The following is a 131,356-nucleotide window of genomic DNA, read 5'->3' as shown; positions in this document are numbered from 1 at the left end:
ATTTGATTGTACAGAAACTGCAGTTCAGTGATTGGTGACTTGAAAAAGACGGAAAAGGCAAGTTTAAGAAAGAGTCTACACTCTACAACCACAAGTCGTGACTCTTTTTACTATATATCGTCCACTGCATACTTCGTAATTGAAATCTAGCCTATTATTTGTCAAAGAAAACCTTCATCATAGTGTTGGAACAAGTCACATGTCATCACTAAATTAATGGAGATATGTTTGCAGTTTTCATATCATATTTATTGAAAATTTCAGATGTTAAGTTGTCAGAGGCTGTAGCAAACTTTGGATATCTTCCCCCTAGTGTTGTAATGTTAAGTGATACAGTTAATCAGAGGGGTTTTGTTGTGGAGTATGGGGTTCATGATGACCTATTTTATACTACCTGTCGTTCCAACACCTAAAGGCTAATTTGGCTTTATCAACTGGGTTGATAATGTAAACTGGCCACCGTAAAGAGATTCAGAAGCTGACGTTTCGAGTGTTAGCCCTTAATCGGAGCCAATCGGATTCGCTCCGACGAACGGCTAACGCTCGAAACGTCAGCTTTCGAATCTCTTTACGGTGGCCAATTTACATTATCAACCCAGTTGATAAAACCAATTCTTGTTATACTCTCCACCGACGCAGCACCACAGTTTCTTTAGAAACTTACCACCTAAAGGCTAGCCTTGGCTTTGAACAACTTCATTTCAGTAATCTTATTTGAAATTGTACGTATAACTTGGATGCCCTTTTTGTTTAAACTTGTAATGATAGCCCTTACTCTCTGGAACTATATACGTAATGATATATTAATGATTAAAACAAGTTGTTGCTGTGTAGCACTTTGAATTATTCAAAGTGCTTTTCTACCAAATTATGGCGGACCCAAGCGATAAGCTTCATGAACTGCTGCTGCCACTTAACAAGTCCACTTACTGCACACGAAGCCGGGGATACTTCAAACTACCGATTTGTAGGACTTATAGGTTTAGAAACACTTCTATCATGAAGCATAGTTTTAATTATAAATAGTTCGATATCTTATTATATTGTATTATAATATTGTATGATATCATTATTGTATTAAATTTTTAGGTTTTGTCTTTTATATTTGTAAGTTTAACGACTAGTTAAGTATGTCACAATTTAGCCGCTTCGGGGGCTGCAATGATTTACTTAATAAAGCTATCTATCTATCTATCTATTAATTGAATTGCTTTCGTTTTAGTTGACAACAATTGCTTAATGGTATTTCTAGACATGTTTCGGGAAAAACCCCTTCTCTTCAGTCGCAAATAAACCATTTATCGCAAATGAAGCATTTAACGCTTCATGTGCGACTGATGAAGGGGTTTTCCCAAAACGTCTCTAAAAATTACCATCAAGTACTACAGGTATTAAGGCATAAGAGAAAAGTGTTTGTATTATTTCCTTCTCAGGAAATTGCAGCCAACTGGGACAGGAACACAGTAGTGCTACACTTCTTTTCTCCTGTCCTTTTAGCGCAATGTGTACGCTTTTTACCACAAAGCTGGGAGAATGCAATTTGCATGAGAATAGAACTGTATGGTTGTTCTATGGGTAAGAACTGGTCTCATACTTCCTAAACTGCCATTTGATTAAGAGTAAGAGATGTCTATTCTTGGTAGAGGAGCAAAATCCGATAAGGTTACAGACAAGCCATGTTGAAGTGCATGGCTTGGTGAGACCAATACCTGATTCGTCGCCAGTGCATTAAATGTGCAAGATAAGATAACTGAGAACAACAGTTTTAACATGGAAGGATTTTTTTCAACTTTAGATCAATTTCCTTGTGCAGAGGGTGGTGGCTGTAGCCCTCAGGCTGTGTGCATGGCTCTTGACAAGGAGAACGAAGTTTGTGTATGCATTGAGGGATATCATGGAAATGGCAAACTTTGCAAAGGTAAAGAAATTATTTTAACAGATTAGTGTTTTCAGAACAAGTTCGTGCGAGCATTGGCGAGTAAAACGATACTAGTTGCTATACTTGCATGCTATCTGAATGCTAGATGCTTCAAATGGTTACAGTAGTAAATGGTAAGGTGTACAAGGGGGATGTAATATATCAAACACGAAAGACCGTGTTTGATCGCATTTCCAAACACCGAGAAGAGAGTTGAAAATAAGACGCATAGTGGAGTATTTTTTACGAAATTCGAGGTGTTTGGAAATGTGGTCAAACACTGTCTTGAGGGTTTGACATATCTTCTCAACCAAAACTTAAACCGACGAGAAAACGGGGAAATAAAATCGTAAAAATCTATATGTTCATTAAGATCAGATATCCAAACGCTGTCACGGTCATGATTTCCTTTAGTTAACTTGATGAATTATTAATGAGTTCGAGAAAGTTAATATTTTCTCTGGACACCACACCTTAGTGCATTTAGGATCCCACGAAGATGGAGTACATTTGCAAAATTATTACTGACAATATAACACGTGATGATACAACTTCATCTAACTTAAAACAAACCTATTAAATTCAAACGAATTCTAACGTTATCACATATTTTGTTTGTAACGGTGCTATTTTCTTGTTTAAGTACATGTTATTTGAGCAAACTTTTTTGAGAAGTGCACAATCTTGATCAGGTACTTAGAAGGTAAAGCTTGTACCAAAGGTTGCACTGTGCTTTTTGTCTGGTTTATGGCAGAGTTTTATGTTCACCCTCCTTTTTACAGATTTAGATGAATGTGCAAGTGACAGTGCAAGTCCTTGTCCGGAACACACAGACTGTGTCAACACTGAAGGTTCATTCACATGCAACTGTCGTCCTGGATTTACAAAACAGCATTCTACGTGTGAAGGTAGATACCTGATTAATGAATACAATAATTAATTAGCAAAGAATTTGTTAAACCCTTAGGACATCTTGATCGACTATACTGGCAAGAGGATTGATGTATGAAAAATAAGGACTGACCCATTATGGCAGAAGTTTTGCAAAATGTTGAAAATGTCTACTTTGTCATACAGCTGTCCTTTGGCCCGTTCTATTAAACAATTAGATTATGAGCTCGAGATTTCTATCGCGTGATAGTTGACGAGTACACAACCCGAATCAACTATCACGTATAGAAATCAAGAGCGAATACTCTAATTGCTTTAGTGTAAATCAACTAGTCATTCAAATCTCTATCTAAATCCTCTTCACAGACACTTCGAAAACGGAAAGAAGCGGCCCCCAGTTTGTCAACTACCGCTCAATTCTACGCCACTCACTATCTACAACAGAATAGATAGTGAGTAGCTTAGCCAATCAGAATGGCATTCGTGATAGTACGCTTAGTAGATTTATACTAAACAGGTTTATACTTAATAGTTCCTCGTCAACCTTACTGAGTCAGACCACCATGTTTGTTAATATAGCTAATCAACATGTATGACAAATTTACTGTTAAGAAATTTTGAAAGTTGTCATGTCGAGCATTTGGCCTAGTTTTCGATCAATCCAAAGAGGTACTACATTTAGGTGTTTGCTAGTATGTAGCTCGACAATTTATTTAATTACGCTATGTTAAAAGTGAGGAAACAGACTTGAAGACACTTGTCTTCATCCCCAATGCAATGTTTGAGATTTCAGTGAAGAAATGCTTTAAGAGGCGTTACTCGCAAAACTTTATATCCACAAGTTCCTGGAAGAATGTGACAGGAAACTGTTCAAGAAAATTAGTAGCGATAGTTCTTACCTGCTGTACTCTATTTTGCTCCAAATCAAAGCGTCCTCCATGTGATGAAGATGTAGTACTAGTCAGTTACCCAAGATAAATGCTGAACGTTTTAAAAGAAGTTTTTAATAGGCTTAGTTTTAAATACAGTTTAGCAATATGAGAAATTCTTACTGTAAACGCCTTATTATTTAATCCTTTAAAAATTTATGCAACGTTTGATATGTATTGTATCGAATGAATAGACATTATTATTATTGTTGTTATTGTTATTGTCATTGTTATTGTTATTATTATTATTATTATTATTATTATTATTATTATTATTATTATTATTATTATTATAAGTCCTTAAAGTCTTGCCGCTTTTAACTTATGGTGCCGAGTTCAATCTGTGAGCCTAGGGCAGTCATAAGTCTGCTGGATTACTTGATGGATAGAGTCCTCCTAAGTATGTGAGCAGTTCCAACGAGGACGGTCTTCTGTAGCTCTGTTATTCTAATATTGCCTGGGATCTTGCCGATGTAGTTTTCTGTTCCCTTCTTGACAAGCCCTTCTTGTCCCTTCTTGGGACAGTTGTTGTTTTCATTCCCACGTTTTCTCAATTTCAATCTCAAGATCTTTGTACTTTGTGAGTTTTTCCATTCTTTTCAAGGAGGTGTTTCTTTCTGTGAGGATGGACATATCGATAAGCAGACAGGTTCTCTCCTTGTCTTTCACCACCATGCCTGTTCTGTTTGCTTTTATCTCTTTGTCGGTTTATTGGCGTGTCCCAAAGTATAGTCGCTGTTTGGTTTTCTGTCACAGTAGCTGGTTCATGGTCGTAGTGTTTATCTTGCACTTTGATGTTATAGTGTTTGCTATTATTATTATTATTATTATTATTATTATTATTATTATTATTATTATTATTAAATATAGCGCAAACGTACCTGAAAGCAGGCAAATCATTCTGCCAGGAGTTTGAGGTTTTTCAGGTTTTAAATTGTTTTTACATATTGTATAAATTACATTATTGCTATTTAGGATAAAAAACGGACTTAGAGGTGGTTGGGCTAGAAATGTATCTTTCAGATAGTTCAATTAGTTACTTCTGTCTTCTGTAGTTTCAAATGGTTTTCTAGTCATTGCAGTTTTGCTATTTCTTGTCCATTCTTTTCTTTCCACATAAGAAAATGATAAGTTTTCTTCCTCTCCCTTCTCTCTCTTAAACTGTTTTAAGACGGAATCCACCAGAAGTTTTAGTAACAAGTGAGCAAAAACTTTGTATCAAGTTTATTTACATCATATTGCAAACTTCTGTGTAACTGTTTAAATATCTTTAAAAAATCATTTCTAGCAGCACCGAACATCAAAAACAAATGTTGCACTTCGTATGAAACACTTGAAAGTACTGGTGAAATGAAACTGTTGATGAAATATTACCTATGTTTGCACAATTTCTGTGAACTTTGAAATTTATTTTCTCTCCTTCCCGTGGAAAATTGTTTTCGGTGTTGTTTCAGGCAACTATTTATATCTTTAGCTTTAAAAAGATGTAAAAAGGACTGTGAAATACTCAAAATTATTCTGGTATAATTTTTTAATTGTCCACTAAAAACTGAAATTGCTCGATTTTCTATCTGATTTCGTCCTAATGCGACACTGTATTTTTCTTTTTCAGACGTGAATGAGTGTAAAGATGATATTTGCCCGTCACACATGAAGTGTATCAACACGTTTGGCTCTTACACCTGTGATTGTACCAGTGGAAAAGTATATAATGCTGCAGATAAAACGTGCATCGGTAACTGAAATGCATCTAGAAGAGTCACCTTTACTTGTTATATAGTATATAAAATGGGAGCCCTTTATAGACATCATTAATTAACCATTAGATTACTAGCTACAGAGTTATATGATGTGATAGCTGATTAGGCCGAAGGCCGATCAACTTTCGCCTCACAAAAATCGGGAGCGAATAATCTTTTTGTTTTTGTAGAATTCTAACTAAATTTCTTTCAAATTAGCGATTGTTTGAACAGTTCATTACAAAATTTTGAGGTTTTAAAGACGCATCACAGTCAATTTTCTTTCTTTTGTGTCCCTGGAAATTGAATTATGTTTTAATATTTCTGCATGTTCCTCGGAACAGCGGAGGAACAAGAAAACATTGTCATTATGTTGACAACCTCCAGCCACTGCGCTCTAATTGCTTAGCCAATCAGATTGCAGCATTTACATTAGTATACTAGTAGAATTCTTCCAATTAACAATTATTTCACGAGATGGTAGATAGCCAACGAAGCACGTAGCACCGAGTTGGCTATAATCATCTCATATCCAACAAGTGTGAGTGGAATAATTGGTTTATTAAAAACGCCTCCAAAATAAAGAAAACTAAACTAAACTAAAAATATAAACATCTCAAAAATTACGCCTTATAACACTTGCAGAGCTTGGTGTAACGGCTCATATACAGTCGAACCTCGATTATCCGGAGTTCTTGATTATCCGTACTTTTTCTCTAGTCCCAATTTTGTCATGAATATTTATTAGTCATGATCAAGATGCGTAGCAATATTCTTTTTAGAACTATAGCATTGAAAAGTGCAGTCAAAAGCGAGTTTGTTTTGCTTTTAAAGAGCAAAAGCAGCGCTCGCACGCGTCGCAACTAATGAGCAACACTCGAATGAGTTCTGATTGGCTCAGAGTTGAGTGGTTCAAGATATGCAGTAGACCATATTGTTTTCCAAATGATTTGTAAAAGTGTTGCTTCACGATTAAATGTTGCTATTTAAACAGTTTTGTTCTTCATTAATATTCATATTTTTGATTATCCAGACCCTCGATTATGCGGACTATTTCGTCTAGTCCCAACGAGTCCGGATAATCAAGATTCGACTGTGTCATGTTGGCTAAGCCAGTGAAAGCTTTTGAATTGCATGCATTACCCAGTGATCCAGTTTGTAATAATGTGTGATATGCGATGAACATATGCTTTCTAGACATGAAAACGTAATGTATGGCTGTGATAATGTCCTAAAATGCCCAACATTTGGCAGTTATTCAAATGGTGGATAACGGTTAAATGTCTGTCTGATGGACGAGTGCTAGGCAACTAGCTTTGCAGCAAGCCTGTTCATTACATTCGTCTTTTTGTTGTTTTTGTAGATGTTGATGAGTGTAGTGTGGGCGCATTCACCTGCCACCCTCTTGCTAGTTGCGTTAACACCTTTGGTTCATATTACTGTGCATGTCCTGCAGGATACACAGGTCGCGGTAAAACAGTTTGTGCTGGTATGTAAAAATGCTGCAGTGAATAGTGTTTACCTTTTAGTAGTATAACCTTGGAATATCAGGGCTGTGCTCTGGAAGTGCCCGGGTACCACAAACAGCTAACTTCTACCTTTGGGCGACTTGATAAACTTCTTTTTTTCACATAAGCTTTAGTGCTAGGAACCCAGGATTTCATGGCTAGAAGCCTTTGGATTCCTCCTAATTTATCTTAGATGGCAGCCTTGAATATGCACTGCAAAAGCAAAGGAAATCTCAGTTTACTTTCACGCAGTTCCTGATATACAACTAAGCCTCTTACTTGAAATGATTTGGCATAAATGTGTTACAAAAAACTTTGATGAATCATGCTTTTAGGGATAGATGTTACGCATTTGAAACTTTATGTTACTATGAAACTTGAATTGTATCGTTAAGGTGGCTGAACGTAGTTTCTGACACCTGTGTTTCGTTCACCTTTTTCTCTAAGACCCTTGATCCTTTGGTCACCAAAAATGGCAGCAGGCAAGTTGATACTTAAGCCGACGTATGTGTCGTTATCATGACAACATGAATAAATATAAACAGGCCTTTAAAATCGGTTTTGTTTATTTGCAGAAAATCTAGTCATTAGATTTTCTTTATAATTTGCATGCAACAAGCTTGTAATGATACTCACAAGTTAACACTATTTTGATAATAATTTTACAGGCCGACCAGCACCGTTGACAAGGTTCTTCATGATTGGCCAAACGAAACAATGAGTATACAACACAAATAATGCCCCTAGCCGTAAAAACAAAAGAGTTGCAGATTAGCAAGAACGAATCAAAATAGAAGTTTTAAAGGGGTGCAGGTCTACCCAATGTAACAGACAGAACTTTAGTTATCCCTTGCGGAAGGTTCACTGGAACATCTAGAATTTCCTTTGTTAAAGGTCAATTTTTTTCAATACTCCAGATATTTATTTCCTAAAGTAATTTCGTGCCAAATTTCGCGAAATTCTAATGAGTGGTTCTCGAGAAATAGGCGTATTTCCGACAAAGCTATTCCGCATTCAATCGCAATGTTTTTGACCTACTACGCATGCGCTGCATTTAACTGGGTTCTTTCGGTAACGAAGGAAAGGTTAAGAGTGGGCGATTTGCATGATGGCGTCATTTGACTACAACTACCAGAATCCTTCACTTTTTCTGTTTCTTGTGCTAATTAGGGCAATTGTTATTTAAACCTCACTGGGAATTCAAAATTTAAATAGTAAAGAAAAAACGAAAGGAATTTTGGTAGTTGTAGTCAAATGACGGCAACGTGCAAATCTGCTATTGCTGGGTTTTTTCGCATCGTTACCTTTTCTAACATACCTTTGTAATAAAAGACTAAAACCATCTATACACTACATTCAATTACGAAGAAAAATAGTACAGATAGTGCAGGCATTAAGCAAATAAAATGATCGCTGTATCGACGGCATGTTTGTTTTTTGCAATCCTTTAGCGCGCGCTGAATCGCATTAGCAAGAAACTGTGTTCAGCCACCTTAAAATATGTTGCAAAGTAAATGACAAAACAGTTTTTAGATAGCTTGCGAGCTCGCTCACGTTGGAGCAGAAGTGCGCGTGGCGTGGTCGCAAGCGCAAAATCGAGCGGCGAAGCCATAAGACGAGACTTTCTTGGCGCCTCTTCACCAGGCTCCTTCCCACCGGATCGCTTTGCTCTTCACCGCTCGCGCGCGTGACTCAAAGGTGAGCCTGCTCGCAGGCTAGGTTTTAGAAGACACTGCAGTTTGTTGCAAATGGTACATTTCAGGAAAACATTAGGATCTGTGTCAGTATATTGGTAACAAGTACCTTAAGTTATAAGTGTTTCGTAATTCTGGTAACCAGTTAAGAATTCTTTTTGAGTACAAACCTTATTTTTCTGCCACTAGCAACATGAGTTAAAACAAATCAAGTAATTTGTTCTTATGAACGTTAGTGACGTTCATAAGTACAAATTACTTCTTTTCCCTCTAAATCGCGTTGAAATTAGGAACTGAACTCGGCCCTCGGGACAGCGTAAACTTCAGATGTTGCAAACCCTCCTCTGTATATACAGGCTTGAAAACAATGTTGTTCTTGTTACATTTTAATTTTCAACAATGGTTTGCTTTTTTCAGATGTAGATGAGTGTCGCCAAACACCTGATCCTTGTGATCATAATTCTATATGTCATAACACTAAAGGAGGTTATCGATGTTCTTGCAAGACTGGTTACATTAGGGAGGCTAACAAGTGTGTTGGTGAGAAACTTCTCCACTTTATTAGTCAGGAAAAAGGAGGACCTTTTTTGCCATGAAATCCTCTCTCCTAGAGTAAAATTTAGTTGTCTTGTAACAAGGTCAATATCATATTATCTTCCCCGAAAAGAGGTCCGTATAACGTTATTATGTCGTAAAACAAAACCCTATTGTTGTCGTGCCCACAGACAACGACCCAGACAGATTGTAGAGTCCTTGAGGACGGCGCCAACTTTTGTTAGTGCACACTCGTTCTGTGCATCACTCAAGATATGGTTTAACCGCCACGCGTACGCTAGGGTTGGCGCTTGCGCATTGACCATGGATAGTATCCATGCAAGTACACGAGTAAAATGAAAGCAAAATTTTCCTACTGTGACCAAATCAAGATTAATGAACGTGTACTAAAACCAGGCTTACCACAATAGCAGCGTATCGCTTACCATAACTGTTAACGGTTTCCAGCTGAATTACTACCTGTTATCTGTTGAAAATTGTACTAAAATCCAACTCTAAACATGTACCTGCAGATGGCGTAGTGCTCGCATAAAACAAGTGCGAGAAAGACAAATGTTCCTCTTACTGGCGTAGTGACGGAAAAATGTAACGGGCACTGTAAAAGATGCATAACTTAAACCGCATGGTTACTCCTAAATTTTGTGTTGTGAAATGAAAGTGCTAAGCCTATTCAACACGTGATTAGTTTCTGGTTGTGACGAAAAGCTATTTCGATTGTATTTTAGCTGAACCACAGGAAGGCTGTCAGAGACGCTAAAAGTGTTGTTTTTATGTTACTATTTACCATGTAGTTTTAAGATCTTCATAAATGTGTTTGCTTTTCTGTATGTAAAGGCTTGAATAGTAAAGAGACTGGATTGGAAACTAGCTCTCGTCACCGGTTCCAACACAGTGGAAATTCGTGACGTCACTGTCGCAAGCTAAATTTTATTTTTGCAGAACTTTGTTTAATACACTACACAGTAAGTGACCAAACCAGGACCAAACTATGGATATTGAAAATTTATTTGAAGAGTGGGATGAAGATGATTTAGCAGAACTTTTAGAAGACAACGAGAGGGCGGTGAACACGGTAGAGGCAGAAGACAGTGAAGACGAAGATGAAAGCGAGAGCGAAGATGATGGAAGTACGTTTAAATGCAGCAAGTGTAAAAAGCGGTATCATCTTAAAGCGTGGTTGCAAAAACACGAAACCTTATGCAGTGGCAAGGCACCTACCAGAAAATGCAAAGCCAAATTGTCTGAACACCAGAAGAAAACCAGAAAAGTGCTTTCTTCCCTCGGTTTTGATGATTTCTATACATCTGAATGCGTGCCGAGTGTAATAACATTTCTCAACAAGATATCTGCGACAAGCAGTGAAACGACCAAAATACGAGGGTCCAGGTTCGCACAAGCACAACAACAAGCTGACAAAGTTAAAACAGAATTGGAGAAAGGAGACGAGAACCTCATGTCATTTTTTCGCTACGTTGGTGTGACCATTTGGACGATAGTCTTCGCTCAGGATGATCTTGTTAGCTCGTCACGCAAACAACAATATATTGCTCAACATCTAAATGAATTTCGACAAGCGCAAGAACTGACATTTAAGTGGTCTGAACTGTGCTGTGTTGCATGCCTAAATTCTTTTGATTGTCTTTTGCTACAGCTGATGATAAGTGAGATATTTGGGAACATCTCTTCTTTTCGACATAAATCTGTAGTCCACGCGATGAAGATTAGAGAAGAATATGACGGAGAGACTTCAAGCAAACCATTTCTTACTCCGCTTCAGAAGGACATAGTAGCCTACATTTCTGGGTATGTCTGCAGGAAAACGAGAGATCGTCTCCAGCAGTATAGCAGTGAAATGTTCTCGAGAATAGTGACCGCATTAAATCAGAAGTTACCAAGCGTTAAAACACAAGCACCTGCAATGTCGTACCCCAACTTAATGACACTGTCTTTAACCAGAGGCGGCCTAACCCAAGTGGATCACGCAACGTCTAATTTCTTTTGTCGTCTCGAAGTTTCAGTTCGTCCTTTTTTAAACTTATCAAGTTTTCGTTGCAGCACCCGACAGTCAGACAGTAACCTTCTCGACCAATTAATAAACAATTCTTCTTTACAATTCTTCTTCTTCCATCGGAAGACAGCAATTTACTTTTAAAACTCTTCGTAAACCTGTACTTTCGGGTGAGGAAGTGGTCTTACCTAAAAAGCTACAAGGAGGAAAGAAAATTGAAGTAAGAAAATGCAGTTCGGCGCAAAGTTCTGCTGAATTACACGGAAAGGACAGTATCAGAAAAGCTCTGATGTCCTCCAGCGCCATTAACGATAAATAATCGATAATTCTCTCATGCAAAAAATTCAGCTACAAGGTACCAGTTTTTAATTTAATGTTTCACTAGAAAGAAATCTGTCACAGCTAAAAAACAACTTCAGTCTAATGAACAGAGATCATAGGGAACACAAGCGAAAAGTTTGCGGACCCCCGAGGAAACAACATCACAGAGCTGAGCCAGGCAGTTGTAATTTTTTTGTACAAATTTACATTTTTCCTATGGATTTAATCAATGCAAAGACAGTTTCTATCACTTCCTCGTTTGTCGAAAGCAAGGTGCAATTTTGTATAAAGTTGTTATTTGTGGTGTTGCATTTTACAGTTAGAATGCACTTGGGAATGCAAAAAAACAATAATACCAGCACAACTGTTGCTTCTTATATTTCCTGAAGAAATACTTGCATCCCATGCACTTAAGGCAAAAAAATTTAAGATTTGATTCCAGTTTTTTGTTGTCTAATTCTCCATTGATACATTTTTATAATTATCAAACACCATATGTTGCTTTCTTTGAATGTTTTAAAAATTCATAAAAAGGAAGATACCAGAGTGTCCAGTTTATCCTGGTGTCTGTTTTAAGCAAGCTCTTAGAAAACACACAGGGACACATTTGTATAATTATCAAACATCATATGTTGGTTTCTTTGAATGTTTTCAAAATTTCATAAAAAGGAAGATACCAGAGTGTCCAGCTTATCTGCTGGGGTGTCTGTTTTAAGAAAGCTCTTAGAAAACACACAGGAACACCTGATTTTTAGATACAAAGACATATGCATTAACTTAAGAAAAAACTCGTCCCATAAAATAGTTTTAAATGTACTGACCAAACACCCAAACAAGTAGAGAAAACAAGGTTTCCATCAAGACACATTTTATTGAATACCCTTGGCTCAAGTTACACTAGATACTAGCAGTTACATGTAGTTACCAATAAAGTGTATCACCACTATTGTACCTATGGTATACAGCAATGAAAGAGTGACAATACCTAAGTGATCAATAGATATCAGTTAATGATTATGATCATTCAAATTGTTTCATACTGGTCATCAGCACAAATAATATGAAGGCCCTGAAATATGTTGCGTACTTACTGAAACCTATTGAAAACAAGTGTGCCACAAAATCAAAAGTAGCATCACAAGACAAACTCAGAGAAAGGCACAACCTGCAGGTCACGTTTCGAGGGATTCTGCAGAGCCAAGATGCATACATTATTATACCTATAAGACTCACCACTATTTTCTTCGTTTTGGCAATGGCAAATCTACATCAAGATCTTCCAAGGCACATCCACTACGCTTAATGCGCCGTACAGTCTTAATTGCGTCTGACTGACTGAAAACAGAACTACAATAGCTGTGAATAAATTCTTTGCAGATGAATGCTCCATAAGCTCCTCTCTTTTTTCTAAGTTTACCAAAAATTTTTTTCTAGTACGTCTTGATTGAACTTTGTGGCCACAACAAGATTGACCTCTGGAATATCAAGAAAAAACTTGACAACTTCCACAAAAGATTTGATACAAATTTGCAAGCCTTCCCAGGTTTGATCACTAATAAAATACTGCTTACGTTCTGCTAATGGGACATCTTCCTGTCCCATGGCCCAGTCTTTCCAGTCCTGAAAATACTTCACAAAATCATTTTCCAACCAATGCAGCCTCCCATCTAATTGGCTGCGGTACACACTCTTAAATTCAAACCGCGTGTTGATTCTGTCAGCGTTCAAGCAATCGAAAAAGTCATTCATATGCTTCACAAATTTAACTGTCTCCTCTGTACCTGGTTTACCTTGTTCTGTGATGGCATGTGCAACTCTATTGCTGAACACTTGTGCACCTAAGTATACTCTCATCCTTGAGTAGGGATTAAGGAAAATGTGGTCAGCAGTCAGTTTGTGCAGTAACCTCAAACCGGACTCATTGGATGAATTGACGTCGTTTTCAAATGCATCAATCAGCTGCAGCCATGTAACCCACATGCCGTTGTTTCTCAGTTTTTTGGTCTTGTTTCTCCAAAAGCTATTTTGCCAGTTATTTCTAGTTGTTTTTAAAAGATGAACTGGATCACAAATAAAATATAAAGGTCGCTTTTTAAATGCATAATGATTGTTTGTTTTGTAAACTATTGTACCTTTTGGTGCACCAGGTGGACAATGGTACTTATAGAAAAGTCGATGGGGGGAAGCACCATCACATGTACTGGTCAGTACTTTGAAGTCTCGTTGCTCCAATTCGTCAACGCATTTCCAAAACAAATTGAACAGAGCATATGCTTTAATTGTTGTAGTAGGGAAAAAAGCTACTGGCATTTTCCAGTCTGAAAATAGACTTACAGCCATAAAAACAAACATGTGCGTGGCTTCATCTGGAGTAGTAGGGGAATGTTGTTTTGCAGACAAGCATTGCTCCAAATCATCCATGCTATTCTGGACAGACCCTAAATCAACAAAACCAATTAATTTTCCAGAATCATCAAACACAAGGTCTTTTCTCAGGGAAACCTCATCATGAATGATCCCCACCCATACATCATAATCTTTAGGGTTAGACCTATTGAAAAAATCTTTCTTCACCAAATCTAAAAACCCTGAATCAAACCCCGAGTCCACCTTAAAGCAATTACTATAGTCCCTTAGAGTTCTTTTGTCAGGGAGAAGTAAAACCCCACTGTCCTTAAGGAACTGATAAGCTTTTGGAGATGACGAATAAAGCTGAAAGCACCATCTGATTATGAGTGGGTGCCATCTTCTGGATCTGTTATCTGTGCATGACAAAGCTTTCTGCTGTTGTTGAATAAAGAGAGACTTGACGTTCTCTGGTTCCTCATGATGACACTTTTCCACCTTCTTGAAGAGTTCTTCCACAACTTTATTGTCTTCTTTGCATAACACGATCAAATCCTACAAAGTGTCAAAAACAATATCACTCTTTGAAACAATATAATTTTGCCAGGTTTGTTCACGGTTAAGGTACAAAAGTTACAGAACATCCATGCAACCTGTATGGGTTACTAGCCCACCCCCAGTACATTATCATATCCAGCAAAACTTACACACACCTCCCACAAATCCCTTAGATATCTAGTTCAACTTAACAATTTTGAATTTACATTAATTTAGATTTCCACATAGATTTGTACTCGACTATGCTTTTAAATTTGGGGATATAAAAATACGCAAAATATCTATAGGTTGGAGAGTGAAGTAAATGGTAGGCTGCCATAACACTTGACTTTGTACATCTGCTATGCAGCTAAAACATATAACAATTTCCTTTTTCAATAATGAATAGATTTAACAATCGAATGTGGTTCAGCATGGTCTGTACTCTTATTGATAACGACACTCATCATCACAGTGGTCAAAATGTTGTGGACTCATGAGGCACAGCTGAGTGAGTCAACAACAAATTTTGACCACTGTGATGACGTGAATCATTGTCAATAAGAGTACAGACCACGCTAAACCACATTTTAATTTGCTTTTAACACAATATCAACACCAAAGAAAATGTTCTTTTCAGAGCACAAACAGAGCAAGGCATTGTGTGACACATTGAGGCAAGCAGCATTGTCTTGACTGTTATCGACAATGGCAAATTAGCCAATCAGATTGCGAGATTAGTAGCAATTGTGCTTAAAAATACATTTTGACATTTAACTAATATTTGCTACTCACGATTTTGTTCACCCCTGTAACTTATTTCTAATTTCTAATTATTGTTGAAGTTTGTACACACTCTATTTTATCATTTTATGCATCAGAATTAATCACAGTGCTTTGGCAATCCTGACGAATGGACACAGACAACAACTAAATATGCATCATTCTAAGCTTTACTTACGTACATTGTTAAATTTTTCTTGTAATAAATGGATTTTTCTCGCTGAAATCTTCCTTCCAAGTGAGCAATTCTTAATTCTCTTTTCCTTTTCCTTTTCATTTAACCTGCTCCAAGCACAATGACTGTTACTACTTGTTTTTTCAGTCGCAATTTCTGGCAAGGCCTCTCTAGATTTCTGGTTGGAGAGCATTGTTAACAAAGTTTTTCTATAAACTTTACAGGGCTCACATGCAATGCCAGAATGCCACAAACCTCTGCAGTCAACTGGTCTGATTGTGTCGTTGGAGAGGTTTGCCTTCGTCTTGCCATGACGGTCTTTGAACATACCATTTCTCCCACCAGAATGTGCAAGCTCTTTGAATTTTTGATCATCGATTCCTGGACAAATAGAACTCCTATCAACAAAATCAAGTAGATGAAGGAAACTTCCATATTAGTCAACTCCTCTGGTACGTTTTCCACAAACTCTGTGACATTCCTGTTTGATGTTAAGATCTTCCAAGTGAAATCAATGTTAACTATGATGGTCTTTTCTGGAACATTGTTGACTCTGTTAAAGGCGCATAACATTAGGAAAAGTTCTGAGTGCTTGATTAAATTCCAGCTGTTTTTGAGGACATTATTTTCTGACAAAACGGAGAACAATTTAGTGTAGTGGTAAAGGGAAGACTGGTGTAAAACAGCAGGAGGAAGGTTACGAAGTTGAAACTGGTATTCAAAGGGTAGGCATGACGGTACAACTGGTGAGCTTTGGGTTCGACTGTTGGCAGTGGGTTGAGTGTTAATGTACTTCCAATGAGTGTACTTTCTTCTTCTTCCAATTCTCCCCATTTCAGCTAAAAATGTAAATAGTGTACAATTTTATAAACTTTTATAAACACAGACAAGACTATCAAGCTAATCCTAGACTTAAGGATCTGTAACAAGAGTGACATAAAATAAAAAGAAAACAAAGGAGTGCATACATTGGAGCCAAGGAAAATAATAGCAGCAAAGCAAAAAATTTGCACTAAGATTTTGGACATTTATTTTTGAACATGTATTTTACTGCAAATGCTACTGTTTGCATTGTTTTCTTGTTGTATTCTTCAATTATTTTCTAAAGCTGGTTTTTAATAACTTTTTAATTATAGTCTCCCTAATTTATTACTCTGTATTAGATTTAAGTCAAACGATACTTGATTAACTAGTTTTTATTACTGTTAAGGACAACTATTTTTTCTGATCACTACTATAATTATGCTAAAGAAAAGCTTCACAGGTTCTTTGGAAGTAAACCCTTATCGAGTGCAACCTTCTCCAACGTAATGTTACACGCACCATGCACGCAAGTGACTTGCTTGTCACTCTTAACCTCGCCATTTTCAATCGAAATTTACGGTTGTAAATTATCTTCTTACACTATTGTAACTATGCCTAAGCCACAATTTCATCTTTATACAATCATTCTATCGTAGATTTGTACAGAAATAACCAAGGACCTTTTCAATATACGAGTCCCAAAACAGTCGTCTAACATAGGGAGTATGGCTCTCGTGAGCTCATTTTTTGGGAGTAGATTTTCCCAGAAACAACTAAAAATAACACCAATGAGCAGTAACAAATGCTTACCTTGAAAGTTCAACTGTGGCTTTGCAGGGTCGTCATCGCCGTGAAACAGCAAACAAAGAGAAAAAATATACGTCAAAACTTAACTAACACTAACACCGAAGGAAAAAAAATAAAATAAAGGACAACAAACCCTGTATTTTGGCTGGCTTGCGCCACATATTCGCCATCTTTTCGTCACAAATTTTCACTATGATGGGAACATCAGACGCCATCTTGAAGCACGAAACAACCAATCGGCGATGAGAAATCTACCCACGTGATGTACGTTTCCAATCCAGTCTTCTGCTATCCATGGTAAAGGCGAATTCTAAGGAAATCTGTGAAGAAATATCCTTTCCTGCTTGTTTTTCAAAAAAATGTTGACGTCTGCTTTTTTGTTGAGATTCAAGGCTAATAGGGCATTTTCGAGTTGTCTTTTGCCTCCGTAACAAAAGGAGTCTGCGAAACCACTCATATGGAAATGTGTTCTCCCCCCGCAGGTTCATTTTCATGTGAATCAAACTTATTTTCATATGAAAGGTTTTGCACGAAGGCTCGTTTTGAAACAGATTCACCAGTTAACTCAGAAATCACCTATCATCTCGGGAAAATGCGTTGCTACCCCCAATTTTTTGTGTGAGATACAACACTATTGTCATCGGCTCGTGTCCATTAATACAAATGAGTTGCAAAGATTGCATTGCATTCTGGATCTACGTATTCTACACATGTACCCTTTGGGTATCTATTTTTCTTTGTGGATTCCAATAGCCCTGTAAAGATCTACTTTTTTCGCATGGTCCTAATCTGGCTCAAAAACCTTTGTATTTAGGAGGCAGCGTCCTTAAACAAGGTCCCTAAACGAGGTCCGTTTCATATTTTCATGACTTGGAACAATTTCCTTATCATGTTATTGTGCCCTGAATGAAAGTCCCTATCATGCTCTCATGACTAAAACAAGATGCCTATTGTCATCATTCCCCTAAATATGTCTCTAGTAAAGTTAACACACCACAAAATAAGACCTATGGTGTTCTTTTTTACCCATCCATGTTCCTGAGGAAGTCATAGTTGTTCACCTGGGTCTGTGGGATACGAAATGTCCTACTTAAGAGAGTGCTTTTGTCATTTTTCAGACTATGATGAGTGCAGCAATAAAGAGTATGAGTGTCAAAGGCATACTACCTGTCTGAATACAGATGGCTCCTACAAGTGCCAGTGTACACTGGGTTTCTTTCACAGTGGACCATATTGTATTGGTAAGGGCCAGTGCCAGCGTAGTTAATAGAGGGGACTGGTTATGAAGCCCAACAAACATCAAAGGAGCAAACAAAGATGCCAAGAGTTTAGTTGGAAGGTCCACGACCGTGCACAATCTTTTGTTTTGCGCTCATACACTATGCATGAATTACGTAAACAACAGGTTTCTTTTGGTTAGTTCCTCAGAAGGGAGTAAACAACTGTTGTGTTCACGGTCACGACCAAGAAAGAGAACAAAAACATACAACAAAGAACTTTGTCGGGTTTCATAACCATTCTCCTCTATTAACTAAGGTGCCATTGTAAACTGGGTTTCTTTCACAGTGGACGATATTGTCTTGGTGAGGGCCAGTGCCAGTGTAAACTGGGTCTCTTTCACGGTGGACCATATTGTATTGGTAAGGGCCAGTGCCAGTATAAAGTGGATTTCTTTCGCAGTGGACCTTTTTCTATATCGCTAAGGGTTGTTACTGAATATTCCAACACCTTTACCTTTAAAGCTTTAAGCCATTGCACCTGTGAGCCATGGAAGCAAAGCATTTTCCACTAGACTTGTAAGTTTGAAGATATCACAAGGGAGCACTGAAATGCGTACAGTACTTATTTCACAATTCTGGGCAAAAACAAAAGCACTACGTGGAAATATAATTGCCTTCCACGGTGGTCTTTAGAGACAATAAAATGCTAATCAACAGGAACTTCTAAACAATGTCTCAAAATAACTGATATAGTACAGGTACATAATGGCACTGAGTGAGTGGGCTGTTTTTCAGTTGCATAACCTACTGGGAGCATGCAATGACCATAAGCTAATGAAAAAAATGGTAACGAGTATTCAAAAACGAAAGATGAACTCAATGTTAAGAATGATAATCTTAAGTTTTGTAAACATAGTTTTTCAGGCTCACTCCTAATCCGTTGGTCTTCGTTGGAATGTGCTCTTGAGATAAAACAGAAAATTACTTACGTAAATCTTTTCTGTACCTTCGCATCGGATGTAAAAGTTTAACTTGCTGGATGCTGGAACCACACACGTGGCTTCGGAAATTGAATTAATATATAGATTTAGCCAAGGCTAAAAGCGGAACTCCTGGGCCGGGTTGTTTAAAGCCCGATTAAGCTAACCCAGGATAAGTAAGAATTTTGATTTGAGTTTAGTAACTTTACGGTGAGGTTTTTTGTTTATGTTGTTTGGCCTTCTGGTTTGTCCTTCTGGTTTGTCCTCAAAATAACAAGCAGTGCAAAACATTTGTATACAAGAAAAAATTATACTTTGGTTAACTTTTATAATCCTGGGTTAGCGTTAACTGGCTTGCAAACAACTTGGCCCTGTTTACAACAAGTTAACATGACATGAGCCTGCGATCCAATCGAACACCTACACTTGGTCAGGCGTCAACTTTAAAACAACAGGTGATGTCGATGAGCTCTAAACTTGATCCCGCGATATGGTCACGTGATACTGGTCAGCGGATACCTTGTTTTGGCAGGTGTCAATTGATCATAACATGGATGTCCAATATCAAAGAAGGACGCTATAAATCAAGGGTGCATGTCTCTGTCAACCTATTATCTGGAGTATGGCCGCCATCTTGCGCGACTCCGTCGCCGCCGTCGTCGTCGTTGTGCGTACGCGCCCACGAGCAATACCGCTAGCCATGATAACCATGAGAAAATCAATGCATGGGTTTCCTTTTCTTTCCTATTCGGGTATGGGGCTCCGTTTGGCGGCCTTTGGGACCACCGGAGCTCCGCTAAAACCCATGGGAGCTAACTTGGCCATCTCGTTTTCCAGTTTCAGTGATGTATTATATTTTGTTTCTTGTCACCAGATTTGAACGAGTGTCTGGGTAAACAACACAATTGTGACGTCAATGCATGGTGTATAAACACCGCTGGCTTGTATAGGTGTTTCTGTAAAAAGGGGTATCGTGGAGACGGCATCAAGTGTGTGAAACAAGGTAAACACCATGTGTGGTGCTACAATAAGGATAGTTCTAAGAATTTTCACAGTCAGTTACATTTGAAAATTTGCTGAAAATTCCACAAACCTTTACTCAGGCCGATTGCAATATAACTGAAAGAATTTTAAAGTTTCACGAGTAGTGTAAATCCTTAATTTCTAGAGTTTTCGTTTGTTATATGACTGAGAAAATTACTAACGCGCGCGTATTAATCTGCACTGAGATTAATGGTTGATTTGCCTGCTCTCAGTCAATCACAATGAAACAATTGTCTCCTTTATATAATAAATAGTACAATATTGGTATATACAATTGAACTGAATGATCAATTAGTAACTTTCATTCAGTGTCCCTCTAGGTACCTTTATGGTATGATTTATAGATCCTAGTCGTTTTGGGCTGATTCATTGCTACACGACTCACGTTCTAACTCGCCTCGCAACTGTCAAGTGTTGCTACCGAGAGCATTCCCGGAATTGACATCTTACGGTAGTCTTGTTTTCAATCTGTAGCCTAATGAAGATGACTATAAGAATAGTAATTTTGAACACAACACTGTGATGATATTACTTCACTTGGCCAGAGCAAGAATATGGGAACTAGGTAAACAAAAAATACCTTGGGAAACTGATTATATGAATGCAGGAAATAGCCCCTTTTGGTACGGTGGATGTCTGGTACAAAACGCTATCACTCACTCAGTCACGGGAAAGACAGGACAAGAATGGCTAATAACAGCAATAACAAGAAAAACGGAGCGAGTAATGCGATAAAACGCTTCTAAGATTCTGTACGTGCCCCCCCCCCCCTCCATTTTCCCCTTTAGCTTATTCTGCACTCTTTTTCCCCCAAGATTACGTGACGAGTCAAAAACGTATGTGTGTCCGTCCGTAAGGATGTAACTGAATATCTTCAAACGTCACGCCATTCATAACAACAAACGTATTCCAGTAACTTGTCACGCACACGTAAAGGGCTTGGTAATCGTAGCTTGCACCTGTTACGTGAGCGAGCCGAACAGTATATCAAAACTTGTATTGAAGAGACTCGTATAACTTAATTAACCTACCAACTGTACTTCACTGTTCTTTTCACAGAAACGCCTTACTGTGAGGCAGAAGATGAAAACTGTGAAAGGTAGATACAGGCTACATAGCAAATACAGAAAGTGCTAACAAGCAATTATTTGTAGCAAGCGTGGCTGAAAAGGAAGAGAATCCGGCGCTATGCAGCTGCAAGGTCCCCCAACGAAAACTTTGACTCGTACAGACACGCAGGAGAAAAATCTATCTCCATATACACGACAAAAAACGAGAGACAAGAGATCATTAATAATCAAACAAACATTTTATCGGCACTTTAATGTCGTTGACAAACGCCCAGAGCAGTTGCCGTCCTGAAAGTATCAGGGAGCTTAAGCAATGACGACGGTGACACCAAGGACAACGGCTGGAAAAAAGTAAATTTAAATTTTACCTTTTAAATTCGCAATTTACTAGAACTGTTCAGAACGCCGAGTGGTCTAAATTCCTACTTAAAGTAAAGATGATATGCCAGCGATTAATTCCAGAAGAATATACGAAAAATTACCCGTCGTGGCTCACGTTCTTCGAAATACCCAGAACTTGGTCATTTCACGTTGCTGTTTTGCAGAGGACGGCAGAGAAATGTACAAAGATATATAACGCACGTGCGCAGCCATTGTTCTGCTCGATAAAGCTTTGTTTGGTGAAGTTCTCGTTGCCGTCGTGGTTTGCTTAAGCTCCCTTGTAACGTAATTTATCAGTGGTGTGATACGTTTTGTGTAACATAGCATGGCAGGAACATTATGTGGCAAAGCACTTTTAACAAAGCTGTAGTCGTGTTTCTGCCTTTAATGGAACTTCACTTAAACTTCACCTTTTGGTTATGTTGTCATAAGATAAAAGAAAGAACTCGAAAAATGTCGCGTTCTTACGTGATGTACTTGTTTCTAGACTGTTTTGAAACCTTCAGTGGTGCCTGCCTTGAGAGAGTTTGTCCTTGATGGTTCTTAAATGTCAATAGTTATCCTTCGTTGTCCGTATTGTCCTTAACTCTCTTTAGCTGATCTTACCCTTTCTTAGTTTACCTTCAATGCTTTGTGTCCTTAGTTTTTTTCCGGTCAGTTGTCCTAGCGAAATGTGATGTTTGAATAGGCCATATTCGTATTCTCGGTATTGGACTGGAACTAGCTTGCAATGGAGGCTTAAGAGAAGGAATATCATTAAAAATAGCTAAGATTTCATTTGCGTTGGACATCAGCCTCAGTTCCAAGCTAGTTCCAGTCTTATACCGAGAAAACGAATATGACCTGAGAGCACTAACTGCAGAACTTTGAGACTACTTGGAACCAGTAAGAAACGCTGGGTTTAACACAGGACCACATGGTTCAACGCAGATGCGGGAAATTCGTTTTCCCAACAGTTTATCGATGACGGGGTTCCGAAAAGTCGCGACAATTGCAACAGAATTGTTCGAGGGGCGCTTTCCGTTTTGAAAACGCTTTCCGTTTCGAAAAATTACATGAAAAAAAAAAGACCTAAGAAGGTATCTCGTTTTCCCGGATGGAACGTTCCATATGTTTTTTTACTGTATATTGTTGTTTTTTGTTCTGCAATATGCGACTTTTTTCACTATCGTCAAAAAAAATGCGAAACCTGTTTGTTATGTTTGTAACCGCTGTTTGTTTCTCTTTCTCCTGAAATTGAAATGGCCGAAAAACAAGAATTTTTATGGTGTTAATTACTAAGCACAGAAATTTGTTCAGGAATTTGCCAAGTATTTTTGACAAGTAGGGAATTTATGAGTCTTTTTAGAGCTTACCAAGACGAAAAATACCTCCCGTGCTCCTGTAATAGTTGTAGAGTTTATGTCCTTGGGCATAAATATGTTCTGGGCCCTTCTCAGAGCTCATTTTAATCTTCGCCTAGCGGCTTGGGCTAAACTGAGTCTGAGTCGGGCCCGAAACATATTTATGCGCGCGAACATAAACTCTATTGTTATACCTCCCAACTCAAATACGTTTTCCGATTGGAGGAGAACGTGTCACGTGTCGTGGGTCAAAACTCACTAGCTCCATAGGGCGAACAAAACTCACCAACTTCCTAGGGAAACAACAACTTGAATTTTCGACTCGCCCGTGATCAGGTCGTGCTCCTTGAAGCTGCGGCAAATTTGTGAGCCAGCCGGCGTCAAGCAAACGATTTCCTCGCAGTTTTTTTTTCTCTGTTTTTGAGTTGGGAGGATGGAACGTTGGACTTCAACATTGAGGGTCTCGGGGATACAAAACTCCCTGTTTCCCACGGGACTAGTCATTAAGTGCGTATTGTTTTATTTTTGTGACGTCACAAATTATCACCAGTCTGCGCAACCTCGTTCCCAGGGTCTCTCTTCTCTGCCTCTCTTGGTCGTTGGAAGAGACACCCTGGTTGCGGCTGGTCACGTGACAACCTGTGACACAAACACTACCACCGGGGTAGAGTCAACGAATAATTTTTGACGATCTCAACTGAAGCGAAAGAAAGGTTATCGCTAACCACACACTTACGGGCAAATACACCTTTGAAATTCTCCAGCTCTATTGTAAGTTTCACACAGGTCAGACGAAATATATTTATATATATCCGGCATTGAAGTATCACCCTGATTTCAATTCCAGTCGGTCGATTTAAGTAAAACTGTTAGCTGTTTCATGTTGCCTGAATTAACCTCACGGCATATTGTTCGCTAAATAAAACATTGTTTTATTTACCACGTTGCAAAATGTAATTGTTGACTATGAACCGTGTTTCAACATCTGTCTAAATATAAACTTACATAAACCTTTTGCAGATGAAATATAAGTGCGTGCTTATGTCAGCAAAACTGAATCATTTTGCACTGCTGTAAATCAAATGCAATGCGTAGGGCAGGTAGTTTTTGTAGGTTGCAGGTTGAAAAATCGACTTTTAATTCCGAGTGAGTCTACTTAGCACTCCGGTTAGCCTAGATTACCTTAGTTTGCTTGCGGTATAGTAAGCCTTTATACCGTTTATACTGGGGTCTATTCGACTTCAGCTCAAATAAACAAGCCCTTTCAACCTGCAACCTGCATTCTGCAAAATAGGGTAACCCAAAAACACTGCCCCTCGGTCCGCGGACCCCCACTACGGACAGGGTCCGCGGACTACCCTAATGGACCGGCCCACGGACTACCCCTATGGACGCCCTCTATGGACTACCCCCAAAACAGAATAAGGTTATGGGTTGTCTAACAGATTACTCGTGTCGGTGAAATTTCGAGTGTTGCGGGGTGCAAATGTAACAGACTTCGGGTTTTTAAAACCCGAAAATAATGTTTAAATTAGCTGTTTTCGGCCTAAGGAGATGTCGATGGCGAAAAGAAGGAAAGTTGTTACCTTCATTCGTGGCTCAATCTGGCTACGAAATATGTGTAAATCCACTTTCCCTTTCGGAATATATCGCCTTCAAGGCATGGTAAGCAAGTTGTAAGTAAGTCTGGCACGAGTTCATGAACCCACGAGAGAATGAGCTGAACCATAGTTAGTAACTATGGCTGAACAAAATGGCGGAGGGGAAGGAGCACAAATTTCGAGGCTTCCCGGTCTTTCATATATAGCCACAGTAAAGGAAATGGCAATGTACAATGATAAAACTTGCGTCCGAGCCTGAACCGAAGTCTGTTTCATTTGCGCAACGTAACGTTGAAAAGCTTGCCTTCAGGTATAGTCTAATAGACAACCCGAAAGTGAAATCTATATTTAATATTATTTGTATTCAATTTTGGGGGTGGTCCGTAGAAGGCGTCCGTAGGGTAGTCCGTAGCCCCGGTCCGTAATGGGGGTCCGCGGACCGAGGACCAGTGTTTTCGGGTTATCCTGCGAAATATACCTGCGGCAATCCGTAAGTCAGAATACTTATATGGTCGTCCATTTGTTTCAATATTTGCTAAATCTAATTTGCTGTCGCTAAACTTAATTCGCTGTCGCTAAGTTTCAATTCGCTGTCGCTAAATTCCATTTGCTGCCGCTAAAAATTAATTTGCATTCGCTAAATTTCATTCGCTGTCGCTAAACTTAATTCGCATTCGCTAAATTTCATTCGCTGTCGCTAAACTCAATTCGCTGTCGCTAAACTTAATTCGCTGTCGCTAAACTTCTCTCGCTATCGCTAAATGTTATTCGCTGTCGCTTAAGTTAACTCGCATTCGTTAAATTGCATTCGCTCTCGCTAAAATCTAATTGTTATTAGAAACTGATTGGTATTCGCTAAATTTCATTCGCGGTTGCTAAAAACTAATTCACATTCGCTAAATGTTATTCGCGGTCGCTAAAGTTAATTCGTATTCGCTAAATTTCATTCGCTGTCGCTAAAACTTATTGAGATTTATGCGCTAGATAGACCCCGATAGAAAAGTTGTCCTTTTCCCAGGCTAGCGGGTTTAATACCAATCGCCAAAGATGGCGGCCCGCCGGTTAATAGCTTAACTTTTACTTTTGTTTCTGTGCGTATACAAAGCGTAGCAGTTCCTCCAGGCTTTAATGACTTTCTTGAGTCAATTGAAGAATTACTGAGTGACACTGAACGTTTGATGAACAGTAACAATCCCACCGTTGTAGACAACATAGTTGGCAGATTGCAATGTGCTGTCGATACTACTTATCAGCTTCTTCTACGAGTGGACGATAATGCAGCCACAAGGGATCTGTCAACGCTTTACCAGGAATTACTTGCTATTTTGGAGAGATGGGAAAACCGAGGAAGGTACATGAGTCACTGCTGTGCAGTTGCGCCTATGAAAAACTGTAGGGGGTCCTCTTCGGGCATGAATTTGGCACAGGTAGGAAGACCTCGAATAGATGTGAGTGGTGAACAGACGGAATGCCTCAGGGGCCTTGGATTCACTTGGGCTATTATTGCAGTTATGCTTAGTCTCTCAAGAACATCACTTTGGCGTAAATGTCGCGAGCTTGGTATTTGCGATCGACAATACACTGATATCAATGACTCTGATTTAGACGAGGTCATGCGTGATTTGGTAACATCCTATCCAAACTCTGGCCGTACCATACTTCGAGGGCACCGAAGGAGACTAGGCATACATGTTCAACGTGAAAGGGCCCGCTTGTCAATGATTCGTGTTGACCTTGTAAATGTCTGCATGAGAAGAATGAGGGTAATCCGCCGTCGCACTTACAGTGTTTCAGGTCTAAACGCCCTTTGGCATATTGATGGCCATTATAGCTGAATCCGATGGAGGATTGTGATACACGGGGCTATCGATGGTTACTCCAGACTTATAACATATATGCATTGCTCTGCTAACAATCGAGCAAGTACCGTTTTTGCACTGTTCCTGTCAGCGACAGCTCGCTACGGCATCCCATCGCGCGTAAGGTCAGACAGAGGAAGCGAAAACGTGGACGTTGCGAGATATATGATAGAAGTGTGCGGGCTCGACCGAGGCAGTCATATTGCCGGTCTTAGTGTTCATAACCAACGAATAGAAAGACTATGGCGAGAAGTAGTTGTTCATGTTTTACAACTCTACTATATTCTATTTTCTTGAAGATAACTTTGAGCTCGACTGTTTGTCTGATGCAGATTTGTTTGCAGTGCACTATGTTTTTGTACCAATCATCAACAGGGCTGTAGCTGCATTTGTTGAAGCTTACAATCGCCATGATCTCCGCGCCGAACACAGGTGGACACCTTTAATGATATGGACCAATGGCATCATTTCCTCGTCACATGCAAGGGACACCGCCGTACAAGATTTTGTCAATGGTAATATAGACTCGTTTGGAGAAGATCCAGAGAGGCCCGAATCTAATGAATTCGATCAGGGTGACATACAAATTCCGATCACAGAGGTATATCTCAGTGAGGAAGGCCTTCAACAGTTACATCTGGAGGACCCTCTTCAGTCGAGTCCCAACTATGGAATTTATGTATATCTTCGAGTGCGTGATCTAATTAGAAGGCTTGCAACTCGTGATAGTTAGGCTACCATATATCGTGCCTGTAGTATATAAACTTGCTGTTAGGGCAAACTTGCTGCCGGCTGTTGTAAGGTATTATCCGGGGTCTTCAATTGTTATTACGAATCGAAGGGGCTAGCTTTTGATATTTTTGGCCAGTTCTTTCATCACTGAAGTTTAACTGTAAATTGACCTCATTAGCAATGCTGGTATTTGGTGAAAGAATACCCTCGCTTTCACAACTGAAGAAACCTGGAATGGACCGTTGATGCTAAAAATTAACAAAAAATGTAGACAGGGAAGCTTCTTAATGCCTTCTCTATTGTGTTGAATTTCATTCCTTTGTTCAATTGCATTTGTGTAACAGACACTTGTAGTCACACGTACAATACGAGTAGTCCCAAGCAGTGGAGTGGGAAGCGCACCCGCACGCGTGATCGAGAAACACACTTTTTGTTGCCGCCGTGACACGCCTCCTCGAGGTGATATCAACGTTCGCGCGTGGTTTCCCTTCGCAACTATCCTTAAATGAGGGACTGCTCGTAGTCTAAGTCGCGCGAGAACCTCTTAGAGAAAGTCAAAAATAGTTATGGTATTAACCATCCGACCAATGGGTTTGCACTTTAAATGACTTTTCTTTACCACATTTCGCATGAGAAGAGTGAATGACAGCGTGGAAACATTCGTTTGATCGCAGGTTACTATAGTGCTGACTTTTATGGATGTGTACTCCCCATTGTTTTAACCTTATTAACGCGAATAAGGTTTTAGCGAAAGCAAATGAAATTTAGCAAATTAATTTCTAGCGAAAGCGATATTTTTGTAGCGAATGCGAGTTATTAAACGTAAGCGACAGCGAATAAAATTTAGCGAGCGCGAATTAAGTTAAGCGACAGCGAATGAAATTTAGCGAATGCGAATTGAGTTTAGCGACAGGGAATAAAATTTAGCGACAGCGAATGAAATTTGGCGAATGCAATTTTTAGCGGCAGCAAATGGAATTTAGCGACAGCGAATTGAAGTTCAGCGACAGCGAATCAGATTTAGCGAATATTGAAACAAATGGACGACCATTTTAGCCTGTGTCACAACAGGCTACAGAATACTCGGCTAATCGGCCGTGTGACATAAATACTTTTTAACAATCAAAATTCCTGTACCGCAGAAAGAAGAAAATAAATTACCTCCGAGTTCAAAGATTCAAGAGACTCCACTGGTTTCACCTCGATTCGGTACGTTACATTTTACATGTGCTAAACGTCAAAAAGTTTGTGCTCCATTCTACTGCCGAATTTCTTTGTGAATGAAAGTCCTCTATATTTTGAAGACGGCAGAAATAGTGTAGCATTCTTCATCGGCAAAATTCGACTTCGAACCCCGATAGAGCGCGTGTAGTTTTTAGCGATTGAAACCCACAAAGTTTGTCACAGCTACAAAAAAAACACTCTGTCACCCCTCCCGCCCAACAGATTTTTTTACCGCCCAGCTCTGGGTGGTCACGTGACTAGTCGCAACCAAGAGAGCCTGGGAACGAGGTTGCAAGTGGCAATCGTAGTGATTTTCTATCATGATTATCCATGGTGAATACATGAAGTATTCTTTATTTTTCGCTACTGTTTGTCACTGACGTTTTAATATGGCGAGCCCTGAATATCGAAGAAGAAATCGTTCGAGGTCTCCTCATCAAGAGAAGGGAAATCGTGACGATCGACGTAAGGAAAGGCATCGCGAAAGCAGAGACCAGCACAGCGGGTGAGTCACAACCTTTCTGGCTTAAACTTGTCTAAAGTCGTTGATGTAACCAGAACTGCATGATCTTAACTCAGGCCCAGTTCAGACGTCGTGCTTTTGCCGTGCCGAACTAAATTCAGGATTTAAGTTCGACAAACGCATGGCAGAAGCACGGCGTCTGAATCAAACTTTTGCATTAAGTTCGGCAAGCAATTAAGTTCGACAAGCTCTGCCGTGCTACACGACTCTGGCACGGCAGTGATTCAGACGTCGTGCTTTTGCCACACTTTTGGCGAGATTGCGTTCCCACGGGAGTTAGGAGGAGAATTGCTACGAGGCATCAGTAAATGCTGAATTTGGTTCGACTCTGGCACGACGTCTGAATCAGAGTTGTTTCTTTGCCGTGCTACAGTCGAACCAAATTGCAATTAAGTACGGCACGGCAGAAGCACGACGTCTGAACTGGGCCTAAGTTATGTTGGTGCTGGACATTTTTCACCACGGTAATTACTGCAGTTTTCTTTTCACGAATTACAATAGAACCTCCTATAAACGATCACCAAAAGATGTGTTACATCCAGGTTGGAGGAGAGACAACCAACACTGTGGAGTTTTAGATGATAGCATCTTTAAGTACTGTGCAGAAATACACTCTGCTAAAATTAATGGCGTTAACTGGTCCAGTTTAATTGATCGAGATGAATTCCAGTGTTCAAACCATTTTTGTTATATTAAAAACACGCCATTTGCAAATCATTCAGTTTGATGATAGGTAGCAAAGATATTTAAACAAACTAACTGACTTAACTAGTTCAAATCCAAGAACATATCAGCTTATGTGTTTTAATGCTCCACGTAGTTGACGAGTCTCTTGGAGAACACATCTTGTACTTAACGAATCTACCACACTCTACACTCACACTCGTATAGACAGCAAAAATGACGTCAAAAGGTGTTCAAGGTCTTTTAACAATTGATTCATCATCATGTTAAAGCATGCATTATCAAGTTTTATTATATGGCTTTGGCTTGTGGCTGAAATAACGCGTGTTCTGATCGGCTAAGAGCGAGATCTGAGCGGTCATTATGCAGCCGTAATGCCCACGGCCGATTACGGATTATGCAAATTAGGAAGAGCCTGGCTCTGAAAATTCAAGCACATTGAAAGGATGAATGCCAATTAAAAACAGCAAGAGAAAGTAAATTTAATTCCAAGTAGCTAAAAGTTTAGAGATTTTTCCCTAATAAAATTTATATAGAAGTCGTTTTTGACTTACCAGCCGGTAACCTTGGCGGGCACAAGCCGTGAAAAACAATCAAAGTTTTCTGAGTCTTAAGTAAGCAGATCTGTCATGCATCATGAGCAAAACACCACAAAGAAACTTATAAGTTATCATCTTAGTCACAACAATTACAGAATTATTGAACTCCGTCACAGTTCTCATCAAATAGATTCCCTCGCTTTAACACAAGCAAGTGTAAATCAGCTTCCAGGATCATCAGATGTAAACAATAGGGCGGTTTCTATCGGCAGCAGTGCCTCTGATAATTACAGGAAGGTTTAGACGTTCACAAGGCTTGAAAAGTTCATCCATAAATCCCCGAATGAAGAGGGCGAAGATATGTTGTAGAAAGCGAATGCGAAGATCGAGTTATTCTGAGCAGTGCATTCTGAAGCATTAGTATTTTCTTTCACTGAAAGACTGTTGGTTTGGACTATTTGAAGCACTTTCTGTCTTTTCTATATGCATTGAAGTTTCGCCACGAAAATCGGAAAAACTCTCCCATCAAGTTGTGGCACCACGATACTAAAATACTTTTTTGAAGCTGTGACGATCATTTTTCCTGTAAAGAAATGTGCGGAATACGTAATACAGTGGTGAAGTTCCCTGACTGTGTAGTTTTGCCCTGGGTTTAAGAGGATGAATGAATCAGTAAATACACACATCACCGGATGTAAATTGACGACTTCCACTCGCATAATTTTTTTCTCTTCTTTTAATTCATGAGCCATATAATAAACAACTTAATAACCTCGACCTCGAATAAATTCTGAGGTCTCTTAACCCTAATTATTCATGGATCATGAATAATTAGGGTTAGAAAACAAAGGAAATTGAGAATCAAACTAGGTTAAAATCTTTTTAACCTGAATATCATTTTGACCTACAACATATGCATGTAATGCACTTTACATAAGTTATATGACCTCTCACACAAAAACGTACACTAATATAGGGTTCTCCCTTGTTTTCAGTACAACAGGTAAAAGAGCATTTTAAACCGGTAAAGCAATCAGTTGAATCACAGCCTTGCTTATTAGGTCTGCTCTGTACATTAGTACATGAAATTGAAATTTCCCCCCGCCGATTCTTGTCAACTTCAGCGCCAACCATAAATTAAACCTTTACAGATACAAGTTTGCCCTCATCGCTAGGTAGTTTGTGTGAGTATTAAATACAATACAAAAGAGTAATGGTTGTCAGAACGTTCCTTGCGATTTTCTCGTTGTTCCTGTCAGCTTGTTTCAGCAGTAGCACTTAAGAGCTAACATAGAAAGCAAAACCAGTTTTATTCTTAGCCTTTTGTTTTTTTCAGACACTTGGTCAACCTCTCAACACATGAATCATCAATAACTTGCTCTACTTTCTATCGTGTCCCCTTATTGAATTGTTCACCAGAAGAACATTTCAAAAAAGGAAAGGAACTAATAAAAACATTTTCTTTGAAAAGACCTCCATCTAATATGCATTACAGTTTACTAATTTTACACCTTTGGCTTTAGATGTCAAATGAAATCAAACAGCATTTTAATTTTTAAGTGTTTTATTCTTTGTCTTAATTCTCTTGCCCTAAAGTCACAGAAAAGTAGGCAAAAGCCACTTCCGGGGTATCCTCGCTGTGTTTACATGAAGTGTCACTACAAAATCAGCGGTCGTCTCTCAAAACCAAACGAAATATTGCTGCATATTCGTTTTCATTCATGTTCTGGAAGTGTTTTATTATCTCTCAAAATGTTGTCTGAAAATAGATTATAAACGCGTTTGACCTGAATGTGGAGCATTTCGTGACGAAGATGAAGTTTTCAATCACCACATGTGAATGTTGGTCAATTTAGCAACACCAGTTTTCTAAAGCTGATAGGTGGGAAGTTCAGGGAACTGATTTCCCCACATTGCTTGCAAATCAAATACTTGTAACGTCTAAAATTACTTTACCTGTAACTGTTTCCATTTGTGACCTCTTGCCATTGCTGACGGAGAGAAATGAGAACAACGTTCGTTGTCGCTTCATCATGAAACTGAACGTAAACAACTCCAATGCACGTGCAAAGAAATGACATCTGCCATCATGGAATTGTGGCAGAAAGCCCGCCAAAAATTCATGGATCTTGCCTTGAAGTTCAAAAGCTACAGATAGTACTTCCTAACCATAGCCTGCGCAGTTTATCTTTTAATCTGTTTATTTATTCTTTTACAAGGATAAAATACTGATTACGTCGGTGAAACAACTATATATTTTTTTTTTACCTGTTGAATTTTCAAGAATTCCAAGGGATTTTAGGCAGTAATGAGTGGTGCTACAGGCGGTAAATTTTACTGGTTACCGCAAGGCTTGAAAAGGAGGACACTGCTAATAGATATATCCATTAAATGGTCAAAAGGAATTACTAATGAACGAATTGGAAACAGTTGTTCAAACCACTTAAAATGGTTTCAAATACTGTTTGAACTGCCATGGGAAAAATTACAAACGGATGCTGTAAACATTCGAACAGCACAGGAACAAATTTGAACGGATGATGCCAGCCGTTTGTATATTGAATTGCATGAGCTTTTGTTTACAGGTTCTACAAAGTAATTTATACCCATCCTGAACCATGACAGACTAGTGCATGCCTCACTTGGTCTGACACAAATAAAAGGTAGTGAATGGACATGTCGATTTCTATTTAACCAGCTAAAGGGTATGTCGCAACGGATTTTTTATAATGGTTGTTAATTTCTTCTCAATTTAGCAAGTCCAAACCTTCAGATTCAAGAAATGTACAAAGTGCAAGCAAGAGTCATGGCCAAGTTACAAGGAGAGAAGAAGTAAAAAAAATACAGACTATCATGTGATATGTTGATTAATAGTAAATATATCTTATCAGATGTTTTGGTGTGTAGTATCGCTGTATATTTTTACGAGTTGTGCCGTATTTTGACGAGCCTGTAGGGTGAGTCAAAATACAAACAATGAGTAAAATTATAAAGCAATACTGCACACCAAAACATCTAATAAGAGATTTATTATCCAACTGCTGTAGTCAATAAATTTATCAATGAAAGAGGGAGAGTGTGACAGTTTTGTGTGCGCATGCCAACCTGTACGGCAAACAGGTTTTCTACTGTACAAAGTAGTTCTATTGTACAATATCACTGTATATTTGTAATGTTATTTGGACGGTATTTAAAGCAGTTGGATAATAATTATTATTATTTATTTGTAGTTGACTGAATATCAATGAGGCATGTTGCCAGTCAAGTTGTTTATTAAGTTGCCCGCATGTACAGCTGTGCAGTGTACACAACATGTAGTTCAGGCCATGAAAACAGTCAGTCGTCAGGTCTTAGCGGTGTGACTGGGAATTTGACAGGTCACACTATTGTTTTGTTGGCTGTGATCAATGATGCAGCACAATTCCTGTCCTAAAATATTGTACATGAACATGTGCTTTACATTTACCTGTACATGTATGTGTCATACAGTTTCCAGGCTTTTGTTCCAAAATATTCACTTGCATTTTGGTCATGATGCAGAATTGCATCCTTAAAATACTGGTCGGAACATACATTCTTGAGAACTTGAAACAAACACTGTTATACGAGACACTATATGAGATACTGCAAAATAACTCTACCAACAGTTAGTTAGATAAAAAAGGTAAAGTCTGCATACGAGCAAAGTGGCCCATCAGTCCAGTACTTATCTCCGGTTTCTGTAGCATTAAGCAACTAGGGGTATTTCTACTCCCCCCTGGATGGGATGCAAGTCCATCTCAGTGTTACGCCCAGCATTAAATTCACCCGTACCCATTTATATACTTGGGTGGAAAGAGGCACGGTGAGAGTAAAGTGTCTTGACCAAGAACACAACACAGGGCTTGAACACAGCCCCAGCCAAGGCTTGAAGCCGGACTGCTCGATCCGGAGACAAGCGTAGTAGCCATGCAACCACCGCACCTCCCACAATCAACAGTTACATGTAGTTAGGAGAAAGTATGACCCTCAATGACCCTGAGAGTTATACCGTCAGGGGTCTTTCCCCAGCAGGTCTAACCTTGGTGGGCAGGTCAAGGGGTAGAGTTCAGACTAAATGGTAGTCACTGGCCCTCCAGTTTGGGGGTTGGGCGTGCGGCTAATCCCCACACCCCATAAAAATACTTGATTACGGAAACTGAAAAGATGATTGACAAACTCATGCGGGAATGTCATCGGGCAATGTGTGAGCTACCCGATGATAGCTTTCTAAGCTGGAATACTAGTATTATGGTGGATGTGGGGCAAAGCCACAAGGACCCCTGCAACCTGATTAAGTTGCCTGGGGCTTCCCTCCTGACACCCAAAGCTACCCTGAGACTTGGCTGTTGGAATGTGCGAACACTTTATCAGATAGGAAGGACTGCTAATGTCACCAGGGAATTCAGGAACTACAACTTGGACATACTTGGTAGGAGTGAAATACAATGGATTGGCTTTGGAGAACTGAGAACAGCAACAGGTGAGAGTATCTTGTACTCTGGAGCAGAAGAGGAACATCATAGGGGAGTGGGACTTATTCTAAAAAAGGAAGAACATGTAAGAAAAATGCTGCTGAGGTGGAACCCTGTCAACAAGAGAATCATGAGTGCATGCTTCAACTCATGCTATGCAAAACTCACTGTCTTCCAAGTGTACGCGCCCACCAATGATGCAGATGACAAATCTAAGGAAGAATTTTATGAACGACTGGAGCGGGAGGTTGAAACAACACCCAGACATGATGTACTAATTGTGATGGGGGACCTGATTGCCAATGTTGGAAAGGGCAATGAGGATGGGAGAAGGTGATGGGACGACATGGACTTGGAAGTATGAACGAGAACAGAGAGAGGCTAGCAACATTCTGTGGCAACAACGTCTTGGTGATTGGAGGCTCTCTATTCAAGCATAGAGGCATTCATAAGATTACATGGACCTCCCCAAATGCAAGAGATCGGAATTGGAATCGGAATGCAAGAGATCGGAATCAAATCAACCATTATTATTATTATATCATCATCAGTGGTAGATACAGAGGTTCACTGATGGACACCCGAGCAATGAGAGGGGCTGATGCCAACTCGGATCATCACATGATGGGAAAGGTTAGGCTGAAGCTATGCAGCACAAAGAGGAAGGAGAGGACCATCTTTGACATCAAGAAGCTTCGAGATCCCTGTGTCAAGGGGGTATTTTGGCTGGAAGTGAGCAACTGATTCCAGGTGTTGGGGACGGATGACGCAGATGATATCAAAGAGATGTGGGGACAATTCAAGGAGGTCTACAACGAGAGTGCCAAGAAGGTGCTGGGAGAGAAGAGGAGAGTGAAGAGTGACTGGATCAGTGGGAAGACCTACAAGAAGATTGAAGAGAGACGACGGTTAAAGGCGAAAATAGGATGTACACGGTCTGCCTGGATGAAGGAGAGAGCCCCTGCTGCATATGCAGTGAAGGAGGCAAAAGCCAAAGCCCGGGTAGACAAGCAGAGATGGCTGAACGACTTAGCAGAGGAAGCTGAGACAGCAGCCAGAAACAAATGCAGTGGTGACCTGTGCCAGCTCACTAGAAAGATAGCTGGACAGGGAAGGAATATGACTTCCATCAAAAATAAAGAGGGCAAGCAACTTGTAAATGAAGACAAAGTCTTAGAATTGTGGAGGGAACATTTTGAGGAAGTTTTGAATGTACAACGACCTGACTTACCCTTGCCAGTGATAGATCAAGCACCTGGGGTCATCACAAGCATTGACACTAGCGGCATCTCAGTTGCTGAAATTAAGACAGCAATCCACCGTCTGAAGAATGGCAAGAGTCCAGGGATTGATGGCATCAGTGCCGAGTTGCTCAGGTGCTCCGAGAAGGATGCTGTGAAACAACTCCACTTACTTATTAATGCTATCTTGAAAGAACAATGTGTACCAGAGGACTGGAAGAAATCACTCATAGTGAAAGTGCTGAAGAAGGGTGACCTCACTCAGTGTGATAACTATCACGGTATATGAAAGTGAAGAATGATCGTCGCAGTTAATTTTCCAATTTAAGCAATTGGAAAGAAGAAGCCTGAAAAAAATCAGGGCTTCAACGGGATTCGAACCCGTGACCTCCGCGATACCGGTGCGATGCTCTACCAACTGAGCTATGAAGCCACACATTGGGAGCGAGGTCAATTAGTTGAGTTCATATCTTCCCGTGAGGAGTGAAATGATGTGAAGTTTATATGAAATAATTCATATATGAACTGCGGTTGTAGATGAAAGTGAAGTTCGGTATATCCCTACTCTCCATACCAAGCAAATCCTATGCAGGGTCCACATTGACAGATAGAAGAGCAGTGTGGACGAGATGATTAGGCAGGAGCAGGCAGGATTTCGATCTGGAATGGAAACCTCTGAGCAAATCTTTGCACTTCGGAACATCCTTGAGCAGTGCCAGGAATGGCAAGCACCAGTGTACATTAACTTTGTTGACTTTTCGAAGGCTTTCGACTGCATTATCAGAGAGAGACTGGGATGTTATGGGGCAGTATGGCATCCCTGACATCTTTATCAGGTCTTTTCAGGCACTATATCATCAGAGCTCAAGCTGCGTCACAAAGGGAGAAGGTATTCTAGCTGGTTCGAAGTGAAGAGTGGCGTGTGGCAAGGGTGTGTGTTGTCTGGCTTCGTCTTTGTCTTGATCATGGACTGGGTCATGTGGCACACAAATGATAGGAGACGTGGCTTGAGATGGAAATTCACATCAGTCCTAGAAGACCCAGACTATGCTGATGATGTTGCTCTAATCTCAAGTAGATTTACTGATCTCCAGGAGAGGACTGATAGGTTAGCAGCCACAGCTGGCATTGTTGGGCTTAAGATCAACTCGCGTAAAACAAAGACGCTAAGGGTGAACCACAGATGCACGGACTACATCAGGATAGAAGGAGAGGAGGTGGAAGATGTGGAATCCTTTGTGTACCTAGGTTCAGTACTTGACAAACTTGGCGGTGCAGAAGCAGACATCAAGAGGCGACTAGCACTAGTGAGAACTGCATTCACCAGACTTCAGAACATCTGGAGGTCAGGTAGATTTCTGATTCAGTCATGTCTGTGCTGTTGTATGGAGCCAAAATGTGAAGGGTGACAGCAACTGATCTCGACAAATTGGATGTGTTTCACCACACATGCCTTAGGAGAGTGCTGAGGAGATTCTGGCCCAACCATTTGAGCAACGAAGAGCTGTACGAAGCCTCAGGGAGTACGTTGGTGTCAGTCCTTATACGAGTGAGAAGATGGTGATGGTTAGGGGAAAAGTCCTGACAACATCTTGAGGACTGCATTGTTGTGGGCACCTGAAGGTAAAAGGAGGCGAGGTCAACCGAGGGAGACGTGGAGAAGAATCGTGGAGAAGGAAAGGAACAAGCTCAGATGGCATACATGGGGAGCTGCTGCTGCATCGGCCTCAGACCGGAATGGGTGGCGTGATCTTCCGGCCGGCCTCAAGAGTCCTCATTGGCCCGATGAGGATGAGTGAGTGAGTGAGGAGAAAGTATATTCTCTGTTGGGAGAGTGGCATAATCAGGGAATAGGGTCCACCTTATTCTCTTTTAGAATGCTCGGCTGTATTATACAATAAAATGCAAGCATATTTTTTGATATATTTTACTTTTTTCAGACTACATATTCCAGAGACAGAAGTAGGGTCAGAGACAGACAAAGGCGTGAAAACCCAGCTGAAGGTAAAGAGAAATTATAGACCAAGTTAGTTACTTGTCTGAACATTATCATGCATACAAACTTAATTCTATTACTGCAATTTTACTTTGAATTCTTCATTATTCTGCAGAAAGAACATCCCACAACAGAACTGGTGACAGAGGTCATTCTGCTAGGTAAGAATTTAGGTATCTAGTGCCTTAGCAGGAGTGTTTTAATTACTTTTTTCACTTTTTTCTTTTCTTTTCCTTTTTTTTTTGTACAATATTCTTATATTATAATTGATCAAATTCAACCATTTGATTGAAATGATAAATTATAATCTTTGGCACGTTTTAATTGAGTTTGCCATTGGCCTGCCTACGTCTTAGCCTGGTAATTACTTAAACTGTAGACAAGGCATTGTTGGCTTACTAAGGGTGGCTTTGCTTCACCAAGTTTGATTTTTCAAACTGTAGTTCAGTTGCTTGTTGCTTGCTTTGTCTGATTACTGATATGTGAAAGGCAATATTATTTCAATGTGTTTGTCTGCTTTGCTTGATGTTGTTGGTCCATCATCAATAAATTGATGAAAGTGCCGATGGTTGAGTCAAGGAGATTTGATAGTTACTTGACATTAATTAAGAAACATCTCCTCTAGGTTCTCCCATTCACTTATGAACAGTTCCCAATAGATGAAAGGTGCAGGCTTGATTTAACACGGTTTTGCTGCATGATCTCTTGTATCTGCGGTCCACATGGTTTTGATAGAGAGGGAGGTTTCCGATAAACTGACGTAGTGTCTCTCTGGAAGTGTGTTGTTTGTTAGTGTCCTCACTGTATTTACCTTATTGCTGGATGGCAGTTATTTACAGTTATTATATGGCTAGCTCCATGAGCTGGCAAGATGAATCAAATCCTACACTCTAATTGGCTACCCGAGCAGGCAAGATGGAGCTATCTTGCTTGCTCGGGACTACCCGCCATGTCCCACAAGAAAAAATTTCCCCAAAAGCCATATAAGAAATCTTTTATTGACCAAGCTTGTTCGGCCAAGATGGCTGGATATTGGCCTCATTCTTTTTTTGCGTGTTTATGGACCAAGATGGAGTCGAGGCTCATAAACAGGCAAAAAAGGAACGTGGCCAATATCCAGGGCCATCTTGACCTCACACTTGGTCAATAACCCATATTTATTATATGGCTAGCTCCATGAGCGGGCAAGATGAATCAAATCCTGCGCTCTGATTGGCTACCCGAGCGGGCAAGATGGAGCTATCTTGCCCGCTCAGGACTACCCACCGTGTCCCGCAAGAAAAATTTCTGCGAAAGCCATATAGTAAATCCTTTATTAACCAAACTTGTTTGGTCAAGATGGCTGGATATTAGCCTCATTCTTTTTTTGCGAGTTTATGGACCTTGACTCTGTCTCGGCCCATAAACACGCAAAAAAAGAACTTGGCCAATATCCAGCAATCTTGACCTCACGCTTGGTCAATAACCCATACGTAGTGTTGACAAAAAAGATTTAAGTATTGTAGCTGCTGGTAGTGTTGCTAGTAGAGTGTCATCAACCTTCCACTCGTAAAATTCTTTTTGCAACTAGATATTGCACTCCAGCTTTTCCTCGATTGAGCACAACAACAAAAATTAGACTGGAAAGGCCCCTAGGCTAGAGAGCCCATTGGCATGCCATTTAGTACTTTCTTGTAGATCAGAGCATGCCATTGAACTGGAAGAGTTGTTCTTTGTATCAAAATGTTTTTAGCATTGTTAGGCAGTTTATTTCTTATTATAAATAAAACATTTTTCCAATATATGTTTATCTAGTTGTGTTGAATTGTTTTGGTATTTAAAAGCAAATGGGAGTAAACAGTCTTGGGGCATCATATTAAAATTCTCAGTCAGAAATATTTTCTATATTATTAAATTAGTTTTAGCCTTTCACAATAAATGTAAATTTTTAACACTGAAAACTTCATTGAATTTCATGGAGTCACCAAAACAAAATAGCTCCTTTAGGAGCCATCACTTAAATAAAAGTTTATGACCAAGAACAATGATTTACATACACTGATTAATTTGTTTGTTGATAATCGCTAAGCTTATAGTGGAATATAAACATTCAGTTGAGGCTCTTGTAGCACTAGCAAAAATTTTTTGGCAGAAATAATAACTGGCTATAAGCTGAACCCCCTACATGTATTTTTTGGAGATTTCACTTATTCCCAGTTTTATTTGGTGCAAAAATCGATTGGCTTATTGGCAAATAAATATGGTATTAGTACATGTATCTTGGGATGCAGAAAAATTAAAAATGTGTAATATTTAACTTTTGAAATGTACATGTCCCTGTCTGTGGGACAGGTATTTTAGCTCCTGCATGGTTTTAAATCTCTTAGCTGGACTGATGTTTTAATCTGTTCTGGGAGCTTCATAAACTATTTGACATACATGTGCTTGTGGCCTTGGATGAAAGTAACTCAAGAAATAGTTTTACAGACAAACTTATTTTTTTTCACACAGCCTTTATTCAGTAAATGAATAATTATTTTACATTTTCTACAGTTGCATTGTGACCTTGTTCAGTCACATGACTATAAGTGGTTGAATATGGGGGCAAGGGGGGGAGGGGTGGTCATAGCCTCATCTCAGTAGTATCAGGGCTCAAAATAAAAAACAAATAATTTCTAGCTTACTCTTTGGACAAGCAGCTCTCAAATTTTGCTTGCCCTGGGCAAGTCTTAGTGTACTTTTTTTTTTTAATCTGGTTGAAAGACAACTTGCCTGGGCCCTTGCCCATTGGGCATGTGAGAATGAAAAGCTACTGCACTACTGTACCATTACCAGTAGTAAATTAAATCTACTTGTCTGGAATGATCAGAGGGCATTTTTTTTGTAATGCTCTTTAAGCTTGCCTTAATGAAGTACATTAACATTAACATTTAGGCTGGAACAGGCTGTGGATGAAGAAAGTAGAAGAGAAAGCAACGTGCAAGTTGAAGGTCCTAACTACAACCTCTCTGGAAAATTGACAGAATATTCAAACACATACAAGGTACATTGTATGCCTCTCCTGTTAACTTCACTTGCTGTTATGGAGCATATGCACATGACGTCATGGCAGCCATATTGATGTTCTAAAACAATGACACTGTGGCCATGTTGGTGTACCAAACCAATCCTTTGGGAGTTCAACTCTTTTCTTATGTAAACACTTTCTTTTGTTCCAATAAATTTGCATGGCCGCTGGACACAAGAGTGCATATGCTCTATATTATTTCCATTAGCCTCAAAATGTACATTAACGTGCTACTATAATAACGAAATTCACATCTTTCCTTTCTAAACCATTTTAAACAAGAACTAGTAGTCTGTATGAGAAGAAAAACGCTGTTTACTTTTATTCAAATATCCCATTTTGTTCCAGAGATTCTAATCAACAATGATTTAGATAAACATATACAGGCAAAAACTAACGATAGATAAATCCGACGTTTTGGCGACATCTTGGCGCCATTGTCAAGGGAAACTAATTAAATATGCGATTTCAAGAGTAACTAAGAGTTCAGAGTTTCTAATTTGCATAAGTTAGACAAAGACTTTAGCGCGAACTGAGTCTGATTGTACATTTAAACACGGTCGTAATTGTTTAATGAGTAACATCTCATTAATGAGACAATCAAACTTGTTGTGGCATTTTTTCAACACGCTAAAACAATTGCGAAGGTCATCCGGAATCCTGCCTGCGTGTCTATTATCATAGTGATTGCGTACTGACGAGGTCTTGCTTCTATGTCCATCAACGCGTACGAACAGATGGCCACGGGTGTAACCGACATAACCAGCATCGCACTGGTCACACTTGAAGTTATACACAACGCGTTGTTGATCAATGAGCTGAGGCTTAGGTTCGCTTGTCGGGAACTCCTGGGCAATCTTGCGGCTCGTAAACACCGGTTGATCACTGGTCTGCAGCTTCACACTAAGATCTTTCAACTGTGTCTTCACGATATTAGCAGACTCCTGGTCTTTAAAGGGTATGACAACCCGAGTAGTGTTTTCTGTCGTAGATCTGGACCGTAATGAGGGCTGGTCAGCGACCTTTAAATTTAGGAAGGTTTTGACAGTGGAGTCAACAAGGTGCTTGGGATATTTCAGTTTAGAGAAAACAGACTTCAGTCATTCGCACTCCTCAGTGAAGTAGGACCATGAGGAAGACAGGCGATGTGCGCGATCGAGCATAGTTGTCAATAGTCCGTGCTTGTACCTATTATCGACATGACTGTGGTAATGGAGAAGCAGACCACTGTTTGTTGGCTTCACAAACACTTTAGTTTCAATACGAGGCGCTCTGTTTAGGAGTTGAGTACCGAGAAAGGGAAGCATTCCATCATTTTCAACCTCCATAGTGAAGTTGATGGCGGGGTGAGTGTGGTTGAGGGTGTTAAGAAAGTCCCTAGCTGTAGACAAATCGGGCATCACAGTGAATGTGTCGTCAACATATCGACGATAGTAAGGTGGCAGCTTGCCCTCAACATCTAATTTCTCTTCAATAGACGACATGAATACGTTGGCTAGCAAGGGCCCAAGGGGGGACCCCATCGCTACTCCGTCGATCTGTTCATACAGGGATCCATTAAATTGGAAAAGCTGCCCCTTGGTGGCCACACCCAAAAGATCAATAAGGTCTTGCTTTGAAATGTTCAAATCATACTCGGAATTAAACCAGTTGTTTCTAAAGGCTCTGTCTGCGAGAATCGTAATGGTTTCATCCAAAGGTACATTCGTGAACAAGGAGGACACATCATAGGACACCAGCAAGTCACCAGGTGTTATGTTGAGGTCTCGCGGTAGTTCGTTCACAAAATCGAAAATGTCCGTGACTGTGTACTGATTTAACGACAACGGTTTGAGCTTGTTGTCCAACCATTTCGCCAGAGCATAATTATACGTATTAGTCGCTGATAGGATTGGTCGCATGGCTAATTTCTCCTTGTGTGTTTTCGGCAACCCATACAGGTGTGCCAGTCTAGAACCGGTCGGACGAAGAGACTGGGCCACAGCATGAGGGAGGATCCTTGTGATGATAGATTGTACAAGAACCTCCTTTGCTAAAAGCGGATGATAGTGCTTGGGTGGTCTGCCTCGGGTTTTTGGTCGTTCAGAAGGAATGGGACGAAATTTGCTGGTGTCATTGACAGAAGCTTTGGATAGTAGCTCTCAATTACATCAACCATAAAGGTCCGAGTCCTCCTAAACAGCTTTTGACAGCCATTAAACAACTAAAGCGCCGTGATGATATCGTCATAACAAAACCGGACAAAGGCTCAGGTGTCGTTGTAATGGATAAGTTGGAATATATACATCAGTCATCTCATTTGCATATTTTACACAGTTTTCACACTTAAATATCTCTGGAACTAATGCGGATATTTGCAAACAGTAAACTGCATTTTTTTTTTTTCTTTTATGGAATTCTATGTGATAAACCTAACCTAAAAAAATCAAGGGATAGAAATGGCAGCACTTTGAGTTGATTAAAACAATGATCAGCTCTTTTTTTGCTTAGTGCACACCCTTTTCAAAAGTTTTTTTTTCAAATTTCATGTTCTTCCTAAATTCAATTTATGCTATAAAGGAAGAAGACCTCAGTGTTTCCCACTCTCACTCACAATCTAGCCATTTCAGTTTTTACTAATTGTAACTGCACAGTCATGTAGTTGGTTACTTTTCTGATGTCTGGTTGTTTGTTTAAATGCATGCTTTTACATGTATTGAGCATATAGTACATCATGGTAGCAACAAAGTACATACGGCACATTATACACCCCTGGTTCAGATTTTTTCCTCTCCACCTTAGAAAGTTGTCCATCTTAAATAGAGTTCTTGGCTACAAAGAAACAAGTAAAATTCAACCTGGACTCAGCCTTACAGAGTTTGTGTCAGGCCGAAAATGGTGTCCGCTTTCAAATTGATAGAGTTGACTGTACGTAACTTGTACTATATATTACTTACTTTCTGTTGTTAGGGTGTGGTCATCAAATATAATGAACCTCCTGAAGCTAGAAAGCCAAAGACAAGGTGGCGTCTTTATCCCTTCAAAGGGGAACAGGCCATGTGTAAGTTAAATGATGCTTGACATCAATGAGCAAGCAGATGTACAAGAGCGATACCCTAACCTCCTGTACAACTCACCAGATTTTCATTATTATACCAAGGCCTAGCTCTAGCTAGTGTGGTAATGGTCTTGATAATCATTAAAGGAGTGGCATTGGGTGTTTGCATCTACATACATGTAGATGTACATGTTCTGTAACAATCTCATCTCACTTATTTATCCAACCCATGACTACAGTCATACACAATCATGTAAACAGGCCTGATCACAACACTTTACAGTACATGGTATGTTTCTCACTCCTGTCACTAATGATACTGTACAGTAAGAAATGTAGACAATTGAATCACTTGAGATGCAGATCACAAAGTTTTGACCAGGTGTATGGAACAATTAATATCTCAAAAATGGGCAGTGATTGATGCATCATCCATTGTTCTGTTGTTTCAGTGTGAAGTTGTTCCCGCTGTAATCTGCTGTTGTTGTGTTCCTTGACCGTGGGCATCCACACCATGGGATCTCAGTTTTACTATCCCTGTTGATGTTGTTACATGTAGAGTGAAGTGTTATGTAGACCTTGGTGTGTACTAGTGAGGGTTGCTCCAAAGAAGATGATAGCCAGTCTTGTGGGCATGCTCTGACAGAGGTTTAGGTACAGGCAAGACAAATATCCTGGTAGTGCTCCTTGATCCTATCCTGCATCAATCTCTCAGTTTTGCTGACATAGACCTCCCTACATCTACAAGGAAATTGTGTAAACGATGCCCTTGGTCAGGTTAATAACGTCCTTTGGTCGTACTAAGTCCATACCCTTTGTGGTTGTAGGCAGTGGTGAAGTGGCTCTGATAATCCCTTCACATGGGCAAAATAACAGTGAATTTGAGCTCAGTCAAGGGCTGTGCTCTGGGGATTTGTCTCCTGGTCTTAAAGAGCTGGGCAAGGGCAACCATTATTTTATAACAAGGTAAAGGTAATCTTCATAAATACATATATGAGCCAAGTGGTTCATCAGGCAGGAGCTTATCTCTGGTTTCAGTAGCATGACGTGACTACATGTAGAAGTACATGTATTTCTACTTCCCCCTGGATGGGATGCTAGTCCGTCTTGGGGTTACCCCCCTCCTCCCTCCTCCCTCCCCCTCCCCCCCCCCCCCCCCCCACCCACACACACACTAAATTCACTGGTACATTTTTATACACCTGAATGGCACTGTGAGAGCATAAGTGGGCACTGTGGAGGCACTTTGAGAGTAAAGTGTCTTGGCCAAAAGCACAACACAGTGTCTCCGGCCAGGCCTTGTACCCAGACCACTCAATCTAGGGGCTAGTGAACTAACCACATTAGAACAAAGAGCAGATGATAAATGCTTGAAGTTTTGTTGAGGCACTTCACTTAGTGGTAAAGGCTTTTAAAAATGGTATTGCATGATCATTCGACCTCATCACCTGATGAACACAAGCAGTTAGCATTGAAAAGGTTGTGATCTACACCTCAAGTGACTAAATTTACTTCATAAGACAAATGATATATTTTTTTAATATTATTGTATCCTACCACAATGAAGAACAAAATCCTTTTTCACAAATTTACTGTTTTTTTGTTTCAGCTGTTATGTACATTCACAGACAAAGTGCATATTTGCTTGGAAGACAAAAACATGTATGTATGAACACTCTTGTCAACTACAGACTGTACATGTACATGTACATGTAACTATTACCACTGATAAATAGTTCATATAGTATGATCGTCTGGGTGAGGGTAGCTCTGAAATGAACTGTTGTTGGTGACTGACAACATGATCACCTGAGTGGAGGTCATCTTCAGAGCCAAGTGAATAGTGTTTGTCAGTCAATGGCGTTACAAGTCTGGTCTGTTGAAAGTGATTGGTCAGTTTAGCCATGATGGTATTGGCTGTAAGACTTGTTTAAAGTTGGTCAGCAGTCATTGGTCAGTTCTAATCAGTTTCAATCTGTCTATTATTAATCAATTAAGTTGGTCTGTTTGAGGTCTGTCTGTTGTTAGTCAAATTAAGTTGGTCTGTTAGAGGTCTGTTTGCTGGTTTTGTTTATGTCATGGTTATCTTGTTTGTAAGGTGCTAGTAGTTGTTGACATCTGTTTAGAGGCATTTGTTCTAAGTTAGTGTACCAGCTTTCCAGAGTCACTCGTTGAAAATAGTTTGTGCTGTAGGTTAAGCATTGAGCAGAGTCCCAGTCAATGCTGTGGTTTGTCAGATGATGATGTATAGCAATGTACCTTGTTTAGTGTTCTTGAAGTCTCCTGTAGCTCAAAGTATGTTTAAGGTCAGATGTACTCTACCCTTGGGAAAACATTTTTTTCTGTTAGATTGTATTACTGACTTAACAATAATTACATGGCAACTTTTTTAGTTAAGTGTGACCGAACATAATGGTTAGCATCACACATTTTTGAGATCTTGGTGACATATCAAACACGAAAGGCCTAGTTTGACCACATTCACAAACACCAAGAAGGTTGGAATATTATTGATGAACTTCGAGATGTTTGAAAATATAGTCAACGCGGTCTCGAGAATTTGATATGTGTATTTTCAATTGGAAATGAAACTAAGGAGAAATTGGAGAATAAAAATCGTAAAATTCATGCTGCAGTTGTAATTGAGATCAGTGATCTAAACACTGTGAGTCATTGTTATGATTTCCTTTGTTTAGACTTGATGAATTATTGATGAGTTTGAGAAATATATTTTATGCTTTGTTGTAGACTTAGATTCTAGGTGCAACAAGAATGTCAAGGGCTAAAACACATCTATCTTTATTAAATGCTTCCTGTGTTTCTTGCAGATAGTTGATATTTCACTAGATCACCCATCTTGTTCAAAACAACATGCAGTTCTTCAGTACAGACTGGTGGATTATGAACGACCTGATGGCACTGCAAGCAAGAAAGTTAAGTAAGTTATAATCTCGGCTGCAGCCTCGGTAAAAAGTCTGCATACAAGCCAAGTGGAGGCTGGAGCTTATCCCAGTTTCTGTAGCATGAAGCGACTAGGGATATTTATATTTCTTTCCCCCCTGGATTGGAAGATAGTCCATTGCAGGGTTACACCCAGCATTAAATTTGACGGTACCCATTTATGCACCTGGGGGCAGAGAGGCACTGTGAGACTATAACTGTCTTGCCCAAGAACACAACACAATGTTACCGGCCAGGGCTCGAACCTGGACCGCTCGATCAAGAGTCGAGCGCACTAACCATGAGGCCACCACGCCTTCCATATAAAATAGTTTTTGCTATCTGATTACATACCTTGGGAATTTTCCCTTTAGGACACGACCTAAATGGCTTATTCAGGTTTGCTGTAACTCTAACCATGACGCCACCACACCTCCAGTCTTTGTACTTTTTGTTATTGAATTTTTGGTGTATTGCTTAAAACAAAAACGGAAGATTTTTGTGATGTTTTGATGCTATCTATTGCTTTTTGTGGGAGGCACGGTGGCCTCATGGTTAGTGCGCTCGTCTCCAAATCGAGTGGTCCAGGTTCGAGCCCCGGCGGGGGACATTGTGTTGTGTTCTTAGACAAGACACTTTACTCTCACAGTGCCACTCTCTACGCAGGTGTATAAATGGGTACTGGTGACCTCAATGCTGGGGGTAACCCTGCGATGGACTAGCATCCCATCTAGGGAGGAGTAGAAATACTCCCAGTTGCTTCATGCTACAGAAACCGGAATAAGCTCTGGCCTGATGGGCCACTGCACTCGTATACAGACTTACTGCTTTTTCTGTAGGGCTTTTACTTGTATGGCTGAAAACTAAAATCGCAAAAGGGTGCTTTGTCACCTTTACATGTGCCTCCATTACTAATAATTCGTGAGTTGTGCGTGTTCTGTGATCTCGAATTGCATTATTATTTCCTAACTTTTGGTAAACTTGAATTTGCTTAATTTTCTTTCAGGAAATTACTAGAGGAATGTGTGTGTGCTTATCTTGAAGGTTGATAACTGGATTTGTTTGTTTTGAGACAGATGGATCTGCATGCCAATGACCTAGATTTGGGTTATTTACTGGTTAAGTTAAACTTGTTAACGTTGTTTGTTGTTTATTTTGTGTGTACATTTCAGGCCATACATTATTGACCTAGATTCCATTAATGGCACATTTCTTAACAACCAGAAAATAGATCCCAGAAGATTCTATGAGTTAAAAGAAAAGGTTAGTATGCTTATACAGGAGAGTTTGTATGTGGTGACGATCAAAAGAGCGGGCGGGCGATGAGCGGGGTCTGGGAGAGATAAGGAGAGGTCAGGATTGGGTGGAATGAGGTCAAGTGGGCGGAATGAGGTTTTTAAAACAGTGCTTGCAGGCTCACCTGTCCTCTCCTTTTCTCTCCCGGATCCTGCTCGTCGCTGATCTCGCTCGTCGCCCGCCCACTTTTTCGTTTGTCCCCACTGATCGAGAGCCTGGAACAGGCTAAGTCATTTATTATTTATTTATTGCCAATAAACCTTTAGGCCCCTTCCACATGGACGCGCTTGCGTCAAACAACATTTTGCTCGTCAAACTTAAAATGTGAGATGTTTCTCGTGCGTGTGAACCAGAAATCAAGCATAGCGTTCATCTGGGTAGAATTATCACACAAGAATTCGGAGAGAAGGAAAATCAATGACAAACCAATCTGTATATGTAGCCTTACAGGGGAGCAAGCAGGAGCAATCCTATTAACAATAACTTCATTCTTGTGTTTTTAGTGAGGACTTGTTCACGACATGACTTTTCTACCTTTGATTGATCGGATTTTTTTATAACTTGATACCCTTTTGTACGGAACAAACCATTCCATAAGTTTGTTGCAGTACGGTTTATCATTCAATCGATCGATCAATCAATCAATCAATCGCTCCGTCACTCACTCACACTCGCTCGCTCGCTCGCTCGCTCGATCGATCGATCAATCAATTAATCAATTAATTAATTAATTAATTAATTAAGTAGTGTCAAAACGTGGGTTAAGGTTGCCCTCCTTATCCAAACAACCAGAAACCCGTGTATAAAACTCTTGACAATAAGTAAGAATAAAGCAGCAAAATAGTAACAGAAGGGTGTACTGTTAGCCAACATAGTGGTCTAATGTGTCCTTTAATTTGACTTTTGCAGGACGTTCTAAAATTTGGTTTCAGTACAAGAGAATACGTGATTCTAACAGAGAAATCTCAAGATATGGACGAGGATGAACCAGCTGAGGAGAGAATTCAGTCATGAACATACCACGGGACAAGACTTACATGCTTTTTTACTGCGTAGCGTACAATGAAACAAAACGATGCGGACACTTTGTGTTAACCCCCCACTTATGTTGCCTCCCTTAAAACGTTATTTTCGTATTTTATTAACCCAGAAATAAAATTAACAATAAAACATCATGCTGATGGATATTTCAGCTTTTGCTAGGGCTGGGACAATCCAGTTTAGTTGTATATCTTACACAGCTTCTTTTGCTTTATGAAAATGAAGGCCAAAAATATGAACAACAAATTAAACACCTCACTTGTTAACTCATTTGGGTACCATTTTCCGTCCAGTGTGACGTGACACGCAATGTTTCCTATGTCTTTTAAATCACGTCACAAATCACCTGCGACGAGTAGAGCTTTGTTATGACTGGCAGTATAACTGGCATCATTTTCGGGTTTGGTTATGGAAGGACGACACGAAGTATAAAAGTAGAAGACCCCACATGCAGGCATCCATGGAACAATCGCGTGAAGAACTTACTGCGCTACGTGGTCGAGTGTAAAGACAACGTTTAATACTTTAAAAGTTGTACTTCCCCAACAGACCCCCAAGACAGACAACAAACACAATTTGTGCTTTGGCACATAGAGAAGTTTATTATTAGATAACACTCGCAGTCAAAACGATAAACGATGAAAATAATAAACCTCTCTGTTATTCAGAACAACCCAGGGTGGGTAGGTGGGAAAGCAATTTACTATCGTGTCACTTACAAACCACGAACAAAAGTGAAATATGATGAACAATAGTAGGTTCCGTTGCGCAATTAATCCCTTTGAGCACATGCCTGCCCCAAGGGGGCTAATTAGTAAACTATATGCACATTTTGGCCCATTGGATCGGCCTCTCTTTCCAAGATACCCCGAACCCCTATGAATTAATTACTGCTTTTAGACTTAAAAGAAATGTTTAGAGGAAAAAACAGTTACGAGCTCTCCATCGTAAAAATACCTCAAAAATATGTCACGCAACTTAGACGCAAAACTCTATATTAAACGCCAATCTAAATTACTTCAATAATGGAAAGAACTTAGCGACAATTTGGTGTAATTAGTTGTTCTCAATGGGTAGTTATCAGTGGTTGGTTGGTTGGTTGGGTTCAGTGATTTTCAAAGAAATCTCCGTTTCGTTGCAAAACTCGCAGACAGGGTTGTAGACTAGGGGAAAGGAAGATGACTTCTTGAGTGTTTACTCTTTTCTTCGTTTGTGATAAACGCTAATAATGGAAAGAACTTGGCCACAGTTTGGAAGGTGGTAAGTTCTAACGGGGGTAGTTTTCAGTGGTTGGTTGGTTGGACTCGGCGATTTTCAAAGAAATTAAAGCTCTGTTTCGGTTCAAAAATTAACTGCCGTCGGTTGCAGAGTTGCGAAACAAAGCCGTCTTCCTGAGTATTCTCTCTTTTATGTTTTGTAGACTTTAAAGCGCCAATTCATGATTATCCCTCGAGGGTAATCTACATAATATCCAAGACATTTTCTCTCACAAGTAAACGAATAAAACCGGTCAAAATTTCTTACATGTTTCAACAACAGATCAAGTATGATAAAAGACAGAAAAGGGAAACTCTTGCGGGGCCACCAGTATTCTTCACTTTGAAAGCCTGCTCAGTAAAAAATTGAGAGTTGTCCTTTTCTGATGTCAAATGATGGCCTTCCACGTACTCTACCTCTATGGTAGAAGCTCTGTAACCTCCAGTTGTGACTGATTTACTCTTTCAGTCTCTACCATTAAACTATACACCCGGATATTTTCGGAAATTTTTGAAGAGTTTAAAACATTTGGAATACGAAGCACACTGCAGTGTGCTTCGTATTCCAAATGTTTTAAACTCTTCAAAAATTCATCACTTTTGTTATATTCTTTAGCGATTAGTTTCCTTTAAAGCTATCTTGTTTACTCAGTGTTGTAAATACATTTAATTTCACTCTTTCGCTCCTTCCTCCCTTCCTTCCCACGCTTCTAGTTAACTTTAAAGTGAATCCACTGACTGATACACGGTTTGTCGATTAGGCACTGAAAATTCGGGCCATGGGTGGTATGAATGTCGATGGATTGTAATTGTTTTTAGTTGATAAAGTGCGCATCGATCAAAATTAACAATGAAAGGAATTCGTGCAGAAAGTAATTACAAACTAAGTCAAAGTAGTAAAAACGTATAGTCGCTGAGACAAGCAATGCAATAAAGAATTCATAGTAACATTTTTTATTGTCAAACCGCTATTTCTTCTACAACCCGTCCTTTTACAATTATTTTCACTTTATTTCATTTTAAAATGTCCCGCAGCAAGATTCCAAGTTTTGTTTCTTAATACCAAGCGAATATCATGCCCATCACCTCATGTCCTCTTAGGCGGCTTTTATCTTTGGTTAAGTTGGCTTGTCAATTAGGGCAGCCTCTTGCAGACAATGCCATTGGGCCAGCCTGCAAGTATGTGGCAAGAAACATCATTCCAGTATCCAGATGCCCTGGAAGGAAGTTGTTTTCCCTGTGCAGTATACATGTGGACGCATGGCTCTCCACCTTTGCTATTCGGTTCACCTGGAGCCCAGTTCGTGTAGACTGGAACAGAGTGATCATACCAGTAGAATGCGATTGAATCCCAGTTCAGCCCGATACAAACCTGTTTTATTGATTTTGCTTGCTGTCTCACGAGTTTCAGGACAAACTCGTTTTCTTCAGGACTGTTGATCTTCACCAAGCCTCCACCCAGGGTTCGGCAATACGCTTGAGCCTGGACCGAGTCTTGATGGAGCTACTCACCAAGTAACAGTTGTCGTTAAACCGCGTCCAGCCACTAGGACAGGGTTTGCCTGGGTATAAGTTGAAATAAAAGACGTGTCATCAAAAATCAATTAGCATCGAGAAGAGTTAATACAGAACTGTAATTTACAAGTTGTTTGATAGGTTAATACAGCACGACTTCTGACTACAGTCAACTATAGTTAATTTCGAGGTATTTTGTAAAGACGAAGAATCGATTTGGGAAGATCGATGCAAGTATGAAATTCAATCGAGGGCCTTATCAAAAACCTTTGTAGTTTTTGGCTTAACTTACCAAGAGTCTCCTCGATATTTTCCAGAATTCCGGGATCCTGTTTTTGCACACAAGGCAATGCTGAAAGGGAACCAGAAAATGGTGAGATTTAGTCAGAACCGAAAGCCGATAACGTAGGCGCCAGTTATTCATGGACTGGAGCAATCTTGTTGTCTTCACTCCAATGGACTGAAGAATTTACATCAATTCGAACATTATCAACTCGATCACAATCTACGAAAATTTTAAGAGACAGTCAGTAGCAAAATTCGATTTGGCTAGTGTACTTGCTTCTCAAAAGCTTGGTTTTTTTTCAGAGGATTGAAAGATCTTGATCGAGAGTTTTATTTTACAGGCAGCTGAATTATACATTATTCTGTGCGTGTACTAAAACCACGAGAAACAAGTCCCCGAACCATTTTAATGGCGAATTAGTTTTACTGTACTTTTTAGTAGGTCAGGATTGTATGAAGAGTGATTATTCTAAGATTTGCGGGCTTTTTGGGTATACAGTATCTAATACAGTATCTATTTTGGGTCGCGTTTTTGTCAAACCAAAAAATCTTCTTGAAAGGAGCTGCCTCAGTTCCCATAGTTAACATTGCAGGCGATGAACAGTATCAAATCTAAAGCCGTTGCCATACCTGATGCACATCCTATGGCAAATAGAGCGGTAACGACATAGAACGGCAAAGATTTAAGCATCTTCATCTCGATTTCCCTTTGGCTGTTAGAGACAATCTTAAAGAACAGTTTTTGCCCGATCTCTCTCAAGGTTGTGGTTCACGTATAATGAGTCGGGCAGGAGTGATGACTCACTCTTACACCATCCATCGAACACGAAGAAACAAGAATGTGACACTGTGATGTCAGTATGAGAGATCGAAGTCTCGTGGGGAGTACCCATCGATCGAGACACGCTTAACCATAGGGCATTTACTCCATTTAGGCTATTAAGACCGTGCCGTGAGCCTGGCCATAAATTTACTAAATATCCGACACAACAATTAAAACGTCTTGAGCGGTAGACTTTTCACAACCCCTCTAGCATTTTTCGTCCGCATTAAAATGCGCGAAAAGAAAAGCAATAGAACTGGAGGCGACCGTACACACAGAAGTGCGAGGGTTTTAGTGAGTAGAAGGGGGAGGGGGCGGGGAAGCCGGAAAATCTACTTTCCGTCCTCTCTCGTACAATTTACATTCGCCCCCCCCCCCCCCCGCATAATTTACATTCGCTTCACTCGTTCAGTTCTTTAAATTACGTGCAAGGTTGTCAACAGTATCACAGGATGTGGACGAAAAGTCCTACTCTGACAGTGGCCTATGTCGAGCGATCAAAACAGTTGTCTGGTTTTGTACCTGGTAAACTGTTTACCGCGGGTTTAGTGTACTGAAGAATGTCGAGGACGTGCGATATTGTATAGCCTGCGAACAGGCTCCCGGTTAGCCCGAACGAGGCGAGGGAGCCTGTAGACATTCTGTTGGTGCCGCCGTTCTATGATACCAGCTCCTGGTATCATGATATGATTGGTTCAATCGCTGATTGTTGACATCTTTGAGATGAATATTTGACAGATCTTTGTAAAATTATACGACTCCAACGGCTCGTTATGGTGCATTTGCCGTTCCCTTTTACGTTTCTGTCTCTCGACCTCTCGTTATTTCACAAGTGATTCTGAAGCGCACTTGCTCTGTTACGAGGAGGAATTTTAAGTAGAAGCTACTGGAGTGGAGCCGTTTGGCTGTGCTATAGCAATTTTTTTAGAGGTCAAAGGCATGGTTTCCGGACTTTCCGTTGTTTATCTGCTTGTCGCTTCGCAGAGTTTGACACCTCTATCATGTGCCTATAATTTCATTACGCTCATTTCAGAATTGCAAAATATGTTTTAAGCTCTCTAAGTATTGGCTCTGGAGGACCAAAGTTAAGTTTGAAATTTTCCGTGAACATGTTGCTTACTTACACTCTATATTATGACGCCCGGCCCGGCTATTTGAGTAGCTCGATTAGAACTGTTTACAAGTAACAAAAATGTAGCTTCTTGACAGGTCTAATTACCTCATTGACTGATTTGTTACAGGCTTATCACCAAGGGCGGATAGGCAGATCAAAAACAAAGTCTACAGGCTCCCTGTCCCCGCCCCGATCGCTTTGCTCTCCGAATTCTTCTGTTTCGCGCTCGCCGAAACTTTTTTCCGTCCTCGCCGGAAGCCTGTTCGTAGGCTAGATATTGTATTGCAAATATGCCCAAGGCACGGGGGGCTAGCAGCGAGGCCTGGAACCGAGTTTACACGATCGCCTGTACCGTTGCAGTTATGTCCTATGTAGCAGACATGTCCTCTGACGTAATGTGATATACGGAGCCAATCATATCATGCGTTCTATCTAATAACACGCAGCATAAGACTGGTAACTAAACTCCGTTGCAGTTCGGTCTTCGAGCAAAATTGATTTTTGGAGGGGTAGCGTACGGAAGCAGTATTTGACTTTGTATGTCTTTACTCTGAACCAGAGTGACTCTGAACGTAAATATGCAGCGACTATTTGCAAGAATGGCATTTACCTCACAAGATTTCTATCGGAAATTGACCGCTTAGTGTATTTTCAGTTTCAAATTCAACATGAAAGTTCGATCGAAGATTTAAACAGTGGTTGCTTTCCGGTTTGCGAACTGCGTGTTCCCGGCCAGCCAATATTAAACTCCGCGCTTTGATTATCCCCAAATTATTCAGATCGTTTAATGATATTACAGAGGCAAAACAAAATTTCTGAGAAGCAGTGTAACCAATTTTAGTTTCGGTGCTGTAAAACTACTACTCAATCTGCGCAATATTTCTCTATTCCCAATCTTGTCACTCACACGAAATCCGGTTCGCGAAAGCCCTCTTCTCAGTATAAGTTTGTTGAGGCTGACTGAACCTTTTTGGGTAAGCCGTCTCCTGTAGCATCGAACATTTATTACAGAAATTTTCTTGTCGGGTAGATTTTTATGGCCGGAGTGCTTTCTAACTGTTCCTAGTTCGCTTTGCTTTACAAAACAGCAAAACTAGTCAAAAAACCACAGAGCACTTTGTGGCCTCAGGTGAAAACACCACAGATCGCTTTGTGGCCTACTCAAAACACCACAGAGCGCTTTGTGGCCTATTCAAATCACCACAAAGCGCTATGTGGTGTTTTATTTTGGGATTTAACATTGAAAACTGGATGGCTCGTTGACTCGCAAATATCTCACAGCTATTTTCTGAAATAATTTGGTTTTTCCAATTTTTCACACCACAAAGCGCTTTGTGGCCTATTCAAAACACCACAAAGCGCTTTGTGGCCTATTCAATACACCACAAAGCGCTTTGTGGTCGTCATCGTAATCATAGCGATTCTGTCAGTGGAAATTATACTATGTGGACAAAACTGGCAGAGGGGCTCTCTTATTTTGACAGGGAGGTTGGCAAGATTTTCGCACCACCCCTACATTAATTATGCATGCAATTTTTTGACTGACTCGTTCTTTTCACGATTGCTGTTTGAGTATAATGTGATAGTTTGAGATAGTTGCATACATAATTAATGTATGGCGCTGTACGGAAATCGTACCTGGAGGTTAGCCGAGTGCTCTTAAAGAAACCTCTGAAAGGAACCAATAGATTTTCGCAAACGTACTGAGCAAGGTTATGTTGAACACTATTTCAGTTTTTGTTTTTAGAAAGAAATATCACCGAACCTCCGATATAAGACTTGATACCCTGAAAAGTACTCGTTATGGTTATCAGAGAGAGCACTGACTGCTAATGAGATTTGCATTCCAGGGATCGGCTGGAACTAGCTACAACGGGTACGTATTATTAACCGGGAGAGACGCTGAAATGAAAGCAGAAGGTTGAAAATTAGGAATTCAGTGATACCTCAACCTATCACTTGTTTCGGTTAGAGAATCTTAGAGGGATTTATTATGTTCATTGATTTATAGCTCTATTGTTAGTCCTCGTTTGTAGGCACACCCCTCAGGAATTTAGCATTGAACATGGAATGAAACTTTAGTCGGATACTGATACGGGTATTTCTTTTTTTAACAAGTCTATGGATCTCGCCGTAACATTGCAAGGCGAAGAACTCGACCAATGTTTTACCAACACGGACCTCATACTAGTTCAATAACATAATTCAGTTATGACAAAGAAGATTACAAATCTTTTTTTATTTATTTATGGCTAGACTGGAATTTATACAACTGGTGTTTTCATGAGTAGGTATAATTACCATTATCACTATCAACTAGAATCTTATAGATCTTTCTACACACGGGCGAACCAAAACAATCTGACTTGTGACCTTGAATTAATTGGCTTGAATTATCTACAATGCTCACGTATGATACAAACCGTTGCTTTATCCAAACATTTTCGAAAATTATATTTTAGGGCATGTTTTTAGCCTGTGTTGTAAAACCACTATAATCTTGAGATTTGTATTGTTACAAAGGCAAAATAACCAAAGTTAGAATTAGTTTGAGAAATTTTATTTTTGACAGATAAATGCCTTTTGGACATACTAATATAATACTTATCATTGCATTTAGAGTGGTGCACTTCTAACACAGACCACCAAACTAATTTTTTTTCATCATTTTTTGACATGTTTTCAACAACTTTCCTATGGCTTCCATTCAAATCTGGCAAATCCAAATTATGAAAAGAAATGTGAAAGGTGGAGTTGTCGACTGATCAACAGGTTACATGATACTTGATATTTTCACCATTCATGCATTTTGATTAGCTTATTTAAACCAAGGAAGGTGGACACAGCTAGTCAGGCACGACTGTGGCTGGGTTCTTATTACAAAGATGAAAAGTTCTGTCACTCTTTTGTCCCTTAAATCTAGATCCAAAAAACTAGTCACAGGCAACACAGTGATTTGTGGTTCATTTAGTAAAAAAAAAAAGTAATGACATATTTTCTTCAGCCTTTGAGCTTGGGCTACTTTGAATAAGCTGTTGTAAATGTAGAACAATCAAAACAATTTCAGACTCATCCTCTATTTACTTAATTATTACTTATTAATACATCTGTTAAAGAAATCCTGATAAAAATTTAAAAAATCTACGAAATAAATACTGATTTTATCACTGTCACTAAACTCATCCTCTATTAACTTTCTGTAGAGGTGTTCATCATCATTGTCTTGTTCTTCTTGCCCTTCCACTTGTCCTTCTTCTTCTTCTTTGTCTTCTTCTAACTCCCCCTCCTCCTCATCGATCATATCATCTAATGCCTCCAGGTATGGTTTGGCCAGGCTATTAAAAATATGGAGATGGATTTACTTCATTAATAGACACAACAATATTGTGGAAAACTGAAACTTTCTGTGAAGGGACCTGTTACGGCTATTTCGTGTTTTCTTTGTGTTCTTTTTTGTTCCGTATGTTAATGTATTTTTTCACATTCTGCATGCTTTTTTTCTCGCGTCGTATGTAAATTTCGTTGCGTATATATTTGTGTTATCCTTTCATGTTCGTTTAGTGCTAGTTTATCGTCCGGTACACTTGTATCTTCTTGGTTCCCTGAACCCCGTTGCCAGCATTTTGGTAAGCCGTTTAGTTTATCGTCTGTTTGTGTTTTCCTCTTAGTTTTCTGCCGTCTTCAGTTAGTTATTTGTAGTAATTCGTTTCATGTTTATCTTTAGGAATTTAACTTCCTCCTACGGAAAGTGAAATAAATTTGCTGGACTAAATGAAACTCGCTTTAAGTTGTGTCTGAAGTCGGCCCTTTACCTCTTCAGGGCCCATTTCTTGAAACTTCCTGGCTATTCAAGGGCTTGTCAACTTACAACGACCGTTTTCAGGCTGCTGTTTTGGGCCCAAAGCACCAAACTACCTAATGAAACTGAAATCAGTTTTTAAAAAGAGCATTGGAATCATAATCTAAAGTACAACAGTAATATTATTATAATTCAAATTATAAATATTCATACTGTATTTTGAAAGTAGAAGTTTTTTCACGAGGAATGTGAACGCCTTAAAGAGATCTTTTCCCGACTGTGCTATCCTGACGACCCTGTGCAGTCAATCATTCGCAGATTTATTGAATCAAAAGTGTCCGAGGATTCACATACTCGAGTGGCTGATAAAAGAGAAGCCCCAGTCAGAATCGTGTTGCCCTACAAGGACCAGAAATCTGCAAACGTAGTACGTAAACAGCTGGCTGACCTCAGTCGGAAGATCAACGCAGACATTAACCCAGTTTACACAAGTAGAAAGATCAAGGATGAAATTAAGGTCAGGGAAGACAAGCAGCCTCTTGTTAGTCAACAATGCGTGGTGTATTCATTTCAGTGTGGCCTGTGTGATGCAGGCTGATGTCGGTTACACGTGCCGACACCTACACCAACGAATTGAAGAACACAAAGGATCGGCAATCGGAAACCACCTCAGAGAGCAGCACGATATGGAGCCAGAAGACATCGCACAGAGTTTTCGAATCTTAAGAAAGTGTCAGAACAAATTTGGCTACCTTATTTTTGAAATGTTTTTTTTATCAAAGAACTGAAACCAATGCTAAACAAACAGTGCGATTCAATTCGCGCCCAATTATTTGTTTAGAGCAATTCTTGCTAAGATTATTTTATTTTTCCATTGTATATTTTTAACACTTTTTCACATATTTTATCACATTTTAGCGTTCACCACATTTTTATCTATTATAAGTTATTTTTAACATATTCATGGCTATATGCTATTGTAGAAAATTTACTCACTTGAAAATGACCTCGTAGAGGTCGAAACGTCGTGACTTTTTAGCGCTAGTTTTTATTTCAAAATCGATTTCTAAGAAACTACTTATTAACATACTGTATTTCTAGACCTAACTAAGAAAACCGGTTTTCGATTAATATGATGCAAATGGACTTCTCTATAAACTCACTTCCTTCAACTTAATGTCTGCTAATTTTTCACGCAAATAGCAAACCATCAGTTGTGATTGCAGTTACCCGTCTCACTCTACATAGCAATTTTCAATTTGGTTTCAAAATTAACTTGCATTTGGGTTTGCATCACTGTGCTCTGTTTTGCATCCTGTACTTTCTTTGTTGCGTTGTTTGTAATATTGTTAATACTCTGGTTCTGGTTTCAAGGCACTTCAATGAAAACTGTTCAGACATCACTTCCTTCCTGCATGAGATGAGTAATAGTTAAAAGCACATGCCATTTTTGGTCTGGGACATTGATGGGGATTCCTGGACAGGCCCCCAGAGGAGCTCCCATCTGCTTTCAAAATTACATCATTAGCCTAGCAAAACTAGTGCCAGTCCTAAACCCCACTTTAGAATTTAAAAGCCTTAAAACTCATAGTCTTGTTGTTATTGGGATAAGATGTTCTAGGTTCCGAGCTACTGTGTCTGAAACACCTCACAAGATTAGAAGCCACAGATTTAGGAAAGCCATTCCCTAACAGAACGTTTTCATCATTGTTCTTTGTTTCTGAATGAGAGAGTCTATTTCACATATACGAGAAGCCTGGTGCAACAAGGCCTAACCCAAGTAATTTTGGCAAGTCAACGTACTTGACTAGAAAACAAGACATTCTGTCCAGTGTTTGTGTGATTCCTATAAATGTCAATGGATGTTCTTTTCAGAGAAATGTCCAGGAAATGGATCAAGCCATCTTCAAATTTGTTGACTGTAAAACATGTCAGATTTATTTGGTTTGTCCATCAACAGCATATCTTCAAAATAACGTCCATAAAACTACTCATTTATAAGGCCACTGTCAAGCATTTTACGAACAATATCATTTTTGAGTTCTGTCATGATAAAAAAAAAAAACAACAATAACGGCCTAATGAAGAACCCAACAAAATGCCATCAATTTGGTTGTCGAGTGCTCTCTTAATTAGTTTGGTGTTAATCAATTTATTGTCATTAACTCCAAAGAAACCAATCTGAACAACTGTCAGGGCTTGCTGTCAGGGCTTGCAAACTACAGTTCCTCTTAGAGTGAAAACAAGGTGTTTTCCTTCCACATCTACATGGGAGAGTATCATAATTTATGTGGGTGGTGGTGGTGTATCGAGTTGTGTTTGACAAACCCTTTTCATTTTTTATGTTTCTACATATAGCAATATAAAGGAACTGTTTTTTAACTGTTTAATAGCAAGCCACTTTATTTTTAAAAAGTGCCTGTTATTTTTAGTTAAAGTTAATTTGGCTAACAATTCCTTTCTATTTACATGTATGTTGCTTGAAAACTGTGATCTGGTGGCCCTAGATGCAATTTGAGTTTTTCTGTAATTTTGAAAAGTCAAGCCCCACTGTTTGTTATTAATATTGTATCAAAAGGATAACACCATTCTTATCATGGTTATTCTATTGATTCCATTTCATCATTACTTAAGGTGGTTCTGCAGTTATTGTGGGCACACTACCCCATGTCAAAGTTTGCAACATAAATTTTGGGGCTTTGAAGTGTTGGCTAAGAAATTTTGGGAAATATTTTGTCTTTCACTCGGTGATAATGTTACTTAAATCCATTTACTGGGGATAATATTTTTATTCTTACTGGTGTTTGACTGGACCCCATTTTTTGGACAACAACGCTACCAGTAAAAAAACTTTTGCTGGCATACTTTTACTCAATTTCTGGAACCAGCTTATTCTGACTTAATACAAACCATGCCCAAGTTTTGGGGAAATCATTTGAGCAGAAGTTCAGAAGTATTAACTTAAAGGTCAAAGACATGTAAACTCAAATCTTACATTCACGGAAAGTTTCTACAATTGACTCTCATTTCCAAAACAAGCCATGAACCCAAATTTTGTGAGAAGCTTGCCCCAAAGCTTGCTAAATAAAAGTGGCTAGTCGATTAGTGATCGTGCGAACCATAAAAAGCATTAATCCCTAGTTCTTAAAATACTATAAAATGCTTGATAACCTCATTGAATTTTCAAAGATGCATTTTGCAACAGTATTTGGAAATAACTTTTGTGTCAAAGTCTTTCCACACAAATTGTACGGTACGGCAATATTTTGGCTATAAGTTTTACTGTTGTGACTCAAAAAGAAATGGGGCACTGTTGTCAGGATTGTAAGCTACTCCCCGACTGATCTCTGGTGAGGAAGAGAAGCAGTTTTATTAATCTATGATTACAAATACAAAATAGGCACTACAGGTACAGGCTGAGCCATCTTTTTGCCATTCCTTAATATATAGTTAAAAAGACAATTATTAATAATAACAATAATAATAAATAAAAATAGCAATAAAAACAACAACGATGACAACAAAAATAATAACAATAATATTAATGATAATGATGTGCTTCTGGGCATGAATTATGTTTTCATTCATGACAGTTGGTTCATTCTATTTGACCAGTAAAAGTGCTTCACTGGGTCTATTTGTTAGAAAAGTGGAGTCTCATCAAAATGTGTGGGCACAGTTCGTGGATGTTTAAAATCTTGTGAGGGTTGTGCTCTATGACTGATTAATCACCCAACGAATCACTGTTGCAACACCAAAACAAGAAGGCAAGTTTACAAAAAAGTTGAGCATTTCTGCAAGTTGAAATTTTCTCGTGAGTGCTAATGGGCAACAAAAGTCTACCAGGTAGGCAACTAAAAAGACACACGGGGAACCAACAAAAACAGAACTAGTTGCCCAAAGGGAAAATTAGCAAGAAAGTTAGTGTCGAACACTGCATTAATAGCTGTCAAGCTCATTCTAAGAGCTTTGCGGCATCCAAAAGTTTTCTTTACTCTGCCTCCTTGACTCCTCAACCTCTCTTAATTCATTTATGTTTGTTGTGCCCCAAACCATTGCAGGAAAGAAAGTGAGTGCTTTGCAGGCTGTAAGTATACATGTAGAATACAGTAGGGGCAATTGTACATGTATGGTTTACCAGTTTTGTCATTTAAGTTAAGGTTGTCATTTGCTAACACAGAAAGCTCAACTTCCTACAAGCTGTCTTGTTCACAGCTTTTGGGGTTTTAAATAAGAGTCACAACAAAGAATAGAAAAAATATGTGCCCTGCGACAAATGCTTGAGTAACTAAATATGATATGCAAATATCTTCTGTGTAACATGCAGCAAAAATTGCTTGTATCGCTGCCATACATCTATATTTTAACCTATAATATACCACAGAACCTCCCAAACTACCGGTAAGTTGAGACTTTTATTTTATATCAATTTTAAAAACAAAATTATTTTGTTCTAGTGGGGACAATGGGTTGTTGACTAGTTTAATGGATACACCAGAATAATAAGCTGTGAATTAACGTGGTACTGTACAATCACTTCTTCCTTAAGATTTTGAAACTCCATCTACTAAACACTCCCTGTGCTAAATTTTATGCCTTCATAGCAGGGATGAAAAGGAATTAAAAACTAGAAACTGGCTAAATCATCCACGTGCGAAGAAGATGTGTTTTGAAAAATAGTTGGCCTTCTCTAACACATAATAGTTGGCTTTCTCTAATACATAAAAGTTGGCTTCCTCTAACACATTTGGTTTGCAATGTTCTTCTTAGTATTGCTGGAGTACGTAGTGTACAAGAAAAAACTCATAAGCTAACCAGATATTGAAGTATAATATGAGGACATAAGCCCTAAAATTCTTGAGAAAGTGCTGCCATTACAGTTAAGACCCAATTATGTACAGGTAATAAAAAAATGAATTATTTTGGCAAGACACAACTCTAAAAAAGTTATCAATGCATGGCAACTGATACATATCATGGTAAGAGCTGATGCTCACCATCTCTAGTTCCTTCTCTACTACGACTTTCTTTGGTTTGGCATGTTTTCCCTCATCTAGCCCATGATGATCATCCATTACTGCAAAAACAGAAATTCAAAGCATTATTGTTAAACACAAAATCACACAAATGCAATTATATTTTAAGTTACACTGACTGTTTTAAAATAACATACATGTACAGCCTTGTAGATTAAAAGCTGTTCCTCAGTAAAGGGAAATTTAAAAGAAAACAAAATTCAATCAGAAACAACTGCAAGAGTATGACTATCTTATCAAGACCTAGGTTTTTAAAGTCTATTTCAACTGACAATGAAACCAAAACAGAACAGACTGAATCTCTAGTGGCAAAGTTTAGCTGGTGAGAACTACATCTTATTATATGGCTAGCTCTGCGAGCGGGCAAGATCAATCAAATCCTGCGCTGTGATTGGCTACCTGAGCGGGCAAGATGGAGCTATCTTGCCCGCTCGGGACTACCCGCCGTGTCCCGCAAGAAAAATTTCCCCGAAAGCCATATAATAAATCCTTTATTGACCAAGCTTGTTCGTTCAAGATGGCTGGATATTCGCCTCATTCTTTTTTTGCGAGTTTATGGACCTTGACTCCGTCTCGATCCATAAACTCGCAAAAAATGAACTTGGCCAATATCCAGCCATCTTGACCTCACACTTGGTCAATAACCCATATATATTTATCAAGAGATAAAAGACATCCTTGAGAATAAAAATACAAGTAGATAAACAAACGGTTTTCTCCTTCTTTAATTGTTTTTACATTAAAAGAACAAAAAAAAAAACCAAGTATCCAAAAACATGAATAAATTCTCCAGAAGATAACAAGAATGGCAATGTTCCTCACACAAGAGCTGGCACAAAGAGATAATGGCAATGCCACCTAATGAAGACATGACAAGGTATTGGCATGTATCCCTATTTAAACAATAGAAAGTTTCTGTCGAGGAACTATCGGTTGATAGTTGCCCTATGGAAATTTGATGTTCTTAAAACAAATATGCTAGTTTTAAGAACATCAAATTTCCAAGGGACAACTATCAACCGATAGTTCCGAGACATAAACACTCTATTGTCTTTATCATTCACCACTAAATTTTCTTCCGCGCACCAGTTCAAAATTCATATTGAATTATTTTCAACTTTTTTAGATGAAAGCCATGGAAGGTCATTGAAGCCAAATGTAAAATTTGAAAAAGAAAACAGACAAAAACCCACTTAATATATTTCAATTGTTTACTTTCTGTAAGCCTGCTTCTTTACAGAAACATTTACATGGACGAGTACTATCCATCCAGGTATTTTCCTCAGACAGGCACTATGGGCTGATAGTGTCTCTCCATGGATGAACACTAGTGCGTCACGGGATCAATTTAAACCAATAAGAATCGAGAAAATTCAGTGGTGAACTATAATATGTCCTAATTGGACCAGCCGCATAGAAAAGGAAACCTAGGCAAGCACTTCTTGAAGCAGCCTCACATGATGACCATACACACTGCGTGTCTACAAAATACTGCTTCGTAACAAACAGCTTAAAGGCAGCACGTCAACAACAGAGGAAAAGAAGAACAGAAGGACAAACAACCCTGACCTTAACTGGTGATTCCTTAGCACTATATTGTGAACGCTTCAAGCGCAGAATTTTACACTTATTCAATAGCTTCAAAAACAAAATCATTACTCATGGATTGTATGTTATTTGGATTATTTTCGATTCTTTTGCATAAGTTGTTTATTATGTTGTTCCTTATGCTCAAAAATTCATGTATGCCTATCAAAGTTCATCAAAAAACTGTACCTTCCAGCCACCGCAAAATGTAATGCGGAGTGATAAAATAAATGAATAGTACTATTTAAAAGACCTGGCAAAATAGGGTAAGACTGGTACATCATATCTCTTTTGCAAGCATGGTGACCTATTTTAATTTATTTTTAGAGACTGTGCTTGGTAGGAAACATTCAGGGAAATGTATTGTGCATTTGTTTTCATGATTGTGCCCAGGAGATTACTTTAAGCTTACTTTAACATCAGTAGAAATCATTCCCAATACTGATAGAAGCAAAGAAATACCAGACAAAATAAAGGCTCGAAAGTTCAAACTGTCACAAGAATGGTAAACTCGATTTCTTGACATCCTGAACTAAACTCAAATTTCTTGAACTGTAACCAATTTCAATCCTTGCAATCCTGCACATTATTTCGAATCTACTGTTTTGCTTTGCTCTATAGTATTTTTATCCAACTAAGCTGTATATTTGGTGGCATTTGGCGATACAAGGTGGTAATAAGCTGAGTGAAAATTTGCTCTGTCTGCACGACAGCGTTTCTTTATGCCCGTGACGGAGGCAGATCTTAATTGCAAAATTCAAAACACAACAGTGTGGACTATACAAACTAGTGCCAGCGTAGTTCGTGCCGCTTGAAAGCAACACGATCAACAAAACTTAGATTGCTGATGAACATGTCGAAATGGCTGCGTAGACTTGAGCCATATAAATTGCTCACTCCATTTCTACAAACAACATAATACAATACACTACACTTCACAAAGCTTCTTACCAACAATATTAGGCTTCAAAGGCAGCTGTAAATGTGTTTCGGAACATGCAGAAAGATCCGGCAAAACACTCTCACGATAAAAGTCACAATCGATAGGTTTCGAGCTTTCAACTGGCAAACACCGTCCCGTCCCCTAGTAAAATAATCTCAGAGGACACGATCACAACGCATTTTCATTGGAAGAAACAACAACACATACAATTGGTCAAAAGGTGTTAGACATGTCTGCCACGCAGGACGAAAGTGCAACGCTACAATCGCCCAGGTTAAGAAATTTAGCCGAGCGAGACTAAGTACTAGTTTGTGAGAAAACAAATATGGCGGACCTCAGGGCGGAAAATATCCAGTAAACATGCCATTAGGGACAGCGCGTCTCCCAACCCCAAAATGCATCGGGAACGAAAGAATATCGAGATCGAAATGTATTGTGGGCCAAAATACAATCAGATAGTGGGAGCCTGGTCTCTAACACTTGAAACGCCTGGTTGATTTCAGCTTTAAAACGCAGTTAGCGACCACCAGCCCACGTTTTCTCGAAATATTTCTGAAAGGAAACACAAATTATCCCTCGAACGTCTCAGTCACAGAAATTTTTGCTCATCAGATCAGTTGTGCACCACGGTATTTATTATCTTGCAATTCATTGACCTATTTGTTACTAGTAAACGAACCTTAGCTTGTGTTGTGTATGTAGAAATTATATGTAGTTTCTTTAATTTGATTAACAATAATCATAACGGCTTGTCGTGTATTTAATGCAGTAATACAGAATTTCATACCGTAATCCCATTATAATTCCACACACATACCGACATTGAAAGCCTGAAAATATACAATATAATATACAATAATATTTATCTGGTTTTTTTTTTGTTTCTGCATGTAATGTTTATTTCAGATTTGTTGCTTAAAAGCAGTGAAAACTCTAGAACAATATGAAATAACTATATGACAATATTGAAATGACAGTAGATGTCAGACATGTACTCAGAGTCCAATTTTCCTTAGAATGTTACTTGAGCCATGTATGGCAAAAAAATATTAAATTAATAGTAAACTTGTTGCAAAATCAATATAGTTCGCACTGTGCCGTTCAGTACTTACATGTACATGTACATACACATATCTGTGGTGGGGATCAAGTTGATAAAAATCCTACGGAAATGAGCTGATTGATCAAATATTTATGCAAAGCACGATGCCCAGTATTGTGATAGCTCACTGAAATTAAATGTGTGAAATGCAAGACTAGTTTCACCTCATGCCAATAATGATTTCACATGCTTATCCCTGTTCCATTTTACAGAACATCAAAAACATGGTATAATATTATTATTAATACAAACTGCTGGAATAGTCTTGAATGACTGCTCTGTCCTTTTTTTGCTAATAACAAAATGATTTCAATTGAAAGAGACCTGGCATGTTCCATAAGGGTCGTCCAGAAACAGTTAGAATCAGCTTTTAAAATTTCACTAGTCTGACCTGTAATGAATTCATATATTTTCTAGTGTGAAAATGTTTCTTGCACTAAATACTCTAAATAATGACATCATCTTCCCTATTTAGCACAGCATCAAACAAGCAATTTTGCCAAGGGACCTGTAGATCCAGGTTTTCATTATCCCTGGTGATCTTTTTCATTTTGATAGAAGTAAATCATGATGATGTTCTTCACAATGAAGAAGCTAAAGACCTGTGGATAACATAAGCCAATATCATAAGCCAATATGGCAGTAGCCTGCTAGAAGGCTAGTGTCAGGTTGCACAGTTATCTCTAGCTGTTCAAATCGTCGTGAAAACATGTACAGCCTGCTTCTGATCATATCACAAGGGCCATTTTAGAGATGAAAACTTAGGTCAAAAGGTTTCTAAAAGCACTCTTCTATCTTTGTACTACACTAACCATATGTCCTGCATTTTTCATGGGGCAGTGCATTTGATTCATGTTAGAAGGAGTATTCCTTTCCAACATTGTTGTCTTTCTGTTGTTAAAGGATTTTGTGTTTGCAAACATGTGTTGTAAATATCAGAATAGTACTGGAAATGGGTCATGAAATAGGGTTTTACACATAAAGCTCAAATTTGTTGTCATTATGCAAATGCTTGATGATCAAAAACTCTCACTATATATTATGCTCAAAAGACATCGGCCAGTTTTTGTCACTGTTATTCCCGCGTAATGCTAGATTCTTTTGCCTCGCTATTATGCTCAAAATAATGCCAGCACAATGTGTAAAACCATATAATGACCACTAATGGGGGTGAGGGAAAGATGGAGTGGTCATCAGTGGAAGTTGTGGCACTTCCACAATAAACAAACTAAAAATTTGTTTCACACTGACAAGAATACGGCTTCGTCTCTGCTCATGGGCGACACAAAATATAACCAGTATTGGGTCAGGTGTTGCAAGAAGATCGATTCTTTGATCACTGGACCCGTTAACCATCAGAAAAGAGGGCTGTGCAAGGCTACCACAGCTGCGTTCACCAGAGTAATAACACCACATATATCAGTGCAATTCTGCAGGGAATAGTTACGGCATCACCAGTCACATTCATGACCCCGCCAATTAGTCGCACTGGGAGAGTGGGCAAGCACCAAATGACTCTTTTTGTGCGTTCCAACTTGTGGAATGTACCGTGCAAAATCATTGACGACATCAATGATGTCTGGGGGAGGTTGCCAAGCCAGTATTTTACAGTATATGATCTTCATGAAAGGTCGCAGCTCAACATCTACCAGTACCCAATGATTACCATCATTTTGAGGGTTGCCAATGAAAGTTTTGCCATTCCTTTGTCCCACATTCAGAGTGAAAACCAGCCTTTTTAATGGTCCAGGGTTAAGTAACTTAGCTTTCCTCATCATCTCGTTGAGGATATTAACAACAATGTTGGGCATAGTAGCATGGTATCGTTTTGCATGTCATTAACCTGTTTTAAAACCCATGTGACGTGATCAGTATAAACCCAGCCTTGCGTTCCCGATGCAGCAAGACAGGCAAGCTCATCTGCAGTCAATCCTGTTAATTAGTAACAACATGATATACTTTTCATCTGACTTTATTAAATATTTTCTAAGGGAGTGGGGTAATAGACCTCAAAAAGTAGAGTTGGAGTAGGCTGCTAGCGGACAAAGATGTATATAAGATTATAAAGTTCTAAGCGTCACTGATTTCTAATTCAACAAAACTGTGATACTGTATTGGAGATGGCATCCCCCAACTCCCCCCCCCCCCCCCCCCAACCCCCTTTCCACCCTTCGACACCATGTCTAAAACCCTAATCGCATTTTTTCAGCTACAAAATAAGCATATCCCATTTTCTATTTTACATCATTTTACTTTTTCGGGCCCGTGCACGCATTTTCGTTTTGTTTATCTTTAAAATTACATAAACTTTATCGCATATTTTAGCCGGTTCCAGTACTAGTTCAGGATATACCTGGAAAAATAAGCCTACACATCACGACATCACTCCACATGAAGTCATTTCTTAATTTTTCTTAAAAAAAAACTTACCATAACTTGGTAGCATATCGTCAGTAGGATTGTCCCAGATCATGGCTTTGAATTTGTCGATCGATTTCTCGCCGAGTTTTGGGCTGGCGAAAAGCTTTCGAAAACCACCTCGTCTCAGTATTGTAAGCACAGGGTTTGCCCTGTCGACGGCTCAGCTTTGCAACGATCATTTTATACATAAATATTGAACAATGCTTGGAGCAATTCAAGTGAAAAATTTTATTCAGGATTTACCTTACCCGCTAAAAATGATAAAATTAACCAGGCCTACTTATGTTAGAGACCAGGTTCCCGCTGTCTTGTTATATTTTGGTCCATAATACATCTCGACCTCGACATTCTTTCGTTTCCACAGCATTTTGGGGTTGGGAGACGCGCTTTCCCTAATGGCATGTATCCAGTAAATGCGGACGTGAATCTAAGGGAAGTTTTCAGTCACTTTGTGTGTGTTGCTGAAATTCGGTAATAGGAGGCATCTTCGATGAAAATACCTCTGCAAACCTATGCGCAGCAACGAACAACATGCAACCAGGGGCTTACCGTGGCAATGTTCGAGGCAAAAGCAATTATCTAGGTAAGACCTATTTTATACTTAGCTCTTATTATAATAAAGTTTCCATATAACACGCGCTCTGATTGGTTGAAACAGCGTGCTATATCAGAGAACAGAGCACGGGTTGATGACAGTAAGCTGGCTTTCAAATGTTTGCTTCGGAATTTTGACAAGTTTGACCCAATTTAAACATCCATTGTGGTTCAGAGAAACGCAATGGAAACGAGCTCTATGTCTACAGTAAATATGGCTCACGGAGACCATTGTTAGCAACAGTAGTGTGAAAACTGTACTACTGATTTTTTTTGGAACTTACATCGGTAGAAAATACAGAAACACAACAAACTTAAGATTCTCTATTGCCGTTTCATTCTTAAAGGAGTGTTTCCTGATGGGGATGAGTCTGTTTGTGACGATGTTCTTGTTGGCGTTTTTCAGGTGTTTGACATGTGGGTGGTTCTGTATTGTGGCATACATGTATTAGGCTAAGCCACTCAAAAAAAGCCAAACTTAGATGCCTTCCATGAGATTCCAACTTGGGTTTGTCTCCAGTTTTAATACACTTTCCACCATTAACAAGTCTATCATGGGCATACCAGCCAGGACTAACATAATATGCATTACTGCTGTCCACATAAACTTCAGACCAGTAGTGTGCCCTAGCTTGACTGTGGTATATTAAACCAGTAAGTTTGTATTTCTCTGGTAATACATCAAGCTCCTGGTTGACATGGGGATCCCATTTAAGTGGCAAAGGATCTGCTTTAAAAATTTCAAATATAATAAGGTTTGGTACTTGTTTAACAGTTGTGGTTCATACAGCAGGTTTACTGCATTTACATGTACCCATGCTGGCTTTACCTTCATTTTTATCTAGACATATATAGCTGCATATACCAGAAAAACATGAATATCCACCAGGTGTGGTACGACGTTTAAAGTATTTTACCAGACTAACAGGACTTACTTGATCTGATGGATCAGTGCGGTCTTCAGGATCTATCTCATCCACTATTATTTTAAATGTCCCACTGCATTGTTCCCGTAATGTAAATCTGTGGTCACTAAACTTTGAACACTTCTGTGAAACTAATGTAACAAAACTAAAGAATTTCCATTCCTCTTGACCCATATAATGATGTAATGAATGAATGATTCCCTCCAAACTACACTGATTTCCAAGTCTATAATGGATGCGACCATTACAGGTTTCATTCTGCAGCCACAACCATAAGGCCATCTTACTGTCATGGTATTTGCCATCACAGTTGAACTTCCATGCAGATTTCAAGGCTTGCAGTGCTTTGGTCTGCTGTGGGTGTGTAGGTAAGGTTCTCATAATCTCTGAATTTTCTGTGAAGAATTTCTGACATGACAACCAAAAAGGCATCCTGGTGACGAGTTTGTAACAGTGTTTGACCCATTGACGTATGAACTGAACAATAACAAAACTCGAGGCTGTTTAGGACTACTCAACTGCGTATTTTTTGTGTCATCTTTAAACGGGGACTTTTTAGCACATGCACTATTCCTTTTGTCAATGCACTTGCCTTAATTGCAAATTACAAGTAGCCTTCTGCACTTGGAACAATGCAGAATGCGCTTGTTCTGTTTTTCTGGTTTCAGTGATTTATGCCTCTTTTCTTTGGTAACCTGATAGTCAATATTTTCAGGACTGAAAGTTGAAAGGTGAGAGATGGATGATAAGCTACTGTAAGACTGTACTTCAACAACCATTTTTATTTTCTCAGAATTTTCTTTGGCTTTTCTTTCAATTTCTTTCAGCTTTGGGTGAAGAGATGTTGGTGGTGCAATTAAGTTCCAAAAATATTTATGCACTGCATCCAGTAGTTTGCCAATAAAAGTATCACTTCTCATAATAGTATACACTCTTGTTGTCTGTGGTGTGCACGTGACAAAATGGCACCAGTCTGCATTTGTTGCTTTCATATTCAACTGCATTTGCATATAATAGCATGCTGATAATTGCTTGTAACATGAGGGATAACCTCCTTTGAATGGACACTTATACTCAACAACACCTCTGCCACTAATACCATGTACTCCAGTACCATGTACTACAACAATCATCAGTCATCTGGGGAACATCCAAACATGTCTGTGTCCTTGTATTTGATTGTCCATAAACCAGTTTCGAAAATGGTAAAATCATAGCATGAGCCAGCCAAGAATTTAAGGTAGGAAACCCTAGCACAATCCTCGCAAATAGTTCCCTACTCCATTGCTAATTTATTAATAATACTTGTACTGTCGTTGCTAAGTTCAATTTATCCTTGAACAGCACTTTGCCAATAACTTTGAGCCTGTGAAAGACCAAAATGTCCCATAATAACTCCTGCCTTGCTTGCATTAAGGATGTTTTTTCTCGCTTCTTTCCAGGTTTCTGAACGCTGTTTTAGGTATGGCCGTACATCAGCAATCCCAGGTGGTGGATCATCCTTAAGTGGCTTAAAGTTTGGATTGCTTTCAAGGTCTTCACTTTGAAGTAATCCAACCATTGAAGGTAAATTAAGCCATTTGGTCTTATGTTTATTATAATTGTACCTGGTCTTAATATTGTTTACACATTGTGCTGCTAAATGGCCTTTTAGTCCACATTTGAAACATACTTGCTTTGCTAACCAGTCTGGTTCAGGTGCATTTTTGCAATTCTTGGCCCGGTGTCCTAACATGTTACATCTCTTGCATACATCTGAAGGGCTTGGCTCTTTCATGGACTCACTCTTAGCTGACTTCTGTGTCAGTGTAACTCTAATTGCAGCAGTGTGACCAGATAATTGGGGATAAATTACCTTTCATCAAATGATATACACATCTCCTCTTAACTATCTTTCTTGAATACACTTCCATTGCTTGTTCACTACCATCATGTCCTCCACATATTAGGTTACACAAACTGGACCACCAACAAAATAAATTTGTGTCTTGAAGTAGTTGTGTCCATGCAGTATTGTAGGAGTCCGTTAAAATATTCAGACTTCAGTTTGTGGTCAAGAAGTACGTTAAATTTCATCACACAATGCCGATTCCCAGGATCTGACAGCAAGTCCAGCACTAAATGAGTCGAGTTAATAAGAGTTGTTGGTAAAGAGTGCCCTATTATAGAAACAACTTCCAGGTACAGACACTAGTTTTTTTTCCATTAGTCCTCACTGTAGTCAGGTAAAGCTGAGCCTTTTTCTCCCATTAAGATGTCTTCACAGTTTATCTGATTTTGCTGTAGCATTTGTTGAATAATATGTATTGTCTTTACTCTTTCTTCTGTCTTACCCTTTTATTTTGACTTTTTGATAGGTTAAGGGGCTGTGGAGAAAATGCAGGATCTTCATAAGAACTTGATGAACCTTCTAAGAGACCAAGCTCTTGAGTAATACTAAAGTTAATGTGAAGTGTTTGACAAATTTCCATATACCGCTGAACAGTTGGTGACACTTCCTGACCTCTTACAAGTGAAAAGTAATTTTCCACATCATCCTGACAAAGACTCTTTGGGACAATGTTGATATGGGGAAAATTTATCGTTATCAAGCCAGTTAAACCAATTGTCCCCTGAATCAAGACAAGGAGGTCATGATATGTCTTCAGTGGAATGAACTGCTTCCTCGAAGCATTCTTGTCTTCCTTACTGATGCATGATTTCACCTTCTCTTCAATTTCATCATGCCATCCTTTGAAGAAAACTAGTACAGACAGAAGCTCTTTCATGTAATTTGACTGAAGGGAAACAGAGTTCATGATTCTGAATGGCTTATCACAAATTCTTGTGTATTTGCATGTAAAGGAAGTTTCATCTTTACTGTAGGGGAAGCAAGGTTCTTCCATTGCTCCTGCAGTTGATTCTGAAAGTACTTTTCGTGCAAACTTCACTTTCATTTTACGTTTTGAATCAATGAAAATATGTTTGCATTTAAGAGGATTGTCATCTTGCTCAGTAACTGCAGCAACATGATCCCATTTTAAGCTTCGTCCCTTGTGTGTTAAATTGTAATTAGGATTGTGCATAAAATTCCTCAGCTTTTTTATCATATGTGGATAATCTGATATCCAATAGATGTCACCTCCTGTTACTTCATTTTGCCCAACCCATGGAGCTTTTTTTTGATGACTTCTTAAAAAATTTTGAATTCCATAGAGCTCCATCACAAACCCATATACCACCTTGATTTTACCATCTAAAACCTTACCTAGTGCTTTAATGAGAGGCCAGACCATGTGTTTCTTCAATTTTTCAGCTGTGACACTGTAAACAGGGAAAGAGAATACAGAATGGACCCTTCTTTCAGCAGCTTGTTTGTAACAGCAAAATTCACCATCTCAGACAGTCCTTCAAAAGTTGGGTGGAAATTAGGAACACATAATTTTTGTTTTTGTTTCTTGAGCATCATCCTGAGACGTTTGTTTTGAAAGCTCAGTTTTCTGACTTCATTGCTTAAATTATGTGCTCGATCAAGTAGCTGTGATGGGGAGAGTGTAGAGAGTTTAACTTTACTGTCTGATTCGGTTGCCCTTTCCTCAGTTGCTGGAGCTAATTCGTTATGTTTCCTCAAAGAGTCTTCAAGCATTTTCTGACACACTTGACAGCAGCCAGACCTACTCTGCTCTTTTACCAAGAATTGGTATTCAAGGCAAGTACTAGGACTTACCTGCATCCCACTTTACTCTAGCCTTCCTTACTGCCTCATTTATATAGACTGTTGAGTTACCTTTCCTCATAGGAACTACCCATTCAGAGTCAACAATTAATTGTGGTAGGTCTGGTGATCCAATTTTCTATTTTGCCCATTTTAAGATGTTGGAATCATACACTCCACAACAGATGTTTTCATGTTCAATTCTCTTTAAAGTAGTGTAAAGTTGAGAAGATATGTTTGCAACAGTTTGCTGTTGTACTTTGCCAAGCGAGCCCCAAATGTTAACTTTGGAATTTAGGATATATGCCTGGTAATGAAGCTCACTATCCTTAAGGAATAGGTGCAGCAATCTTTCATTTTGATTTTGTCCATTACCTCTCTGGGGTGAGAACTGAAACTTGAAAGAGGTAGGTTGTTCAACAGCAATGCTCCAACCAGTCATTTCACATAAAAACTTAGTGGCCATGGTTTGGTATATTTCCTTCATTAACGGGTGTGCAGAAAACTGACATTTGAGTTCTGAAGGAGCTTGAATTGTACTTGATAGAGCAATTGAACTGGAACAGTTTTTGCGGGCAAAAAGCAATCAAGCAATGGTGGAGTTTGCAAAGGGGATGACTGATTGTCAAATGTACATATCCTGGAAGATACACTGTCACGTGGAATCTGGCACTCTTAATCAAAGATTTTTATAACATGTTTTTGGCAAGGTTGTTGGTTGTATAGTGTCTTTGACTGATGACATAAACTGCTAAGTGATGTGCTCAGTTGTGTGACATGTACTTGACTTTCTGGAAACTCTTCAGTGCTTAAGTCATGGATCTGCCTGTCTACTTCAAAGTGATCATTACACACATAGAGCAACCATGGTTCATTTGCCAACCCAGGGTCAACTTCATTCCTTCCTTGTAAAGTAGTTACTGAATGCATGCCAGCCCCATTTTGACACCCAGCAATAACACACTGTTTCCCTCCACCATACTGGTGCAATTTGATGTTAAAATCTGTTTCCTGATTAGTAGTACAATCGCCCTCACCCAAAGGTGTGTGGGTGGAAGTGGAGTTTTCCTTCAGAATGTACAGTTTAGATTCCAAAGTTTCTGCCCGTGTGAGCAAGAACTTTCGGAATGACTTTACTACATGATTGCACAGTTCACCGACTGTCACTGAACTTAACCTCTCAACAAACTTTTCACATTTATTAATAAGGGCCTGGATGTCTTTGCCTTGAAGTGAGCTGGATGTTGTACAACTAAGGGACAAAAAAATCATATTCAAACCCCTCAATCTCTCTAGATAGCCCAGCAAACGTTCATTCTTATGTGTCCGGCAATTAGAATTTAAACAGTTGCATGTGCATGCAGGGAACAGCTCTGAAGTGTGATGGTTCATTGCAGTCTCTATTGAGACTAACTTGGAACTGTAAAGTATGGAAAGGTTTCCCAACCCTGGTGTAGATAATTTGCTAAGTCCTTCAGTCCTCTAGTGAAAACATGCAAACCTGGTAGCTCTGTTTGTAAGGTTAACCATTCTTTAGTTGTTGGTTCATCTTCCAAATTTTATCATCTAAAAATGTTCTCAAGGATTGAAGCTATTTTCCTTGTGTCCGAAGTGTAAAGCATTTGTAGGAACTCTGAAAACTGACCAACATAACTGGAAGAACAGCTACCATGAAGCATTCAAACAGAGGGATAATTCCGTAAAATAAACGTGGTGTTTCACACATAATTACGCATTCAAGAGCAACGAAACAAAAGACTTGAGACAAATAATTTAATGTAAGTTCCAACCTACATGTAAGCGCGGACTCTTGTCGGTGGCAGTCGTATAAATGTTTGACGCTTCTGTACTTTAGAAATCGCAATCGAAACCTTCTCTTTTGTTGACGTGAACATGGCGTGTGATAAACCCTACAGTTTCCAATGAATAATTTCTTCCTGAGACGACGAAAAGTCCAATCGTCCGTGGAGTTACCAAACATGATCTTGATCGTCAATAAACTGGAAGTCTGAAGTCGGACACTTCTCACTCGCATTTTCAATATTGACTCTAACAACCTTATACAGAACTGACCTTTCACTGCATGCCAGTTGATAGTTTCGGAAACTAAAACCAAAGGTTTATAAAACGTCTGATTGAATTGCATTTCCCAGGTCAAGTCGGTGCTGACACTGCGAGCGCTATTCGATATTCGATTCACACCAGTAAAGTTCTTCACTACAAATTCAACAGGGCGAACCACAGATTCCGATTGAAAAGAAATGGAACGTTTATATTCCGTACTACCGCAAAAAAATGCGAAAAGCAGGGAAACAACCAACAGGAAATTCATTTTGCACAAACACCTGTTCGCGGGTCTTTACGCATTCGAGCGTCCATTCGAACCATTCTCATCCCCAGTGCTACTCGTCTTAAAATGTCGTTGACGAGTGGCTCTAGTAAGTAAATAAGTAAGTAAGTAAGTAAAGACTTTATTTAAAGAGGGTAGCACTAAAATAGTACACACCAAAAAAAAATTCGAATTTTTTTCATTGGCTGACAAAAAATGAATGCGCAGCAGAAATGAAAATTACAAAGATCTACGCATTCCATTTTACTTTCGGCCCGATTGCGGCACCTTCGCTAAATTGACACAGGCGCGCTTTACGAAAAAAAAAAAAAAACGGCAAAACAAATGGTGACCATTCCCGATGGATCCGAAGGAATCGTTAAAGTTTCCACGTAACCAAAGAAGTACGTCGCCTGCAACGATGTCATTCTCGATCCTAATCATTGTCCTTTGATGTAGCAGCCGAGAAGGTGGCAAGAAACGTTTTTAAACGTTTTAAGCGTTTTAAAAAACTCTGAGAATCAACCAGCTAATACAACAATTACTTTGTGGCTGACCATACCCCAAGAAATCATAAAATTAACTTCGAATCGGCAGTGGGTTTCAAGAAACGTTTGTCTTCCTTTATGAAAAGTTCAAAAGGAAACTTACTACTGAAACAGGTAGACTATTTTTTCAGAGATGTACGGGTCCGCAAATGATCCCAGGACTGCAAATGATCCCCATATTGGACCGCAAATGATCCTAATCAAAAAATAACGAATGGCATGGATGGTGGGATTGTGTGGATAGGGAATTAGCGTACGTGAATACCGATGTTTTTATTAAAGCCATCTTATAATTATAATGGCTTACAACTTGCTTTTTTTCATACTTTCGTCTAAATTTTGTTGCTAACTAGGATGTTGTGAATATCACCACTCAATCATCAACTTGGCTTGCATTTCTTTGCAATTCTCAGTAAAATTATGATCAGTGCAACATACGCTACATATCCTCCTTTGTTAAACATTGATATTTCGGTGTTATAGTTAAATCACATTTTATCAGCCATTAACGCCACTCGTCTAAAGTTTTAAACTAAAATCTAACCATGAAGCAACAATTACGGAAGACGCTGTCACCTGAGTAGACCCACAAGCCTACAACGCTTTATCACTCTGTAAAACACCTAGTGTGTAGCACTGGAAATTTGAACAAATTTATTTTGTAATTTTTCCTTGGTCGTATTTTGGCTTTAATTCCTCGGAAATGACTACTTGAGTATTCTAAGAAGCCAAAATTCCAAGCTATGGTTACGAAGTTCAGCTTCATGACCAAGCAAAGCCAAGGCTTGCACTTCGTTTTGACAATCAGCTGTTTAATAGATGTTTGATACTATCTCCACCGGGATTTCGAGAATGTTTACAAGTATGTGTTTTTCTAAGACTTCTAATTCAATAGATCGTCTTCACGTGACGTGTTTTTATCCTCATCAGGCATAAGAGGCGGTATATTTATATCTGTTTACAATTAGCGTGCTTCGTTTGGAAACCAGAGCATTTTGAATTTCAGGGTTATGGAGGTTGCGTGACCCAAAGCTACGATCGAGTTTGTTGAAAAATATATACTTATCTCATGATTTTGGGCCTTTTTAGAAGTTAGAGCATTAAGAAAAGTGTTTATGTAAATGCCTGTTTGTTTAGTGCTGATAATCAGTCGCCCAGAAAGCCAAAGTAAGTTCCAGATGTTTACACTATATTCCGGCCGCCATATTGGTGTACCACGGATGTACACCACCATGGCGTTTTCTTTTTGGGCTCTGGAAATTTCTGGGAAACATTTACGACGAATATCTGAAGTTTGGGGAAACGCACAGGCCTAAAACTTGGAGAAGTGTCTTATTTAGCTATCTTCTATAGCGTACACAACAATTTCTTAGCTTTTCCTATTGGTTGGTTTTCGATTTATTATTTTTTTTATTGCGTGACAGTGAAAACGATCTGTACCCTTCGAAGAACAAAACAGCAACTGTGGAATATTTTTTTGTAAAATGATAAAACGTTTTTTTTAGTTCATAATTCTTGTACATGTTCTCACCTTCCTCTGATATAAATCCATGCCATTCCTTATTTTTTGATCGGATCATTTGCCATTTGCGTTCCAATATGGGGATCATTTCCGGCCCGGGATCATTTGCGGTTCAATTTGCGGATCATTTGCGGTCCGGGATCATTTGCGGTCCTGGGATCATTTGCGGACCCGTAGAGAGACGCGCGAAACAGTTGCCGTTGTCAAGAAGCGTATTTGAATTAAGCCCACGTGGTCTAAAACTGACGCCAAATAGGTAAGCGCACGTGATCACATTCCTTCACGTTCCTAAACACTCTAATTTATCCCGTATGATTTGCATAAGATCATCGCAAGTCGCCACCTCATTCTCGTCCGTCGTTAACACTTCACATCGATCTTCGGGAAAAGAAGTGTTATAAAAAACTTTTATCTGTATCATGTTGCACTACTAAGTAACAATCAGAGCGAAAGATCGACGACTGATCATGAGAAGAAGCGCGTGGGAAAAACTCAGACAGGAAGAACCGAGCCACAGACCGCGCGAAGGAATATGCTCGCGTGCGTTTGACTTTTCATTTGACGGCTTCAGGCCATGTGACCCAAAACGTTCTCGTTTGTTGCTAACGGCAACTGTTTCGTCCGTCCGCGAAAAAACCCCGGAAAAAACACTCTACCTGTTTCGGTAGTATTTCTTTTGCCAAACAGTCCAGAAGTGTTTTATTTGGACCTCGAACGCTGCGTTAGAAAGCATGCAATTCACTATAGGGGATTCATGCTAACGTCATTGTTTACAGTTTTGCTCATTTGCATACGACTTTGCGTACAAAAGGAAACATTTTAGAGATGAATTGACTCCAGGCAGCTAAAGAGCTAGTAAACTTTAATACATGGTGAAATTTTTAGTTCTTTGGGTGTAATACTCAACGAGATATTGTCTTTCAAAAACTGCAAAATTTCTGGGTGGCAAGAGCGCTAATTTGTAAAATTTTGAGTTTCTACACCCGTGTTGCACAAGAAGTGTCCAGTACAACAGGCTCATATTCTTTGCCAGAGTTAATCGCACCATGACCTTTCAATATTCAGAACTGATTTATTTGTAGCTCCATCAGAAACTGAATTGCTTATTCTAATGAGGCAAATATTGTAAACAAGGATTCCCCAATTAAAGTGTTAGTATCCAGGGCCTCGTATAACTTCAAAATTAACAAAGATAATAATGATCAGAATGTGGGAATGGAGCTGTCCATAACAAATTGATTCATTGTCTTGGTAATTAGAAACTTGTCGATACGTGTGCGAATTGCGAATAAGAGAACCATCCGTAAGGTGATGCCCGATCCACGTGAAAGTTCGTGCATCTTTGTAGCGATCACGCCAAACATCACATGAATTGAATTGCGAAGTGATTGTTTGTAAAGACAAGACAAGACAAGACAAGACAAGATAAGATAAGATAAGATAAGAACTTTATTAAGGTGTCGAAGTCGCTAGCATACAATGAATACTAACTGGGGACATCTAACTACGATTACTTATCTAATAATTAATAAAATATAAAATAAATGTACGTGTGTAAGTGTTTTAAAATATATATCTGACCGATTTTCCAAAAACATGCCCGTTATATTGGTGCAAAGTTTTTAACACGGTTTTCATAAATTCAGACATATATTGGCATAGAATGTCCGAAACTGCTCAGGGAATTCCCTATTTTGACTCTAGATGCTTTACAAAGATCGACACAAAATTAGACACGCTCGTTTTTCGACCTTTCTGGGTCATCCAGTCTTGTTCCCTGAAATGTATGTCTTGATTTATGAAAACGGTGTTAAAGACTGAATCAAGTGTTTTTTTGATTTATTTGTTTGTTTGTTTTTTTTAAATTATTTTTGCTCTCGCTATAACAGCAGCTTGTAAATCTTACCTAGCATGAAATGTACAAACTCCTTGCCGCATGTTTCATTTATTTAGGTTTTTTTTTTTCATTATTTATCGACCCTACCTCCCCACCCCCTTTTCAATTTGTGTTAAGCTTAGCCCAGGCTACACTCGTCTGAATTCAGTTCGCGCGGTGACTCCGACAAGGAGCCGACCGATTAGCGTTCTGTATTTGCTGTCTAAAGGAAGTCTGCCCGAGGACATCATTAAGTCCAATGAAGGCGCAAGTCTAACGATTTGCTAGCAAGCATCGTCCATTATCGTACGTGAGGCAGCCCTGAGATGTGTACACTGTACGGGGTCGCATTTAGTCCCGTAACAGTAGGCCGTTTTTGCCCTGTGGCGATAATGTTGTGCTTGCTTTAGACAGCAAAACTCTTTAGCCACATCAATTTAGGGCTTAGACGTGCAATGGACTAAACATTTCTAGCTGCTGTTGGCGTCATTTGCTCTGAATTTTGATGTAGCTAAAGACTTAGAAAAAAATCTGTTGAAATCTGGATACGGCCGTTCCGTGCTCGACAAAATTCATGTACATCCGGGACATTGCTATTCGCGAGCAAAACGGCCACGACTAGGGTGAAGAACATGAGGTCAAGCGCTGATCGTGAGTAGGACTTCCTTGTTTTATCAATTTTAGACGTTCTCGGCCTAGCTAACTAACAGGACTGTCCGTGATTTGCTAGCGCGGAAGAAATTTATTTGCGTGGCTTCCGGGCGATAATTGACGTAACGACAACATGTTGAGTGTTCGCTTACTGCTAACTATGGCCTAGTTTGTTTGAAGTTCAATCGATTCTCGACGTAGGAAGCTCTTGTTCAGTCCATTTAGGACGATGCAGACCTTTAGAAAGCGATAGATTAGCTCTCCGCCGCGGTTTTGATGTCTGTACGTTCGTGTTGATTTAGACTCCAATTTCATGTTAAAAGCACTCTTAATTAAATTGTACAATTCATGATTCAACCAAACGACGGTGAATTTAGTCTTCCTGGCCTCAAAAGGCATACAGGAGAGTTATTTGCTGTTATTTCTGCTACGATAAGCCTTGTGGAAAGCTAGCTGTAGGACAGAATTGTATCAAGATTATCAGTGACAAGTCAAATTCTGTGGCTATGGTTTTGCAAATCCAGACAGATACATAAAACAAACAATGAGCCATGCAGTAAGAACAGTCTCTACAAGTACTGTCCGGCAGGCTTGTGAAATATTATGCTGCAGTCAATGGTCTTCCATTCTGATCTCCGCCTATTTTACCGGGCCTCATGTTTCCAATGTAGTTAAACTCCCCACCGATAATAGTGTCACCGTCTTCAGAAATAAATTCATCTGTCAAGGCCAGAAAAGAAAGTTTGTCGGGCACTGTCCAGTCTGGCTCTGATTCACCCCAAGCTCAGTGAATTGACTACAAATTATATTTCAAACACTAACCTGGCTTTTTTCCACGCAATTGCACATTTTTGGAAAAAAATCTGTCTGGGTGCCAATACGATACGTAGATGTAGCTTCTGTTTATAGTGTTCAAAGTCAAAATCAGATCCCACATAATCTTAGCTGTCTTCTTGTAAGTCAAAGGAAAATAGGAAATAGAATGGGGATCTGGGAAACAGGTTGTTTCCATCGGCCATTGTGAGGTAAAACACAACACGTGAGATTGGGCGTGTTTAAAACACGAAATGGCGAAATGACGAAATAGCAAAACGGCGAAATGGTGAAATGGTGAAATGGTACTAAAGATAAGAGCCAACGTTAGAAGATATAACCGCTCCAATAAAAGTTGTAATTGTTGCCCGATTTATTCTGTTTGGGGACGGAGCATTTAATTTTTGAGTTCAGGGGGAGAGGGGTGGGGATGTGGACACTTCCTTCCAAGGAAGAATTTTCATTGGTACTTGTGTAATTAATTTGTTTTCCACTTCCTTTACCACTTTTCCAATGCTTACTTGTATAAGATTTCCTTCTCCTAATTTTCTTGTGCAAGATTGTTTTTTCCGCAATTAGTCAAACCCCCTTTTAGAAATCAAATGGTTAGCAACTTGGACTGTAAGTACAGGTAAATAAATCCCGACAAATTAAAGAAAATAATCATAAGAGGCATACACATGAGTAATTTTTTAAGTTATCATTTTTGTAGTTTTCTGTCGTGAGACAAGCAAAGCCTATAATATTACCTTTTCTAGATCCGCCGACACGCGGGAAGTAAGTTTAAAACTTTTCATTGATGGGCTTCACTGAAGCACATGAACAAACGCCTCTGTCTCGCCTTTTTGTCATAGCCGCTGCTTGATGGTAAAGACGAGATAAACAATTCGTTTTCTTCCGATGTCAAAACTAAACACCGCCATTTTGATCAAGAAAATCCTAGGCGTCTCAAACCGCGCCCTGTTAACAAAGAGAGACTGGAATCCAAATTACCCAAAGGTTTGAGATGGCGAATTTGTAACTGTAGATGTTTCTTTTATTTCTCTGGATTAATCTACAGAATACATTCGGCAACAGATGGAGATTTCAGTGGAACGGTAATATCTTATAACTTTAGCTCTTATCTTTAGTACTATTTCGCCATTTCGTGTTTTTAACACGCCCCTTGAGATTGATGGAGCGCCAAAGAAAAGACCATAATGAAACAGTAAAGACATATATATATCGTAGTCTTAAGTGCTCTTTTAAAATACCTTACATCCCTGCCTGGTGGTTGAGAAACATCATAAAGCCTTGATAGACCCGCAAGTCATCAGCACGTTTTAAAGAACCAAACTGTGCTATGATCTTTGAACAAACTAATACAATCGAGGTATCGGCGTTTGTAGTCAGATCGATCCAGGCAGCAAAGTCCCAGAGCAGTTCTTCCTCAAGAAAACAATCCTTTCGTGATTTGCAGCCCATTTCCCAAACAATGCCAGCGTCAAAGTTTAAAAAGCGAGAACTCATTTTAGACTTATAAAGTATAATTTCTTCAAACAACCGCCATGTCTTCCCTTACGTAAGTAGAAAAAACCTTCCCGGAATGCATTGCGCTAGAGCTCAGTAAACGTTTTGTGGCCTAAAAAAAATAAAACTAAATACAGGCAGACGTAATTGGAAATTCATCACAACAGCAATTAAAGGCCTTCCTTCTAAGAGACTTAAAAGAGAGTCCAAGCAATTGGGCAAGGTTTGAGTTGTTTCTTTCGTCTACGACCACACCACAGGGAACGTACCGGTTCTCGTCCGATCACCGAAGTCAAGTCCTGTTGGGCGGCGTCAGTACCTGGCTGGGTGACCACCTGGGAATACGCCGTGTTGTAGACTTTTGGAGCCATTTTGGGACTGGACTCTTCAGAGAAGATTTCCATACGCCTCCACATCATTGATCCCTCTGTTTTCAAAATGTTTTCTTTTTTTTTTAAATGATTTTTCCAGCAAGTTGACAGCATATTAGAACGTTTTCTTGTTTGATTACAGCACTGCAACACTGAGCAGCACACTGGAGGCAATCTCTTGAATGTGGCTTTGATGACTGACCATTGGAGAATCGCCCTTTTGTGATTTGAAGTCTTAGCTGGCTTTGGAATCTCTCGGTTAAGTAGCCGAGACGTAATTGGAAATTCATCACAACAGCAATTAAAGGCCTTCCTTCTAAGAGACTTAAAAGAGAGTCCAAGCAATTGGGCAAGGTTTGAGTTGTTTCTTTCGTCTACGACCACACCACAGGGAACGTACCGGTTCTCGTCCGATCACCGAAGTCAAGTCCTGTTGGGCGGCGTCAGTACCTGGCTGGGTGACCACCTGGGAATACGCCGTGTTGTAGACTTTTGGAGCCATTTTGGGACTGGACTCTTCAGAGAAGATTTCCATACGCCTCCACATCATTGATCCCTCTGTTTTCAAAATGTTTTCTTTTTTTTTTAAATGATTTTTCCAGCAAGTTGACAGCATATTAGAACGTTTTCTTGTTTGATTACAGCACTGCAACACTGAGCAGCACACTGGAGGCAATCTCTTGAATGTGGCTTTGATGACTGACCATTGGAGAATCGCCCTTTTGTGATTTGAAGTCTTAGCTGGCTTTGGAATCTCTCGGTTAAGTAGCCGAGACGTAATTGGAAATTCATCACAACAGCAATTAAAGGCCTTCCTTCTAAGAGACTTAAAAGAGAGTCCAAGCAATTGGGCAAGGTTTGAGTTGTTTCTTTCGTCTACGACCACACCACAGGGAACGTACCGGTTCTCGTCCGATCACCGAAGTCAAGTCCTGTTGGGCGGCGTCAGTACCTGGCTGGGTGACCACCTGGGAATACGCCGTGTTGTAGACTTTTGGAGCCATTTTGGGACTGGACTCTTCAGAGAAGATTTCCATACGCCTCCACATCATTGATCCCTCTGTTTTCAAAATGTTTTCTTTTTTTTTTAAATGATTTTTCCAGCAAGTTGACAGCATATTAGAACGTTTTCTTGTTTGATTACAGCACTGCAACACTGAGCAGCACACTGGAGGCAATCTCTTGAATGTGGCTTTGATGACTGACCATTGGAGAATCGCCCTTTTGTGATTTGAAGTCTTAGCTGGCTTTGGAATCTCTCGGTTAAGTAGCCGAGACGTAATTGGAAATTCATCACAACAGCAATTAAAGGCCTTCCTTCTAAGAGACTTAAAAGAGAGTCCAAGCAATTGGGCAAGGTTTGAGTTGTTTCTTTCGTCTACGACCACACCACAGGGAACGTACCGGTTCTCGTCCGATCACCGAAGTCAAGTCCTGTTGGGCGGCGTCAGTACCTGGCTGGGTGACCACCTGGGAATACGCCGTGTTGTAGACTTTTGGAGCCATTTTGGGACTGGACTCTTCAGAGAAGATTTCCATACGCCTCCACATCATTGATCCCTCTGTTTTCAAAATGTTTTCTTTTTTTTTTAAATGATTTTTCCAGCAAGTTGACAGCATATTAGAACGTTTTCTTGTTTGATTACAGCACTGCAACACTGAGCAGCACACTGGAGGCAATCTCTTGAATGTGGCTTTGATGACTGACCATTGGAGAATCGCCCTTTTGTGATTTGAAGTCTTAGCTGGCTTTGGAATCTCTCGGTTAAGTAGCCGAGACGTAATTGGAAATTCATCACAACAGCAATTAAAGGCCTTCCTTCTAAGAGACTTAAAAGAGAGTCCAAGCAATTGGGCAAGGTTTGAGTTGTTTCTTTCGTCTACGACCACACCACAGGGAACGTACCGGTTCTCGTCCGATCACCGAAGTCAAGTCCTGTTGGGCGGCGTCAGTACCTGGCTGGGTGACCACCTGGGAATACGCCGTGTTGTAGACTTTTGGAGCCATTTTGGGACTGGACTCTTCAGAGAAGATTTCCATACGCCTCCACATCATTGATCCCTCTGTTTTCAAAATGTTTTCTTTTTTTTTTAAATGATTTTTCCAGCAAGTTGACAGCATATTAGAACGTTTTCTTGTTTGATTACAGCACTGCAACACTGAGCAGCACACTGGAGGCAATCTCTTGAATGTGGCTTTGATGACTGACCATTGGAGAATCGCCCTTTTGTGATTTGAAGTCTTAGCTGGCTTTGGAATCTCTCGGTTAAGTAGCCGAGACGTAATTGGAAATTCATCACAACAGCAATTAAAGGCCTTCCTTCTAAGAGACTTAAAAGAGAGTCCAAGCAATTGGGCAAGGTTTGAGTTGTTTCTTTCGTCTACGACCACACCACAGGGAACGTACCGGTTCTCGTCCGATCACCGAAGTCAAGTCCTGTTGGGCGGCGTCAGTACCTGGCTGGGTGACCACCTGGGAATACGCCGTGTTGTAGACTTTTGGAGCCATTTTGGGACTGGACTCTTCAGAGAAGATTTCCATACGCCTCCACATCATTGATCCCTCTGTTTTCAAAATGTTTTCTTTTTTTTTTAAATGATTTTTCCAGCAAGTTGACAGCATATTAGAACGTTTTCTTGTTTGATTACAGCACTGCAACACTGAGCAGCACACTGGAGGCAATCTCTTGAATGTGGCTTTGATGACTGACCATTGGAGAATCGCCCTTTTGTGATTTGAAGTCTTAGCTGGCTTTGGAATCTCTCGGTTAAGTAGCCGAGACGTAATTGGAAATTCATCACAACAGCAATTAAAGGCCTTCCTTCTAAGAGACTTAAAAGAGAGTCCAAGCAATTGGGCAAGGTTTGAGTTGTTTCTTTCGTCTACGACCACACCACAGGGAACGTACCGGTTCTCGTCCGATCACCGAAGTCAAGTCCTGTTGGGCGGCGTCAGTACCTGGCTGGGTGACCACCTGGGAATACGCCGTGTTGTAGACTTTTGGAGCCATTTTGGGACTGGACTCTTCAGAGAAGATTTCCATACGCCTCCACATCATTGATCCCTCTGTTTTCAAAATGTTTTCTTTTTTTTTTAAATGATTTTTCCAGCAAGTTGACAGCATATTAGAACGTTTTCTTGTTTGATTACAGCACTGCAACACTGAGCAGCACACTGGAGGCAATCTCTTGAATGTGGCTTTGATGACTGACCATTGGAGAATCGCCCTTTTGTGATTTGAAGTCTTAGCTGGCTTTGGAATCTCTCGGTTAAGTAGCCGAGACGTAATTGGAAATTCATCACAACAGCAATTAAAGGCCTTCCTTCTAAGAGACTTAAAAGAGAGTCCAAGCAATTGGGCAAGGTTTGAGTTGTTTCTTTCGTCTACGACCACACCACAGGGAACGTACCGGTTCTCGTCCGATCACCGAAGTCAAGTCCTGTTGGGCGGCGTCAGTACCTGGCTGGGTGACCACCTGGGAATACGCCGTGTTGTAGACTTTTGGAGCCATTTTGGGACTGGACTCTTCAGAGAAGATTTCCATACGCCTCCACATCATTGATCCCTCTGTTTTCAAAATGTTTTCTTTTTTTTTTAAATGATTTTTCCAGCAAGTTGACAGCATATTAGAACGTTTTCTTGTTTGATTACAGCACTGCAACACTGAGCAGCACACTGGAGGCAATCTCTTGAATGTGGCTTTGATGACTGACCATTGGAGAATCGCCCTTTTGTGATTTGAAGTCTTAGCTGGCTTTGGAATCTCTCGGTTAAGTAGCCGAGACGTAATTGGAAATTCATCACAACAGCAATTAAAGGCCTTCCTTCTAAGAGACTTAAAAGAGAGTCCAAGCAATTGGGCAAGGTTTGAGTTGTTTCTTTCGTCTACGACCACACCACAGGGAACGTACCGGTTCTCGTCCGATCACCGAAGTCAAGTCCTGTTGGGCGGCGTCAGTACCTGGCTGGGTGACCACCTGGGAATACGCCGTGTTGTAGACTTTTGGAGCCATTTTGGGACTGGACTCTTCAGAGAAGATTTCCATACGCCTCCACATCATTGATCCCTCTGTTTTCAAAATGTTTTCTTTTTTTTTTAAATGATTTTTCCAGCAAGTTGACAGCATATTAGAACGTTTTCTTGTTTGATTACAGCACTGCAACACTGAGCAGCACACTGGAGGCAATCTCTTGAATGTGGCTTTGATGACTGACCATTGGAGAATCGCCCTTTTGTGATTTGAAGTCTTAGCTGGCTTTGGAATCTCTCGGTTAAGTAGCCGAGACGTAATTGGAAATTCATCACAACAGCAATTAAAGGCCTTCCTTCTAAGAGACTTAAAAGAGAGTCCAAGCAATTGGGCAAGGTTTGAGTTGTTTCTTTCGTCTACGACCACACCACAGGGAACGTACCGGTTCTCGTCCGATCACCGAAGTCAAGTCCTGTTGGGCGGCGTCAGTACCTGGCTGGGTGACCACCTGGGAATACGCCGTGTTGTAGACTTTTGGAGCCATTTTGGGACTGGACTCTTCAGAGAAGATTTCCATACGCCTCCACATCATTGATCCCTCTGTTTTCAAAATGTTTTCTTTTTTTTTTAAATGATTTTTCCAGCAAGTTGACAGCATATTAGAACGTTTTCTTGTTTGATTACAGCACTGCAACACTGAGCAGCACACTGGAGGCAATCTCTTGAATGTGGCTTTGATGACTGACCATTGGAGAATCGCCCTTTTGTGATTTGAAGTCTTAGCTGGCTTTGGAATCTCTCGGTTAAGTAGCCGAGACGTAATTGGAAATTCATCACAACAGCAATTAAAGGCCTTCCTTCTAAGAGACTTAAAAGAGAGTCCAAGCAATTGGGCAAGGTTTGAGTTGTTTCTTTCGTCTACGACCACACCACAGGGAACGTACCGGTTCTCGTCCGATCACCGAAGTCAAGTCCTGTTGGGCGGCGTCAGTACCTGGCTGGGTGACCACCTGGGAATACGCCGTGTTGTAGACTTTTGGAGCCATTTTGGGACTGGACTCTTCAGAGAAGATTTCCATACGCCTCCACATCATTGATCCCTCTGTTTTCAAAATGTTTTCTTTTTTTTTTAAATGATTTTTCCAGCAAGTTGACAGCATATTAGAACGTTTTCTTGTTTGATTACAGCACTGCAACACTGAGCAGCACACTGGAGGCAATCTCTTGAATGTGGCTTTGATGACTGACCATTGGAGAATCGCCCTTTTGTGATTTGAAGTCTTAGCTGGCTTTGGAATCTCTCGGTTAAGTAGCCGAGACGTAATTGGAAATTCATCACAACAGCAATTAAAGGCCTTCCTTCTAAGAGACTTAAAAGAGAGTCCAAGCAATTGGGCAAGGTTTGAGTTGTTTCTTTCGTCTACGACCACACCACAGGGAACGTACCGGTTCTCGTCCGATCACCGAAGTCAAGTCCTGTTGGGCGGCGTCAGTACCTGGCTGGGTGACCACCTGGGAATACGCCGTGTTGTAGACTTTTGGAGCCATTTTGGGACTGGACTCTTCAGAGAAGATTTCCATACGCCTCCACATCATTGATCCCTCTGTTTTCAAAATGTTTTCTTTTTTTTTTAAATGATTTTTCCAGCAAGTTGACAGCATATTAGAACGTTTTCTTGTTTGATTACAGCACTGCAACACTGAGCAGCACACTGGAGGCAATCTCTTGAATGTGGCTTTGATGACTGACCATTGGAGAATCGCCCTTTTGTGATTTGAAGTCTTAGCTGGCTTTGGAATCTCTCGGTTAAGTAGCCGAGACGTAATTGGAAATTCATCACAACAGCAATTAAAGGCCTTCCTTCTAAGAGACTTAAAAGAGAGTCCAAGCAATTGGGCAAGGTTTGAGTTGTTTCTTTCGTCTACGACCACACCACAGGGAACGTACCGGTTCTCGTCCGATCACCGAAGTCAAGTCCTGTTGGGCGGCGTCAGTACCTGGCTGGGTGACCACCTGGGAATACGCCGTGTTGTAGACTTTTGGAGCCATTTTGGGACTGGACTCTTCAGAGAAGATTTCCATACGCCTCCACATCATTGATCCCTCTGTTTTCAAAATGTTTTCTTTTTTTTTTAAATGATTTTTCCAGCAAGTTGACAGCATATTAGAACGTTTTCTTGTTTGATTACAGCACTGCAACACTGAGCAGCACACTGGAGGCAATCTCTTGAATGTGGCTTTGATGACTGACCATTGGAGAATCGCCCTTTTGTGATTTGAAGTCTTAGCTGGCTTTGGAATCTCTCGGTTAAGTAGCCGAGACGTAATTGGAAATTCATCACAACAGCAATTAAAGGCCTTCCTTCTAAGAGACTTAAAAGAGAGTCCAAGCAATTGGGCAAGGTTTGAGTTGTTTCTTTCGTCTACGACCACACCACAGGGAACGTACCGGTTCTCGTCCGATCACCGAAGTCAAGTCCTGTTGGGCGGCGTCAGTACCTGGCTGGGTGACCACCTGGGAATACGCCGTGTTGTAGACTTTTGGAGCCATTTTGGGACTGGACTCTTCAGAGAAGATTTCCATACGCCTCCACATCATTGATCCCTCTGTTTTCAAAATGTTTTCTTTTTTTTTTAAATGATTTTTCCAGCAAGTTGACAGCATATTAGAACGTTTTCTTGTTTGATTACAGCACTGCAACACTGAGCAGCACACTGGAGGCAATCTCTTGAATGTGGCTTTGATGACTGACCATTGGAGAATCGCCCTTTTGTGATTTGAAGTCTTAGCTGGCTTTGGAATCTCTCGGTTAAGTAGCCGAGACGTAATTGGAAATTCATCACAACAGCAATTAAAGGCCTTCCTTCTAAGAGACTTAAAAGAGAGTCCAAGCAATTGGGCAAGGTTTGAGTTGTTTCTTTCGTCTACGACCACACCACAGGGAACGTACCGGTTCTCGTCCGATCACCGAAGTCAAGTCCTGTTGGGCGGCGTCAGTACCTGGCTGGGTGACCACCTGGGAATACGCCGTGTTGTAGACTTTTGGAGCCATTTTGGGACTGGACTCTTCAGAGAAGATTTCCATACGCCTCCACATCATTGATCCCTCTGTTTTCAAAATGTTTTCTTTTTTTTTTAAATGATTTTTCCAGCAAGTTGACAGCATATTAGAACGTTTTCTTGTTTGATTACAGCACTGCAACACTGAGCAGCACACTGGAGGCAATCTCTTGAATGTGGCTTTGATGACTGACCATTGGAGAATCGCCCTTTTGTGATTTGAAGTCTTAGCTGGCTTTGGAATCTCTCGGTTAAGTAGCCGAGACGTAATTGGAAATTCATCACAACAGCAATTAAAGGCCTTCCTTCTAAGAGACTTAAAAGAGAGTCCAAGCAATTGGGCAAGGTTTGAGTTGTTTCTTTCGTCTACGACCACACCACAGGGAACGTACCGGTTCTCGTCCGATCACCGAAGTCAAGTCCTGTTGGGCGGCGTCAGTACCTGGCTGGGTGACCACCTGGGAATACGCCGTGTTGTAGACTTTTGGAGCCATTTTGGGACTGGACTCTTCAGAGAAGATTTCCATACGCCTCCACATCATTGATCCCTCTGTTTTCAAAATGTTTTCTTTTTTTTTTAAATGATTTTTCCAGCAAGTTGACAGCATATTAGAACGTTTTCTTGTTTGATTACAGCACTGCAACACTGAGCAGCACACTGGAGGCAATCTCTTGAATGTGGCTTTGATGACTGACCATTGGAGAATCGCCCTTTTGTGATTTGAAGTCTTAGCTGGCTTTGGAATCTCTCGGTTAAGTAGCCGAGACGTAATTGGAAATTCATCACAACAGCAATTAAAGGCCTTCCTTCTAAGAGACTTAAAAGAGAGTCCAAGCAATTGGGCAAGGTTTGAGTTGTTTCTTTCGTCTACGACCACACCACAGGGAACGTACCGGTTCTCGTCCGATCACCGAAGTCAAGTCCTGTTGGGCGGCGTCAGTACCTGGCTGGGTGACCACCTGGGAATACGCCGTGTTGTAGACTTTTGGAGCCATTTTGGGACTGGACTCTTCAGAGAAGATTTCCATACGCCTCCACATCATTGATCCCTCTGTTTTCAAAATGTTTTCTTTTTTTTTTAAATGATTTTTCCAGCAAGTTGACAGCATATTAGAACGTTTTCTTGTTTGATTACAGCACTGCAACACTGAGCAGCACACTGGAGGCAATCTCTTGAATGTGGCTTTGATGACTGACCATTGGAGAATCGCCCTTTTGTGATTTGAAGTCTTAGCTGGCTTTGGAATCTCTCGGTTAAGTAGCCGAGACGTAATTGGAAATTCATCACAACAGCAATTAAAGGCCTTCCTTCTAAGAGACTTAAAAGAGAGTCCAAGCAATTGGGCAAGGTTTGAGTTGTTTCTTTCGTCTACGACCACACCACAGGGAACGTACCGGTTCTCGTCCGATCACCGAAGTCAAGTCCTGTTGGGCGGCGTCAGTACCTGGCTGGGTGACCACCTGGGAATACGCCGTGTTGTAGACTTTTGGAGCCATTTTGGGACTGGACTCTTCAGAGAAGATTTCCATACGCCTCCACATCATTGATCCCTCTGTTTTCAAAATGTTTTCTTTTTTTTTTAAATGATTTTTCCAGCAAGTTGACAGCATATTAGAACGTTTTCTTGTTTGATTACAGCACTGCAACACTGAGCAGCACACTGGAGGCAATCTCTTGAATGTGGCTTTGATGACTGACCATTGGAGAATCGCCCTTTTGTGATTTGAAGTCTTAGCTGGCTTTGGAATCTCTCGGTTAAGTAGCCGAGACGTAATTGGAAATTCATCACAACAGCAATTAAAGGCCTTCCTTCTAAGAGACTTAAAAGAGAGTCCAAGCAATTGGGCAAGGTTTGAGTTGTTTCTTTCGTCTACGACCACACCACAGGGAACGTACCGGTTCTCGTCCGATCACCGAAGTCAAGTCCTGTTGGGCGGCGTCAGTACCTGGCTGGGTGACCACCTGGGAATACGCCGTGTTGTAGACTTTTGGAGCCATTTTGGGACTGGACTCTTCAGAGAAGATTTCCATACGCCTCCACATCATTGATCCCTCTGTTTTCAAAATGTTTTCTTTTTTTTTTAAATGATTTTTCCAGCAAGTTGACAGCATATTAGAACGTTTTCTTGTTTGATTACAGCACTGCAACACTGAGCAGCACACTGGAGGCAATCTCTTGAATGTGGCTTTGATGACTGACCATTGGAGAATCGCCCTTTTGTGATTTGAAGTCTTAGCTGGCTTTGGAATCTCTCGGTTAAGTAGCCGAGACGTAATTGGAAATTCATCACAACAGCAATTAAAGGCCTTCCTTCTAAGAGACTTAAAAGAGAGTCCAAGCAATTGGGCAAGGTTTGAGTTGTTTCTTTCGTCTACGACCACACCACAGGGAACGTACCGGTTCTCGTCCGATCACCGAAGTCAAGTCCTGTTGGGCGGCGTCAGTACCTGGCTGGGTGACCACCTGGGAATACGCCGTGTTGTAGACTTTTGGAGCCATTTTGGGACTGGACTCTTCAGAGAAGATTTCCATACGCCTCCACATCATTGATCCCTCTGTTTTCAAAATGTTTTCTTTTTTTTTTAAATGATTTTTCCAGCAAGTTGACAGCATATTAGAACGTTTTCTTGTTTGATTACAGCACTGCAACACTGAGCAGCACACTGGAGGCAATCTCTTGAATGTGGCTTTGATGACTGACCATTGGAGAATCGCCCTTTTGTGATTTGAAGTCTTAGCTGGCTTTGGAATCTCTCGGTTAAGTAGCCGAGACGTAATTGGAAATTCATCACAACAGCAATTAAAGGCCTTCCTTCTAAGAGACTTAAAAGAGAGTCCAAGCAATTGGGCAAGGTTTGAGTTGTTTCTTTCGTCTACGACCACACCACAGGGAACGTACCGGTTCTCGTCCGATCACCGAAGTCAAGTCCTGTTGGGCGGCGTCAGTACCTGGCTGGGTGACCACCTGGGAATACGCCGTGTTGTAGACTTTTGGAGCCATTTTGGGACTGGACTCTTCAGAGAAGATTTCCATACGCCTCCACATCATTGATCCCTCTGTTTTCAAAATGTTTTCTTTTTTTTTTAAATGATTTTTCCAGCAAGTTGACAGCATATTAGAACGTTTTCTTGTTTGATTACAGCACTGCAACACTGAGCAGCACACTGGAGGCAATCTCTTGAATGTGGCTTTGATGACTGACCATTGGAGAATCGCCCTTTTGTGATTTGAAGTCTTAGCTGGCTTTGGAATCTCTCGGTTAAGTAGCCGAGACGTAATTGGAAATTCATCACAACAGCAATTAAAGGCCTTCCTTCTAAGAGACTTAAAAGAGAGTCCAAGCAATTGGGCAAGGTTTGAGTTGTTTCTTTCGTCTACGACCACACCACAGGGAACGTACCGGTTCTCGTCCGATCACCGAAGTCAAGTCCTGTTGGGCGGCGTCAGTACCTGGCTGGGTGACCACCTGGGAATACGCCGTGTTGTAGACTTTTGGAGCCATTTTGGGACTGGACTCTTCAGAGAAGATTTCCATACGCCTCCACATCATTGATCCCTCTGTTTTCAAAATGTTTTCTTTTTTTTTTAAATGATTTTTCCAGCAAGTTGACAGCATATTAGAACGTTTTCTTGTTTGATTACAGCACTGCAACACTGAGCAGCACACTGGAGGCAATCTCTTGAATGTGGCTTTGATGACTGACCATTGGAGAATCGCCCTTTTGTGATTTGAAGTCTTAGCTGGCTTTGGAATCTCTCGGTTAAGTAGCCGAGACGTAATTGGAAATTCATCACAACAGCAATTAAAGGCCTTCCTTCTAAGAGACTTAAAAGAGAGTCCAAGCAATTGGGCAAGGTTTGAGTTGTTTCTTTCGTCTACGACCACACCACAGGGAACGTACCGGTTCTCGTCCGATCACCGAAGTCAAGTCCTGTTGGGCGGCGTCAGTACCTGGCTGGGTGACCACCTGGGAATACGCCGTGTTGTAGACTTTTGGAGCCATTTTGGGACTGGACTCTTCAGAGAAGATTTCCATACGCCTCCACATCATTGATCCCTCTGTTTTCAAAATGTTTTCTTTTTTTTTTAAATGATTTTTCCAGCAAGTTGACAGCATATTAGAACGTTTTCTTGTTTGATTACAGCACTGCAACACTGAGCAGCACACTGGAGGCAATCTCTTGAATGTGGCTTTGATGACTGACCATTGGAGAATCGCCCTTTTGTGATTTGAAGTCTTAGCTGGCTTTGGAATCTCTCGGTTAAGTAGCCGAGACGTAATTGGAAATTCATCACAACAGCAATTAAAGGCCTTCCTTCTAAGAGACTTAAAAGAGAGTCCAAGCAATTGGGCAAGGTTTGAGTTGTTTCTTTCGTCTACGACCACACCACAGGGAACGTACCGGTTCTCGTCCGATCACCGAAGTCAAGTCCTGTTGGGCGGCGTCAGTACCTGGCTGGGTGACCACCTGGGAATACGCCGTGTTGTAGACTTTTGGAGCCATTTTGGGACTGGACTCTTCAGAGAAGATTTCCATACGCCTCCACATCATTGATCCCTCTGTTTTCAAAATGTTTTCTTTTTTTTTTAAATGATTTTTCCAGCAAGTTGACAGCATATTAGAACGTTTTCTTGTTTGATTACAGCACTGCAACACTGAGCAGCACACTGGAGGCAATCTCTTGAATGTGGCTTTGATGACTGACCATTGGAGAATCGCCCTTTTGTGATTTGAAGTCTTAGCTGGCTTTGGAATCTCTCGGTTAAGTAGCCGAGACGTAATTGGAAATTCATCACAACAGCAATTAAAGGCCTTCCTTCTAAGAGACTTAAAAGAGAGTCCAAGCAATTGGGCAAGGTTTGAGTTGTTTCTTTCGTCTACGACCACACCACAGGGAACGTACCGGTTCTCGTCCGATCACCGAAGTCAAGTCCTGTTGGGCGGCGTCAGTACCTGGCTGGGTGACCACCTGGGAATACGCCGTGTTGTAGACTTTTGGAGCCATTTTGGGACTGGACTCTTCAGAGAAGATTTCCATACGCCTCCACATCATTGATCCCTCTGTTTTCAAAATGTTTTCTTTTTTTTTTAAATGATTTTTCCAGCAAGTTGACAGCATATTAGAACGTTTTCTTGTTTGATTACAGCACTGCAACACTGAGCAGCACACTGGAGGCAATCTCTTGAATGTGGCTTTGATGACTGACCATTGGAGAATCGCCCTTTTGTGATTTGAAGTCTTAGCTGGCTTTGGAATCTCTCGGTTAAGTAGCCGAGACGTAATTGGAAATTCATCACAACAGCAATTAAAGGCCTTCCTTCTAAGAGACTTAAAAGAGAGTCCAAGCAATTGGGCAAGGTTTGAGTTGTTTCTTTCGTCTACGACCACACCACAGGGAACGTACCGGTTCTCGTCCGATCACCGAAGTCAAGTCCTGTTGGGCGGCGTCAGTACCTGGCTGGGTGACCACCTGGGAATACGCCGTGTTGTAGACTTTTGGAGCCATTTTGGGACTGGACTCTTCAGAGAAGATTTCCATACGCCTCCACATCATTGATCCCTCTGTTTTCAAAATGTTTTCTTTTTTTTTTAAATGATTTTTCCAGCAAGTTGACAGCATATTAGAACGTTTTCTTGTTTGATTACAGCACTGCAACACTGAGCAGCACACTGGAGGCAATCTCTTGAATGTGGCTTTGATGACTGACCATTGGAGAATCGCCCTTTTGTGATTTGAAGTCTTAGCTGGCTTTGGAATCTCTCGGTTAAGTAGCCGAGACGTAATTGGAAATTCATCACAACAGCAATTAAAGGCCTTCCTTCTAAGAGACTTAAAAGAGAGTCCAAGCAATTGGGCAAGGTTTGAGTTGTTTCTTTCGTCTACGACCACACCACAGGGAACGTACCGGTTCTCGTCCGATCACCGAAGTCAAGTCCTGTTGGGCGGCGTCAGTACCTGGCTGGGTGACCACCTGGGAATACGCCGTGTTGTAGACTTTTGGAGCCATTTTGGGACTGGACTCTTCAGAGAAGATTTCCATACGCCTCCACATCATTGATCCCTCTGTTTTCAAAATGTTTTCTTTTTTTTTTAAATGATTTTTCCAGCAAGTTGACAGCATATTAGAACGTTTTCTTGTTTGATTACAGCACTGCAACACTGAGCAGCACACTGGAGGCAATCTCTTGAATGTGGCTTTGATGACTGACCATTGGAGAATCGCCCTTTTGTGATTTGAAGTCTTAGCTGGCTTTGGAATCTCTCGGTTAAGTAGCCGAGACGTAATTGGAAATTCATCACAACAGCAATTAAAGGCCTTCCTTCTAAGAGACTTAAAAGAGAGTCCAAGCAATTGGGCAAGGTTTGAGTTGTTTCTTTCGTCTACGACCACACCACAGGGAACGTACCGGTTCTCGTCCGATCACCGAAGTCAAGTCCTGTTGGGCGGCGTCAGTACCTGGCTGGGTGACCACCTGGGAATACGCCGTGTTGTAGACTTTTGGAGCCATTTTGGGACTGGACTCTTCAGAGAAGATTTCCATACGCCTCCACATCATTGATCCCTCTGTTTTCAAAATGTTTTCTTTTTTTTTTAAATGATTTTTCCAGCAAGTTGACAGCATATTAGAACGTTTTCTTGTTTGATTACAGCACTGCAACACTGAGCAGCACACTGGAGGCAATCTCTTGAATGTGGCTTTGATGACTGACCATTGGAGAATCGCCCTTTTGTGATTTGAAGTCTTAGCTGGCTTTGGAATCTCTCGGTTAAGTAGCCGAGACGTAATTGGAAATTCATCACAACAGCAATTAAAGGCCTTCCTTCTAAGAGACTTAAAAGAGAGTCCAAGCAATTGGGCAAGGTTTGAGTTGTTTCTTTCGTCTACGACCACACCACAGGGAACGTACCGGTTCTCGTCCGATCACCGAAGTCAAGTCCTGTTGGGCGGCGTCAGTACCTGGCTGGGTGACCACCTGGGAATACGCCGTGTTGTAGACTTTTGGAGCCATTTTGGGACTGGACTCTTCAGAGAAGATTTCCATACGCCTCCACATCATTGATCCCTCTGTTTTCAAAATGTTTTCTTTTTTTTTTAAATGATTTTTCCAGCAAGTTGACAGCATATTAGAACGTTTTCTTGTTTGATTACAGCACTGCAACACTGAGCAGCACACTGGAGGCAATCTCTTGAATGTGGCTTTGATGACTGACCATTGGAGAATCGCCCTTTTGTGATTTGAAGTCTTAGCTGGCTTTGGAATCTCTCGGTTAAGTAGCCGAGACGTAATTGGAAATTCATCACAACAGCAATTAAAGGCCTTCCTTCTAAGAGACTTAAAAGAGAGTCCAAGCAATTGGGCAAGGTTTGAGTTGTTTCTTTCGTCTACGACCACACCACAGGGAACGTACCGGTTCTCGTCCGATCACCGAAGTCAAGTCCTGTTGGGCGGCGTCAGTACCTGGCTGGGTGACCACCTGGGAATACGCCGTGTTGTAGACTTTTGGAGCCATTTTGGGACTGGACTCTTCAGAGAAGATTTCCATACGCCTCCACATCATTGATCCCTCTGTTTTCAAAATGTTTTCTTTTTTTTTTAAATGATTTTTCCAGCAAGTTGACAGCATATTAGAACGTTTTCTTGTTTGATTACAGCACTGCAACACTGAGCAGCACACTGGAGGCAATCTCTTGAATGTGGCTTTGATGACTGACCATTGGAGAATCGCCCTTTTGTGATTTGAAGTCTTAGCTGGCTTTGGAATCTCTCGGTTAAGTAGCCGAGACGTAATTGGAAATTCATCACAACAGCAATTAAAGGCCTTCCTTCTAAGAGACTTAAAAGAGAGTCCAAGCAATTGGGCAAGGTTTGAGTTGTTTCTTTCGTCTACGACCACACCACAGGGAACGTACCGGTTCTCGTCCGATCACCGAAGTCAAGTCCTGTTGGGCGGCGTCAGTACCTGGCTGGGTGACCACCTGGGAATACGCCGTGTTGTAGACTTTTGGAGCCATTTTGGGACTGGACTCTTCAGAGAAGATTTCCATACGCCTCCACATCATTGATCCCTCTGTTTTCAAAATGTTTTCTTTTTTTTTAAATGATTTTTCCAGCAAGTTGACAGCATATTAGAACGTTTTCTTGTTTGATTACAGCACTGCAACACTGAGCAGCACACTGGAGGCAATCTCTTGAATGTGGCTTTGATGACTGACCATTGGAGAATCGCCCTTTTGTGATTTGAAGTCTTAGCTGGCTTTGGAATCTCTCGGTTAAGTAGCCGAGACGTAATTGGAAATTCATCACAACAGCAATTAAAGGCCTTCCTTCTAAGAGACTTAAAAGAGAGTCCAAGCAATTGGGCAAGGTTTGAGTTGTTTCTTTCGTCTACGACCACACCACAGGGAACGTACCGGTTCTCGTCCGATCACCGAAGTCAAGTCCTGTTGGGCGGCGTCAGTACCTGGCTGGGTGACCACCTGGGAATACGCCGTGTTGTAGACTTTTGGAGCCATTTTGGGACTGGACTCTTCAGAGAAGATTTCCATACGCCTCCACATCATTGATCCCTCTGTTTTCAAAATGTTTTCTTTTTTTTTTAAATGATTTTTCCAGCAAGTTGACAGCATATTAGAACGTTTTCTTGTTTGATTACAGCACTGCAACACTGAGCAGCACACTGGAGGCAATCTCTTGAATGTGGCTTTGATGACTGACCATTGGAGAATCGCCCTTTTGTGATTTGAAGTCTTAGCTGGCTTTGGAATCTCTCGGTTAAGTAGCCGAGACGTAATTGGAAATTCATCACAACAGCAATTAAAGGCCTTCCTTCTAAGAGACTTAAAAGAGAGTCCAAGCAATTGGGCAAGGTTTGAGTTGTTTCTTTCGTCTACGACCACACCACAGGGAACGTACCGGTTCTCGTCCGATCACCGAAGTCAAGTCCTGTTGGGCGGCGTCAGTACCTGGCTGGGTGACCACCTGGGAATACGCCGTGTTGTAGACTTTTGGAGCCATTTTGGGACTGGACTCTTCAGAGAAGATTTCCATACGCCTCCACATCATTGATCCCTCTGTTTTCAAAATGTTTTCTTTTTTTTTTAAATGATTTTTCCAGCAAGTTGACAGCATATTAGAACGTTTTCTTGTTTGATTACAGCACTGCAACACTGAGCAGCACACTGGAGGCAATCTCTTGAATGTGGCTTTGATGACTGACCATTGGAGAATCGCCCTTTTGTGATTTGAAGTCTTAGCTGGCTTTGGAATCTCTCGGTTAAGTAGCCGAGACGTAATTGGAAATTCATCACAACAGCAATTAAAGGCCTTCCTTCTAAGAGACTTAAAGAGAGTCCAAGCAATTGGGCAAGGTTTGAGTTGTTTCTTTCGTCTACGACCACACCACAGGGAACGTACCGGTTCTCGTCCGATCAACCGAAGTCAAGTCCTGTTGGGCGGCGTCAGTACCTGGCTGGGTGACCACCTGGGAATACGCCGTGTTGTAGACTTTTGGAGCCATTTTGGGACTGGACTCTTCAGAGAAGATTTCCATACGCCTCCACATCATTGATCCCTCTGTTTTCAAAATGTTTTCTTTTTTTTTTAAATGATTTTTCCAGCAAGTTGACAGCATATTAGAACGTTTTCTTGTTTGATTACAGCACTGCAACACTGAGCAGCACACTGGAGGCAATCTCTTGAATGTGGCTTTGATGACTGACCATTGGAGAATCGCCCTTTTGTGATTTGAAGTCTTAGCTGGCTTTGGAATCTCTCGGTTAAGTAGCCGAGACGTAATTGGAAATTCATCACAACAGCAATTAAAGGCCTTCCTTCTAAGAGACTTAAAAGAGAGTCCAAGCAATTGGGCAAGGTTTGAGTTGTTTCTTTCGTCTACGACCACACCACAGGGAACGTACCGGTTCTCGTCCGATCACCGAAGTCAAGTCCTGTTGGGCGGCGTCAGTACCTGGCTGGGTGACCACCTGGGAATACGCCGTGTTGTAGACTTTTGGAGCCATTTTGGGACTGGACTCTTCAGAGAAGATTTCCATACGCCTCCACATCATTGATCCCTCTGTTTTCAAAATGTTTTCTTTTTTTTTTAAATGATTTTTCCAGCAAGTTGACAGCATATTAGAACGTTTTCTTGTTTGATTACAGCACTGCAACACTGAGCAGCACACTGGAGGCAATCTCTTGAATGTGGCTTTGATGACTGACCATTGGAGAATCGCCCTTTTGTGATTTGAAGTCTTAGCTGGCTTTGGAATCTCTCGGTTAAGTAGCCGAGACGTAATTGGAAATTCATCACAACAGCAATTAAAGGCCTTCCTTCTAAGAGACTTAAAAGAGAGTCCAAGCAATTGGGCAAGGTTTGAGTTGTTTCTTTCGTCTACGACCACACCACAGGGAACGTACCGGTTCTCGTCCGATCACCGAAGTCAAGTCCTGTTGGGCGGCGTCAGTACCTGGCTGGGTGACCACCTGGGAATACGCCGTGTTGTAGACTTTTGGAGCCATTTTGGGACTGGACTCTTCAGAGAAGATTTCCATACGCCTCCACATCATTGATCCCTCTGTTTTCAAAATGTTTTCTTTTTTTTTTAAATGATTTTTCCAGCAAGTTGACAGCATATTAGAACGTTTTCTTGTTTGATTACAGCACTGCAACACTGAGCAGCACACTGGAGGCAATCTCTTGAATGTGGCTTTGATGACTGACCATTGGAGAATCGCCCTTTTGTGATTTGAAGTCTTAGCTGGCTTTGGAATCTCTCGGTTAAGTAGCCGAGACGTAATTGGAAATTCATCACAACAGCAATTAAAGGCCTTCCTTCTAAGAGACTTAAAAGAGAGTCCAAGCAATTGGGCAAGGTTTGAGTTGTTTCTTTCGTCTACGACCACACCACAGGGAACGTACCGGTTCTCGTCCGATCACCGAAGTCAAGTCCTGTTGGGCGGCGTCAGTACCTGGCTGGGTGACCACCTGGGAATACGCCGTGTTGTAGACTTTTGGAGCCATTTTGGGACTGGACTCTTCAGAGAAGATTTCCATACGCCTCCACATCATTGATCCCTCTGTTTTCAAAATGTTTTCTTTTTTTTTTAAATGATTTTTCCAGCAAGTTGACAGCATATTAGAACGTTTTCTTGTTTGATTACAGCACTGCAACACTGAGCAGCACACTGGAGGCAATCTCTTGAATGTGGCTTTGATGACTGACCATTGGAGAATCGCCCTTTTGTGATTTGAAGTCTTAGCTGGCTTTGGAATCTCTCGGTTAAGTAGCCGAGACGTAATTGGAAATTCATCACAACAGCAATTAAAGGCCTTCCTTCTAAGAGACTTAAAAGAGAGTCCAAGCAATTGGGCAAGGTTTGAGTTGTTTCTTTCGTCTACGACCACACCACAGGGAACGTACCGGTTCTCGTCCGATCACCGAAGTCAAGTCCTGTTGGGCGGCGTCAGTACCTGGCTGGGTGACCACCTGGGAATACGCCGTGTTGTAGACTTTTGGAGCCATTTTGGGACTGGACTCTTCAGAGAAGATTTCCATACGCCTCCACATCATTGATCCCTCTGTTTTCAAAATGTTTTCTTTTTTTTTTAAATGATTTTTCCAGCAAGTTGACAGCATATTAGAACGTTTTCTTGTTTGATTACAGCACTGCAACACTGAGCAGCACACTGGAGGCAATCTCTTGAATGTGGCTTTGATGACTGACCATTGGAGAATCGCCCTTTTGTGATTTGAAGTCTTAGCTGGCTTTGGAATCTCTCGGTTAAGTAGCCGAGACGTAATTGGAAATTCATCACAACAGCAATTAAAGGCCTTCCTTCTAAGAGACTTAAAAGAGAGTCCAAGCAATTGGGCAAGGTTTGAGTTGTTTCTTTCGTCTACGACCACACCACAGGGAACGTACCGGTTCTCGTCCGATCACCGAAGTCAAGTCCTGTTGGGCGGCGTCAGTACCTGGCTGGGTGACCACCTGGGAATACGCCGTGTTGTAGACTTTTGGAGCCATTTTGGGACTGGACTCTTCAGAGAAGATTTCCATACGCCTCCACATCATTGATCCCTCTGTTTTCAAAATGTTTTCTTTTTTTTTTAAATGATTTTTCCAGCAAGTTGACAGCATATTAGAACGTTTTCTTGTTTGATTACAGCACTGCAACACTGAGCAGCACACTGGAGGCAATCTCTTGAATGTGGCTTTGATGACTGACCATTGGAGAATCGCCCTTTTGTGATTTGAAGTCTTAGCTGGCTTTGGAATCTCTCGGTTAAGTAGCCGAGACGTAATTGGAAATTCATCACAACAGCAATTAAAGGCCTTCCTTCTAAGAGACTTAAAAGAGAGTCCAAGCAATTGGGCAAGGTTTGAGTTGTTTCTTTCGTCTACGACCACACCACAGGGAACGTACCGGTTCTCGTCCGATCACCGAAGTCAAGTCCTGTTGGGCGGCGTCAGTACCTGGCTGGGTGACCACCTGGGAATACGCCGTGTTGTAGACTTTTGGAGCCATTTTGGGACTGGACTCTTCAGAGAAGATTTCCATACGCCTCCACATCATTGATCCCTCTGTTTTCAAAATGTTTTCTTTTTTTTTTAAATGATTTTTCCAGCAAGTTGACAGCATATTAGAACGTTTTCTTGTTTGATTACAGCACTGCAACACTGAGCAGCACACTGGAGGCAATCTCTTGAATGTGGCTTTGATGACTGACCATTGGAGAATCGCCCTTTTGTGATTTGAAGTCTTAGCTGGCTTTGGAATCTCTCGGTTAAGTAGCCGAGACGTAATTGGAAATTCATCACAACAGCAATTAAAGGCCTTCCTTCTAAGAGACTTAAAAGAGAGTCCAAGCAATTGGGCAAGGTTTGAGTTGTTTCTTTCGTCTACGACCACACCACAGGGAACGTACCGGTTCTCGTCCGATCACCGAAGTCAAGTCCTGTTGGGCGGCGTCAGTACCTGGCTGGGTGACCACCTGGGAATACGCCGTGTTGTAGACTTTTGGAGCCATTTTGGGACTGGACTCTTCAGAGAAGATTTCCATACGCCTCCACATCATTGATCCCTCTGTTTTCAAAATGTTTTCTTTTTTTTTTAAATGATTTTTCCAGCAAGTTGACAGCATATTAGAACGTTTTCTTGTTTGATTACAGCACTGCAACACTGAGCAGCACACTGGAGGCAATCTCTTGAATGTGGCTTTGATGACTGACCATTGGAGAATCGCCCTTTTGTGATTTGAAGTCTTAGCTGGCTTTGGAATCTCTCGGTTAAGTAGCCGAGACGTAATTGGAAATTCATCACAACAGCAATTAAAGGCCTTCCTTCTAAGAGACTTAAAAGAGAGTCCAAGCAATTGGGCAAGGTTTGAGTTGTTTCTTTCGTCTACGACCACACCACAGGGAACGTACCGGTTCTCGTCCGATCACCGAAGTCAAGTCCTGTTGGGCGGCGTCAGTACCTGGCTGGGTGACCACCTGGGAATACGCCGTGTTGTAGACTTTTGGAGCCATTTTGGGACTGGACTCTTCAGAGAAGATTTCCATACGCCTCCACATCATTGATCCCTCTGTTTTCAAAATGTTTTCTTTTTTTTTTAAATGATTTTTCCAGCAAGTTGACAGCATATTAGAACGTTTTCTTGTTTGATTACAGCACTGCAACACTGAGCAGCACACTGGAGGCAATCTCTTGAATGTGGCTTTGATGACTGACCATTGGAGAATCGCCCTTTTGTGATTTGAAGTCTTAGCTGGCTTTGGAATCTCTCGGTTAAGTAGCCGAGACGTAATTGGAAATTCATCACAACAGCAATTAAAGGCCTTCCTTCTAAGAGACTTAAAAGAGAGTCCAAGCAATTGGGCAAGGTTTGAGTTGTTTCTTTCGTCTACGACCACACCACAGGGAACGTACCGGTTCTCGTCCGATCACCGAAGTCAAGTCCTGTTGGGCGGCGTCAGTACCTGGCTGGGTGACCACCTGGGAATACGCCGTGTTGTAGACTTTTGGAGCCATTTTGGGACTGGACTCTTCAGAGAAGATTTCCATACGCCTCCACATCATTGATCCCTCTGTTTTCAAAATGTTTTCTTTTTTTTTTAAATGATTTTTCCAGCAAGTTGACAGCATATTAGAACGTTTTCTTGTTTGATTACAGCACTGCAACACTGAGCAGCACACTGGAGGCAATCTCTTGAATGTGGCTTTGATGACTGACCATTGGAGAATCGCCCTTTTGTGATTTGAAGTCTTAGCTGGCTTTGGAATCTCTCGGTTAAGTAGCCGAGACGTAATTGGAAATTCATCACAACAGCAATTAAAGGCCTTCCTTCTAAGAGACTTAAAAGAGAGTCCAAGCAATTGGGCAAGGTTTGAGTTGTTTCTTTCGTCTACGACCACACCACAGGGAACGTACCGGTTCTCGTCCGATCACCGAAGTCAAGTCCTGTTGGGCGGCGTCAGTACCTGGCTGGGTGACCACCTGGGAATACGCCGTGTTGTAGACTTTTGGAGCCATTTTGGGACTGGACTCTTCAGAGAAGATTTCCATACGCCTCCACATCATTGATCCCTCTGTTTTCAAAATGTTTTCTTTTTTTTTTAAATGATTTTTCCAGCAAGTTGACAGCATATTAGAACGTTTTCTTGTTTGATTACAGCACTGCAACACTGAGCAGCACACTGGAGGCAATCTCTTGAATGTGGCTTTGATGACTGACCATTGGAGAATCGCCCTTTTGTGATTTGAAGTCTTAGCTGGCTTTGGAATCTCTCGGTTAAGTAGCCGAGACGTAATTGGAAATTCATCACAACAGCAATTAAAGGCCTTCCTTCTAAGAGACTTAAAAGAGAGTCCAAGCAATTGGGCAAGGTTTGAGTTGTTTCTTTCGTCTACGACCACACCACAGGGAACGTACCGGTTCTCGTCCGATCACCGAAGTCAAGTCCTGTTGGGCGGCGTCAGTACCTGGCTGGGTGACCACCTGGGAATACGCCGTGTTGTAGACTTTTGGAGCCATTTTGGGACTGGACTCTTCAGAGAAGATTTCCATACGCCTCCACATCATTGATCCCTCTGTTTTCAAAATGTTTTCTTTTTTTTTTAAATGATTTTTCCAGCAAGTTGACAGCATATTAGAACGTTTTCTTGTTTGATTACAGCACTGCAACACTGAGCAGCACACTGGAGGCAATCTCTTGAATGTGGCTTTGATGACTGACCATTGGAGAATCGCCCTTTTGTGATTTGAAGTCTTAGCTGGCTTTGGAATCTCTCGGTTAAGTAGCCGAGACGTAATTGGAAATTCATCACAACAGCAATTAAAGGCCTTCCTTCTAAGAGACTTAAAAGAGAGTCCAAGCAATTGGGCAAGGTTTGAGTTGTTTCTTTCGTCTACGACCACACCACAGGGAACGTACCGGTTCTCGTCCGATCACCGAAGTCAAGTCCTGTTGGGCGGCGTCAGTACCTGGCTGGGTGACCACCTGGGAATACGCCGTGTTGTAGACTTTTGGAGCCATTTTGGGACTGGACTCTTCAGAGAAGATTTCCATACGCCTCCACATCATTGATCCCTCTGTTTTCAAAATGTTTTCTTTTTTTTTTAAATGATTTTTCCAGCAAGTTGACAGCATATTAGAACGTTTTCTTGTTTGATTACAGCACTGCAACACTGAGCAGCACACTGGAGGCAATCTCTTGAATGTGGCTTTGATGACTGACCATTGGAGAATCGCCCTTTTGTGATTTGAAGTCTTAGCTGGCTTTGGAATCTCTCGGTTAAGTAGCCGAGACGTAATTGGAAATTCATCACAACAGCAATTAAAGGCCTTCCTTCTAAGAGACTTAAAAGAGAGTCCAAGCAATTGGGCAAGGTTTGAGTTGTTTCTTTCGTCTACGACCACACCACAGGGAACGTACCGGTTCTCGTCCGATCACCGAAGTCAAGTCCTGTTGGGCGGCGTCAGTACCTGGCTGGGTGACCACCTGGGAATACGCCGTGTTGTAGACTTTTGGAGCCATTTTGGGACTGGACTCTTCAGAGAAGATTTCCATACGCCTCCACATCATTGATCCCTCTGTTTTCAAAATGTTTTCTTTTTTTTTTAAATGATTTTTCCAGCAAGTTGACAGCATATTAGAACGTTTTCTTGTTTGATTACAGCACTGCAACACTGAGCAGCACACTGGAGGCAATCTCTTGAATGTGGCTTTGATGACTGACCATTGGAGAATCGCCCTTTTGTGATTTGAAGTCTTAGCTGGCTTTGGAATCTCTCGGTTAAGTAGCCGAGACGTAATTGGAAATTCATCACAACAGCAATTAAAGGCCTTCCTTCTAAGAGACTTAAAAGAGAGTCCAAGCAATTGGGCAAGGTTTGAGTTGTTTCTTTCGTCTACGACCACACCACAGGGAACGTACCGGTTCTCGTCCGATCACCGAAGTCAAGTCCTGTTGGGCGGCGTCAGTACCTGGCTGGGTGACCACCTGGGAATACGCCGTGTTGTAGACTTTTGGAGCCATTTTGGGACTGGACTCTTCAGAGAAGATTTCCATACGCCTCCACATCATTGATCCCTCTGTTTTCAAAATGTTTTCTTTTTTTTTTAAATGATTTTTCCAGCAAGTTGACAGCATATTAGAACGTTTTCTTGTTTGATTACAGCACTGCAACACTGAGCAGCACACTGGAGGCAATCTCTTGAATGTGGCTTTGATGACTGACCATTGGAGAATCGCCCTTTTGTGATTTGAAGTCTTAGCTGGCTTTGGAATCTCTCGGTTAAGTAGCCGAGACGTAATTGGAAATTCATCACAACAGCAATTAAAGGCCTTCCTTCTAAGAGACTTAAAAGAGAGTCCAAGCAATTGGGCAAGGTTTGAGTTGTTTCTTTCGTCTACGACCACACCACAGGGAACGTACCGGTTCTCGTCCGATCACCGAAGTCAAGTCCTGTTGGGCGGCGTCAGTACCTGGCTGGGTGACCACCTGGGAATACGCCGTGTTGTAGACTTTTGGAGCCATTTTGGGACTGGACTCTTCAGAGAAGATTTCCATACGCCTCCACATCATTGATCCCTCTGTTTTCAAAATGTTTTCTTTTTTTTTTAAATGATTTTTCCAGCAAGTTGACAGCATATTAGAACGTTTTCTTGTTTGATTACAGCACTGCAACACTGAGCAGCACACTGGAGGCAATCTCTTGAATGTGGCTTTGATGACTGACCATTGGAGAATCGCCCTTTTGTGATTTGAAGTCTTAGCTGGCTTTGGAATCTCTCGGTTAAGTAGCCGAGACGTAATTGGAAATTCATCACAACAGCAATTAAAGGCCTTCCTTCTAAGAGACTTAAAAGAGAGTCCAAGCAATTGGGCAAGGTTTGAGTTGTTTCTTTCGTCTACGACCACACCACAGGGAACGTACCGGTTCTCGTCCGATCACCGAAGTCAAGTCCTGTTGGGCGGCGTCAGTACCTGGCTGGGTGACCACCTGGGAATACGCCGTGTTGTAGACTTTTGGAGCCATTTTGGGACTGGACTCTTCAGAGAAGATTTCCATACGCCTCCACATCATTGATCCCTCTGTTTTCAAAATGTTTTCTTTTTTTTTTAAATGATTTTTCCAGCAAGTTGACAGCATATTAGAACGTTTTCTTGTTTGATTACAGCACTGCAACACTGAGCAGCACACTGGAGGCAATCTCTTGAATGTGGCTTTGATGACTGACCATTGGAGAATCGCCCTTTTGTGATTTGAAGTCTTAGCTGGCTTTGGAATCTCTCGGTTAAGTAGCCGAGACGTAATTGGAAATTCATCACAACAGCAATTAAAGGCCTTCCTTCTAAGAGACTTAAAAGAGAGTCCAAGCAATTGGGCAAGGTTTGAGTTGTTTCTTTCGTCTACGACCACACCACAGGGAACGTACCGGTTCTCGTCCGATCACCGAAGTCAAGTCCTGTTGGGCGGCGTCAGTACCTGGCTGGGTGACCACCTGGGAATACGCCGTGTTGTAGACTTTTGGAGCCATTTTGGGACTGGACTCTTCAGAGAAGATTTCCATACGCCTCCACATCATTGATCCCTCTGTTTTCAAAATGTTTTCTTTTTTTTTTAAATGATTTTTCCAGCAAGTTGACAGCATATTAGAACGTTTTCTTGTTTGATTACAGCACTGCAACACTGAGCAGCACACTGGAGGCAATCTCTTGAATGTGGCTTTGATGACTGACCATTGGAGAATCGCCCTTTTGTGATTTGAAGTCTTAGCTGGCTTTGGAATCTCTCGGTTAAGTAGCCGAGACGTAATTGGAAATTCATCACAACAGCAATTAAAGGCCTTCCTTCTAAGAGACTTAAAAGAGAGTCCAAGCAATTGGGCAAGGTTTGAGTTGTTTCTTTCGTCTACGACCACACCACAGGGAACGTACCGGTTCTCGTCCGATCACCGAAGTCAAGTCCTGTTGGGCGGCGTCAGTACCTGGCTGTGGTGACCACCTGGGAATACGCCGTGTTGTAGACTTTTGGAGCCATTTTGGGACTGGACTCTTCAGAGAAGATTTCCATACGCCTCCACATCATTGATCCCTCTGTTTTCAAAATGTTTTCTTTTTTTTTTAAATGATTTTTCCAGCAAGTTGACAGCATATTAGAACGTTTTCTTGTTTGATTACAGCACTGCAACACTGAGCAGCACACTGGAGGCAATCTCTTGAATGTGGCTTTGATGACTGACCATTGGAGAATCGCCCTTTTGTGATTTGAAGTCTTAGCTGGCTTTGGAATCTCTCGGTTAAGTAGCCGAGACGTAATTGGAAATTCATCACAACAGCAATTAAAGGCCTTCCTTCTAAGAGACTTAAAAGAGAGTCCAAGCAATTGGGCAAGGTTTGAGTTGTTTCTTTCGTCTACGACCACACCACAGGGAACGTACCGGTTCTCGTCCGATCACCGAAGTCAAGTCCTGTTGGGCGGCGTCAGTACCTGGCTGGGTGACCACCTGGGAATACGCCGTGTTGTAGACTTTTGGAGCCATTTTGGGACTGGACTCTTCAGAGAAGATTTCCATACGCCTCCACATCATTGATCCCTCTGTTTTCAAAATGTTTTCTTTTTTTTTTAAATGATTTTTCCAGCAAGTTGACAGCATATTAGAACGTTTTCTTGTTTGATTACAGCACTGCAACACTGAGCAGCACACTGGAGGCAATCTCTTGAATGTGGCTTTGATGACTGACCATTGGAGAATCGCCCTTTTGTGATTTGAAGTCTTAGCTGGCTTTGGAATCTCTCGGTTAAGTAGCCGAGACGTAATTGGAAATTCATCACAACAGCAATTAAAGGCCTTCCTTCTAAGAGACTTAAAAGAGAGTCCAAGCAATTGGGCAAGGTTTGAGTTGTTTCTTTCGTCTACGACCACACCACAGGGAACGTACCGGTTCTCGTCCGATCACCGAAGTCAAGTCCTGTTGGGCGGCGTCAGTACCTGGCTGGGTGACCACCTGGGAATACGCCGTGTTGTAGACTTTTGGAGCCATTTTGGGACTGGACTCTTCAGAGAAGATTTCCATACGCCTCCACATCATTGATCCCTCTGTTTTCAAAATGTTTTCTTTTTTTTTTAAATGATTTTTCCAGCAAGTTGACAGCATATTAGAACGTTTTCTTGTTTGATTACAGCACTGCAACACTGAGCAGCACACTGGAGGCAATCTCTTGAATGTGGCTTTGATGACTGACCATTGGAGAATCGCCCTTTTGTGATTTGAAGTCTTAGCTGGCTTTGGAATCTCTCGGTTAAGTAGCCGAGTCGTAATTGGAAATTCATCACAACAGCAATTAAAGGCCTTCCTTCTAAGAGACTTAAAAGAGAGTCCAAGCAATTGGGCAAGGTTTGAGTTGTTTCTTTCGTCTACGACCACACCACAGGGAACGTACCGGTTCTCGTCCGATCACCGAAGTCAAGTCCTGTTGGGCGGCGTCAGTACCTGGCTGGGTGACCACCTGGGAATACGCCGTGTTGTAGACTTTTGGAGCCATTTTGGGACTGGACTCTTCAGAGAAGATTTCCATACGCCTCCACATGATTGATCCCTCTGTTTTCAAAATGTTTTCTTTTTTTTTTAAATGATTTTTCCAGCAAGTTGACAGCATATTAGAACGTTTTCTTGTTTGATTACAGCACTGCAACACTGAGCAGCACACTGGAGGCAATCTCTTGAATGTGGCTTTGATGACTGACCATATTGGAGAATCGCCCTTTTGTGATTTGAAGTCTTAGCTGGCTTTGGAATCTCTCGGTTAAGTAGCCGAGACGTAATTGGAAATTCATCACAACAGCAATTAAAGGCCTTCTTCTAAGAGACTTAAAAGAGAGTCCAAGCAATTGGGCAAGGTTTGAGTTGTTTCTTTCGTCTACGACCACACCACAGGGAACGTACCGGTTCTCGTCCGATCACCGAAGTCAAGTCCTGTTGGGCGGCGTCAGTACCTGCTGGGTGACCACCTGGAATACGCCGTGTTGTAGACTTTTGGAGCCATTTTGGGACTGGACTCTTCAGAGAAGATTTCCATACGCCTCCACATCATTGATCCCTCTGTTTTCAAAATGTTTTCTTTTTTTTTTTTAAATGATTTTTTCCAGCAAGTTGACAGCATATTAGAACGTTTTCTTGTTTGATTACAGCACTGCAACACTGAGCAGCACACTGGAGGCAATCTCTTGAATGTGGCTTTGATGACTGACCATTGGAGAATCGCCCCTTTTGTGATTTGAAGTCTTAGCTGCTTTGGAATCTCTCGGTTAAGTAGCCGAGACGTAATTGGAAATTCATCACAACAGCAATTAAAGGCCTTCCTTCTAAGAGACTTAAAAGAGAGTCCAAGCAATTGGGCAAGGTTTGAGTTGTTTCTTTCGGTCTACGACCACACCACAGGGAACGTACCGGTTCTCGTCCGATCACCGAAGTCAAGTCCTGTTGGGCGGCGTCAGTACCTGGCTGGGTGACCACCTGGGAATACGCCGTGTTGTAGACTTTTGGAGCCATTTTGGGACTGGACTCTTCAGAGAAGATTTCCATACGCCTCCACATCATTGATCCCTCTGTTTTCAAAATGTTTTCTTTTTTTTTTTAATGATTTTTCCAGCAAGTTGACAGCATATTAGAACGTTTTCTTGTTTGATTACAGCACTGCAACACTGAGCAGCACACTGGAGGCAATCTCTTGAATGTGGCTTTGATGACTGACCATTGGAGAATCGCCCTTTTGTGATTTGAAGTCTTAGCTGGCTTTGGAATCTCTCGGTTAAGTAGCCGAGACGTAATTGGATATTCATCACAACAGCAATTAAAGGCCTTCCTTCTAAGAGACTTAAAAGAGAGTCCAAGCAATTGGGCAAGGTTTGAGTTGTTTCTTTCGTCTACGACCACACCACAGGGAACGTACCGGTTCTCGTCCGATCACCGAAGTCAAGTCCTGTTGGGCGGCGTCAGTACCTGGCTGGGTGACCACCTGGGAATACGCCGTGTTGTAGACTTTTGGAGCCATTTTGGGACTGGACTCTTCAGAGAAGATTTCCCATACGCCTCCACATCATTGATCCCTCTGTTTTCAAAATGTTTCTCTTTTTTTTTTTAAATGATTTTTCCAGCAAGTTGACAGCATATTAGAACGTTTTCTTGTTTGATTACAGCACTGCAACACTGAGCAGCACACTGGAGGCAATCTCTTGAATGTGGCTTTGATGACTGACCATTGAGAATCGCCCCTTTTGTGATTTGAAGTCTTAGCTGGCTTTGGAATCTCTCGGTTAAGTAGCCGAGACGTAATTGGAAATTCATCACAACAGCAATTAAAGGCCTTCCTTCTAAGAGACTTAAAAGAGAGTCCAAGCAATTGGGCAAGGTTTGAGTTGTTTCTTTCGTCTACGACCACACCACAGGGAACGTACCGGTTCTCGTCCGATCACCGAAGTCAAGTCCTGTTGGGCGGCGTCAGTACCTGGCTGGGTGACCACCTGGGAATACGCCGTGTTGTAGACTTTTGGAGCCATTTTGGGACTGGACTCTTCAGAGAAGATTTCCATACGCCTCCACATCATTGATCCCTCTGTTTTCAAAATGTTTTCTTTTTTTTTTAAATGATTTTTCCAGCAAGTTGACAGCATATTAGAACGTTTTCTTGTTTGATTACAGCACTGCAACACTGAGCAGCACACTGGAGGCAATCTCTTGAATGTGGCTTTGATGACTGACCATTGGAGAATCGCCCTTTTGTGATTTGAAGTCTTAGCTGGCTTTGGAATCTCTCGGTTAAGTAGCCGAGACGTAATTGGAAATTCATCACAACAGCAATTAAAGGCCTTCCTTCTAAGAGACTTAAAAGAGAGTCCAAGCAATTGGGCAAGGTTTGAGTTGTTTCTTTCGTCTACGACCACACCACAGGGAACGTACCGGTTCTCGTCCGATCACCGAAGTCAAGTTCCTGTTGGGTCGGCGTCAGTACCTGGCTGGGTGACCACCTGGGAATACGCCGTGTTGTAGACTTTTGGAGCCATTTGGGACTGGACTCTTCAGAGAAGATTTCCATACGCCTCCACATCATTGATCCCTCTGTTTTCAAAATGTTTTCTTTTTTTTTTTAAATGATTTTTCCAGCAAGTTGACAGCATATTAGAACGTTTTCTTGTTTGATTACAGCACTGCAACACTGAGCAGCACACTGGAGGCAATCTCTTGAATGTGGCTTTGATGACTGACCATTGGAGAATCGCCCTTTTGTGATTTGAAGTCTTAGCTGGCTTTGGAATCTCTCGGTTAAGTAGCCGAGACGTAATTGGAAATTCATCACAACAGCAATTAAAGGCCTTCCTTCTAAGAGACTTAAAAAGAGAGTCCAAGCAATTGGGCAAGGTTTGAGTTGTTTCTTTCGTCTACGACCACACCACAGGGAACGTACCGGTTCTCGTCCGATCACCGAAGTCAAGTCCTGTTGGGCGGCGTCAGTACCTGGCTGGGTGACCACCTGGGAATACGCCGTGTTGTAGACTTTTGGAGCCATTTTGGGACTGGACTCTTCAGAGAAGATTTCCATACGCCTCCACATCATTGATCCCTCTGTTTTCAAAATGTTTTCTTTTTTTTTTAAATGATTTTTCCAGCAAGTTGACAGCATATTAGAACGTTTTCTTGTTTGATTACAGCACTGCAACACTGAGCAGCACACTGGAGGCAATCTCTTGAATGTGGCTTTGATGACTGACCATTGGAGAATCGCCCTTTTGTGATTTGAAGTCTTAGCTGGCTTTGGAATCTCTCGGTTAAGTAGCCGAGACGTAATTGGAAATTCATCACAACAGCAATTAAAGGCCTTCCTTCTAAGAGACTTAAAAGAGAGTCCAAGCAATTGGGCAAGGTTTGAGTTGTTTCTTTCGTCTACGACCACACCACAGGGAACGTACCGGTTCTCGTCCGATCACCGAAGTCAAGTCCTGTTGGGCGGCGTCAGTACCTGGCTGGGTGACCACCTGGGAATACGCCGTGTTGTAGACTTTTGGAGCCATTTTGGACTGGACTCTTCAGAGAAGATTTCCATACGCCTCCACATCATTGATCCCTCTGTTTTCAAAATGTTTTCTTTTTTTTTAAATGATTTTTCCAGCAAGTTGACAGCATATTAGAACGTTTTCTTGTTTGATTACAGCACTGCAACACTGAGCAGCACACTGGAGGCAATCTCTTGAATGTGGCTTTGATGACTGACCATTGGAGAATCGCCCTTTTGTGATTTGAAGTCTTAGCTGGCTTTGGAATCTCTCGGTTAAGTAGCCGAGACGTAATTGGAAATTCATCACAACAGCAATTAAAGGCCTTCCTTCTAAGAGACTTAAAAGAGAGTCCAAGCAATTGGGCAAGGTTTGAGTTGTTTCTTTCGTCTACGACCACACCACAGGGAACGTACCGGTTCTCGTCCGATCACCGAAGTCAAGTCCTGTTGGGCGGCGTCAGTACCTGGCTGGGTGACCACCTGGGAATACGCCGTGTTGTAGACTTTTGGAGCCATTTTGGGACTGGACTCTTCAGAGAAGATTTCCATACGCCTCCACATCATTGATCCCTCTGTTTTCAAAATGTTTTCTTTTTTTTTTAAATGATTTTTCCAGCAAGTTGACAGCATATTAGAACGTTTTCTTGTTTGATTACAGCACTGCAACACTGAGCAGCACACTGGAGGCAATCTCTTGAATGTGGCTTTGATGACTGACCATTGGAGAATCGCCCTTTTGTGATTTGAAGTCTTAGCTGGCTTTGAATCTCTCGGTTAAGTAGCCGAGACGTAATTGGAAATTCATCACAACAGCAATTAAAGGCCTTCCTTCTAAGAGACTTAAAAGAGAGTCCAAGCAATTGGGCAAGGTTTGAGTTGTTTCTTTCGTCTACGACCACACCACAGGGAACGTACCGGTTCTCGTCCGATCACCGAAGTCAAGTCCTGTTGGGGCGGCGTCAGTACCTGGCTGGGTGACCACCTGGGAATACGCCGTGTTGTAGACTTTTGGAGCCATTTTGGGACTGGACTCTTCAGAGAAGATTTCCATACGCCTCCACATGATTGATCCCTCTGTTTTCAAAATGTTTTCTTTTTTTTTTAATGATTTTTCAGCAAGTTGACAGCATATTAGAACGTTTTCTTGTTTGATTACAGCACTGCAACACTGAGCAGCACACTGGAGGCAATCTCTTGAATGTGGCTTTGATGACTGACCATTGGAGAATCGCCCTTTTGTGATTTGAAGTCTTAGCTGGCTTTGGAATCTCTCGGTTAAGTAGCCGAGACGTAATTGGAAATTCATCACAACAGCAATTAAAGGCCTTCCTTCTAAGAGACTTAAAAGAGAGTCCAAGCAATTGGGCAAGGTTTGAGTTGTTTCTTTCGTCTACGACCACACCACAGGGAACGTACCGGTTCTCGTCCGATCACCGAAGTCAAGTCCTGTTGGGCGGCGTCAGTACCTGGCTGGGTGACCACCTGGGAATACGCCGTGTTGTAGACTTTTGGAGCCATTTTGGGACTGGACTCTTCAGAGAAGATTTCCATACGCCTCCACATCATTGATCCCTCTGTTTTCAAAATGTTTTCTTTTTTTTTTAAATGATTTTTCCAGCAAGTTGACAGCATATTAGAACGTTTTCTTGTTTGATTACAGCACTGCAACACTGAGCAGCACACTGGAGGCAATCTCTTGAATGTGGCTTTGATGACTGACCATTGGAGAATCGCCCTTTTGTGATTTGAAGTCTTAGCTGGCTTTGGAATCTCTCGGTTAAGTAGCCGAGACGTAATTGGAAATTCATCACAACAGCAATTAAAGGCCTTCCTTCTAAGAGACTTAAAAGAGAGTCCAAGCAATTGGGCAAGGTTTGAGTTGTTTCTTTCGTCTACGACCACACCACAGGGAACGTACCGGTTCTCGTCCGATCACCGAAGTCAAGTCCTGTTGGGCGGCGTCAGTACCTGGCTGGGTGACCACCTGGGAATACGCCGTGTTGTAGACTTTTGGAGCCATTTTGGGACTGGACTCTTCAGAGAAGATTTCCATACGCCTCCACATCATTGATCCCTCTGTTTTCAAAATGTTTTTCTTTTTTTTTTAATGATTTTTTCCAGCAAGTTGACAGCATATTAGAACGTTTTCTTGTTTGATTACAGCACTGCAACACTGAGCAGCACACTGGAGGCAATCTCTTGAATGTGGCTTTGATGACTGACCATTGGAGAATCGCCTTTTGTGATTTGAAGTCTTAGCTGGCTTTGGAATCTCTCGGTTAAGTAGCCGAGACGTAATTGGAAATTCATCACAACAGCAATTAAAGGCCTTCCTTCTAAGAGACTTAAAAGAGAGTCCAAGCAATTGGGCAAGGTTTGAGTTGTTTCTTTCGTCTACGACCACACCACAGGGAACGTACCGGTTCTCGTCCGATCACCGAAGTCAAGTCCTGTTGGGCGGCGTCAGTACCTGGCTGGGTGACCACCTGGGAATACGCCGTGTTGTAGACTTTTGGAGCCATTTTGGGACTGGACTCTTCAGAGAAGATTTCCATACGCCTCCACATCATTGATCCCTCTGTTTTCAAAATGTTTTCTTTTTTTTTTAAATGATTTTTCCAGCAAGTTGACAGCATATTAGAACGTTTTCTTGTTTGATTACAGCACTGCAACACTGAGCAGCACACTGGAGGCAATCTCTTGAATGTGGCTTTGATGACTGACCATTGGAGAATCGCCCTTTTGTGATTTGAAGTCTTAGCTGGCTTTGGAATCTCTCGGTTAAGTAGCCGAGACGTAATTGGAAATTCATCACAACAGCAATTAAAGGCCTTCCTTCTAAGAGACTTAAAAGAGAGTCCAAGCAATTGGCAAGGTTTGAGTTGTTTCTTTCGTCTACGACCACACCACAGGGAACGTACCGGTTCTCGTCCGATCACCGAAGTCAAGTCCTGTTGGGCGGCGTCAGTACCTGGCTGGGTGACCACCTGGGAATACGCCGTGTTGTAGACTTTTGGAGCCATTTTGGGACTGGACTCTTCAGAGAAGATTTCCATACGCCTCCACATCATTGATCCCTCTGTTTTCAAATGTTTTCTTTTTTTTTTAAATGATTTTTCCAGCAAGTTGACAGCATATTAGAACGTTTTCTTGTTTGATTACAGCACTGCAACACTGAGCAGCACACTGGAGGCAATCTCTTGAATGTGGCTTTGATGACTGACCATTGGAGAATCGCCCTTTTGTGATTTGAAGTCTTAGCTGGCTTTGGAATCTCTCGGTTAAGTAGCCGAGACGTAATTGGAAATTCATCACAACAGCAAATTAAAGGCCTTCCTTCTAAGAGACTTAAAAGAGAGTCCAAGCAATTGGGGCAAGGTTTGAGTTGTTTCTTTCGTCTACGACCACACCACAGGGAACGTACCGGTTCTCGTCCGATCACCGAAGTCAAGTCCTGTTGGGCGGCGTCAGTACCTGGCTGGGTGACCACCTGGGAATACGCCGTGTTGTAGACTTTGGAGCCATTTTGGGACTGGACTCTTCAGAGAAGATTTCCATACGCCTCCACATCATTGATCCCTCTGTTTTCAAAATGTTTTCTTTTTTTTTTAAATGATTTTTCCAGCAAGTTGACAGCATATTAGAACGTTTTCTTGTTTGATTACAGCACTGCAACACTGAGCAGCACACTGGAGGCAATCTCTTGAATGTGGCTTTGATGACTGACCATTGGAGAATCGCCCTTTTGTGATTTGAAGTCTTAGCTGGCTTTGGAATCTCTCGGTTAAGTAGCCGAGACGTAATTGGAAATTCATCACAACAGCAATTAAAGGCCTTCCTTCTAAGAGACTTAAAAGAGAGTCCAAGCAATTGGGCAAGGTTTGAGTTGTTTCTTTCGTCTACGACCACACCACAGGGAACGTACCGGTTCTCGTCCGATCACCGAAGTCAAGTCCTGTTGGGCGGCGTCAGTACCTGGCTGGGTGACCACCTGGGAATACGCCGTGTTGTAGACTTTTGGAGCCATTTTGGGACTGGACTCTTCAGAGAAGATTTCCATACGCCTCCACATCATTGATCCCTCTGTTTTCAAAATGTTTTCTTTTTTTTTTAAATGATTTTTCCAGCAAGTTGACAGCATATTAGAACGTTTTCTTGTTTGATTACAGCACTGCAACACTGAGCAGCACACTGGAGGCAATCTCTTGAATGTGGCTTTGATGACTGACCATTGGAGAATCGCCCTTTTGTGATTTGAAGTCTTAGCTGGCTTTGGAATCTCTCGGTTAAGTAGCCGAGACGTAATTGGAAATTCATCACAACAGCAATTAAAGGCCTTCCTTCTAAGAGACTTAAAAGAGAGTCCAAGCAATTGGGCAAGGTTTGAGTTGTTTCTTTCGTCTACGACCACACCACAGGGAACGTACCGGTTCTCGTCCGATCACCGAAGTCAAGTCCTGTTGGGCGGCGTCAGTACCTGGCTGGGTGACCACCTGGAATACGCCGTGTTGTAGACTTTTGGAGCCATTTTGGGACTGGACTCTTCAGAGAAGATTTCCATACGCCTCCACATCATTGATCCCTCTGTTTTCAAAATGTTTTCTTTTTTTTTTAAATGATTTTTCCAGCAAGTTGACAGCATATTAGAACGTTTTCTTGTTTGATTACAGCACTGCAACACTGAGCAGCACACTGGAGGCAATCTCTTGAATGTGGCTTTGATGACTGACCATTGAGAATCGCCCTTTTGTGATTTGAAGTCTTAGCTGGCTTTGGAATCTCTCGGTTAAGTAGCCGAGACGTAATTGGAAATTCATCACAACAGCAATTAAAGGCCTTCCTTCTAAGAGACTTAAAAGAGAGTCCAAGCAATTGGGCAAGGTTTGAGTTGTTTCTTTCGTCTACGACCACACCACAGGGAACGTACCGGTTCTCGTCCGATCACCGAAGTCAAGTCCTGTTGGGCGGCGTCAGTACCTGGCTGGGTGACCACCTGGGAATACGCCGTGTTGTAGACTTTTGGAGCCATTTTGGGACTGGACTCTTCAGAGAAGATTTCCATACGCCTCCACATCATTGATCCCTCTGTTTTCAAAATGTTTTCTTTTTTTTTTAAATGATTTTTCCAGCAAGTTGACAGCATATTAGAACGTTTTCTTGTTTGATTACAGGCACTGCAACACTGAGCAGCACACTGGAGGCAATCTCTTGAATGTGGGCTTTGATGACTGACCATTGGAGAATCGCTCCTTTTGTGATTTGAAGTCTTAGCTGGCTTTGGAATCTCTCGGTTAAGTAGCCGAGACGTAATTGGAAATTCATCACAACAGCAATTAAAGGCCTTCCTTCTAAGAGACTTAAAAGAGAGTCCAAGCAATTGGGCAAGGTTTGAGTTGTTTCTTTCGTCTACGACCACACCACAGGGAACGTACCGGTTCTCGTCCGATCACCGAAGTCAAGTCCTGTTGGGCGGCGTCAGTACCTGGCTGGGTGACCACCTGGGAATACGCCGTGTTGTAGACTTTTGGAGCCATTTTGGGACTGGACTCTTCAGAGAAGATTTCCATACGCCTCCACATCATTGATCCCTCTGTTTTCAAAATGTTTTCTTTTTTTTTTTAAATGATTTTTCCAGCAAGTTGACAGCATATTAGAACGTTTTCTTGTTTGATTACAGCACTGCAACACTGAGCAGCACACTGGAGGCAATCTCTTGAATGTGGCTTTGAATGACTGACCATTGGAGAATCGCCCTTTTGTGATTTGAAGTCTTAGCTGGCTTTGGAATCTCTCGGTTAAGTAGCCGAGACGTAATTGGAAATTCATCACAACAGCAATTAAAGGCCTTCCTTCTAAGAGACTTAAAAGAGAGTCCAAGCAATTGGGCAAGGTTTGAGTTGTTTCTTTCGTCTACGACCACACCACAGGGAACGTACCGGTTCTCGTCCGATCACCGAAGTCAAGTCCTGTTGGGCGGCGTCAGTACCTGGCTGGGTGACCACCTGGGAATACGCCGTGTTGTAGACTTTTGGAGCCATTTTGGGACTGGACTCTTCAGAGAAGATTTCCATACGCCTCCACATCATTGATCCCTCTGTTTTCAAAATGTTTTCTTTTTTTTTTAAATGATTTTTCCAGCAAGTTGACAGCATATTAGAACGTTTTCTTGTTTGATTACAGCACTGCAACACTGAGCAGCACACTGGAGGCAATCTCTTGAATGTGGCTTTGATGACTGACCATTGGAGAATCGCCCTTTTGTGATTTGAAGTCTTAGCTGGCTTTGGAATCTCTCGGTTAAGTAGCCGAGACGTAATTGGAAATTCATCACAACAGCAATTAAAGGCCTTCCTTCTAAGAGACTTAAAAGAGAGTCCAAGCAATTGGGCAAGGTTTGAGTTGTTTCTTTCGTCTACGACCACACCACAGGGAACGTACCGGTTCTCGTCCGATCACCGAAGTCAAGTCCTGTTGGGCGGCGTCAGTACCTGGCTGGGGTGACCACCTGGGAATACGCCGTGTTGTAGACTTTTGGAGCCATTTTGGGACTGGACTCTTCAGAGAAGATTTCCATACGCCTCCACATCATTGATCCCTCTGTTTTCAAAATGTTTTCTTTTTTTTTTTAAATGATTTTTCCAGCAAGTTGACAGCATATTAGAACGTTTTCTTGTTTGATTACAGCACTGCAACACTGAGCAGCACACTGGAGGCAATCTCTTGAATGTGGCTTTGATGACTGACCATTGGAGAATCGCTCCTTTTGTGATTTGAAGTCTTAGCTGGCTTTGGAATCTCTCGGTTAAGTAGCCGAGACGTAATTGGAAATTCATCACAACAGCAATTAAAGGCCTTCCTTCTAAGAGACTTAAAAGAGAGTCCAAGCAATTGGGCAAGGTTTGAGTTGTTTCTTTCGTCTACGACCACACCACAGGGAACGTACCGGTTCTCGTCCGATCACCGAAGTCAAGTCCTGTTGGGCGGCGTCAGTACCTGGCTGGGTGACCACCTGGGAATACGCCGTGTTGTAGACTTTTGGAGCCATTTTGGGACTGGACTCTTCAGAGAAGATTTCCATACGCCTCCACATCATTGATCCCTCTGTTTTCAAAATGTTTTCTTTTTTTTTTAAATGATTTTTCCAGCAAGTTGACAGCATATTAGAACGTTTTCTTGTTTGATTACAGCACTGCAACACTGAGCAGCACACTGGAGGCAATCTCTTGAATGTGGCTTTGATGACTGACCATTGGAGAATCGCCCTTTTGTGATTTGAAGTCTTAGCTGGCTTTGGAATCTCTCGGTTAAGTAGCCGAGACGTAATTGGAAATTCATCACAACAGCAATTAAAGGCCTTCCTTCTAAGAGACTTAAAAGAGAGTCCAAGCAATTGGGCAAGGTTTGAGTTGTTTCTTTCGTCTACGACCACACCACAGGGAACGTACCGGTTCTCGTCCGATCACCGAAGTCAAGTCCTGTTGGGCGGCGTCAGTACCTGGCTGGGTGACCACCTGGAATACGCCGTGTTGTAGACTTTTGGAGCCATTTTGGGACTGGACTCTTCAGAGAAGATTTCCATACGCCTCCACATCATTGATCCCTCTGTTTTCAAAATGTTTTCTTTTTTTTTTTAAATGATTTTTCCAGCAAGTTGACAGCATATTAGAACGTTTTCTTGTTTGATTACAGCACTGCAACACTGAGCAGCACACTGGAGGCAATCTCTTGAATGTGGCTTTGATGACTGACCATTGGAGAATCGCCCTTTTGTGATTTGAAGTCTTAGCTGGCTTTGGAATCTCTCGGTTAAGTAGCCGAGACGTAATTGGAAATTCATCACAACAGCAATTAAAGGCCTTCCTTCTAAGAGACTTAAAAGAGAGTCCAAGCAATTGGGCAAGGTTTGAGTTGTTTCTTTCGTCTACGACCACACCACAGGGAACGTACCGGTTCTCGTCCGATCACCGAAGTCAAGTCCTGTTGGGCGGCGTCAGTACCTGGCTGGGTGACCACCTGGGAATACGCCGTGTTGTAGACTTTTGGAGCCATTTTGGGACTGGACTCTTCAGAGAAGATTTCCATACGCCTCCACATCATTGATCCCTCTGTTTTCAAAATGTTTTCTTTTTTTTTTTTTAAATGATTTTTCCAGCAAGTTGACAGCATATTAGAACGTTTTCTTGTTTGATTACAGCACTGCAACACTGAGCAGCACACTGGAGGCAATCTCTTGAATGTGGCTTTGATGACTGACCATTGGAGAATCGCCCTTTTGTGATTTGAAGTCTTAGCTGGCTTTGGAATCTCTCGGTTAAGTAGCCGAGACGTAATTGGAAATTCATCACAACAGCAATTAAAGGCCTTCCTTCTAAGAGACTTAAAAGAGAGTCCAAGCAATTGGGCAAGGTTTGAGTTGTTTCTTTCGTCTACGACCACACCACAGGGAACGTACCGGTTCTCGTCCGATCACCGAAGTCAAGTCCTGTTGGGCGGCGTCAGTACCTGGCTGGGTGACCACCTGGGAATACGCCGTGTTGTAGACTTTTGGAGCCATTTTGGGACTGGACTCTTCAGAGAAGATTTCCATACGCCTCCACATCATTGATCCCTCTGTTTTCAAAATGTTTTCTTTTTTTTTTAAATGATTTTTCCAGCAAGTTGACAGCATATTAGAACGTTTTCTTGTTTGATTACAGCACTGCAACACTGAGCAGCACACTGGAGGCAATCTCTTGAATGTGGCTTTGATGACTGACCATTGGAGAATCGCCCTTTTGTGATTTGAAGTCTAAGCTGGCTTTGGAATCTCTCGGTTAAGTAGCCGAGACGTAATTGGAAATTCATCACAACAGCAATTAAAGGCCTTCCTTCTAAGAGACTTAAAAGAGAGTCCAAGCAATTGGGCAAGGTTTGAGTTGTTTCTTTCGTCTACGACCACACCACAGGGAACGTACCGGTTCTCGTCCGATCACCGAAGTCAAGTCCTGTTGGGCGGCGTCAGTACCTGGCTGGGTGACCACCTGGGAATACGCCGTGTTGTAGACTTTTGGAGCCATTTTGGGACTGGACTCTTCAGAGAAGATTTCCATACGCCTCCACATCATTGATCCCTCTGTTTTCAAAATGTTTTCTTTTTTTTTTTAAATGATTTTTCCAGCAAGTTGACAGCATATTAGAACGTTTTCTTGTTTGATTACAGCACTGCAACACTGAGCAGCACACTGGAGGCAATCTCTTGAATGTGGCTTTGATGACTGACCATTGGAGAATCGCCCTTTTGTGATTTGAAGTCTTAGCTGGCTTTGGAATCTCTCGGTTAAGTAGCCGAGACGTAATTGGAAATTCATCACAACAGCAATTAAAGGCCTTCCTTCTAAGAGACTTAAAAGAGAGTCCAAGCAATTGGGCAAGGTTTGAGTTGTTTCTTTCGTCTACGACCACACCACAGGGAACGTACCGGTTCTCGTCCGATCACCGAAGTCAAGTCCTGTTGGGCGGCGTCAGTACCTGGCTGGGTGACCACCTGGGAATACGCCGTGTTGTAGACTTTTGGAGCCATTTTGGGACTGGACTCTTCAGAGAAGATTTCCATACGCCTCCACATCATTGATCCCTCTGTTTTCAAAATGTTTTCTTTTTTTTTTTTTAAATGATTTTTCCAGCAAGTTGACAGCATATTAGAACGTTTTCTTGTTTGATTACAGCACTGCAACACTGAGCAGCACACTGGAGGCAATCTCTTGAATGTGGCTTTGATGACTGACCATTGGAGAATCGCCCTTTTGTGATTTGAAGTCTTAGCTGGCTTTGGAATCTCTCGGTTAAGTAGCCGAGACGTAATTGGAAATTCATCACAACAGCAATTAAAGGCCTTCCTTCTAAGAGACTTAAAAGAGAGTCCAAGCAATTGGGCAAGGTTTGAGTTGTTTCTTTCGTCTACGACCACACCACAGGGAACGTACCGGTTCTCGTCCGATCACCGAAGTCAAGTCCTGTTGGGCGGCGTCAGTACCTGGCTGGGTGACCACCTGGGAATACGCCGTGTTGTAGACTTTTGGAGCCATTTTGGGACTGGACTCTTCAGAGAAGATTTCCATACGCCTCCACATCATTGATCCCTCTGTTTTCAAAATGTTTTCTTTTTTTTTTTTTAAATGATTTTTCCAGCAAGTTGACAGCATATTAGAACGTTTTCTTGTTTGATTACAGCACTGCAACACTGAGCAGCACACTGGAGGCAATCTCTTGAATGTGGCTTTGATGACTGACCATTGGAGAATCGCCCTTTTGTGATTTGAAGTCTTAGCTGGCTTTGGAATCTCTCGGTTAAGTAGCCGAGACGTAATTGGAAATTCATCACAACAGCAATTAAAGGCCTTCCTTCTAAGAGACTTAAAAGAGAGTCCAAGCAATTGGGCAAGGTTTGAGTTGTTTCTTTCGTCTACGACCACACCACAGGGAACGTACCGGTTCTCGTCCGATCACCGAAGTCAAGTCCTGTTGGGCGGCGTCAGTACCTGGCTGGGTGACCACCTGGGAATACGCCGTGTTGTAGACTTTTGGAGCCATTTTGGGACTGGACTCTTCAGAGAAGATTTCCATACGCCTCCACATCATTGATCCCTCTGTTTTCAAAATGTTTTCTTTTTTTTTTTTTAAATGATTTTTCCAGCAAGTTGACAGCATATTAGAACGTTTTCTTGTTTGATTACAGCACTGCAACACTGAGCAGCACACTGGAGGCAATCTCTTGAATGTGGCTTTGATGACTGACCATTGGAGAATCGCCCTTTTGTGATTTGAAGTCTTAGCTGGCTTTGGAATCTCTCGGTTAAGTAGCCGAGACGTAATTGGAAATTCATCACAACAGCAATTAAAGGCCTTCCTTCTAAGAGACTTAAAAGAGAGTCCAAGCAATTGGGCAAGGTTTGAGTTGTTTCTTTCGTCTACGACCACACCACAGGGAACGTACCGGTTCTCGTCCGATCACCGAAGTCAAGTCCTGTTGGGCGGCGTCAGTACCTGGCTGGGTGACCACCTGGGAATACGCCGTGTTGTAGACTTTTGGAGCCATTTTGGGACTGGACTCTTCAGAGAAGATTTCCATACGCCTCCACATCATTGATCCCTCTGTTTTCAAAATGTTTTCTTTTTTTTTTTAAATGATTTTTCCAGCAAGTTGACAGCATATTAGAACGTTTTCTTGTTTGATTACAGCACTGCAACACTGAGCAGCACACTGGAGGCAATCTCTTGAATGTGGCTTTGATGACTGACCATTGGAGAATCGCTCTTTTGTGATTTGAAGTCTTAGCTGGCTTTGGAATCTCTCGGTTAAGTAGCCGAGACGTAATTGGAAATTCATCACAACAGCAATTAAAGGCCTTCCTTCTAAGAGACTTAAAAGAGAGTCCAAGCAATTGGGCAAGGTTTGAGTTGTTTCTTTCGTCTACGACCACACCACAGGGAACGTACCGGTTCTCGTCCGATCACCGAAGTCAAGTCCTGTTGGGCGGCGTCAGTACCTGGCTGGGTGACCACCTGGGAATACGCCGTGTTGTAGACTTTTGGAGCCATTTTGGGACTGGACTCTTCAGAGAAGATTTCCATACGCCTCCACATCATTGATCCCTCTGTTTTCAAAATGTTTTCTTTTTTTTTTAAATGATTTTTCCAGCAAGTTGACAGCATATTAGAACGTTTTCTTGTTTGATTACAGCACTGCAACACTGAGCAGCACACTGGAGGCAATCTCTTGAATGTGGCTTTGATGACTGACCATTGGAGAATCGCCCTTTTGTGATTTGAAGTCTTAGCTGGCTTTGGAATCTCTCGGTTAAGTAGCCGAGACGTAATTGGAAATTCATCACAACAGCAATTAAAGGCCTTCCTTCTAAGAGACTTAAAAGAGAGTCCAAGCAATTGGGCAAGGTTTGAGTTGTTTCTTTCGTCTACGACCACACCACAGGGAACGTACCGGTTCTCGTCCGATCACCGAAGTCAAGTCCTGTTGGGCGGCGTCAGTCCGATCACCGAAGTCAAGTCCTGTTGGGCGGCGTCAGTACCTGGCTGGGTGACCACCTGGGAATACGCCGTGTTGTAGACTTTTGGAGCCATTTTGGGACTGGACTCTTCAGAGAAGATTTCCATACGCCTCCACATCATTGATCCCTCTGTTTTCAAAATGTTGTCTTTTTTTTTTTGGAATTATTTTTCCAGCAAGTTGACAGCATATTAGAAGATTTTCTTGTTTGATTACAGCACTGCAACACTGAGCAGCACACTGGAGGCAATCTCTTGAATGTGGCTTTGATGACTGACCATTGGAGAATCGCCCTTTTGTGATTTGAAGTCTTAGCTGGCTTTGGAATCTCTGGGTTAAGTAGCCGAGACGTAATTGGAAATTCATGACAACAGCAATTAAAGGCCTTCCTTCTAAGAGACTTAAAAGAGAGTCCAAGCAATTGGGCAAGGTTTGAGTTGTTTCTTTCGTCTACGACCACACCACAGGGAACGTACCGGTTCTCGTCCGATCACCGAAGTCAAGTCCTGTTGGGCGGCGTCAGTACCTGGCTGGGTGACCACCTGGGAATACGCCGTGTTGTAGACTTTTGGAGCCATTTTGGGACTGGACTCTTCAGAGAAGATTTCCATACGCCTCCACATCATTGATCCCTCTGTTTTCAAAATGTTGTCTTTTTTTTTTTGGAATTATTTTTCCAGCAAGTTGACAGCATATTAGAAGATTTTCTTGTTTGATTACAGCACTGCAACACTGAGCAGCACACTGGAGGCAATCTCTTGAATGTGGCTTTGATGACTGACCATTGGAGAATCGCCCTTTTGTGATTTGAAGTCTTAGCTGGCTTTGGAATCTCTGGGTTAAGTAGCCGAGACGTAATTGGAAATTCATGACAACAGCAATTAAAGGCCTTCCTTCTAAGAGACTTAAAAGAGAGTCCAAGCAATTGGGCAAGGTTTGAGTTGTTTCTTTCGTCTACGACCACACCACAGGGAACGTACCGGTTCTCGTCCGATCACCGAAGTCAAGTCCTGTTGGGCGGCGTCAGTACCTGGCTGGGTGACCACCTGGGAATACGCCGTGTTGTAGACTTTTGGAGCCATTTTGGGACTGGACTCTTCAGAGAAGATTTCCATACGCCTCCACATCATTGATCCCTCTGTTTTCAAAATGTTGTCTTTTTTTTTTTGGAATTATTTTTCCAGCAAGTTGACAGCATATTAGAAGATTTTCTTGTTTGATTACAGCACTGCAACACTGAGCAGCACACTGGAGGCAATCTCTTGAATGTGGCTTTGATGACTGACCATTGGAGAATCGCCCTTTTGTGATTTGAAGTCTTAGCTGGCTTTGGAATCTCTGGGTTAAGTAGCCGAGACGTAATTGGAAATTCATGACAACAGCAATTAAAGGCCTTCCTTCTAAGAGACTTAAAAGAGAGTCCAAGCAATTGGGCAAGGTTTGAGTTGTTTCTTTCGTCTACGACCACACCACAGGGAACGTACCGGTTCTCGTCCGATCACCGAAGTCAAGTCCTGTTGGGCGGCGTCAGTACCTGGCTGGGTGACCACCTGGGAATACGCCGTGTTGTAGACTTTTGGAGCCATTTTGGGACTGGACTCTTCAGAGAAGATTTCCATACGCCTCCACATCATTGATCCCTCTGTTTTCAAAATGTTGTCTTTTTTTTTTTGGAATTATTTTTCCAGCAAGTTGACAGCATATTAGAAGATTTTCTTGTTTGATTACAGCACTGCAACACTGAGCAGCACACTGGAGGCAATCTCTTGAATGTGGCTTTGATGACTGACCATTGGAGAATCGCCCTTTTGTGATTTGAAGTCTTAGCTGGCTTTGGAATCTCTGGGTTAAGTAGCCGAGACGTAATTGGAAATTCATGACAACAGCAATTAAAGGCCTTCCTTCTAAGAGACTTAAAAGAGAGTCCAAGCAATTGGGCAAGGTTTGAGTTGTTTCTTTCGTCTACGACCACACCACAGGGAACGTACCGGTTCTCGTCCGATCACCGAAGTCAAGTCCTGTTGGGCGGCGTCAGTACCTGGCTGGGTGACCACCTGGAATACGCCGTGTTGTAGACTTTTGGAGCCATTTTGGGACTGGACTCTTCAGAGAAGATTTCCATACGCCTCCACATCATTGATCCCTCTGTTTTCAAAATGTTGTCTTTTTTTTTTTGGAATTATTTTTCCAGCAAGTTGACAGCATATTAGAAGATTTTCTTGTTTGATTACAGCACTGCAACACTGAGCAGCACACTGGAGGCAATCTCTTGAATGTGGCTTTGATGACTGACCATTGGAGAATCGCCCTTTTGTGATTTGAAGTCTTAGCTGGCTTTGGAATCTCTGGGTTAAGTAGCCGAGACGTAATTGGAAATTCATGACAACAGCAATTAAAGGCCTTCCTTCTAAGAGACTTAAAAGAGAGTCCAAGCAATTGGGCAAGGTTTGAGTTGTTTCTTTCGTCTACGACCACACCACAGGGAACGTACCGGTTCTCGTCCGATCACCGAAGTCAAGTCCTGTTGGGCGGCGTCAGTACCTGGCTGGGTGACCACCTGGGAATACGCCGTGTTGTAGACTTTTGGAGCCATTTTGGGACTGGACTCTTCAGAGAAGATTTCCATACGCCTCCACATCATTGATCCCTCTGTTTTCAAAATGTTGTCTTTTTTTTTTTGGAATTATTTTTCCAGCAAGTTGACAGCATATTAGAAGATTTTCTTGTTTGATTACAGCACTGCAACACTGAGCAGCACACTGGAGGCAATCTCTTGAATGTGGCTTTGATGACTGACCATTGGAGAATCGCCCTTTTGTGATTTGAAGTCTTAGCTGGCTTTGGAATCTCTGGGTTAAGTAGCCGAGACGTAATTGGAAATTCATGACAACAGCAATTAAAGGCCTTCCTTCTAAGAGACTTAAAAGAGAGTCCAAGCAATTGGGCAAGGTTTGAGTTGTTTCTTTCGTCTACGACCACACCACAGGGAACGTACCGGTTCTCGTCCGATCACCGAAGTCAAGTCCTGTTGGGCGGCGTCAGTACCTGGCTGGGTGACCACCTGGGAATACGCCGTGTTGTAGACTTTTGGAGCCATTTTGGGACTGGACTCTTCAGAGAAGATTTCCATACGCCTCCACATCATTGATCCCTCTGTTTTCAAAATGTTGTCTTTTTTTTTTTGGAATTATTTTTCCAGCAAGTTGACAGCATATTAGAAGATTTTCTTGTTTGATTACAGCACTGCAACACTGAGCAGCACACTGGAGGCAATCTCTTGAATGTGGCTTTGATGACTGACCATTGGAGAATCGCCCTTTTGTGATTTGAAGTCTTAGCTGGCTTTGGAATCTCTGGGTTAAGTAGCCGAGACGTAATTGGAAATTCATGACAACAGCAATTAAAGGCCTTCCTTCTAAGAGACTTAAAAGAGAGTCCAAGCAATTGGGCAAGGTTTGAGTTGTTTCTTTCGTCTACGACCACACCACAGGGAACGTACCGGTTCTCGTCCGATCACCGAAGTCAAGTCCTGTTGGGCGGCGTCAGTACCTGGCTGGGTGACCACCTGGGAATACGCCGTGTTGTAGACTTTTGGAGCCATTTTGGGACTGGACTCTTCAGAGAAGATTTCCATACGCCTCCACATCATTGATCCCTCTGTTTTCAAAATGTTGTCTTTTTTTTTTTGGAATTATTTTTCCAGCAAGTTGACAGCATATTAGAAGATTTTCTTGTTTGATTACAGCACTGCAACACTGAGCAGCACACTGGAGGCAATCTCTTGAATGTGGCTTTGATGACTGACCATTGGAGAATCGCCCTTTTGTGATTTGAAGTCTTAGCTGGCTTTGGAATCTCTGGGTTAAGTAGCCGAGACGTAATTGGAAATTCATGACAACAGCAATTAAAGGCCTTCCTTCTAAGAGACTTAAAAGAGAGTCCAAGCAATTGGGCAAGGTTTGAGTTGTTTCTTTCGTCTACGACCACACCACAGGGAACGTACCGGTTCTCGTCCGATCACCGAAGTCAAGTCCTGTTGGGCGGCGTCAGTACCTGGCTGGGTGACCACCTGGGAATACGCCGTGTTGTAGACTTTTGGAGCCATTTTGGGACTGGACTCTTCAGAGAAGATTTCCATACGCCTCCACATCATTGATCCCTCTGTTTTCAAAATGTTGTCTTTTTTTTTTTGGAATTATTTTTCCAGCAAGTTGACAGCATATTAGAAGATTTTCTTGTTTGATTACAGCACTGCAACACTGAGCAGCACACTGGAGGCAATCTCTTGAATGTGGCTTTGATGACTGACCATTGGAGAATCGCCCTTTTGTGATTTGAAGTCTTAGCTGGCTTTGGAATCTCTGGGTTAAGTAGCCGAGACGTAATTGGAAATTCATGACAACAGCAATTAAAGGCCTTCCTTCTAAGAGACTTAAAAGAGAGTCCAAGCAATTGGGCAAGGTTTGAGTTGTTTCTTTCGTCTACGACCACACCACAGGGAACGTACCGGTTCTCGTCCGATCACCGAAGTCAAGTCCTGTTGGGCGGCGTCAGTACCTGGCTGGGTGACCACCTGGGAATACGCCGTGTTGTAGACTTTTGGAGCCATTTGGGACTGGACTCTTCAGAGAAGATTTCCATACGCCTCCACATCATTGATCCCTCTGTTTTCAAAATGT

The 131,356-nt window shown here is 41.2% G+C and overlaps 3 protein-coding genes, 3 long non-coding RNA genes, 85 other non-coding genes and 14 pseudogenes across 95 annotated transcripts in view; 101 read left to right on the top strand and 4 right to left on the bottom strand.

The window, feature by feature from the left end:
• Positions 1 to 23,992, top strand: part of LOC110053283 (uncharacterized) — a 28,360-nt gene extending 4,368 nt beyond the window's left edge. For 2 of the 3 annotated variants that reach the window (XM_089280781.1, XM_089280780.1), the window contains exons 4-11: positions 1,434 to 1,575; positions 1,796 to 1,918; positions 2,701 to 2,826; positions 5,351 to 5,473; positions 6,841 to 6,966; positions 9,097 to 9,219; positions 18,134 to 18,256; positions 20,090 to 20,310. In XM_089280781.1, coding sequence (XP_089136907.1) covers positions 1,434 to 1,575; positions 1,796 to 1,918; positions 2,701 to 2,826; positions 5,351 to 5,473; positions 6,841 to 6,966; positions 9,097 to 9,219; positions 18,134 to 18,256; positions 20,090 to 20,295 — 1,092 coding nt within the window. In that variant the 3' untranslated portion in view covers positions 20,296 to 20,310. Of the gene's footprint in view, positions 1 to 1,433; positions 1,576 to 1,795; positions 1,919 to 2,700; positions 2,827 to 5,350; positions 5,474 to 6,840; positions 6,967 to 9,096; positions 9,220 to 18,133; positions 18,257 to 20,089; positions 20,311 to 21,318 lie in introns of those variants that run through there. The other variant, XM_089280782.1, reaches the window with a different exon arrangement.
• On the bottom strand, positions 12,415 to 17,276 carry LOC149095789 (uncharacterized; annotated as a pseudogene). Its single transcript, XR_016204471.1, has 3 exons — positions 17,019 to 17,276; positions 15,412 to 16,243; positions 12,415 to 14,464 (listed from the first exon to the last, which is right to left on the bottom strand). The product of XR_016204471.1 is annotated as an uncharacterized LOC149095789 (transcript).
• Positions 23,993 to 28,754: 4,762 nt separating the features above from the next.
• On the top strand, positions 28,755 to 49,439 carry LOC110064471 (smad nuclear-interacting protein 1-like). The gene is made up of 10 exons (XM_020771524.2): positions 28,755 to 28,974; positions 32,972 to 33,047; positions 37,890 to 37,953; positions 38,061 to 38,106; positions 40,859 to 40,967; positions 43,941 to 44,031; positions 45,638 to 45,690; positions 46,857 to 46,966; positions 48,141 to 48,231; positions 49,174 to 49,439. The coding sequence occupies exons 1-10, from the start codon at positions 28,859 to 28,861 to the stop codon at positions 49,276 to 49,278; spliced, it is 861 nt and encodes a 286-aa protein (XP_020627183.2). The 5' UTR covers positions 28,755 to 28,858; the 3' UTR covers positions 49,279 to 49,439.
• On the top strand, positions 28,981 to 30,140 carry LOC149095788 (uncharacterized). The gene is made up of 2 exons (XR_016204538.1): positions 28,981 to 29,222; positions 29,344 to 30,140. It is a non-coding gene; the product is annotated as an uncharacterized LOC149095788 (long non-coding RNA).
• Positions 33,059 to 35,630, top strand: LOC149095787 (protein CFDP2-like; annotated as a pseudogene).
• On the top strand, positions 35,495 to 37,953 carry LOC149095786 (uncharacterized). The gene has a single exon (XM_089281115.1). The coding sequence runs from the start codon at positions 35,495 to 35,497 to the stop codon at positions 36,236 to 36,238; it is 744 nt and encodes a 247-aa protein (XP_089137241.1). The 3' UTR covers positions 36,239 to 37,953.
• Positions 41,460 to 42,950, bottom strand: LOC149095785 (uncharacterized; annotated as a pseudogene).
• Positions 49,440 to 51,499: 2,060 nt separating the features above from the next.
• LOC110064455 (low affinity immunoglobulin epsilon Fc receptor-like) lies at positions 51,500 to 53,058 on the bottom strand (annotated as a pseudogene). The gene is made up of 3 exons (XR_016204647.1): positions 52,992 to 53,058; positions 52,369 to 52,428; positions 51,500 to 52,123 (listed from the first exon to the last, which is right to left on the bottom strand). The product of XR_016204647.1 is annotated as a low affinity immunoglobulin epsilon Fc receptor-like (transcript).
• Positions 53,059 to 56,522: 3,464 nt separating this feature from the next.
• LOC149095784 (uncharacterized) lies at positions 56,523 to 65,927 on the bottom strand. The gene is made up of 3 exons (XR_016204544.1): positions 65,672 to 65,927; positions 63,095 to 63,174; positions 56,523 to 57,633 (listed from the first exon to the last, which is right to left on the bottom strand). It is a non-coding gene; the product is annotated as an uncharacterized LOC149095784 (long non-coding RNA).
• A 3,658-nt stretch (positions 65,928 to 69,585) lies between these two features.
• On the top strand, positions 69,586 to 73,794 carry LOC149095783 (uncharacterized). Its single transcript, XR_016204569.1, has 3 exons — positions 69,586 to 69,769; positions 72,149 to 72,272; positions 73,064 to 73,794. It is a non-coding gene; the product is annotated as an uncharacterized LOC149095783 (long non-coding RNA).
• A 10,095-nt stretch (positions 73,795 to 83,889) lies between these two features.
• Positions 83,890 to 84,008, top strand: LOC149095782 (5S ribosomal RNA). Its single transcript, XR_016204746.1, has one exon. It is a non-coding gene; the product is annotated as a 5S ribosomal RNA (ribosomal RNA).
• A 383-nt stretch (positions 84,009 to 84,391) lies between these two features.
• LOC149095781 (5S ribosomal RNA) lies at positions 84,392 to 84,510 on the top strand. The gene has a single exon (XR_016204744.1). It is a non-coding gene; the product is annotated as a 5S ribosomal RNA (ribosomal RNA).
• A 383-nt stretch (positions 84,511 to 84,893) lies between these two features.
• Positions 84,894 to 85,012, top strand: LOC149095780 (5S ribosomal RNA). The gene has a single exon (XR_016204743.1). It is a non-coding gene; the product is annotated as a 5S ribosomal RNA (ribosomal RNA).
• A 383-nt stretch (positions 85,013 to 85,395) lies between these two features.
• LOC149095779 (5S ribosomal RNA) lies at positions 85,396 to 85,514 on the top strand. Its single transcript, XR_016204742.1, has one exon. It is a non-coding gene; the product is annotated as a 5S ribosomal RNA (ribosomal RNA).
• Positions 85,515 to 85,897: 383 nt separating this feature from the next.
• Positions 85,898 to 86,016, top strand: LOC149095778 (5S ribosomal RNA). The gene has a single exon (XR_016204741.1). It is a non-coding gene; the product is annotated as a 5S ribosomal RNA (ribosomal RNA).
• Positions 86,017 to 86,399: 383 nt separating this feature from the next.
• LOC149095777 (5S ribosomal RNA) lies at positions 86,400 to 86,518 on the top strand. Its single transcript, XR_016204740.1, has one exon. It is a non-coding gene; the product is annotated as a 5S ribosomal RNA (ribosomal RNA).
• Positions 86,519 to 86,901: 383 nt separating this feature from the next.
• Positions 86,902 to 87,020, top strand: LOC149095776 (5S ribosomal RNA). The gene has a single exon (XR_016204739.1). It is a non-coding gene; the product is annotated as a 5S ribosomal RNA (ribosomal RNA).
• A 383-nt stretch (positions 87,021 to 87,403) lies between these two features.
• On the top strand, positions 87,404 to 87,522 carry LOC149095775 (5S ribosomal RNA). Its single transcript, XR_016204738.1, has one exon. It is a non-coding gene; the product is annotated as a 5S ribosomal RNA (ribosomal RNA).
• Positions 87,523 to 87,905: 383 nt separating this feature from the next.
• LOC149095774 (5S ribosomal RNA) lies at positions 87,906 to 88,024 on the top strand. The gene has a single exon (XR_016204737.1). It is a non-coding gene; the product is annotated as a 5S ribosomal RNA (ribosomal RNA).
• Positions 88,025 to 88,407: 383 nt separating this feature from the next.
• On the top strand, positions 88,408 to 88,526 carry LOC149095773 (5S ribosomal RNA). The gene has a single exon (XR_016204736.1). It is a non-coding gene; the product is annotated as a 5S ribosomal RNA (ribosomal RNA).
• A 383-nt stretch (positions 88,527 to 88,909) lies between these two features.
• Positions 88,910 to 89,028, top strand: LOC149095772 (5S ribosomal RNA). Its single transcript, XR_016204735.1, has one exon. It is a non-coding gene; the product is annotated as a 5S ribosomal RNA (ribosomal RNA).
• Positions 89,029 to 89,411: 383 nt separating this feature from the next.
• On the top strand, positions 89,412 to 89,530 carry LOC149095771 (5S ribosomal RNA). Its single transcript, XR_016204733.1, has one exon. It is a non-coding gene; the product is annotated as a 5S ribosomal RNA (ribosomal RNA).
• A 383-nt stretch (positions 89,531 to 89,913) lies between these two features.
• Positions 89,914 to 90,032, top strand: LOC149095770 (5S ribosomal RNA). The gene has a single exon (XR_016204732.1). It is a non-coding gene; the product is annotated as a 5S ribosomal RNA (ribosomal RNA).
• Positions 90,033 to 90,415: 383 nt separating this feature from the next.
• LOC149095769 (5S ribosomal RNA) lies at positions 90,416 to 90,534 on the top strand. The gene has a single exon (XR_016204731.1). It is a non-coding gene; the product is annotated as a 5S ribosomal RNA (ribosomal RNA).
• A 383-nt stretch (positions 90,535 to 90,917) lies between these two features.
• Positions 90,918 to 91,036, top strand: LOC149095768 (5S ribosomal RNA). Its single transcript, XR_016204730.1, has one exon. It is a non-coding gene; the product is annotated as a 5S ribosomal RNA (ribosomal RNA).
• A 383-nt stretch (positions 91,037 to 91,419) lies between these two features.
• LOC149095767 (5S ribosomal RNA) lies at positions 91,420 to 91,538 on the top strand. Its single transcript, XR_016204729.1, has one exon. It is a non-coding gene; the product is annotated as a 5S ribosomal RNA (ribosomal RNA).
• A 383-nt stretch (positions 91,539 to 91,921) lies between these two features.
• LOC149095766 (5S ribosomal RNA) lies at positions 91,922 to 92,040 on the top strand. The gene has a single exon (XR_016204728.1). It is a non-coding gene; the product is annotated as a 5S ribosomal RNA (ribosomal RNA).
• A 383-nt stretch (positions 92,041 to 92,423) lies between these two features.
• On the top strand, positions 92,424 to 92,542 carry LOC149095765 (5S ribosomal RNA). Its single transcript, XR_016204727.1, has one exon. It is a non-coding gene; the product is annotated as a 5S ribosomal RNA (ribosomal RNA).
• A 383-nt stretch (positions 92,543 to 92,925) lies between these two features.
• On the top strand, positions 92,926 to 93,044 carry LOC149095764 (5S ribosomal RNA). The gene has a single exon (XR_016204726.1). It is a non-coding gene; the product is annotated as a 5S ribosomal RNA (ribosomal RNA).
• A 383-nt stretch (positions 93,045 to 93,427) lies between these two features.
• LOC149095763 (5S ribosomal RNA) lies at positions 93,428 to 93,546 on the top strand. The gene has a single exon (XR_016204725.1). It is a non-coding gene; the product is annotated as a 5S ribosomal RNA (ribosomal RNA).
• Positions 93,547 to 93,929: 383 nt separating this feature from the next.
• Positions 93,930 to 94,048, top strand: LOC149095762 (5S ribosomal RNA). The gene has a single exon (XR_016204724.1). It is a non-coding gene; the product is annotated as a 5S ribosomal RNA (ribosomal RNA).
• A 383-nt stretch (positions 94,049 to 94,431) lies between these two features.
• On the top strand, positions 94,432 to 94,550 carry LOC149095761 (5S ribosomal RNA). The gene has a single exon (XR_016204722.1). It is a non-coding gene; the product is annotated as a 5S ribosomal RNA (ribosomal RNA).
• A 383-nt stretch (positions 94,551 to 94,933) lies between these two features.
• On the top strand, positions 94,934 to 95,052 carry LOC149095760 (5S ribosomal RNA). Its single transcript, XR_016204721.1, has one exon. It is a non-coding gene; the product is annotated as a 5S ribosomal RNA (ribosomal RNA).
• Positions 95,053 to 95,435: 383 nt separating this feature from the next.
• Positions 95,436 to 95,554, top strand: LOC149095759 (5S ribosomal RNA). Its single transcript, XR_016204720.1, has one exon. It is a non-coding gene; the product is annotated as a 5S ribosomal RNA (ribosomal RNA).
• A 383-nt stretch (positions 95,555 to 95,937) lies between these two features.
• Positions 95,938 to 96,056, top strand: LOC149095758 (5S ribosomal RNA). The gene has a single exon (XR_016204719.1). It is a non-coding gene; the product is annotated as a 5S ribosomal RNA (ribosomal RNA).
• Positions 96,057 to 96,439: 383 nt separating this feature from the next.
• LOC149095757 (5S ribosomal RNA) lies at positions 96,440 to 96,558 on the top strand. The gene has a single exon (XR_016204718.1). It is a non-coding gene; the product is annotated as a 5S ribosomal RNA (ribosomal RNA).
• Positions 96,559 to 96,941: 383 nt separating this feature from the next.
• On the top strand, positions 96,942 to 97,060 carry LOC149095756 (5S ribosomal RNA). Its single transcript, XR_016204717.1, has one exon. It is a non-coding gene; the product is annotated as a 5S ribosomal RNA (ribosomal RNA).
• A 383-nt stretch (positions 97,061 to 97,443) lies between these two features.
• On the top strand, positions 97,444 to 97,562 carry LOC149095755 (5S ribosomal RNA). Its single transcript, XR_016204716.1, has one exon. It is a non-coding gene; the product is annotated as a 5S ribosomal RNA (ribosomal RNA).
• Positions 97,563 to 97,945: 383 nt separating this feature from the next.
• LOC149095754 (5S ribosomal RNA) lies at positions 97,946 to 98,064 on the top strand. Its single transcript, XR_016204715.1, has one exon. It is a non-coding gene; the product is annotated as a 5S ribosomal RNA (ribosomal RNA).
• Positions 98,065 to 98,447: 383 nt separating this feature from the next.
• Positions 98,448 to 98,566, top strand: LOC149095753 (5S ribosomal RNA). The gene has a single exon (XR_016204714.1). It is a non-coding gene; the product is annotated as a 5S ribosomal RNA (ribosomal RNA).
• Positions 98,567 to 98,949: 383 nt separating this feature from the next.
• Positions 98,950 to 99,068, top strand: LOC149095752 (5S ribosomal RNA). The gene has a single exon (XR_016204713.1). It is a non-coding gene; the product is annotated as a 5S ribosomal RNA (ribosomal RNA).
• A 382-nt stretch (positions 99,069 to 99,450) lies between these two features.
• Positions 99,451 to 99,569, top strand: LOC149095751 (5S ribosomal RNA). The gene has a single exon (XR_016204711.1). It is a non-coding gene; the product is annotated as a 5S ribosomal RNA (ribosomal RNA).
• Positions 99,570 to 99,952: 383 nt separating this feature from the next.
• Positions 99,953 to 100,071, top strand: LOC149095750 (5S ribosomal RNA). The gene has a single exon (XR_016204710.1). It is a non-coding gene; the product is annotated as a 5S ribosomal RNA (ribosomal RNA).
• Positions 100,072 to 100,453: 382 nt separating this feature from the next.
• LOC149095749 (5S ribosomal RNA) lies at positions 100,454 to 100,573 on the top strand (annotated as a pseudogene).
• Positions 100,574 to 100,956: 383 nt separating this feature from the next.
• Positions 100,957 to 101,075, top strand: LOC149095748 (5S ribosomal RNA). The gene has a single exon (XR_016204709.1). It is a non-coding gene; the product is annotated as a 5S ribosomal RNA (ribosomal RNA).
• A 383-nt stretch (positions 101,076 to 101,458) lies between these two features.
• LOC149095747 (5S ribosomal RNA) lies at positions 101,459 to 101,577 on the top strand. The gene has a single exon (XR_016204708.1). It is a non-coding gene; the product is annotated as a 5S ribosomal RNA (ribosomal RNA).
• Positions 101,578 to 101,960: 383 nt separating this feature from the next.
• On the top strand, positions 101,961 to 102,079 carry LOC149095746 (5S ribosomal RNA). Its single transcript, XR_016204707.1, has one exon. It is a non-coding gene; the product is annotated as a 5S ribosomal RNA (ribosomal RNA).
• A 383-nt stretch (positions 102,080 to 102,462) lies between these two features.
• Positions 102,463 to 102,581, top strand: LOC149095745 (5S ribosomal RNA). Its single transcript, XR_016204793.1, has one exon. It is a non-coding gene; the product is annotated as a 5S ribosomal RNA (ribosomal RNA).
• Positions 102,582 to 102,964: 383 nt separating this feature from the next.
• On the top strand, positions 102,965 to 103,083 carry LOC149095744 (5S ribosomal RNA). The gene has a single exon (XR_016204792.1). It is a non-coding gene; the product is annotated as a 5S ribosomal RNA (ribosomal RNA).
• Positions 103,084 to 103,466: 383 nt separating this feature from the next.
• On the top strand, positions 103,467 to 103,585 carry LOC149095743 (5S ribosomal RNA). The gene has a single exon (XR_016204791.1). It is a non-coding gene; the product is annotated as a 5S ribosomal RNA (ribosomal RNA).
• Positions 103,586 to 103,968: 383 nt separating this feature from the next.
• On the top strand, positions 103,969 to 104,087 carry LOC149095742 (5S ribosomal RNA). The gene has a single exon (XR_016204790.1). It is a non-coding gene; the product is annotated as a 5S ribosomal RNA (ribosomal RNA).
• A 383-nt stretch (positions 104,088 to 104,470) lies between these two features.
• LOC149095741 (5S ribosomal RNA) lies at positions 104,471 to 104,589 on the top strand. The gene has a single exon (XR_016204789.1). It is a non-coding gene; the product is annotated as a 5S ribosomal RNA (ribosomal RNA).
• Positions 104,590 to 104,972: 383 nt separating this feature from the next.
• LOC149095740 (5S ribosomal RNA) lies at positions 104,973 to 105,091 on the top strand. Its single transcript, XR_016204787.1, has one exon. It is a non-coding gene; the product is annotated as a 5S ribosomal RNA (ribosomal RNA).
• A 383-nt stretch (positions 105,092 to 105,474) lies between these two features.
• Positions 105,475 to 105,593, top strand: LOC149095739 (5S ribosomal RNA). Its single transcript, XR_016204786.1, has one exon. It is a non-coding gene; the product is annotated as a 5S ribosomal RNA (ribosomal RNA).
• A 383-nt stretch (positions 105,594 to 105,976) lies between these two features.
• Positions 105,977 to 106,095, top strand: LOC149095738 (5S ribosomal RNA). The gene has a single exon (XR_016204785.1). It is a non-coding gene; the product is annotated as a 5S ribosomal RNA (ribosomal RNA).
• A 383-nt stretch (positions 106,096 to 106,478) lies between these two features.
• Positions 106,479 to 106,597, top strand: LOC149095737 (5S ribosomal RNA). Its single transcript, XR_016204784.1, has one exon. It is a non-coding gene; the product is annotated as a 5S ribosomal RNA (ribosomal RNA).
• A 383-nt stretch (positions 106,598 to 106,980) lies between these two features.
• On the top strand, positions 106,981 to 107,099 carry LOC149095736 (5S ribosomal RNA). Its single transcript, XR_016204783.1, has one exon. It is a non-coding gene; the product is annotated as a 5S ribosomal RNA (ribosomal RNA).
• A 383-nt stretch (positions 107,100 to 107,482) lies between these two features.
• Positions 107,483 to 107,601, top strand: LOC149095735 (5S ribosomal RNA). Its single transcript, XR_016204782.1, has one exon. It is a non-coding gene; the product is annotated as a 5S ribosomal RNA (ribosomal RNA).
• Positions 107,602 to 107,984: 383 nt separating this feature from the next.
• LOC149095734 (5S ribosomal RNA) lies at positions 107,985 to 108,103 on the top strand. The gene has a single exon (XR_016204781.1). It is a non-coding gene; the product is annotated as a 5S ribosomal RNA (ribosomal RNA).
• A 383-nt stretch (positions 108,104 to 108,486) lies between these two features.
• On the top strand, positions 108,487 to 108,605 carry LOC149095733 (5S ribosomal RNA). Its single transcript, XR_016204780.1, has one exon. It is a non-coding gene; the product is annotated as a 5S ribosomal RNA (ribosomal RNA).
• Positions 108,606 to 108,988: 383 nt separating this feature from the next.
• LOC149095732 (5S ribosomal RNA) lies at positions 108,989 to 109,107 on the top strand. Its single transcript, XR_016204779.1, has one exon. It is a non-coding gene; the product is annotated as a 5S ribosomal RNA (ribosomal RNA).
• Positions 109,108 to 109,490: 383 nt separating this feature from the next.
• LOC149095731 (5S ribosomal RNA) lies at positions 109,491 to 109,610 on the top strand (annotated as a pseudogene).
• A 383-nt stretch (positions 109,611 to 109,993) lies between these two features.
• Positions 109,994 to 110,112, top strand: LOC149095730 (5S ribosomal RNA). The gene has a single exon (XR_016204778.1). It is a non-coding gene; the product is annotated as a 5S ribosomal RNA (ribosomal RNA).
• A 383-nt stretch (positions 110,113 to 110,495) lies between these two features.
• On the top strand, positions 110,496 to 110,614 carry LOC149095729 (5S ribosomal RNA). Its single transcript, XR_016204776.1, has one exon. It is a non-coding gene; the product is annotated as a 5S ribosomal RNA (ribosomal RNA).
• Positions 110,615 to 110,997: 383 nt separating this feature from the next.
• Positions 110,998 to 111,116, top strand: LOC149095728 (5S ribosomal RNA). Its single transcript, XR_016204775.1, has one exon. It is a non-coding gene; the product is annotated as a 5S ribosomal RNA (ribosomal RNA).
• A 384-nt stretch (positions 111,117 to 111,500) lies between these two features.
• On the top strand, positions 111,501 to 111,617 carry LOC149095727 (5S ribosomal RNA; annotated as a pseudogene).
• Positions 111,618 to 112,004: 387 nt separating this feature from the next.
• Positions 112,005 to 112,123, top strand: LOC149095726 (5S ribosomal RNA). Its single transcript, XR_016204774.1, has one exon. It is a non-coding gene; the product is annotated as a 5S ribosomal RNA (ribosomal RNA).
• Positions 112,124 to 112,506: 383 nt separating this feature from the next.
• LOC149095725 (5S ribosomal RNA) lies at positions 112,507 to 112,625 on the top strand. The gene has a single exon (XR_016204773.1). It is a non-coding gene; the product is annotated as a 5S ribosomal RNA (ribosomal RNA).
• Positions 112,626 to 113,011: 386 nt separating this feature from the next.
• Positions 113,012 to 113,130, top strand: LOC149095724 (5S ribosomal RNA). Its single transcript, XR_016204772.1, has one exon. It is a non-coding gene; the product is annotated as a 5S ribosomal RNA (ribosomal RNA).
• A 383-nt stretch (positions 113,131 to 113,513) lies between these two features.
• Positions 113,514 to 113,634, top strand: LOC149095723 (5S ribosomal RNA; annotated as a pseudogene).
• Positions 113,635 to 114,018: 384 nt separating this feature from the next.
• LOC149095722 (5S ribosomal RNA) lies at positions 114,019 to 114,137 on the top strand. Its single transcript, XR_016204771.1, has one exon. It is a non-coding gene; the product is annotated as a 5S ribosomal RNA (ribosomal RNA).
• Positions 114,138 to 114,520: 383 nt separating this feature from the next.
• LOC149095721 (5S ribosomal RNA) lies at positions 114,521 to 114,639 on the top strand. Its single transcript, XR_016204770.1, has one exon. It is a non-coding gene; the product is annotated as a 5S ribosomal RNA (ribosomal RNA).
• A 381-nt stretch (positions 114,640 to 115,020) lies between these two features.
• Positions 115,021 to 115,139, top strand: LOC149095720 (5S ribosomal RNA). The gene has a single exon (XR_016204769.1). It is a non-coding gene; the product is annotated as a 5S ribosomal RNA (ribosomal RNA).
• A 382-nt stretch (positions 115,140 to 115,521) lies between these two features.
• On the top strand, positions 115,522 to 115,641 carry LOC149095719 (5S ribosomal RNA; annotated as a pseudogene).
• A 381-nt stretch (positions 115,642 to 116,022) lies between these two features.
• Positions 116,023 to 116,141, top strand: LOC149095718 (5S ribosomal RNA). The gene has a single exon (XR_016204768.1). It is a non-coding gene; the product is annotated as a 5S ribosomal RNA (ribosomal RNA).
• A 383-nt stretch (positions 116,142 to 116,524) lies between these two features.
• Positions 116,525 to 116,643, top strand: LOC149095717 (5S ribosomal RNA). The gene has a single exon (XR_016204767.1). It is a non-coding gene; the product is annotated as a 5S ribosomal RNA (ribosomal RNA).
• A 383-nt stretch (positions 116,644 to 117,026) lies between these two features.
• LOC149095716 (5S ribosomal RNA) lies at positions 117,027 to 117,145 on the top strand. Its single transcript, XR_016204765.1, has one exon. It is a non-coding gene; the product is annotated as a 5S ribosomal RNA (ribosomal RNA).
• A 382-nt stretch (positions 117,146 to 117,527) lies between these two features.
• On the top strand, positions 117,528 to 117,646 carry LOC149095715 (5S ribosomal RNA). The gene has a single exon (XR_016204764.1). It is a non-coding gene; the product is annotated as a 5S ribosomal RNA (ribosomal RNA).
• Positions 117,647 to 118,030: 384 nt separating this feature from the next.
• Positions 118,031 to 118,149, top strand: LOC149095714 (5S ribosomal RNA). Its single transcript, XR_016204763.1, has one exon. It is a non-coding gene; the product is annotated as a 5S ribosomal RNA (ribosomal RNA).
• A 382-nt stretch (positions 118,150 to 118,531) lies between these two features.
• Positions 118,532 to 118,650, top strand: LOC149095713 (5S ribosomal RNA). Its single transcript, XR_016204762.1, has one exon. It is a non-coding gene; the product is annotated as a 5S ribosomal RNA (ribosomal RNA).
• Positions 118,651 to 119,033: 383 nt separating this feature from the next.
• LOC149095712 (5S ribosomal RNA) lies at positions 119,034 to 119,151 on the top strand (annotated as a pseudogene).
• Positions 119,152 to 119,533: 382 nt separating this feature from the next.
• Positions 119,534 to 119,652, top strand: LOC149095711 (5S ribosomal RNA). Its single transcript, XR_016204761.1, has one exon. It is a non-coding gene; the product is annotated as a 5S ribosomal RNA (ribosomal RNA).
• A 386-nt stretch (positions 119,653 to 120,038) lies between these two features.
• On the top strand, positions 120,039 to 120,157 carry LOC149095710 (5S ribosomal RNA). Its single transcript, XR_016204760.1, has one exon. It is a non-coding gene; the product is annotated as a 5S ribosomal RNA (ribosomal RNA).
• Positions 120,158 to 120,542: 385 nt separating this feature from the next.
• On the top strand, positions 120,543 to 120,661 carry LOC149095709 (5S ribosomal RNA). Its single transcript, XR_016204759.1, has one exon. It is a non-coding gene; the product is annotated as a 5S ribosomal RNA (ribosomal RNA).
• A 383-nt stretch (positions 120,662 to 121,044) lies between these two features.
• Positions 121,045 to 121,164, top strand: LOC149095708 (5S ribosomal RNA; annotated as a pseudogene).
• A 385-nt stretch (positions 121,165 to 121,549) lies between these two features.
• On the top strand, positions 121,550 to 121,668 carry LOC149095707 (5S ribosomal RNA). Its single transcript, XR_016204758.1, has one exon. It is a non-coding gene; the product is annotated as a 5S ribosomal RNA (ribosomal RNA).
• A 383-nt stretch (positions 121,669 to 122,051) lies between these two features.
• On the top strand, positions 122,052 to 122,169 carry LOC149095706 (5S ribosomal RNA; annotated as a pseudogene).
• Positions 122,170 to 122,553: 384 nt separating this feature from the next.
• Positions 122,554 to 122,672, top strand: LOC149095705 (5S ribosomal RNA). Its single transcript, XR_016204757.1, has one exon. It is a non-coding gene; the product is annotated as a 5S ribosomal RNA (ribosomal RNA).
• A 386-nt stretch (positions 122,673 to 123,058) lies between these two features.
• Positions 123,059 to 123,177, top strand: LOC149095704 (5S ribosomal RNA). Its single transcript, XR_016204756.1, has one exon. It is a non-coding gene; the product is annotated as a 5S ribosomal RNA (ribosomal RNA).
• Positions 123,178 to 123,560: 383 nt separating this feature from the next.
• On the top strand, positions 123,561 to 123,679 carry LOC149095703 (5S ribosomal RNA). Its single transcript, XR_016204754.1, has one exon. It is a non-coding gene; the product is annotated as a 5S ribosomal RNA (ribosomal RNA).
• A 384-nt stretch (positions 123,680 to 124,063) lies between these two features.
• On the top strand, positions 124,064 to 124,182 carry LOC149095702 (5S ribosomal RNA). Its single transcript, XR_016204753.1, has one exon. It is a non-coding gene; the product is annotated as a 5S ribosomal RNA (ribosomal RNA).
• A 386-nt stretch (positions 124,183 to 124,568) lies between these two features.
• Positions 124,569 to 124,687, top strand: LOC149095701 (5S ribosomal RNA). Its single transcript, XR_016204752.1, has one exon. It is a non-coding gene; the product is annotated as a 5S ribosomal RNA (ribosomal RNA).
• A 386-nt stretch (positions 124,688 to 125,073) lies between these two features.
• On the top strand, positions 125,074 to 125,192 carry LOC149095700 (5S ribosomal RNA). The gene has a single exon (XR_016204751.1). It is a non-coding gene; the product is annotated as a 5S ribosomal RNA (ribosomal RNA).
• Positions 125,193 to 125,578: 386 nt separating this feature from the next.
• LOC149095699 (5S ribosomal RNA) lies at positions 125,579 to 125,697 on the top strand. Its single transcript, XR_016204750.1, has one exon. It is a non-coding gene; the product is annotated as a 5S ribosomal RNA (ribosomal RNA).
• A 384-nt stretch (positions 125,698 to 126,081) lies between these two features.
• LOC149095698 (5S ribosomal RNA) lies at positions 126,082 to 126,200 on the top strand. Its single transcript, XR_016204747.1, has one exon. It is a non-coding gene; the product is annotated as a 5S ribosomal RNA (ribosomal RNA).
• Positions 126,201 to 126,583: 383 nt separating this feature from the next.
• Positions 126,584 to 126,740, top strand: LOC149095697 (5S ribosomal RNA; annotated as a pseudogene).
• A 385-nt stretch (positions 126,741 to 127,125) lies between these two features.
• Positions 127,126 to 127,244, top strand: LOC149095696 (5S ribosomal RNA). Its single transcript, XR_016204745.1, has one exon. It is a non-coding gene; the product is annotated as a 5S ribosomal RNA (ribosomal RNA).
• A 385-nt stretch (positions 127,245 to 127,629) lies between these two features.
• On the top strand, positions 127,630 to 127,748 carry LOC149095695 (5S ribosomal RNA). Its single transcript, XR_016204734.1, has one exon. It is a non-coding gene; the product is annotated as a 5S ribosomal RNA (ribosomal RNA).
• Positions 127,749 to 128,133: 385 nt separating this feature from the next.
• Positions 128,134 to 128,252, top strand: LOC149095694 (5S ribosomal RNA). The gene has a single exon (XR_016204723.1). It is a non-coding gene; the product is annotated as a 5S ribosomal RNA (ribosomal RNA).
• Positions 128,253 to 128,637: 385 nt separating this feature from the next.
• LOC149095693 (5S ribosomal RNA) lies at positions 128,638 to 128,755 on the top strand (annotated as a pseudogene).
• Positions 128,756 to 129,140: 385 nt separating this feature from the next.
• On the top strand, positions 129,141 to 129,259 carry LOC149095692 (5S ribosomal RNA). Its single transcript, XR_016204712.1, has one exon. It is a non-coding gene; the product is annotated as a 5S ribosomal RNA (ribosomal RNA).
• Positions 129,260 to 129,644: 385 nt separating this feature from the next.
• On the top strand, positions 129,645 to 129,763 carry LOC149095691 (5S ribosomal RNA). The gene has a single exon (XR_016204788.1). It is a non-coding gene; the product is annotated as a 5S ribosomal RNA (ribosomal RNA).
• A 385-nt stretch (positions 129,764 to 130,148) lies between these two features.
• LOC149095690 (5S ribosomal RNA) lies at positions 130,149 to 130,267 on the top strand. The gene has a single exon (XR_016204777.1). It is a non-coding gene; the product is annotated as a 5S ribosomal RNA (ribosomal RNA).
• Positions 130,268 to 130,652: 385 nt separating this feature from the next.
• LOC149095689 (5S ribosomal RNA) lies at positions 130,653 to 130,771 on the top strand. The gene has a single exon (XR_016204766.1). It is a non-coding gene; the product is annotated as a 5S ribosomal RNA (ribosomal RNA).
• Positions 130,772 to 131,156: 385 nt separating this feature from the next.
• LOC149095688 (5S ribosomal RNA) lies at positions 131,157 to 131,275 on the top strand. The gene has a single exon (XR_016204755.1). It is a non-coding gene; the product is annotated as a 5S ribosomal RNA (ribosomal RNA).
• The last annotated feature ends 81 nt before the right edge of the window (positions 131,276 to 131,356 follow it).

Source organism: Orbicella faveolata, unplaced genomic scaffold (assembly GCF_042242905.1).
Source record: "Orbicella faveolata isolate gen_17 unplaced genomic scaffold, um_ofav_v1 contig_48, whole genome shotgun sequence".
Classification (NCBI taxonomy): domain Eukaryota; kingdom Metazoa; phylum Cnidaria; class Anthozoa; order Scleractinia; family Merulinidae; genus Orbicella; species Orbicella faveolata.
The sequence above is the reverse complement of the archived record's forward strand: the minus strand, read 5'-3'. Positions and strand labels throughout refer to the sequence as shown.

What these genes read in the sequence shown, in the direction of transcription:
- LOC110064471 (XM_020771524.2), top strand. Translation starts at nt 28,859, where the DNA reads ATGGCGAGCCCTGAATATCGAAGAAGAAATCGTTCGAGGTCTCCTCAT. An exon ending in CAAAGGGGAACAGGCCATGT is followed by an intron (nt 44,032 to 45,637) that starts GTAAGTTAAATG and finishes TTTTTGTTTCAG; the next exon opens with CTGTTATGTACATTCACAGA. An exon ending in ACTGCAAGCAAGAAAGTTAA is followed by an intron (nt 46,967 to 48,140) that starts GTAAGTTATAAT and finishes TGTACATTTCAG; the next exon opens with GCCATACATTATTGACCTAG.
- LOC149095786 (XM_089281115.1), top strand. Translation starts at nt 35,495, where the DNA reads ATGTGGGGACAATTCAAGGAGGTCTACAACGAGAGTGCCAAGAAGGTG.